This window comes from Achroia grisella, unplaced genomic scaffold, assembly GCF_030625045.1.
Source record: "Achroia grisella isolate CSIRO2021 unplaced genomic scaffold, CSIRO_AGI_Agris_v1 utg779, whole genome shotgun sequence".
Lineage (NCBI taxonomy): Eukaryota > Metazoa > Arthropoda > Insecta > Lepidoptera > Pyralidae > Achroia > Achroia grisella.
The window spans coordinates 3,904,851-4,044,765 of NW_026713019.1; the positions used below are offsets into that span (position 1 = coordinate 3,904,851).

General features: G+C 32.9%; 12 protein-coding genes across 16 annotated transcripts; 7 read left to right on the plus strand and 5 right to left on the minus strand.

Annotated features, from left to right (window-relative positions):
• Positions 1-18,284: 18,284 nt before the first annotated feature.
• LOC131850761 (malectin-A) lies at positions 18,285-20,684 on the plus strand. The gene has a single exon (XM_059201115.1). The coding sequence runs from the start codon at positions 18,433-18,435 to the stop codon at positions 19,237-19,239; it is 807 nt and encodes a 268-aa protein (XP_059057098.1). The 5' UTR covers positions 18,285-18,432; the 3' UTR covers positions 19,240-20,684.
• Positions 20,685-21,022: 338 nt separating this feature from the next.
• Positions 21,023-26,281, minus strand: LOC131850762 (uncharacterized). The gene is made up of 3 exons (XM_059201116.1): positions 26,033-26,281; positions 25,022-25,407; positions 21,023-21,505 (listed from the first exon to the last, which is right to left on the minus strand). The coding sequence occupies exons 1-3, from the start codon at positions 26,189-26,191 to the stop codon at positions 21,427-21,429; spliced, it is 624 nt and encodes a 207-aa protein (XP_059057099.1). The 5' UTR covers positions 26,192-26,281; the 3' UTR covers positions 21,023-21,426.
• A 5,768-nt stretch (positions 26,282-32,049) lies between these two features.
• Positions 32,050-34,084, plus strand: LOC131850763 (A-kinase anchor protein 10, mitochondrial). Its single transcript, XM_059201117.1, has 3 exons — positions 32,050-32,230; positions 32,331-32,441; positions 32,538-34,084. Exons 1-3 carry the CDS (start codon positions 32,206-32,208, stop codon positions 34,040-34,042), a joined length of 1,641 nt encoding a protein of 546 aa, XP_059057100.1. The 5' UTR covers positions 32,050-32,205; the 3' UTR covers positions 34,043-34,084.
• Positions 34,085-34,698: 614 nt separating this feature from the next.
• LOC131850766 (G-protein coupled receptor 143-like) lies at positions 34,699-39,133 on the minus strand. The gene is made up of 7 exons (XM_059201122.1): positions 38,778-39,133; positions 38,570-38,681; positions 37,551-37,645; positions 37,164-37,342; positions 36,581-36,740; positions 36,248-36,415; positions 34,699-34,984 (listed from the first exon to the last, which is right to left on the minus strand). Exons 1-7 carry the CDS (start codon positions 38,928-38,930, stop codon positions 34,778-34,780), a joined length of 1,074 nt encoding a protein of 357 aa, XP_059057105.1. The 5' UTR covers positions 38,931-39,133; the 3' UTR covers positions 34,699-34,777.
• A 1,360-nt stretch (positions 39,134-40,493) lies between these two features.
• Positions 40,494-42,486, minus strand: LOC131850667 (filaggrin-2-like). The gene has a single exon (XM_059200969.1). The coding sequence runs from the start codon at positions 42,342-42,344 to the stop codon at positions 40,710-40,712; it is 1,635 nt and encodes a 544-aa protein (XP_059056952.1). The 5' UTR covers positions 42,345-42,486; the 3' UTR covers positions 40,494-40,709.
• A 2,503-nt stretch (positions 42,487-44,989) lies between these two features.
• Positions 44,990-55,000, plus strand: LOC131850666 (uncharacterized). 2 transcript variants are annotated; one of them, XM_059200968.1, is made up of 4 exons: positions 44,990-45,092; positions 48,269-50,414; positions 52,357-52,575; positions 54,609-55,000. In XM_059200968.1, exons 1-4 carry the CDS (start codon positions 45,080-45,082, stop codon positions 54,805-54,807), a joined length of 2,577 nt encoding a protein of 858 aa, XP_059056951.1. In that variant the 5' UTR covers positions 44,990-45,079; the 3' UTR covers positions 54,808-55,000. The 2 variants fall into 2 exon arrangements, with proteins under 2 accessions (XP_059056951.1, XP_059056950.1); XM_059200967.1 differs by lacking the exon at positions 44,990-45,092 and having other exon boundaries at positions 48,193-50,414.
• A 2,274-nt stretch (positions 55,001-57,274) lies between these two features.
• On the plus strand, positions 57,275-71,251 carry LOC131850742 (MICAL-like protein 1). Of its 2 annotated transcripts, none has more exons than XM_059201090.1 (14): positions 57,275-57,681; positions 57,768-57,952; positions 58,070-58,131; positions 58,241-58,586; positions 58,879-59,600; positions 59,916-60,046; positions 60,910-60,990; positions 61,613-61,820; positions 62,078-62,219; positions 66,437-66,613; positions 68,381-68,495; positions 69,303-69,402; positions 69,863-70,001; positions 71,045-71,251. In XM_059201090.1, exons 1-14 carry the CDS (start codon positions 57,530-57,532, stop codon positions 71,230-71,232), a joined length of 2,748 nt encoding a protein of 915 aa, XP_059057073.1. In that variant the 5' UTR covers positions 57,275-57,529; the 3' UTR covers positions 71,233-71,251. The 2 variants fall into 2 exon arrangements, with proteins under 2 accessions (XP_059057073.1, XP_059057074.1); XM_059201091.1 differs by having other exon boundaries at positions 66,437-66,607.
• Positions 71,252-77,593: 6,342 nt separating this feature from the next.
• LOC131850694 (nuclear cap-binding protein subunit 3-like) lies at positions 77,594-86,076 on the minus strand. Of its 2 annotated transcripts, none has more exons than XM_059201011.1 (3): positions 85,727-86,076; positions 79,791-80,077; positions 77,594-79,053 (listed from the first exon to the last, which is right to left on the minus strand). In XM_059201011.1, the coding sequence occupies exons 1-3, from the start codon at positions 85,744-85,746 to the stop codon at positions 78,068-78,070; spliced, it is 1,293 nt and encodes a 430-aa protein (XP_059056994.1). In that variant the 5' UTR covers positions 85,747-86,076; the 3' UTR covers positions 77,594-78,067. The 2 variants fall into 2 exon arrangements, with proteins under 2 accessions (XP_059056994.1, XP_059056993.1); XM_059201010.1 differs by having other exon boundaries at positions 79,791-80,085.
• A 177-nt stretch (positions 86,077-86,253) lies between these two features.
• On the plus strand, positions 86,254-92,297 carry LOC131850702 (polymerase delta-interacting protein 3-like). Its single transcript, XM_059201022.1, has 8 exons — positions 86,254-86,478; positions 86,771-86,972; positions 87,885-87,978; positions 88,195-88,317; positions 88,641-88,827; positions 89,450-89,624; positions 90,239-90,423; positions 91,697-92,297. The coding sequence occupies exons 1-8, from the start codon at positions 86,420-86,422 to the stop codon at positions 91,785-91,787; spliced, it is 1,116 nt and encodes a 371-aa protein (XP_059057005.1). The 5' UTR covers positions 86,254-86,419; the 3' UTR covers positions 91,788-92,297.
• Positions 92,298-93,415: 1,118 nt separating this feature from the next.
• LOC131850700 (RNA-binding protein cabeza) lies at positions 93,416-102,434 on the plus strand. The gene is made up of 7 exons (XM_059201021.1): positions 93,416-93,572; positions 93,648-93,827; positions 94,127-94,469; positions 97,591-97,622; positions 99,966-100,108; positions 100,201-100,868; positions 101,870-102,434. Exons 1-7 carry the CDS (start codon positions 93,563-93,565, stop codon positions 101,895-101,897), a joined length of 1,404 nt encoding a protein of 467 aa, XP_059057004.1. The 5' UTR covers positions 93,416-93,562; the 3' UTR covers positions 101,898-102,434.
• Positions 102,435-109,025: 6,591 nt separating this feature from the next.
• LOC131850677 (mitochondrial Rho GTPase-like) lies at positions 109,026-115,756 on the minus strand. The gene is made up of 11 exons (XM_059200979.1): positions 115,377-115,756; positions 114,732-114,940; positions 114,375-114,527; positions 114,025-114,156; positions 113,134-113,330; positions 112,586-112,775; positions 112,181-112,316; positions 111,645-111,775; positions 111,089-111,316; positions 110,348-110,541; positions 109,026-109,321 (listed from the first exon to the last, which is right to left on the minus strand). The coding sequence occupies exons 1-11, from the start codon at positions 115,567-115,569 to the stop codon at positions 109,195-109,197; spliced, it is 1,890 nt and encodes a 629-aa protein (XP_059056962.1). The 5' UTR covers positions 115,570-115,756; the 3' UTR covers positions 109,026-109,194.
• A 19,740-nt stretch (positions 115,757-135,496) lies between these two features.
• On the plus strand, positions 135,497-138,523 carry LOC131850795 (DNA-directed RNA polymerase III subunit RPC2-like). 2 transcript variants are annotated; one of them, XR_009357851.1, is made up of 4 exons: positions 135,497-135,840; positions 137,154-137,484; positions 137,936-138,048; positions 138,265-138,523. XR_009357851.1 is itself a non-coding variant. In XM_059201157.1 (4 exons), the coding sequence occupies exons 1-3, from the start codon at positions 135,766-135,768 to the stop codon at positions 137,944-137,946; spliced, it is 378 nt and encodes a 125-aa protein (XP_059057140.1). In that variant the 5' UTR covers positions 135,497-135,765; the 3' UTR covers positions 137,947-138,048; positions 138,265-138,521. The 2 variants fall into 2 exon arrangements, 1 of the variants encoding a protein (XP_059057140.1); XM_059201157.1 differs by having other exon boundaries at positions 137,154-137,445; positions 138,265-138,521.
• The last annotated feature ends 1,392 nt before the right edge of the window (positions 138,524-139,915 follow it).

Below are 139,915 nucleotides of genomic sequence, written 5' to 3' on the forward strand. Positions count from 1 at the left end.
TTAAAATATTACTTCTATTTCAAACCTGATAATATATTTAAAAAACTGTTATTACAGTCAGTCTTATTTTAGAAACAAAACTGCGTTTCTTTTGATTAAAATGTTCAATGTTTGTTTTCTTTCAGCTGTTTTATTGACAGTCACAGCACCCTACTTATACATTTGCAAGTTCATACATGAAAATAGAAGTACGAAACAAGTAAATTAGTACAATGGCCCCGTACCTGATATCTATCTGACCTAATAGATAGTGTAATGTTACCGACGTAACCGTGACACTTTCAGTAGTAATAATATATATGTATGATATATATTTTCATTATTATATGACATATGTATGTACCCATTCAATATTATTTTATTATTTTAATTATTTCTAAGAACATTTATTATTTAAATGATATCTACTTCTATACTTATATTTTTTGTTACATAATACGAAACTTACCTATTGTTTTTGTGACTGTAATGTAACTAAGGATTACTGTTCTATAATGATAATTATTATAATTTTTAAAAAGGAATTAATATACATATTTAGTCCAATAAGTACCTACTGAAAATTTTTATAGATACTACAATACTTAGTAGGAAAGATAACTAATTCTTGGTATTCAAGGAATCTGCTATTAAGAAACTAAGCTACTAAGAATAAACATACATAAGCCCATATCCTACAAAAGCTTAATTATGTGTTAGGAATGTTGATATCTTTCGGATAAATGTGCCCAATTATTATTAGTGAGTTCCTTATATTTCTTTCAATGATATGCTGTTCGTAGGTGTTATGTGTTCTACTTTTCCCGAAACCATTTTAATAACGCTATGACAGAGTAGTCCATGAATATGGACAAAGGTTAAAGGAAGAATTAAATACGTCAGGGGAAAGGCCACTCTCCATTCTTGGAACCCAGTTCGCAGGTAATTCCGTAATAATAACTTTCATGGTTAGGCGGATTTAAATAAAATGTATTAAATTTTTTTATATAACTGGAGTAATAAGCTGACAGTCTACCGTACCGATAGTAAATTGTAACCGATACCTAGTTTAGCTATAATAGACATTTTTTACATTTTATCTGTGTTAAAGTAGGAGTATGTGGTGGATCTATCCTTTTTCTTGATCAATAATTATTCATCGACTCGAAGGTACTTAAAGTTATACGAGACTTATAATGCGACGACGACGACTTTTTCGCTTACTTTGACTTCTAAAGGTAAAGTTGTTATAAAATGAATGGCTTGCATATAAAGATGAGATTACTCATATTTTACCCAAATTCATGTGGACATCGCCAACATCGCCAACGGCATCAAGGCGCCGCGCCGCGCCGCTGTCACTACCATATATAAAATAACTTTACAATGCGTTGCACTTACTAACAATTCTTAATGTAACATGTGTGTATAATATCTTTACCAAAATTATTTGTGTTAATATAAAGAAGTAAGCGGACATAACATATAACAGACATACACAGGCAACAACTTTGTTTTATACGACTTACATTAATTTATACGTGTATTATTTCATCCGTTTTCCTAAAAAAATATACAACGTTCTCGTACACAAAGGTACCTTAATTGTGCTTTAGCTAAAAGAGAAAATAATTAATAGATGCCCATTTGCTTTTTAAATATCCTGTATAAATACCTTTTCCCTTTGATATTATTAAATGCCAAGATAAGGACCTCTTTATTGTTACCTACATATTGAAATATGTAATTAATTAATCCTTGGATATATTATCTAAAATATTACAATTCAGATTCAGTGAATACGTAGGTACCTGCTATTATTGGCATAGTTGTTGGAGTCCAGCTACCAGCTACCAGTTAAAACCCACGATTACTATGACCAGCAGGTCATAGTAATCGTGGGTTCGTGTCAAGCCGACAAAAAAGCATTATGTGATAAAATTTTAAATTGACAAAATTAATTAATTAACTTAAATTTCACTCGATTGTAGTTGAAAACGTTACTAAGGTCAGTCGTATTAATTATAAACGAAAAATTAACTTAATATCTTAAAGTTTAATTATGAATGAGTCTCTTCTCTAAAACCGTTATTTTAATAGATACTTGGCAGAAGTGATTTGTACGAGATTAATAAAAACTCTTACATACAATTGCACTAAGTGGTAAATAAAAATATTATATAGATAATATCGGTAACAACTATATATTTATACTTACTTATGTGTAAAAATCAATTTTCTTCATTATTAATAGGTCGTCACCAAAATAGGCCTTTAACACAATGATCACAAAAACATTATTTTAACAATGAAAAAAGTTCATTTTCTCGTTAAGAAGTCTCATCTGGAATACTAAATAGGTTCCGGGATAAATATCGAGTGCATGAGAGAAATAATAATTCATCGTAATTTTCTCTGAAGCTAGTAATGTGGTTAGACTTGTTTACGCGATGTTAGCAAATATTCGACGGCAGGAGCAGGCGTGCTGCACGTTAGCCGGCTTCATTGTAACTGCTAGTCGGCAACTCGACAGTTAGTTACCTAGAGTTTCGCCACAAAATATATAAATGTGCTTTTCTACTTTTCATTTCTGTTTTTGGGCGTTTATTCACGTATAATCCATAGATTCAAAGTAATCTAATACAAATTCTAATCCAAAAACAGTTTATGAAATATCTACGCATATTAAATTATTATTTACGCTCTCAATTACACTTATATTGACAAGGAATTATAAATACTTTGTATATTGTAAAATTTTATTTGTCCTTAAGATTTTTTACATGATGTAAAAAAGAATTTCATATCTATTTATTAAACCTTTCATCAAACTCTTAAAACTATTTAATAGATAGATGTCGAATATTTTGCATGTTAAAAAATTTAGAAAAAAAAAGAATTTCATAAACTTTTTCGAAAATAGAACATATTCTATTTATAGGACTTTACGAGGGCTTTCCGGAAGACAGCTATCGTAATAAATATATTAACACTGACAAACGGAAACGTATTTCTCTATAATCAAATATTAATAGATACGAGTAGTACCGTAACACCTTTGAGACCAAACTACTTATTTTAGAATTGCTATTCTCTCGTTTGAAGTCATTATTTTTTTATCATATCTATTTTAGTCACTGGATGTAAGTGTATATATATTGTTAAACATGTTAAAAAACAAGTTACTAAGTATAGTTAAAAAAAGTTAAAGTTCTCATTGATTTAAATGTAATACAATTGATCTAAAACACACTGCATATATACGGGCTAGATCCCATGATGAAATACCTAATACAAAGCCTTTAGTTTCACAATTTTAAGCATGTTTTCAGCTAATACAGTTTAGTAGTTGTGTTATCAACTCTAGTCAGTTGACTTTAGTTTGTCTTTATTGCAAAAAAGCTAATTCTACTTATTTTGAAGTCAGGTAGGTCTCACCTATATCTACTCAATTTGGATTTCGTGAATATATAAAACCTATTCTTTTACTGTAGATAAAAGATATTCAAATATAAATATAGTCAATATATAAGATAGTCAAACTCAATCTATAGGTCCTCCTACATGAAGTACAATTATATAATTATAAAACAATAACAAGCTAGTCATATTTATATTCCTGAAGAACATAAAATATTACAGTCATTATATATATATGTATGTAGTGCCGTTCTGTGCTTATTTAAACTTTTTAAACAAATATTTCCTGTACAACTCATACTCAGGGTATAATATATATATGTTTATATTCTAATCGAGACATTATATTCTAAATGTGAAGCTGATATTAGTTCCAGTAGTTATTCACCACAATTAGAATGTCATCAAAGAGTTTACAAAATCTATTGTTCAGCTACTTCGGAATTAAATTAATGTTAATTTAGAGCCGAAAACTTTAATGATTGTATATTGGTCCCTTTCAAGCTAAAAGCCAAATTTATGTCAGGATTTGCAGATGGAAACACTGAAAGCATATTATTTTGTATCTTATCCATATATTGAGCACTAAGAAGAAGGTACCTAGACAGTACGGCTGAATAAATGTAAAATTTACTTCGAGATAAAATCCTAATTAGTAATTAGTTTTTAAATTTAATACAAATCACTTTTAATGCAAAATAATCCTAATAACGTTTAGCTCGAGAGTTATATTTTACCGTTAGCTTTGTTTGTTTCATTTAATATATTTTCTGTTTACATGATAAATAAAAATTTTGTATCCTCCAAATTTTATGGAATTTTCTTTATAAGTACATATTAAATGCACATTTCAGCATTTTATACTATCCAAAGATAATTTTCGTCGTCTAGTTATTCATTCACATACATGTAGTGCACGATATAATAGAATTTAATTAATCTACGTCTTTTTCGTTATTGTGAAAAGACATTTTCATTCGTTACGACCTGAGAAATATTTTGTCACATAGTAATAACTGTATTTTTTTATATACATTATTAAGCTGAATGATCCATTTAATTGGGTCGTACTTATTTTTGTTTTTTAATTTTTCTAATACAGGGTCCAGCAGAGGGACGGACAATCGAGTAAAGCACACGATAACTCTGAGTTCTACTTTACTTTAAAAAAACATACCCTAAAATATGAATATTGTTTTTTCGTACGGATTCATCATGAATATTCAACAGTCAGTATCTCTACAATATGAATTTCGGGTTTTTAATAACAATTCATTCATTATAATACATTCAGAGTTTGATGTTTTTTGATACGAATTAAAAACAAGTATAAACCGTTTTAAAATTTGATTGAATTAATATATGCTATGACCCCAGATTCGCGCGCGGTACCTTTCCTGAAATAGAACTTTAAAATCCGGATTGGTTTTAGTTTCATTGTTTGTAGTAAATATAATTAAACATTGAAATTTTCTAGAAATAGTAACAATTTTTAGAAAAATCATTCTAATGTTTATGAATAATCATACTAAAAAGATTAGATTATTTTATTTCTTGACAGATGTCGTAAACATTTTATAGTAATTTCCCATGTAGTTCGCCGGTTAAATTTGATCCAGCGAGCTTAGATAACTTCTATATTAACATCTTAGGGTCTCTAACTAGTGAATATGCAATAGGGAACTACCACCTACGAATATTGACAAACGAGCTTAACCATAGAGTTTACTGTCTTTGTCATACAAATACAGCTTAACAGTAAGTAACATAATATTAAGGATAATTTATCTATATAATTCTAGCTGGTACCCACGACTGTTCACGTGGAATATTAAATGTTTGTAAAATAAAATAGAATTTCTAAAATAAAATTAACCTAGGTTACTCCTTATAACAGTACATATCTGCAAGTAAAATCTCGTCATTTTTTCCGAGATTAGCAAGAACGAACCAGACTGACAGACATTTTTTTTATTATTTGATGTAATTACCATAGGGTAATTAATATATACCATACTTTCTAATTATTTCATATGCAATCAATGAAAACTTGTTAATTACAATCAGCTACTTCAATCTTGTTCATTTGTATAGTTTATACATGTCAACCATCATTATAAAATAATACAATTTCACTGTCTTTTTAAGCTTGTATGTATGACTGTTGCGAAACGTGATCTGTCCAATTCTGAACAAATTTGTATATTAATTTAAAAACGTTGTAATAAATTAGGGTTACTGTTCACTACTCACACTTGTAGACAAATTTTAAAATTATATTATATAATGATATTATATTAATAAAACTTATTGTCATTGTTAAATTAACTGTTATCCACTCAGTTACACATATTACTACAGTTGAACTAACTATTGTATGTCATAGCACTACGTTAATTCTATTGTAATGTTTAATACGCACCTACAAAATAATATTATTTCGATCATTCCTTTGTTTTAGTCGTCTTAGAGTTAGGGATTCGAGTAATCTTGTCTTCTCTGAACCTCTACAAGTACCAACCATTCGATGATTACATTAGAATATTAAGATTGGCTAAGCTTGTGTAGCGTATTTCAGTTTGCTTAAGAATGTGGGTCCCAACTAGACACTTTAGTATTAATTAATTATTTATACAAACAATGACGTCAAAATCTAAACCTCTCAAAATATCTTGGGTCATTATTGATCGTGTAAAGTAATTATAATCTGCTATCATCAATTCAGTTAGTTTAATTCATATATTTCTATGTTATTCACATTCTATAGTTGATATAAATTAATACACGATGAACAAACATATAAACTCATAGGTATTAACACGTAGGTATGTAACCATAGCCTACGGTAAACACATAAGAGTACTTTATTTGGAATAGGTGTCCCAGATAACAATAGAAAAATTATTATTCTACCCATTTTTCATTGAACCGTTTCACATACATATTTGTTTTTGAACAACGGATTTATAATTCGAATACTGAATTTATACATTAATTATTTGAAAATATAATAGCTGGTTTGGCATTCCTATTAAACAACGCTTCCAGTAATTATACTCGTCTAACACGCGTTTCGATTGTTCCATTGTTTTTTATAGCTTGTTAAAAAAGGTTTATTAAAATCAGTTTAAGGGGAAATTGAGTCGCAATGGAGAATTTATTCAGTATATTCTAATCACTAGTAACAGATATTAAATTACAGGCATGTGTAAACTATTCATAATATATTGCATTATACATTTTATATTTATGTATCTATATCTATATATTGACCAGTTTTTCGAATATACATTTTTTAGAATCTGTAAGAAATTGCTTATAGAGATAAATCCGCCTTTTGTTTTTACTTTCTTACATAATGTTCTGCTCTGCTATTGTATTTTTTTCACTGTGCACAATAAAGAGTTATTATTATTCAATGTATTTACGTCACAGAGCACCAAGTAAAGTAGAAACTAGATAACTAATACTTAACACTTTATTTTTGTAAATACCTACATAATATTCATAGGATACACCCAAACCTAGAAAACCAAAATGTATTAAGTGTAATCTACATAGGTAATATTTATTCTATAGAATGTTGACTGAAATTCTAAATAATAACGAAGTTTACCAGACCCTTGAACCCTCCTTGCAAAAACCAGTTGGCGGTGTTCCTAATTGCATTTTTTATTTTAATTAACCGGGTATACATAAGCGTGGCTGTATTTACTTAAATACCACTAAAACTTTGTAGCGGGTATCATAACGAGCCACCTCAATTAGTCAATTACGGACATTCGAGGTAAGGTCGTTCAAACAAAGCCCAAAGTAGAAATTAATAATGTTGTCTTTTGGGACATTTGCGAGTTTTCTACGTTATTGTGATAAGATCAATTCAAACCACCTGTGTTATGAACCATGCCATGATACGACATAGATAAATAATGTAAATGATAATTTTGTATACAATTTGTTATTCATCTATTTTGATTTTATGTTTTCGTTACAAAATATTTACTTTCATCAATCATATTATACCTAGTGCCACACATCTAAATATTGCTGCATAAGCTTTACATATTACTCTAAGATGTATGATCCTGTGTCAATGCTATTCATCTTTTACTTGCAAACTTTCAATATGTTTGTATACGCAATATTCTTTTACATTTTAATATTGTGTTCATTGTCATATATGTGAATTGATAGGTATGACAAATCTCCATTACTGCTTTTGCTCAAAGGATCTATAAAGTGAATGTTGCAGTGCACATATCAGTAATATCTTCACGAAGATAGTTTTACAAAGCTTTGAGTTTCCTTGACTACTATATTAATATTCTCATATTCGTTTCAACTCACTTCATAATTAAAGATCTATGTATAATATTATAGTTACGGGCATTGTAACATCGGTAATAAAGTGTACTTATCAAAATCTAGACTACACGAACCAAGAAATTGAGCAATATCCTTATCTCAAGGAATTAGGTAGTAGGCAACATTAAGTGAGTAACTTGAGACGTATAAAGTAATCCATCAGATTACTAAAGCAAGATAACTATTTACAACGGTATCGTACTATTGTACGTTTGAATCTGTTTGCCTACAAAATCGAGTATTTCACATTGTCTCAAAAACTATGCCTGGATTTATCCACTCCTACTGAAAAGCACATGAAACCGAATGGATTCAGTAATATAGTCAAAAATTCTGTGGTAACAATATTCTAACATTTCAGTACTGTAGGTACAGGAATAGAAAATATACGAAATTCAGCTACTGCGGTTGCCATGCAAGATCCATTTTCCTATACGCAGTATTACGAATATACTAGCAAATAACGATGAATAGTTGTAATGAACTATTATTATTAACAACTCATTCGATTCATACGATTATCATCAGCATTTACTCTTGAATTCACTAACATGATATTATGTATCTCAGAATAGATTTGAAACTATTCTACCAACTACGAACTATATACCTACATACTTATAGGTACTTTGTTTAATTTTGAAATTCTAGATTTAGCAAAGATATTAAAATGACGTGGTTGGCTGTCTTTCATGCTTACTAAATTCTCCAGACACCTGGTGACGTGGTGGGCGATTTATATTAGGGTAAAATATGGTTGAGCAAATTTGTATTTTATAATAATCCGCTATATGAATGCGATAGTAGAATTAAATAATGACAAATCAAAAGTACTTTAAATATTTCCATCTAAAAGTATAGGTACTGACTTTTGTTGTGTATTATGTAGTCATATATCGATAAATTCACATTACTTTAGACACTAGTTAAAAGTACTTAACATTTCATACCTGTACTCGCTGAAAACAAATTAAAACTACTCGAGAAATCTATTAAGAAATTTAATTTACTTCTATTGATATCACGTTCTATCCCTTTTAAATCGCTGAAACTCAAGTATTCAAACTGTCTGGGAACAATGTTCTCAACATAGAACTGAATTCGATTTCTTGATAGCATCTTATATAAGTACTGTTGGAGAATTATAAACGTTCTGGACGAGTTTGTTTAGAAGTCTGTTTAAATTCATAAATCTTACTTTGTTTTTTATTTAGATGCTATTTTATTAACCTAATAAGCAATATAATAATAATCAAATTAATATATTAACCCTTTTGACAGAGATTTATGGTTTGGAGTATTTATTATTATTTTATGAAATATTTTATATAACTTATTTTATTTAATCATAAACCACTAGCTATAATAATGTAACTCCATCAAATCCATCGTACACCCATGCGAAGCAGAGGACTGGTAGCTAGTAAAAAATAAAAGCTAAATGTCATGTGAAATACCCATTTCGTTACACCTATCACTTTTTTTACCATTCTTCGAAATTATGTCAATTACCGAGTAAATTATTACATTCTGTCATTGACACAATGGAGGTACCTAAGCGTTGGGAGTTGGGGAGTGAAGTGTTAGTAATATGCAGTAGTAACCCCATCCCCTTGGAAACCGTTGTGGTTAATTCATAATGAATTTGCCACGGTTTACTAATTGGCCTGATTTTGTCCTCATCCTGTCGTATTCCACTAGTGCCCGCAAATATCATTAGCACAGACATTCTCTATTACATTAGCATCTACGACTATTACTATGACGTCACCAAGTAAAGTCATGACAATTTTATGTTACTCATTTTGAAGCAGAAGATCACTTATATTATATTTAAATTAATGAAATTATGAATATCTTTATATGAATGGCTTTGAAATTAATTAATAGCAATATGAAATTACTATATGTAGGACCACTAGTAGTAGGTATCAACATGAGATTCTAACAGTATGTATATTATATTCCGGGAAAGAATATTTGCGGTCACATATCATGTCCCTAATTATTGATAGTAGTAGATTAAAACAAATATCTGGGTAAAATATACACACATGTTTGCTAAGTAACTACTTATAAATTCTGTAGCTCAAATACTATACCAAAAGCAACAAACATATCAGTTCTTTACACGGTCACCGTTTCCTGAAACATGCTTAATAACCATCCATCAACGTCTCTGAAAGAAGATCCATTGAATGACATTCTATGCACTGACAGATAAACGTAATTTTGTAAAAACTCTATTTTCTATACAAAAATAATATAATACATATTACTAAAAGTGACAATATCTGTAATAAAATCTACGAGAAATTTGTAATATTTTCATGCAAACCATATATCACAAACCTTTTGATTACGAGAACAATTTTTTTTGTATGTAATATTTCATCAGCCCTATATCCAATGCTTGGTATTTCGATCACGATTTTTTTAATTGGCCACATTTCATGTTGACATTTTATGAGATTTAGAATATTTTATTTTATCGCTTGTCCCTTTTGTAGATACATTTCAGAACTGTAACCTACGTTACAGATGATTACTAAAAGTAGCCACGGGAACACGCAATTATGTTAATAAAGAGATTATGAAACAAGTAGAAGTAATGTCTTGTACTTGAATAAATATATATAATTACTACAACTAGAAGTCGCCCAGTGGTCAAAATTCGAGCATAATTCATTTAAGTTATAATTTTAAACATTTTTATGGTTCTATTCTATCACTCAGACAATTATTAATACATATATAGAACATTACGAGTACGAGGCATAATGCCTCGACGAATCTTCGAAGAGACAAAGATGTTAATAGTAAAAATAAACAAAACAGTATGTATATATGCATGTGTGTGTCAAATACATAATAATATAATTTTCCAAGGACCAAGCATCAATCCTCATCTGATGGAACACGATGGCGAGACCTAGTACACCGAAGATTCCTTGACTCAAAGAGCCCAACGTTCTGTTTATTTAGACTAAAATAAATAATTAGAAGGAAGTTAATATTTCATGAGACAATTTTATTTGTATAGGTTCTATATGAGATAAAACTCGATCGACACAAGCAAAACAAGAACTCTAAAATGTGAAATATAGTAGACCATACTGAAATGGTTGCTGCATATAAAAAACATACATATGTATATATATATAGTAATGTCTATTTATTTACGATGAAACCTACCAATTGTTGTTTTTCAAGGAACAATTTCTGATAAAAAATACTCTATCTGTAAACTTTCTAACTATACTATATTATATTCACACAAGTATTCTTTCCAATGGCAAACAGTGTAAATAGCTTTGTATTTACACTGTTGTGAAATACACTGATAATATCTAAGGGTTCCTGTCTCTCCATACTTACCCAGTCAATCCCAAGCAGAGGAACATATCTCATGTCATATGTATAACGTAAAATTATAGATTGACAAATATTACTAAGCTACGATATTAATTTTGGGTATAATATCAATCTAATATTTCTATTCACCATAGGATACATCGTGACGGTAATCCTGTAAACTAAATGATATAATCTGGCACCTCGAAAACAAACCAACGACCCGTGAAATAGGATCTTCAGCCTAAAGCTACGATTGACAGTAATGATGGCTCTAGTTAATGTACACAGATAAGCAGAGTATTTATCAGACGTCTTTTGACGAATTTTTCAACACACAGATTGTTGTGACAAATGTTTGAATGATTACCGCTCGCAAAGCAATGCCTAATCTATCCCACATATCCAAACACAAGATACTGCTTCTGGCTTCGGTAGACAGTTTCTCAATCTGTTTATCCAGGTTACTACTAGGTATATGTATATACAATTTAACGATCAATTTCACTTATTTTGTGGTATCAAATATAATTATTTATATAATAATTATTTCTATTTCTATTTTGTTGGTGAATACCTACATGTATTACGTATTATACATAATTGCTTTATAAAATAAATGCAGTAGTGGTGTATATAAATGAAATAAAATTGTTTATTGTTTAACATTTTACCAAGGGCGACGACTTATGGTAATAAATTCATATGCCACTACTAACTGTAAAATTTATTTAAGTTTAGGATGCAAAATTAGTAGACAGCATAATTAAATAATTGAGAAACCGTCTTTGATGAGAATAGTTATAGCGTAGTATTCTATTATTGCCTTAATATTGTCTTGTATATCATAATTTACACGTCATGTGGTTACACGTTATTATCTAATATACCTATTTATATGCATATAGACAAAAGAGTAGTCGACAGTCGAAATGTATAATAGAAACAATGAACCCCTAACCCAAAATTTAATTTCTCTGTTAACAATTACATTTCAACTAAATGTTAAAATATTAACCTAATTTAATAATAACTTTTTAAAACATTTTCACTGGAGTTTTCTTCTAGATAATTGCAATGTATAATCGTGTAGTTAATTAAACTCGCGAATTGGACTAACAGTAAGTTCAAAACAACAAACTGTATTTAATTTCTGTAACTAAAATCCTTCTTGGATCTCATTTTGTAAGTAATATACACGCACAATGGCTCAAAAATAAAGCTTAATGCGGAACAGGGTATGTACCTATCTAGTTATACTAGTGATACTTCCTTTTAGGCTTTGCGCGATTACAAATTATTATTTGACGCAACCTATATTATCGATCTTATGATAACTTAGCTTGGGTACTATAAATTAAATGTTTATTTTAAACACTGTTTTGAATAAATAATATTTAAGCAATTTTTAAATTATTCAAATTTTATTCAGTTTATACATTAGAAACAATAATCAATTGCTCTCTCTCTCTCTCTCTCTTTGTATATTATTTTATTTCAGAACTCATTAAAAACCAAGAAAGCCTTCGTCAAGGTGGAACAACGATCTGGTCAAGATCGTTGAAAATCGTTGGTTGCGACCAGTGCAGGACCGATCGTCATTGGGATTTTTGAGGGTGACCTTTATTCAGTAGATGTCTTCCAGGATGATATGATTATTATGGTATGGTATTTGACGACTACGTTGTTCTAGCGGTCTAGCTCACCGCTTTACGCCGGGTTCGATTCCTCGCACGGCACAAACATTTGTATTCCTGAATATGATTGTTTGTATCGGTCTGGGTATTTTCTATGTATAATATGTATGTATTTCCAAAAAAAAAATATCTATGTATTTGTATCAGTTGTAGTAAAGTAGTACCCATAACATAAGCTTTAGCTAGCTTAACTTGAGTCTAGATGGCGCTGTGTGAATTGTCCTGACATTATTATTATTATGGTATTTTTTATTATGTCAAAATATCAACAGCCCTTATCAATACATTAGTGTATACAACTTCATCCCATGACAAACCACGCCTATTCTAAATTTTTAATATCTTGTGCATTGATTTGATTTATCGATATTATAAATTATATACATAGATCACTATTTTACACATACATTTACATAGATATGTATACGTGCAGTTAGATATCAGGCTGAACCTTTTTTTAGAACGTCACTGCTGATTTGGACAAATAGTAATCCTTCCTTATAGGAATTAGATTTAATCAAGATATAGTGTGATCTACTATTGAATTGTCGACAGAGATAGGTTTAGAGTATATATATTCTATAAGTTAATACATAAAGTATAAAATTGATAAACGTAGGTACCAAAATATTCACTTAGCAAAGTGAAATAATTTGTATTCAGCAATGTATTTTTTTTTGTTATATAAACAATGTAATTTCCCAGAGAGATATAGTAATTGGTAGAAGTTTGCAAATTCGAAACTAGGGGACTTAATAGGAGTCAAGCCCCATGTAACTTTGGAGGCACGGTTTGCCGTTTTGATTATGATAACAGTTATACAATTTACAATCCACAGTAGTCTGACTATTCGTATGTATAGGTTGAAAACCCTGTTATATTGGAGTATAAAAATTCTCAGAAGAATATTTTAGAACTACGCAAATAAAGTAAGATGTTATTTATGTTTGATCAAACTTGTGCGGTACTCTGTATTATATTTTGTATATATATACCTCTGCCTACTTATACACAGATATAGTACCTACAAAAGAGGAAAAACAACAAAGCGTTAAACCTATTAAAAACCTTCATAAATACGTTGAAATTATTCAGTGCAATTTTAAAATAATTAAGAAATAATACAAAATCATGACATCTAATCTAATATAGGAGAATCCAGTGACTTCAACAAAAATGTTGTAGTTATAAAAAATCATGAAGTTGTATTATTCCATGAAACAATCCAAACGAAGAATGTTGCGAATGACGCGCGTCCCTAATCGACGTTAACGTTGTTTAGGTACTTACTGAAGCGTGTCATTTTTCCAAATTTGTAATGACTGAACATAATGTTCTATGACAAGCATTTTGAATACATTATTACTATAAACTAGTATATTCATGAGACTCTTCTATTGAACCCCTTATTTTCATTCCCATGAGAATTTCGGCAAAGCAGAGCACCCACTCACTTGGGCAAAACTTCATGTTGATCTATTAGTTTCGACAGTATGTATGTTAATCTAATAGCCAATTAGTTTCTCGTTTTGTACCTACTATGATATATATAATAAATCTCTATTTAGTTGTATTAATGTTATGCACATTTAGTGCTAGTCGTATGCGTGGGTACCTCAGTCTCATCTATTTTATCCGCTGAGCAGCTTGCTTAGTAAGCTGTGTTTCATGATAGGGCGAGGAAAAGGCATTGAAATTAGAGGATAAGAGGTAGAACATCTTAGTCCTCAAGAATGGCAACATATATCACGGATTTGAAATGATAACGTGATGTCCGTCGTGCTGTTCATGTATATAGGTAATGTTATCTGTGATATAGGCTACGGTTACCGCTTACCATCAGGTGGACCGTCAGTTTGTTGGCCATTAAATTATATAAAAAGTATGTGGGTGAAGAAATGCGTAGGCTACTATCGATTCTGGTTCTTTACCACTTTACAGTCGATACGAATGTTGTTCGTTTATACGTTTTTCAACACTGTCTGATTTGTTTGTAATTATATGTAAAAATGGTAACAGATTTACTAAATGTTTACATATTTTATAAACGAATTCCATCTTGTTTTGTATTTTTATTGCAGTTTGCAGCGGAAATAAAATTAGTGGCGTAAATATTTTTGTACTTACTCGGAATGTAGCGTATTCATCGCAAAACTAAATAGACAAAAAAAAGTTTGTCTACATTGAAACAGCAAGAAGTGAGAAGAACAGTGTAGTAATTTGTAGGAAACTAAGTAGTTAACCTGTTACCGTTATTTTACATTTAATATAGGTAAATGGACTACCAGAGGTAGTCTTTGTATCAAGTCGTCTGAATGGATATCTCTGTCTGACCCATTTTGACCGCTACAAGACACTTTATAAAACTGTGTTTAGGTTGAAGGGTGAGTTATTCTGAATGGCACCGTAAGAGTGGCCATCACAGGATAATGTGATGTGCATAATGCTCTATATACCACCACGCGGGCCGACAACTTGTTTGCAATTCCAGATGTATAAAAAATAATGCATTGTAATATAAAATTTATATGTTACATTGTTTACACAATTTGTTAATAGATTATAATGTTATACTAGATAGATTAACGGAGTTTACAATAAGGTAGGTATATTCAATGTCATTATAATAAAATTCTACATATTTTAAAGAAAACTTAGTTATACTAACCAGATCCTTTATGTATGGTATTAATACTTTAAACTTAATAACCTATGGATACAATTTAATAATAGGTACCTTTGGTTAAATATAAATGAACAAGTAATTAGTTAACTTTGTGATCAAGACTAAAGAAACTGGCCGAGTCTAAAGCTTTTGTGAAATATAAGTTAGAGAATTGAATTACAGAATTTTGTCTCGTCGCGGTCCTCTTACAAGTTAATCGATATTAGGTACCTTCATTATATACTTACATTTTCTATTATCTGTAATATTTAGTTTATTTGTTCATTATACAACGCACAACCAAAACTAACAAACTTAGAAAACTGAAAGGAACATTATAACTTTACCTAATTTATTTTTTTAAATCATGGTTGGTCTATATGTCTATATTCGCCATAAAAATTTTTATTATGCTATTATTATGTACTTATTTTATTTATTTTGTAATTAAATATCTAAATATATCTATCTCTTTGCACTATTTTCAATTACATTTGTGGAGTCTATTGTGTAATATCAAAAGTGTTTATACATTTTTGATACGTAAAAAATGTATAAACTTTTTTGATATTACACGTTTCACTGTAAAATATTCATTAAAATACTCGACTAAAATTTAATAACATACAATACTAACAATTAAATAAATAAATAACCCTGGATAGTTAACACAACGGTATCTAGTCCCGCGGCTAGCAGATCTTGTGTTATGAGTACCTACTAGACATCTGATACAATTACTTAGATAATGTGTATGTAATATGCAAGTCACCCGAAATAAAAATAGCAAGTTTTGTTTGTATATTTGAAATAAATATCCCGCAACCGTTTTTTGCATTATAAATTATTTCTGAATAAGTATACTCCTGTCTGTATTTCTATATAATATTATATATAATACTATATATATAATACCCTAAGACCTATAAAATGTACACCAAAAATTTCATAAAAGTCGGTTAAGTCGCCTCATATGGGTTTGATAAAAAATTTTAAATAATATATTGTTATATGAGTGAAGTGACATCTAGTTACCTACTATATTATTTTTATGTTTAGTTCCAGTATAAGCAAACGTCTGCACCTGTTAATCGTAGAAATTTTAACAGATCTAACTGTATAGATGGCGCTGTTCGTAAAATTATAAATATATAATTGGAACTTTTGAAATTGTTTAAACGTCCATTTTTGAAAATCTCTATTTTGGCAATACTATTAAAACTTCAGAGTATTTATAATAAAGTTGTATTTATAGTAAGGTAAGGTACAATGAGTAGAGCATCGGAGAGAGGACGGTGCGGTGCGGTGCCCGTACGCCGCGTCGCGCCGCCTCGTATTGGGTGCGGTCGGCCAGACTTTATCAAAAGCTTTGGCGATATCAAAAAATAGAACGCCAGTTCCGCCTTTGGGAGACCTAGTGGCGAAGTAAAGTGTGTTTTGGTGGATGTGCTCTGTGATGCGGTGCACTTGGTCGACACATGAGTCAAACGCTCGGAAGCCAAACTGCTCATTGATGAGGAGGCCCTTGGAGTGTATAAACTCCTTTAGGCGAGCGAGGAGGAGTCGTTCGTACAGTTTGCCTACAGCCTTGAGGAGGCTGATAATCGGCGGTAACTGGACGGATCGGATCTATTTTTGCCGGGCTTGGGGATGCCAATGACCACGACTTCTTTCCAGCTGTCTGCAATATTGCGTTGCACAACGTCGCGTTAAAAATAGCGACGAGTAGAAGTAGGAGTTGGGAGGGCAGACTTTTAACTAGTCAGTTGGATATGCCGTCTGAGCCGGGCGACTTTTTGACGGGTAGCTGTTTAACTAGTGTTTGGACCTAATCAAGCGTGACTGGTGAGAGAGATGATGGTGGTGGACGCGATGCGTTCGACTTCTCTTTGGTGTCTATCTTCTCGAGATGACCTGCCTCCACTGGGACCTTGCTGGGGGAGCATTAGGCTACTAAATTGGACGCTATACACTCAGCCTTACCCTCGTCGAAGAAGGCTATAGTGTTGTCTGGTCGGATTAGCGGCGGCACGTCGTTTGTCTATTGGTCGGTTTTGAGAGATTTCGCTATGCGCCAATACGCGGTATACTATAACATGGCGTTATCTCTTTTAGGAGCTTTCCCCACCGGCTGTCCCGGATCTGCGCGATGCGCTCCTTAACACTTCTTTTTCTCGTACAGTGCTACTAGTATAAACTGGTATCCGTCAGGCGGGAGTTGACCTTCAGCCTCTCCATAAGTCCTTCCGCGGATTTGGAGTGCCATCTGTACTCGCCCCCTATCGTCCGGTGAAGCTATAAAGGCCAGCTGCAGCCAACAGCATTAGAGTAGGCCGAAAAAAGAAAGGTAGTATAAACGAAAGTTTTCTTTTTTAAGTCTTATTTATTTTAAGTTATTCTGTTTTAAGTCTTATTTCTTTGTTACCTGGTATGGTAACAAAGAAATTAAAAATGTGAAAAAATGTCAGTTAAGGGTCAATTTTCTGAGGAAAAGGAATTGAATTGGATATATAATTCTCAGATTTATTTTGAAGGTTTTGTCCTTATAAAGTGAGTGCCTTAATCTATTAAACGTAGTGTGTAAATGTGCTTGTGTAATGTTAGTGAGTGATTTCCTGCTCGCTGCAACGCTCTTGACAGCGAATTGACATTGACATCTGTAGATTTGACAAGCATACACTGTGCCGTGACGTTGAATTGATAGAATTGAAAAGTAGGTTGGTTTGACTGTTAAATATTTCAATAATTTATTTCGATACAATTTCTAATAATAATAGCCTACCACTGTACCACATGTCTTACCGGTACTGCACTACCGGTAGTTATTATAAAATATTCAATTTCTTAAAACAATCATGTATTATTAGTCGTTACAGAATTATTTGCACAACTGTAAAACGACAATCGGCAAACTACATTATTATTTAAATATAAATTTAGGGTGCAGTAGTTATGTGTGCTGAAATGTCTCGCTTAGTATTTTATTCAGTATTCATATTTTTTATGATAAAAAGTGTTACGAGTTTAGGTGAAATAATATATGCCATAAATGCTGGAGGGCCTGCTCATACCGATATATATGGTATACATTACGAAAAAGACCCTTTACAAGGAAGAATTGGAACTGCCTCTAACTATGGAAAACAATTGGTAATGATCGGTAGAGTGAATCAAAAGGACGAAATTCTATATCAGACTGAGAGATACCATCACAGCACATTCGGTTACGACATTCCAGCGAACAATGACGGTGATTACGTGCTAGTGTTAAAATTCAGTGAAGTGTACTTTAATGCGCCTAACATGAAAGTTTTTGATGTAGTGTTGAATGGTGACCATACCATAGTGGCAGATTTAGACATTTTTGACAAAGTTGGCAGAGGTGTTGCCCATGACGAATTCATACCATATTCTATTAAAAATGGTAAATTATATTATAATGAGGAAGAGTCTGATATCAGAGGAGGTAAAATTAAAGTGGAATTCATTAAGGGTTATCGGGATAATCCAAAAATTAATGCTTTGTATGTCATGAGAGGTACAATAGATGAAGTTCCTAAATTGCCACCATTAGTATGGCCAGAGGCGGAGGTGGAGGAACAGAAAGAAGAAATAGAAGAGAAGGCCACAAATCCCCGACGAGCTAGTGGCCCCAAACAACCTGATCCATACTCTATGGATGAGAGCTCTGTACTTATCCCAGTATTCATTACCATTGGTGCATTCATTCCTCTCTTGTTCTGTCTTTGTAAACTTTAATCTAATAATTTTTTTTGCATATTTTGTGTGTTCATATATTATATAGTATGTTCCTTATTTATTATAATATTTACTTTACAAATGAATAAAAAATATTACAAGTAATTATATAAAAAATATGCCCAAATAAATAAATATTTTTTGCACACTTTAATAGTACAAACTTATAATTAAGATGACAAAGTAATTCCAACCTACCTGTCCAAAAATATTATAAATTTTTACACTTCATGCGCACAAAAATGTGTAAATAAATATTTTTAGTTATTAAATCTTCTTTATTTAAAATAAAATATTTTTATGTATGTTTAAATATCCAACACATAAATATTTTTCTTTATATATTGTGACTAGACTGACAAACATTCAGTAAACATGAGGAAAATTGACCTATTCTTATTGCAAAAATATTGTATGTGCTATATTTATATATTTAAAAAAATGTTTCTTTTAATTAGCACTCATTTAAAATAGTGCTAAACCAGCTAGTATTATATGTAAATGCTGTATGCAATTATTATTATACAACTGCTGGTAACTAATAATTATGATTACAATGCAGAATGCATGTTATTTAAGAACCAATTAGATCCGATATTAACATCAAAATTATCATCGATATTGACATAAAAAAGGCATTATGCCTGTAACTTTACTAGCTAGTATCGGTATGTTTTAGCTCGAAATAAAATATCCAGGTCGAGTAATCCTCCCATAGCACATGGGCTCTCCAACAAATTTAAATGTATGGGCTACAGTGTTTACCACAGCGTATTTTAGTGTGTTTGCAGTGTAAAATTAAAATAATCATTCCATGTATTGTAAACAAGCTGATGAATTTGCCTCCTGTAGAAATTGGTTGAATTATGAGACTCTGAACCAATCAATTGAATAATAAGCAAAAATTCAAATGAAATGATGAAATTTTATCTGAATTTCAATATTATATTAATAAAAAATCTATATTTTTAATTGAAAAATGTTAAGTTTTTCAAACTTACAAATATTTTCTTATAAAATCTAGAATAATTATTTGCTTCAATAATTGACCTGGTTTGTTCAATTTACTATTGGTAGGTAATTAAACCCAACACATACATATGTATGTTTCTACTTACACTTAATTATTAACTCTGTCATCATATTTTATACAAATCGTTAAATAAACAAAAAATGTGGAACAAAGAAGTTGCTTATTTCAATTTTATACTGGGTAAATAATGCTTAGGTATTGCTTTATGTTTACCTATCTTATTAAATTAATATAATAAAGACGTTAATATTTAATTTGTAAATAAAAAAAACGGATTTTGAAAATTATTTCACTATTCAAAATTCTAATATTTCCAATTACCGTTATTAGGCTACATACTAATACATAAAAAACTCGCAGTTATATGCACCCAAGCGAAGCCGTTGAGTGCATAGTATTATATATGGACTAGCTATAACCGCGTTATTTTCTATATAAAATATAGGCTGTGTTATTCTGATGCATAAACTATATTACAAAGTAAGTAAGTACTATATTGTAAAGTTTCATCAAAATCCGTTCAGTAGTTTTTGCGCGAAAGAGTCACCATCATCCATACTTACAAACTTTCGCGTTTATAATATTATTAAGAATTAAGATGTAGAGATGACGGGCCAACTAAGAAACATATTTTAGATACAGTAGATTTTTTAACATACATATGTCACGATATATAAAATATATCCTGAGCAATTTATGTACAAAAATACAGATGTAGAAAAAAATATAATTCGCTACGGGATCGATTAATGTTATTAAAACAAGTATCCGATAAAATAAATCTGACATTTACTTATGAAATTATACAATAGGTACAGTCTTACAGTTTCTATTTAAAGATAATAACCTAAAACTATAATTAATACTATTAAATTATAATTAATATACCTAGATTAATACAATATCTACATTACGAATACAATGGTAAGCTTTAATGGGGCTTAATTATGTAACGCTGTTACACATTAAAATCAATAGATTTACAATTTCCTATGAACCATTTAATACATATCTACAGGTGCAAGCTATTACAGCCGGCATTTGCAACTGAAAAATTGTTTGTACGTAATTACGAAATAGTAGGTTCTAATCTGATAGAATAATTTTTAGTAACAATCTTACATAATTAGACCTCTGGTGTTGATACACCAAGATCAAAATGTTTCATTCGTAGTCCTCCTGTGTTCTCTTCTAAGCTTCAACTTCTGAGATAGCTTTACAATTTTGAGCAATCTGTAAAAACGAATAAGGTCTGTTGTATATGTAGATACCGAACGGTGTGAACAGTGTTATGATACCTACCTATATGTAGTATTATAATACTGCTTACTGCTACTATAACACTGAAAAATTGTTTATACTACTTTGTACAAACAATCTTTCATTTGCAAATGCCCATACTCATCCTCAGACGAAGTCGCGAGTTACAGCTAGTTGCTTATAAGCAAATATCCTTAACCCGTGACTTAATCTGCTTCTTTTGAGATAACAGATACCTTATGTTCTCGTAGGATTGATCTTTACGTAAAATTTACGATTTTAGGTAAAGATTTAGATACATTTTCTCATTGATATTTCGGCTTGGTTTCTGTACCTTAGAAACTCCTAATGCAATGGTTTTCAAATTAGGACTATACTAATACAGATACATTGCCCACATTGTGGGAAGAGACTTTCGAATTATTTTAATTTGTTATTGGTGTTTTCATGACTGGGGAGTGAGTAAAAATTTAAATTTATTAAGTAATATACTACTCGCAGAAATACTATTTTATTTGAATCTTCAAGTCCGAGTGTATTTGTCAGTTTTTAGAGAGAAATGGCAAACAACGATAATTAGCAAAGCACAAAATAAACCTTTATAGGCGATCGAACTATTATATCTTATCCTAAATTACGTTGTAACATTTATTATCAACAGAAAATATACAAGCAATACAGAATATATACTATAAAATTTCCATTCATTGGTTTTAATGTAGGTAACTAATTACATGCTTATAGCGGTATCTGCTTCATTCCTACAAATAGAAATAGAAATAATCTTTATTCAAATAAACTTAATATAAGCACTTTCGAATAGTCACATTTTTTTATTCTACCACTAATTCGAAACGCAGACTCATCACAAGAAGAATAGGCAAGAAACTTCTGTTTCTGCTCTTTTAAATAAATGTTGTTTTAAGTAGATTTACATTAACAAGGATTAGGCATGCGACAATAAACATAGAAAGGGTTACGCACTACACGCTAATCTTTATTCAATCAGATAACATTATCAGCGCTATGAATTTTAAGTTAGATATTTTCTACAAAATCATTATTATCATTTATGAATTCTTCAATTTTATAATAGGCTTCTTTACAAGAATATATTTTATAAGACATTTGAATCTTTTTTCTGGCAAATTGAGTAGTAGTAGTAATAGTAGGTACAGACTCTGGCAGTAGTAGAAAATAGGAATCATGACATGTTAATAAAAGAACTAGTGGTCTCATAGCTATCAATATCTATACCATTGCAGATCTATCTGCACGCGGTTCTTTAAAATCATTATACTTTCTGGTGAATTCGCCACAAGGCGCCAACCGAGCAGATATCAACCTCATCTTATACTCCACTGATCCCCTGCGTATAACATTAGAGAAGACGAGTACACCATTCCATAGTCATCCATACTATCCTATGTATTGTATTAAAATATCAGGATAGAATTTTAGGGGGCGTCCATAAATTACGTGAGATGTTTAAGAGGGGGAGGGCGTCTCAGCAAATATCTCGCATTTTTTTTCTGATTGATACAATTTTTTTTTTTTTTTACAATAGCAATCCAACGCGTTTTCGTAAGAAACCCACATTTAGAAAAATCTCACGTGAGATTGAGGGATGAGGTAGGTGGTTGAATTAAATCTCACGACATCTTACCCTTTCAGAAAATTATAAAAACACCTAACGTAATTTATGGACGCCCCCTTACTCTGTTCGCGCTAACGGTATGCACAGGTTTTACTTACCAGTGTTGTTACTGTTTTTAGGCGTACATGGACTAGGTACGCCTATTCATGGCCGGCGACCTGACATGATAAGTTGTTTTGATTGAGATAAGAACTAGACCCTCTACTAATAATCTCCATATTCCTTCCAGGTTATTACATACATATCACATTGTAAGTAGGTAAGTATCTACCTACTACTGATAACTTTAATTCTCGTTAAGTTTATCCTTAGATATACGTGACTATATATCGTTCGATTCACACAGGCAGATGTTATTATTTTACATGTACTCATTTATACTTCAGAAATTTTAATTAGCGATATTTAGCTTTATTTTGTATAATATGTAGAAGGATAAATTTATTTTCCTGGTCAGTAGCAAACATTATTTAATTACGACTATAAAAACAAGGTCTCGCATTTATTGTTAGTAAAATGACAGTATAGTCTTGCACATAAAAATGCCCTCACGATGTTTAACCTTAAGAATACCTACGATTACTGCTACTTTCAGATCAAAATTTAAAAAAACCACTTCTATTTAATTTGGTAGTAATGCAGGTGTGACCAAAATTGTGACTTATATAATTGACACTATCTACGTATTATACGTTATAATTTACACTTAAATTAGGTAACTTATTATCAATTGATAATAATAATGACTGGTTCTCGGATTACATACTTTATTGATTGATAAATTTAGTTCTATTTTACAAATATTTTATGTTTTTAAATAACTGATTAAATTAATAACATATAAACCAGAACAACAATAACATTACCTCAAGGTTTGATTTTCACAGAATTCTTGCGTAGTTTGAATATAATGTCACAGGAAACGGAGTTACCGTTTCACCCGTAGCATATAATATTATCTTTAAAAATACTAATTGGCATTTTTATATGATTGTAATGACAAACAAGTTATATACTTAACAACAATACGGATATCATGTAAACGCTCGCGACAACGATTGTCGTGCCAGGGGATTAAAATGTCATGACTAAACCCTGTAATTTCACTGCCTAATCTCACCGTACAAGGGAAACAGCATAAAAGGAGACCTGCGTAGCGACTGAAATAAGTGATGCTGACCTCAGCATCAGTTATTTGTTAAGCAAGGTAGTAGCAGTACCCACGCAGACACCTTTTTACGAAGTCTATCTCAACTTATTGTATAAGTATCATAATCCCGAGAAATCGAGTTTAGTAGTAATATGCTTTTACCGACATGCTAACTAAGTATTACCTATATGAGTAATAGCGAACGTCGTCCAATTCAAACGGGGATCGAATTTAGGACGGCCTGAGCCGAGGTTCAAACCCCTAGCGTTACCCTAAGACTAAAGTCGTATCCGTCAGGCGGCCTTTAGCCGCACCATAAGTCCTTCCGCAGGATTTAAGTACCATCTACACTCGCCCCCCATCGTCCGGCGTAGCTGTAAAGGCCAGCTACGGCCAACAGCATTAGAATAATCCGAAAAAAAAAACGAGTTCAATTGTTTAAATTCCAATCTGGCAACAAAACTACTTATTTGAAAGATTGTCATGTATAGTAGGTATGGGAAGAATGACAATAGCTACTTTTATCCGGATTAATCATGGTCACTTGTATAAAGATGAGGGCTTGCTGTCCCTGTATTAATCTATTATGTTTTGTTTGTATATTACCTAAAGAAAATTATTTACTTATAGTTATCTACGCACATAGTGATAGTTATGTAATATTAGGTAAATCAATACTCACGCATTTGATGTGCCTTGCAATTTGAATTCACAACCTCCTTTATGATTCAACACGAAGCCTTTTTTGCAATTAGTGCTATTCGAAGTAGTTGATATTGGTGTCACGTTTACTTCAGAGGAATACGTCGTTTTTGTAGTCGCCTCCACTGCGCTTATAACTGTAACATTGGATTCTATAGTTACTGGAGTCTGCGTGGTTATTGCTGTTTCAATACCATCCATGGTACTGTTTAACCGTTCCGTAGTCGTTTCAGTGTATATCGTTGTTGCAATAGTCACATTATCTTTTATTATGTCGGGTTCGGTGGTTACATTCATCGGTTTTGGTGTTGTGCCGTTCTGTGGTCTAATAGTCATTTCCGAATAGTCGTACGCATATTCAATATCCTGTAATAATGTTAATTGTTTTAAATATATTCACGATACATAAGACTACTTCATTACAGAATATTTTTATTATTGTCAATAACCTTAGTATAATTTACTTCTGACTAAAACATTTTAAGTAATTTACAAAAAAAATAAACGATGTATCCGTATGTAACAGTTCTTTTAAATATTTATAGATACAGGAACAGGGAACAGGACTTTTATCCTAATAAAATAAATGTCCACGCGGGATATTGAAAATATTCTACAAATGTACAAATAAGAAGGAGCATATATTTTTCGAATCATAAATAACAATTTACGTAGTCCTTATAAGCAAATCGTTCATTAACTACTAGGTATTCTGAAAACTCAGTAGACACGTACCACTTCACATATCTAAAATATAATTTGCGTATATAGGTACCTACACTAATAGCATGTATATCAGTACAATTTATGTACCTATGTATGAAATTATGTTTTACAAACTACCTAATTTAAAGCTTTGGATAATAGATTATACCTACGGTTTAAAAAACATCTAAATGTTTCATGGACAGTATCACAGTAGGTACCTACCTCACTTTTATTTATTTATATAACATATTAATTAACCTAATACGAATTAAAGTAATCTCACCTCATACTCCTCCTTACCGCCATTTAGAAGGGCAATAATTTGCACGTCCTTCAAATCGACTTGAACGTTCAAGTCTCCAGTCTGACTCTGGTCATATGTAGTTTTACAGACTACAACCTCCAATAGTAAATAACTTAAGAAAATAATTTTATAATGCATTTTAACTAACTGGAAGTTTAGAACTGGGATAATGGTCCCGTGAGCAATACGTCTTTGAGCGCGACTGAACTTACTGACGGCGGCTGCCCTGCGCGCAGATTGCTATCAAGTTATTTACAACAACTTAACAGTTATTTCAAGTAACCGCGGGAAGGTCGATAGCCTCAGCTAGTGCACTGCGTCCTCAGATTACGTAAGGATCGCCGACAATTTGCCTGATCAACCGTTACTCCAAGTTACGCTGGAATCAATAAAATTGATCGACACAATATGCAAGCTTAGAGACTCGTATGATGTAATATGTATATTTGATGACTAACTTAAATATTTTTAGCGGTTCTTTTATTACCTACTTGATAATTTCTTAACAGAAAAGTTATTATATTGTAATTAAATAGCCAGCTAACATTATGTGCCCACTAAAAAAAATATCTATGAGATAAGTAACAGTTTTCTTTTTGCATTAATAACGTTGCATTCCATATTCATTCTTTTTGGTACAGCCGTTCTAATGGTACCCACTCGCTGCATTATATTTTAGATGCCGGAGGATTTTTCCGGCAGCAAAAATCTATATGTGGAGAATGGTAGCATATAGGATCAAACAGATAACTACAGTCATCCCATTTTAGCGAATTCACTAGTCATCATCATCATCATCATCATCAGCCCACTGCAGTCCACTGCTGGACATAAGCCTCTCCCAAGGCACGCCACTGGGCACGATCTTCAGCCCTTCTCATCCAGTTACTACCCGCAACCCTACGTAAGTCGTCGCTCCACCTAGCTGCGGGGCGTCCTACACTACGTTTGCCAATTCGCGGTCTCCACTCTAGAACACGCCTACTCCAACGAGCATCGGTTCTGCGACAGATATGACCAGCCCACTGCCACTTCAACTTACAGATGCGAAGAGCTATGTCGGTGACCTTAGTTCTCTGGCGAATCACTTCGTTTCGGATTTTATCCCTTAGAGAAACTCCAAGCATAGCTCTTTCCATAGCTCGTTGAGCGACTTTGAGTTGGTGGACCAGTCGTATCGTCAGTGTCCACGTTTCGGCACCGTAAGTCATGACGGGTAGGACGCACTGGTTATAAACCTTGGTCTTAAGGCTTTGTGGTAGCGACGACGAGAAGACTTGACGAAGTTTCCCAAATGCCGCCCAGCCTAGCTGTATTCGTCTCTTGGCCTCCCTCTCAAAGTTGTTTTTACCTAGTTGGAGCGTTTGCCCTAGATAAATATACTCCTGAACAACTTCGAGACATACTCCATTAATGGCGACCGGTTCCGGACGAATGCGATCATTGAACATGATCTTGGTTTTGTCCAAATTCATCCGAAGACCGATGCGTTGAGACGATTCAGCCAGGCCGTTCAGCATCTGTTGTAAATCCTGCAGCGACTCAGCCATGATGACAATGTCGTCAGCAAATCGTAAGTGAGAGATGTTCTCGCCGTTGACATTAATGCCGTAATTTTTCCAATCCAGCATTCTAAACATATCCTCCAACGCAGTTGTAAATAATTTAGGGGATATAACATCCCCCTGTCTTACACCACGCTTTAGGTGGATATGCTTAGTCTGCTGGGGTTGTACTTGGACGGTAATTGTTGCAGCGTTATAGAGACATCTCAACACTTCGATGTATCGCCAGTCGACTTGGCATCGCTGCAGAGACTCCAGAACAGACCAGGTCTCGATAGATCATAGTCAACAAAGGCTAGACACAGAGGTTGATTATACTCTTCTGTTTTCTGTATAACCTGCCTTACTGTGTGAATATGATCTATGGTGCCATAACCACTTCGAAACCCGGCCTGTTCCGGGGGTTGAAACTCATCAAGCCTTCGCGCAAGCCGATTCGTGATGACTCTTGAAAATAGCTTGTATATATGGCTTAACAAAGAGATGGGCCGATAGTTCTTCAGTAGGGTTTTATCTCCCTTTTTGAAGAACAGAATAACTATGGCCCTACTCCATGCCTGTGGAGTTCTCCCGGTGAAGAGAACGGAATTGAAGAGTTCCTGAAGTACCGCAAGTACAGGAGTACCTCCAGCCTTCAGGAGCTCAGTGGTTATTCCGTCTTCACCTGGGGCTTTTCCATTTTTGAGCTGTTTAAGAGCCATCACGATCTCGTCACGACTAATTTCGGGCATCTCCTCAGTGTAGTGGCGTGTCAGAGGAGCTCTGGAATCGACAACAAGAGATTCAGGCCGATATGCATGTGAGGCGTACAGTTCTCCGAAAAAGTTTTCAACTTCCGAGAGAATCTCCGGCTTAAAAGCGGTAACCGTCCCTGCAGATGTGGTTACCTTCGACAAGTGCCTCCTTTCTAGCTGTTGGACGAACACTTTTGATCCCCGATTCTGCTCAATTGCTTTTTCAATTAAAAGTGTGTTCGAGGATCGGAGATCACGTCGTACCAATTTTGAAATTTTTTTATTCAATACCCGGTGTTCTGGTGATGTTAGCGTTGAGGACTTGTCGCGTCGATGTTGAATAAGCTGCAGAGTCTCTCCCGAAAGTCTAGTCCTTTTTCCTGTACGCCTCTTCTCGCAAAATTTCGTGCCTTCATCCTTGAGGCAAGCTATTATAGTATTGAGTCTTTGGTCAATACTGTCTGTGGTTTCCAAAACAGCAAACCGGTTTTCCAGTTTTAATTGGAATGCTTTAGAACCAACGATGGTTTGGAGCATATTTGGCCGGAGCGTCGACTTCATCAGGCGTATTCTTTCCAGCTTGAGATCGATATTCAGAGAGCCACGAACTAATCTGTGATCGCTTCCGGTTTTAAACCTAGTGATCACAGAGACATCTCTGAATATACGCTTCTTATCCGTCAAGATGAAGTCGATCTCGTTTTTGGTCATAGAGTCGGGGCTCTGCCACGTCCACTTTCGTTGAGGTTGTTTCTTGAAGAAAGAATTCATCAAGAACAACCCCTCTTTCTCTAGAAAGTTGACGAGCATTTGCCCCCTATGATTCCTACTACCAAAACCATGTGGTCCCACAGCTGTCGATTCGCTGCCGGTTTGGATTCCCACTTTAGCATTAAAATCCCCCATAACAATGTTGTAGAATGCCTTTGAGGTGTTATGTATGGCCTTGGATATGTCTTCGTACATACTTTCTACTTCATCATCCGAGTGTGCCGATGTCGGTGCGTATACTTGCACAACTTTAAGGCTATACCTCTCAGTTAGCTTTAATACGAGATACGCAACCCTATTCGACACACTGGAGATTTCTACAACATTGTTTATTAGGGTCTTATGGACCAAAAACCCGACACCACCTTGGGAAGGTTGTTCTCCCTCCCTGAAATACATAAGATGGCCAGATTCCAGAGTCATGGTGTCCTCCCCTCTCTTCGGACTTCACAAAGACCAAGAATATGCCATCTTATATATTTCAGTTCTTCTTCCAGTTGCGCGAGGTGTTCATCCAGTCGCAGTGTACGTCCGTTATACGTAGCCAGGGTCAATGAGTGTTGGCGGCCTACCGTAGCCCGGGGATTCTTAGCACCCCTTGCTCTGCCGTTACCATGACCGCCGCCTTGGCCAGGAATAGCAGAGCGGCCGGGAACTAGGGGCCATGGTTGTGTAGGACCTGTCATGGGAGGAATGTGCCCATAATTGCCACGCTGGGCATGCGGGTTGGCGATCGCAGTACACAGTTTCTCGCACCGATGACGCTGCTGCCCATCATCAGTCTATGGGATTTGAAACTGTGTAGTTAGAATGGTTATACCGCCATTTGTCGGTCGTCAGAGCCTCGTCTGTTATTTAGCAGGATGTACCGCGAGCAGGTGAGGTTGACTTAGAGCACTGGGCTGGTGTTCGCGCTCCCTTACATCCCTAGTAAATTCACTAGTATTAAACTACAATGATTATCAGGCCGCATGGAGATTAATCTGAAATGATAATTACATAAACACTAGGACCCTTAGTCGCCAAACTGCTTACTGCAGTGTAGAAAAACTTAGTAAACGTATAGGTGGTTGTGTGATTTTTCGGAAAGTACATAACATATTCAAGAATTTTGCAGGCATTTAAGAACTTAAGCAGATAAATGGATGACATTACTTAGAAACTACACATGCTAAACTAACAAAACCTATTTAGAGTATCATTTAGTTGTCTGTAATTTGTCTTTAGCAGGAAATATATATAACCTTTTTTTTCGGTTATACCTATTAATTTATCTATTAATATAGAAATATGCGAACAGAAATAAGTTACTTTTTATTTGGTAGCGAGTTTGAGAAGAAATATTAAAGATTGAATGGAAATGGTCAACCGCCAGCGCTAACATTTAAGCTGGCGAATTGTGACGCACTAGTGAAAGATAATGGGATGAGCATATATTGCGGAGCAACAATTTAATTAACATCAATGGATTCCAGGGGTTCCGTGTAGGGGTCTTTCTTCAGACAGGACACCAGTGCAATATGATAGGATGAAGATACAGTCAGTTCAATGGATTCCGTAGAGGTAGATTTGATACTCTATCATATAAAGAAGTTGCTCAAATTACTAACAATTTCTAGCAAAAAATAAATGGGTAGGTAACTTTCTCAGAAGCAGCAGACTAAAAAACAGATCAATATCAATATTCAAGAACATAAATACATGTGTCAACTCCGCGACAACATCGACAAAAGACGTAGGTGAGGGTGGGTGACTCGCGGTCCAAAAAATATGTATAGAACACATATGGTACATATATTAACAGCCTATAAAAACAAAAATACTAATAGGTCAAGAGGAAATACAGATTTTTTATAGCACAAGGGGATAAACGAGCTAGCGGCTCACTTGATGACATGTGATTATCGCCGCCCATGACCACTGATAACACCACGGAAATTGCAAGAAAGTTTCAATCTCGTATCGGTTCAGCAATACCATTGTTAAAAGATAATTCCACGATGTGATTGTCCGTGGTAAAAATATTTTACAAAACCGTACTGTGCAGGACCGCAATTCATACAAATGATCAGGATGGTATTTTAGTTTCTGGCAGGTGGTGTGGTGGTGAAACTCAGCAGCTGGTCTGAACCCGAACAATTCCATGATTTTAGCTGCTCGGTTCTGAATGGGGTCAAATGGAAGTAGCTGGTATTTATTGTTAATTTGTTTTTTGATAAGGAAGAAGTTTTGGAAGTGTTTTTAAATGAAACTGTGTCCTCTTCACATGAAACGTTTATTGCAACAACTTAACGTTTTTGAATTACATAGGGGTGGAGTATCCACCCTTTTTATTGGTGCTATATATGTCGCGTGATGAGCGGTGCTTCTCACTGGTCGATTTTGTGATGCCGTCATCGACGCAACGTTTGACGTCGACCAGTGGTGGTTGAGGATGGCGCCTGTGGTATTGAGCATTATACTGCTCACAGCAGATTTGCTACTACTGTTTTAACAGTGATGCTCCCGCCCAGAGATGATTAGGATACCATATGTAGCCGGATATGTGCCTTGTATAATTTAAATGTATTTTTTTATAATTAATATAATATAAATATAATTTTTAACAATTAATATAATTTTAAAATATATAACTTGCACTTGCGCGTTGCCGACCCTTAAGAAACCTTAATATACCCTTCTTGAAAAACTTGCTCTCAGAACAAAAAATTTCTACTTATGCAACAAAGAAGAGTCCAACAGAACGTTGTAAAGGTTAACATACATATTTATTACATATGGTTAAATATATATTTATTCTTAGCTCTTAATAATTTTTTTTTTAAGATTAACTATGACTTAATTATATATTACGTCAAATTGTTTTTGTCGAAGTGTCAATGTCTCATCTGTCAATTCATAATGACAATTTACATGTCAACACGAATCTGAATACAATCACTAAAGTGTTTTCTTTCGTTTCCACTCATTATTTTTGTTTACGTTTATGATCATAAGGCATACATATGAAGAATTCACATAGTTTACTTTCGGGATTATCAACAGCTTTAGTAGATATTTTTAACGTGTTAATTGCTAAGAAATGATTAAGTTTTGGAAAAGCGCAGGTACGATAAGGAAACTTGCAAATTATGGTGTATTATTTTTCCTGTCGTCGTCACAACGCAATCGCTATTGTTATTCATAATCGCATAAATGTTATTACAGCAAAAGGCAAAACTGGTTGTCCTGTGCGACCTCCCGAACCCAGCACCAGCTCTGTGACTAATACTCATGTTAGACCATTGTTAGATACGCAATTAGAAAACGAAAACGAAGGTATCTATACTATTAATACCGTTTAACTTATTATTTCAGTTAACAACTGTAATGAACTAAATTAATAATTTTAAATACATCATTATTTATTTTCAGATTATTCACAATTATTTATTAAGAAATCAAAGCTGTCATTAAATTTACATGATATACTCATTGAAAAAAAATCCTTACAACATTTTATACTGTTTATGGAAACTATTGGTAAGCATTTATTGATAAAATGTTGGTTGGACCTTGATGATTTTAAAACACTGGTATTGAACACCAATCAAACAGAGAACCATACAAAAATCAGCAGAGCTAAAAGTTTTGATTTTCAATGTAAATGTAAAACACAAAAGGATAAAGAATTTAAGTCACGAAAATGTAGAGAAAAAAATGAAAATGATTTGTGTACCACTGAATTAAGAAGAAAAAGTGATTATTCAACAAGTTCTTGTTTGAACTTAGCTGAATATGATAACACAGTAGATAGTTGTGAAGATTGTGAAAAAACTAAAAATATATCTGATTTAACAGAAATAGCTATAGAAATATTTAAAAAATATGTGGCATTAGAAGCTCCATATCACTTAGACTTACCTGATAGCTTGAGAAAATCAGTTATTTCAAATATATGTGATCCTGAAGGCAGGATAAAAGAAGATTGCTTTAAACCTATACAGGAAGTCATATTCAGTCAAATAGACAATAATTATTTTAATGATTTTGTAAACAGCCCATATTATATAAAAGCACAAATTGACATACTGACCACTGGCTCTCTCAACCTTATAGATATTTTATATAATGAAACAATATTGTTCTATTTTACGGAATATTTGGAGCAAGAATCTTGTAGAATCTTATTAGAATTTTTAATGGCTGTTACTCACTTCAGAGACAATTTAATGAATGGTAACAGTTTAAATTCTGATCAAGCACAAATAGATGCTATAGTTTTGTACGACAAATATTTTTCACTGCAAGCCACAAGTCCAGTAGGATTTCCAACAGAGATCCGATTGAACATTGAAAGTAATATATGTAGAGTGGGAGGGCCTTTATACACATGTTTTGATTTATCTCATCAGATGGTGTTCAAAACACTGACAAAATATGTGAAATCATTTCTAGAATCTGAATTATATTATAAATACTTATCTGAGATGATTCACTCAGTAGATCAAACTTGGTCATCAAATTTCAAGTCTCAGTCAGATTGTAGTAGTGAAGTTAGTATCAGTACTCAAAACACTTTACTGGCTATGGGAGACCCAGCATTCCGAAAGAAGAAACGCAATCTCTCTGTACCTGATATGACAATAGATTCTAATCAATTGTATAATGCGGATGCTTTGTGGCAAAGAAAAAGGCATGATGGGCTAAGTCTTGGAAGAGTTAATAGTTTAGGTAGATTTGAGTCAAAGTTTGAGCCGGACCCCGACAAGAAAGACAAATCAGTGTTGAAAAAAATGGTTAGTCGATTTGTGCCAGTTACTACTTCAAAAGTGGAAGAAGAAATGGCTTGGCAAATAGCTCACATGATTGTTAAAGATGTCACAGACTTGACCATGGCCCCACCGGAAAGTGAGCAAGATGGAAATATAGATATGTGATAGCAATAGCTAAATCTAGCTATTTTAATTTGTAAATTAAGAAAAATGTATAAATTCTTATTATAAATAAATTTATCTTTCATAATGTATATCTTATTTAATCATACTAGGTCAGAGGTGAGCGCTTATCACTTTAAAAAATATGTACTTGTACATATATACCTAACCTTGGGTCAAAATCTAAGTAAATTACACTAATTAAAACAGTTGAAACTTTTTAGTTGTGAATGATATTTTGGAGCTTACAAATATGCAAAATAAATTGAAATCCGAATATTGGATATATTTAAGCAGTATTCACATTTATTGGAGGATTTCAGTAACAAAATTATACATTTTTAAGCATTTAAAGTGACATTTGTTATTTTTTATAAATTCATAAATTTTTAACTGTTTATACCTAACAGTTTAACTCGCTTTCACACCTAATGGTCGTGTGATCTTCGCGTATTTGTATAATTTACAGCAAATATAAGTCCTAAAACTTGTTTCTGACATATACAGGCTTGTGTTAGGCCTTACTTAACAGTATTGTTTTTAAATGATTTAATTATAATCCTATTTTGTGGTTCAATAGAACACACACACATGAAGTAGGTACAGAAATATGTATTCAAATAAAAATATAGACAAGTAACAAATACGCTTTTCAGTGGTGTAAACTTATGACTATGTATTAATATCACATTTTATTGTACTAAAATTATTATACACATACAATAATAACAAGTGTTATCAAATAGTTGCATAGTTATTGATGGCGGGTGGTATGGACGACAATTGAAGTCGAGTAGGTTCCGAGCCCAATAGTGGCGATTGTTCATCATACAAATTATATTCTTTAGGCATCACTTTGAAAACGGAACGTGTAAATATGGTACTGGTATTCCATTTCCGGTATACAAGAGCATTCAGTAAAGCTTGCATTGGATTCAATAAGGCCTGTAAAAAAATCAATGTGCTTTTTATTTTTTGTAACGGAAAAAGTAATTACATGCATAGGACAATGCCAAGATCTTAATAAGTCTTGAATCTTGAACCTTAATAGTTTAATGTAAATGTTTCTTTTTACGATATCTAGTACCAAGCTAAGCAGAGCTTGTGTTATGACTAGACAGCTGATGTAAATACTCGGATGTTTTTTTTGTAAATGCATCTACAACATGCATAGAAAATATACAAACTGTTACAAACATTTACAGCATGCGAGGAATCGAACCCGCGATCATTAGAAGTAAAGCAGTGGGCTAAACCAGAGAGGATGTCTTTTATGTTTATTATTATGTGATGTTATTGTTATATCAATCTATGATATAACAATAATTATAGCACATTCTTATTATATACTTAATATATACCTAATATTATATTCTAATAATTAATAATAAATTCTAAAATCTAATAACTTCATAGTCCCTTGATTATAATATTATATATCTTATCAATCTGTAAGCTATTCAATTTCATTAACACAAAGGCTGAATTTTGGGATTGTAAACTTTCCAGTAAAACAAAACTGCACAATAGTTACAACCCCCGACACATATCACAACAAAAATTCAATATACTATAGCTTTAACTTTGTTGATACCAGTGTAACGAAGAAACAAACTATATATAAAGTATAGATATTTATGACATATCCATACTTTATTTAAATTATTAACCGGGTCTTAACACGAATAATTTTATGGCAAAAAAAGGTATTTACCTCTCGACGTTTCGACTAGGTTGCACTAGCCGGTCACGAGCTGACTGGAGTAACAGCGATGTCAATGTAGATAGGTGACAGCAGTTTTTTCTTCATCTACCGTAACTAGATTGTTTAACGAAAGTTCGCGACACACAGCTAGAGAGCTGTGTTCGCGAACATTGACATCTCTGTTACTCCAGTCAGCTCGTGACCACGGCTAGTGCAGCGTAGTCGAAACGTCGAGAGAGGTAAATACCTTTATTTGCCATAAAATTATTCGTGTTAAGACCCGGTTAATAATTTAAATAATGTATATTAAACACGAAAGTTTAAAATTAAATATCCATACTTTTCGATCTTGGACAAAACAACTGAAACTATCGTTACTATAGTCATTCTGCAGCTATGATTAATATATGCTTATTAATCGTTTTATCCTCCATTGGCGTCCGGCATGGTATACCATTAATGCAGACTTGTGTATTATTTTATTATCATCCATTAGTACATACCATTATATACCATATAACAATTATGACTTTCACTGGCATGTTGAACCACATAGTCCAGACTAATATACCATTTATGAGATTTGGCAGCCAGCAAACATAAAAAACCATATTTATGAGGAAAAATTTTAATCTCAATGTATCCACTACTCTTCTCTCTGTGCTAGTAAACTGAAAAAAATAGGATATGATAAATGGTTATTATTTCGCTAAGTATTATTTCTAACTGAGCTCTCCATCACACTCACACTCCTTGTATTTAAGATTTTATGTATTTTTATTATTTTGTATTGTTTTATGAATATTAATTTATAGAATTGATATTGTTTTACATACCTGTGCTAAAGGCAATGCAACTGCCATTTCCACATCTTTACCAGCTAAGACATACATAATTGGGTTTACTATCATTACTAAGGTTATTGGTACATATGTGGCACAATAATTTGGTAGTATTTTGAAGAGTGCGCTTGAAACTGAAGTTAAATTGTGACATCTGGAAATAATATTAAACATTGATATATTATTAAAGGTTCAATTGTCTATATTTTTTCGAAACTGTTAACAATATTCTTAAATTTCTTTTTTCTGATAGTGGCCTTGCTTTTAAAATTGGAGCAAAACTACATACATAACTCTAGAAAAGTATATCTCACCTAATTTGTAATATCAAGTATTAAGGGGATTGTTAGTAATGTGGACTAATTGACCTTTACATGGTTCCCCCTAGAAAACGAAACTATTGTGATCAATTCTTGGTGTATTTACCACAATGGGCTAACTGACCTACCTCATGCTCATAATCCTCCACTAGTGCCATACCAGCGGTTTACACTACCAGAGCAACCGTCCATAAAAATAATAAATAAAATATCAAGTAAAGACTAATATACAATGTAAAATGTTAGCATATACTTACGTAGCATTTGGAAGATATAATATAGATAATCCTACACCTGTAGTAGCCGCAGGCAAACCCCATGCAAATGAATGATATACTAATATATGAGAATCTCGTCTCTTTATATTTTGCCATGTATCTATAGCATAAAATAATGTCCAGAACCATGTGGCTGTATAAAAATACTGTGTCCATGCCTGAAACAGTAAAAATACATGCTTTGTACAATGTACATACTAATATTATAAATATGAATTTGTCTATTTCTTACCAGTTTATGACTAAACTGGTTAAGGTACTTAATCAAATTTGAAACCTTAAGACAAGCTCTTTTATAAAAAAAAGCAGAAGTTTCAGCAAACAGCCATTTCTTTATATAATAAAGATTGTTTAAATTATACTTACAGATATTATGCTGCAGAATAATACGCTTACATCATCATCAGGCATTGGCATAATATTTTTGTACTGTAACCACAAAGCAGAACGTACCAGAACACCTGCAATGGTCAATAAAAGTATTCATGAAAACTAAACTAGAGCAATTATTTTATTTATTAACTATTTTTGTTATAAGAAGCAGCTTGTTATTACAGAGGAATGCTATGTATCCAATAAATGGTAGACTAAAGCATAACTGTTCAAAGCTGCCTGTATGGGTACTGCTTGCTCAATTCATTTAGGCAGAAGCTTGTAGCAAGCTTTCTTCAGCTTTGAAGGTCAGAAAGTAAAAAAGGCGACTTCATAATTTAGTCCTTAGGTATAAATATATGTGAAAGGTAACAAGTATTACAAAAAAAGGTGCTTATTAACTGATATAGGTACTGACTGTACTCAACTGAGGTCATCACTCGGATGACTTGTTAGAAAGGCTAACTCTGTACCAATGCATTTTATTAGGTCCATAATGCAGATCCATATACACAAATGCAACATTTGTCACCTTACACCTTACATAAACAGCCTCCAAAGATTGTTTGGCATTACAATTACAATATGACATGAATTGTATCTCAAATATTTTGTACTAAATTTTCGACTATATTGGATTCTGGCTACTAACACTTAAAATGAAAACATTCTTAATAAATGGTGCAAGGTATTCCAATCACTAATACCTCTTACTTTTCAAATTCAGAACACATTATTATAAGTGAAGCAGCTACTACTTAATTTATATAACATGAATATGTAGATGTGAAAGTTACTTTGTCATTTGCAGTTAAATGATTCATCACAAAATTTGGCATAGTATTTTACTAATTGAATGGAGAATAACATGGACAGTTTTGTAGATCAATAACAATAGTATTAATTGATATAGTTCCCTGTTTTTCTATATATAATCTACATGTAAAGTGGCACCCAGATGCTGTGAGAGACAATAATTAATATTTATTTTAATAGTTATTATTGAGAATTACCAAAAGAAGCTAAGAGATCTGCAACCGCCAGCCAAATTATAATACGCCGCCCTCTTGTAGATCCCAGACTTTGCCATCTACGTATACCTCCAGATAATATGCTTGGAAAAATCTATTAAATAAAACTAGTAACTATTATTATTATTACTAACTACTATGTTAACTTAGCCAAAATATTTAAAGGCATGATTTTATTTGGGTTCTATACCTGGTATAGAGATCCTAATATTCCTACTGATGAAGAAAACAAGCATACAGCATTATATGTATCAGTATTAAATTCATTCATAATTCTTACTGCTAAGTCTTCATTATTGCCGGTGTGATGACAACAAAATGTTTGAATAGTAGGGTCGGACATTTTAGTAAATACTTAATCAAGATAATGAACTATACTTCTAATCCTAGTAATTTTGTTTTTAATTCAGTGTAACATTCAAATACTTTCAGTACACAGTTTAGTTTACATTAATATCCTTAGAGAATGGATTCATAAATTGAGCAAAATAATTAAAGTTTACGAAAGTTACGAGTCGGAACTCAATATTTATGTTTACTGTGGAATCAGGGTTACCATCTTTAAAAATACATAGATGTTGGGTTCCATATTCAGAAACCCCCAAGTTATACTGTGCCTGTTAGATATTTTGTCACAGACTATATACAGAATTATGTCGTAATTGTTTAAATTACATTTTTTAAACTGACAAAATAAAAGTATTTTTTATTGCAACGTCTTCCAAATTTATTTTACGACGTATGTTTTACTCTGTTCAATCTAATTATTAACACATCAAATATCATGTATGCTTCTAAGAATATCCTTAAAAAGCCATTACGCATATTTAACCCTAAAGGAGTTAAATTTGCAAGCCTGTTTTCTTATGTAACTGGAATAGCAAATAAACTGACAACGTTATCGTGTCTGTGCGTCTATCTGTGGTATCGTATCTCCTAAACGAAGAGTTGTTTCTTAGCTACTCAATATATTTAATGTTGTAATTATGTATTATTATTAAAGAAATCGAGTTGTATGATCTAGGCATACACTTCTAGTATTTCTGTACGTTTGTTTGTCTCCTAACTTCCAAGAAGGCTGAACCGATTTGGATGAATTTTTGTGTATATATTTCAATGGTTTTCCACCCAGGACATATACCGGTTTTAAAATATACGTCTATAATACCATTTCGTCCATATATTATTTAGGTTATTTTATTATTAAATGATTATGAAAACTTATTTAATTTATAAAAGTATATTTGCTATATCAAGTAACGGTCAAAGAAAAAATAAAGTTATAACCACAGATACGTGAATGTCAGATAGTTATAACAGTAGGTGTCAGGTTGCCAAACCGTATAACTTTGCTCTTGATGACTATTATATGCTAATTAGAACCCTCACGATCTATTATGTCAAATTATTTATAATTATAATAATATCCCTGGACAATTGAACAGCGTCATCTAGCACCAAGCTAAGCAAAGCTTGTGTTGTGGGTACTAACCAGCTGATAGATATACTTAGATACATTTTTTATGGATGTATGTAACATAATATACATAGAAAACACCCAGAATATCATATGACGATGATATTCTGGTGTTTAGGAATACAAATGTTTGTACCGTGAGAGGAATCGAACCCGCAATCATCTGAAGTAAAATAGTCTGCTAAACCACTAGGCTACCGACACCGTCCAGTTCTACTAACAAACGTGATTTATAGATGTATGATTATTACTCTTTCGCAAAAACTAGTGAATTTATCTGATGTAATAGATCATATTCGAGAAATATGAGATTACTTGATTTTGTACATGCAATAACATGTATGAATGGAAGGATTCATTGTAATAGAATCATCTAGTCTATTATCCTAAGTATGAAATAATAAATTAAAACATTTCACACTTAGGTAAGTTATATATTTCTATTACAATATTACGACATACTACAAGTTTGTTGAATAGTTTTATTTAATGCTACAATAATAATTTACTAATATAGCAATGCTAAAACTGACACACTGAAATAGACCATAGTAGGTAGGTAGAGAGGCACACAGACTATACATTGCCAAAATATAGCTAAAAATATTAAAACAATCGTGAAATTTCCTAATTGTAGGTACTTCCCTACTTCGCATTTTCTGTAGGTTTTTCCGAGGTTTGTATTGGAACCACCGTTAAATCACTAGTCACAGCAAAACATGGATCAATTGGATCCCTCGTAATACCAGGCTCAGGTGTACAATTTATACCAGACTGTGTCGTTTTCAATTCGGCATTACCACTAGAAAGGCTAAGAGCTGTTGGTTGATTTATTAATGGTGTATCACCAGAACCTATTGTACTGTTAGTATTTTCCGTTCCATTGCTTTCCAGAGGCGGTTCTGTAACATTATTTTCTGCAGCGGTATTGAGCAGTGTAGCACATGGTATTGTTGTCATGTATTCTTTACCAGTTTTTGTTACAACTGTAACCATGCATTTTGTGTTGTCAATCTTGCTCTCATCAGCTCCTACTTCCTTTACGTCAGCTTCTGGAGAAAATGACGATGCTATAGCGCATGGTATAGCTAACACTTCAGTTGCATTTTCATTACTTATAGTCAGGCTGCAGTTGACTAAATCTTTCAAGAATGATTCATCTGGAGACGACGTATCGTTGGCAGGAGCTACCGCCACCGGTTGTCCTCTGTTATCATAAATAACGGTATGATGATGACGACCAGTAGAACGTGCTAAATTCCACAATGCTAATCCTGTCAACAATGTGCCAATACCGGCGCCTGCTATACCTACACCTTTGAGAGCGCTGCTTGTTCGGCTAACACCTCCAAATCCTTTACCATAATTTCCAAAATATCCAGGAGTTTGAGAGTAAAAACCATTCCCTCCATATCCCCCGTAGTTGGACCCATAGTGAGAGTATGGAGGCGGTGGTCCTTGTTGTAATCCATGTTGATAATTATTACCGTAATTTTGCGCTGGATAATTTCCTCCATTATAAGGCCGATTTGTATCTCCAGCTTTATACCCAGGATAAGGAGGTGGCGCGCCGCCAGATCCTCCATAACTAGGTCTTTGAGCTTCTAGACCGCTTCCATGAGAGTTCGCTGGCGCTGATCCAGATAAACCGCTCCCTTGTGGATATCCTACACCGGAGCTAGGAGGCTTTGCTGCTCCAGAACCTGACAAACCAGTCCCTTGGGGGTAGCTTGCTCCAGAACCTGACAAACCCGTCCCTTGGGGGTAACTTGCTCCAGAACCTGACAAACCAGTCCCTTGAGAGTAGCTTGCTCCCGAACCGCTGTTACCTGAAAGGCCGTTGGACGAAGGATATGAATGGCCAGATTGACTGTTAGTATTTATCTGAGAAACTGGTCGTGACTGTTGAGGTGCCTGGTTTCTTTGAATATTCTCTTGATGATTTGCTGGTTGCTTAGGTTGATTGCCAGATAGACTCGTTTGACTTGAAGGATAAGAATGACTTTGACTGTTTGATGTTTTTGATTGCCATGTTGAGGCACTCTTTTGAGCAGGTTTTTCTTGCCATCCAAACAATGTAGGTTTTGGTGCAGATGCAGGCTGTGAATAACTAAAGGAGGTTGGCGCAGGCTGAGGATTGCTGTTTGTTTTTTTACTCGATCCGCGGCCAGAACCTGAGGACCGACTTTTTGACGTTTTTCTACACTCCACACATATCAAAGTACACAATAAAAATAATATCAATAATACAGTTTTCTTATTCGTATTTAATATCGTCATTTTCACTTAAAATATTCGTTTTAATTCTTTAGTTCACTAATATCGTTCACTCAATTTCCAGCAAAATTAAGAATTGTTCTGTGAACAATTGCCCAGTACAGTCTGTATCACTTTCTGGAACGTTATGTGGTTACAATAGAGTTGATTGGAGCCCGCCCACCCCACTGCGCTATACGATACTTATGTACCTACTTAGATGTTGTTATAGGTAGGCAACTACTTTGACCTGCCTTCATATAAATGTAAGCCAGGGTTACCCACGCAATACTTGTTGACTTTCGTAAAATCAATAAAATTCGACGCTGTAAACGCTGTGAAACATAATGACTGTAATGACAAATGCCGACATTGACCAAGAATGGATTTTTAAAGAAGAATCATAAATTTCGGTAATAAAAGCAGATACAAAGATTTTTATAATTTTCTATTAAAAATGTATTACATTTTTAAGTCTACAAGGTACCAACTTATTTGGTGAATTGAAGAGATATTCACTCATAAACATAGATTTATCTGCTAAACCTTGGACACTCTTAGTATAGGTGTGCTATCTTTCCTACATGTAATTGCAATATGCGAGAAACAATTTTTCAATTGTCAATACTACGTTACGATGTTGGTGCTTTATGATCAGTTAAACTGAAGTTATTTTAGGATAACAAGATGACATCTGGTTTGTCCAGTATATAGCGAATGTGAACTTCTCGGCATTGTAGCTAGAATTGAAATTCACGTGGTAACTACGGAGCTAATAGGGCGTATACAAAATGTATTAGTTGATTCACAATATGACGTTCAAACCCTTGAGATAATCAACATTTCCGGTTATTACCCGTACATATAAGTACAATTCCATAAAGTAGGTACTTTCGACACTTTATTATTTGATGGTATAGAACTGTGATCTGCGTATCTGTCATATGTGATTTGATTTTTAATAATAAAAGGTATTTTAATTTAAACAGTTCCTGATTATTCCTGTACGTCATGTTTGTGAATATCTCAAAGTTAATATTTATTTTTGTTATGAATGTGTTTGCGGAATATAATTCTTAGATTAATTGTTCAGTAATAACTTCAATTTCTTTTTCTAGTGTCTTCGCAAAATATATGTAAAATTTTGTTGATTTCGATCATTCTTTATTCAACTTTGTGAAGTAGTAGCCCTCATTATACATGTATCAGTTAGATATAGGCGTCAATTTAAAACAAAGCTATTATCACAACGGCCTTTTCATTTAAATTTTATAGAAATCTGCGTATATTAGGCACCTATGAATAAAAACATTTAGAAAAATAAAATTAGTATAAACGAATGAGGATTGAAATAATAAGAATGTTTCTTTAGTGCTTTTTCTCACTAAGTCATTCCATTCATTTCCAAGTTGCTCATAGGGTATGAGCAACTTGGAAATGATTAGTTAGTTACCTAATAAATAATAAAATTCTTAAGTGCTGGACTGTTCATTTACTTATATTTATATAGTTATTTAAACAATAATACCATGAAATTATTCTTTATGGTGATAAGTTACTGCTACAGTTGTTTTTGTTATATATATATACATATCTAATATTGTATTTCTTTTTAATTTTCAATTCGTTTTTAATGTGATTTTTATATTTATATATATTTTATTCACCAGGCTCTCATTTTTGTACTGGTTACTCTTTCGCTAGGTACTTTGTTTGCTCGTAGTTAACTTATTGTTAGTGATATTAATTGTATTGTCTATGCAAATGTTAGTAATTTTGATCTGCAGAAATCTATGTTTATCGTGCTACACATTTTTATTACTATACGAAGTTAGTTATAATTACTTTGTCAATATGATACGTAACGATATAAGCCCTCATGCCCCACCCTTAATACATCTATGCATACCTAGTGAAGTATTATTTGATATTCGTCATGCGTTCTGTTTAAACTATACTCTATACCTAAGTACAGTTATTGTCAAAAAATTAGGAAGCACTAGGTAAAAATAACGCATATCGCTGGTGCAAATACCTAATATAGATATCTAAGTACTATCTTTTATTCATAACTTAAAAGGTGCGCTTTTAACGAGTGTGTTTTAATAACGTCGATTAAAATTTCTAGAAGTACTATAACTTAGATTAAGTCAAGTAATAATAATAATAATAACAATAATAATTTTAGCCCGTAAGTGTGGTATACAACACAAAGCGTAAAAATCCAGCAAAAGCTATGAAAATAAAACATATACCAATAATAATAATAATAAAATAACCGATATATATTGTAAAACTGTGGAAATAATAATAATCTTAGGACAATTCACACAGCGCCATCTAGGCCCAAGTTGAGCTAGCTAAAGCTTGTGTTATGGGTAGGTACTAGGTAACTGATATAATTTTTTTTTTTGTAAGTAGGTGGATGTACTCCATATTATACATAGAAAATACTCTCAGGGTATCTTAACCGACGCCCTAAAAATAACGAGACGGTGAATGGCAACGCATGGTTAGGAACCGATTGCACTCTGATTTTATATATAGTAGCTTCTTGTCTTCTTAGAGACATTATACACTTGTTATATTATTTTTAAATTGACTGTACGCACACAAGTATAATTTGTTGAAACAAGAATAAGGTATTATTTAACTATGTAGTTGTTATAAAATACGACTAATAGTGATTGTGAGTCAATGAAGTCACTGACTTCTTGCGTGTGTCGTAGAGAACGTGACTCGTCTATCAACTTGTTGAAATGCTCACCACACGTAGGTACCTTTCATACTACATCGATGATTTCAATAGTTCTATTATATTTGATGCCTGCGATATGTTTGTGGCCTTCCACGTTGGATTCAAATATACTAAGCGAAATATTGGCAAGTTTTGCATTCAACGTTGACAGTTGAAAATGTCTCTGACTACCCTGTCAGATAACAGTAGGTACTTATTGTTAATCAATATTATTTTTATCCATATTTTATATTTTAGATACATATATATGTGTATGTGTATATATGTATTATTTTATTTACGTAACTAATCTATAATTTTAAGAGCCTAACTTAGCTAGTGTTGAATACAGATTGACTAATTTACATATCTATTTTGGTCGGAAAGTCAATATCACACCGAAACAACAAATTAGTCAAGAAGGAACAAACTTTGTAACCGGAGCCAATGTTTTATGAATGTGTGAATTTAAGAAAGTGTGTATTTTTATTAATATCTATTAATTTATTGAACAACACTAAGACGCAATAAAATACGAGTACCTATATAATTAAAATATCTATTTCATGTTAATCATAATCGTCAACTAGTTTTTAATGATGAAACGTGTCGAAATAATGTACCTAATGAGAATGTGCAATTCATTAAATTTAGACATTTTTTCTGCTACATATAATTATCATAGACTTACGAGTTTAAAGCTTCATTTTTATGATTATGAGTAAAATACGAACAGAAAGCTATAATAAAGCTAACAGAGAACACTAATCTCTGTTAGCTTTATTATCGCTTTCTGTTCGTATTTTACATGTAACACAAATCGAAACCGTAATACCTACTACTATTACTAATCAATATATAGGTATTATTTTATCCATCCTAACAAAAGGAATTCGTTTTAAGAAATGGTTAGGTAAGAGTTTAATTTATTATTTTATAGTCTAATATGCTTCGCTGATATATGTATATTATAAACTTAAACCTATTTTAACTTTTATAATAAATTTTGTGATATTCTTCGTAGTAAGTAATTACTTGACCAGGCTATTGTTGTCTATTGATAACTTTCCGACAGACAGTCGCTCTTCTGCTACTAATGGCGTTACTTTTTTGTTTTCTTCTAGTGTTAAAACGTGGTGAATTTCACACTAGACGGTGTGCTATATAACAACACCAGAAAATATGTGATACATGTGGTAACTTTTCGAATAAACAGTTTAAAACGCTGACTAAAATATTACTAAAGACTAAATATCCTACAGTCACTGAGTAGCCACCACTCGTAAACCATTATTCATTAAAAAATTAATATCTTGTTAAAGGAAATCGTTGCACTCAGAAATGTGAGTATGGCAGATTAAAAAGACATTTGTTTAGAAAGTTGTTAAAGTATAAAATGTTCGCCCCCCTAGGACTCCCCTCGTCTTACCCAACAATTTTTTTTATACCACGTAGGTGGCAAACAAGCATATGGTTTATCTGATGGTAAACGGTTACCGTAGCCTATGGACGCAGACACCAGATGTGTCACATGCGACCGACCCTTAAGAAACGCGTTGCCGACCCATAAGAAAAACCCCATACTGTAGTCTCTCGATAAAGCAAAGCAGCTGATATAAATACAATGTTTATTTTACAAAATAGGGCCATTCGCTCCATTTATAGTATGGGTTCCAGGGAGTCTTTACGAGAGTGCTTTAAGGAATCAAATATCCTCAACGTTGCTTCTCAATACATTTATGAAAATATCATGTATACCAGGAATAATATAGACAGTTTCAAAAGAGTTAGTGATTGTACTAATAAAAGCTTACGTAACAATAACAAACTGATTTTACCTAAATGTCGTTTGGCTAAAGTTAGTGATTCGTTTTATGGCAATTGCGTAAGGTTTTACAACCAAACAATCTAAGTTTACGCAGGAGGATGCTCTTCTGAAACTGCACTGTCCGAGACAACTTAGGTTCCATCGTGTGAGGATAAATTCCCTGTCGATATCGAGCTGTACAATGATAAAAGGTAGACGTAGGCATCATGTCAAACAATTCTTCAGAACACAGTCCATTGTATATTCGATCAAGCTCGTCTCAAGCTAAGTGGCTGGATACCGTTTGAGAGATTGGGATTATCGACAATTTTCATAGCATGTCTCAGAACCGAGTCAAAAGGACAGAGCTGGTATCCAAATGCTCCTACCCAAAAATGAGAGAAATTCTCCATATGTGACCGAACCTGCGACTTATACAATAAAAGTCTCTGGTCTACAGTGAAGAACGGCCTCGCTCTATTTAGCACACCGAGCTTTTCTGACGCCAGCTTGACCTTTTCTTCGAGGTGACTACGAAACTCAACTGTGCTAGAGATGTCGACACCGAGAATCCCAATACTCTTAGAGATGGTAATGGACGCGTTTTGGAATTGCTAAATAAGAAAATTCCTTTTGCTGTGGCTCAGCACAGCACAGCAAAAGGGGTTTTCTTAGCGGTGAACGCGCAGGCTTGTGTTTTGGTAGGGTTGAATTAATTTTTTACAATTTCCATATTAATATATAATTTGTCTAATTAGTATTGCTATTACTAATTATGGAACTTTCAAATACATAGAACACAAACAGTGGTCAAGTAGTCAAAGATGCGTTAAGGTGAGTTATGTGTGTATGCTAATAGACATTAGGGGGCGGCAAAAATAGTTAGAAGTTCCCTCCCGGGGTATGGGCGAGCGTGTTGCCTCCCTCTGGATCCGGGGCCGTTAGGAATGACAGGCAGTTGGCCTTTTACGCCGTTATTGCTAATACAATGGTATTAGGAAAATCAATCAAATACTGAACTTCATATTAGATCACAGCCCATTTCAACCCAAATTGTATACCGGGAGTATACTACTTATATTATGAACACAGAAGTCGGTTTCCTTTTCGGAAATAAATCTTAAAATACCTTTTCATCATAAAGGATCATAAGGATAGGACTTTTGAAAATATTTATTACACAAATATTCTAAAACAATGTTAAATTATCGCTTTCATTTTAATCAAAGACGTCATAAGTAGCTTTATCAACTTCGCATTGATAAACTCAATTATAAAGTATAGATTATTTTCTTCTTACTTGTAGTAAACCTACCGACACTATACACTGTAAACAAATCACTAGTGAGTATATTATATATAAAAATAATAAATGTAAACTATAAATAATGATTAAAATTTTAGGAACATTTGGGGCATTACTCTTTATTTCTTGTGTTCAGTCTGGGGCTATCGATCAACACAATATTGAAACAATATCAACAAACTGCCCAGAAGGACACGTGCAAATTAATGGACAATGTAGTGATATAAGCCAGTATTATGATTTATCAAAGTATACCGTCACTATTTCACCTGATCTGCTTCAAGAGAATATAAAGAAAATCGACGAAGATCCTAAAAATGTAATTACCGTTCCGTGTCAAAATAATGACTATAAAAGTGTTTCCTCCAATCTATCATACAAAGATAAAGAGGACAATAAGAACACTCCCAAGAACATAGTTACTGTTCCACCGAATTGTCCGCCGGGTCAAGAACTTGTAAACGGAGAGTGTCGTGAAATATGGAAAGATCACGATGCGAAAAATGTAATTACAGTACCACCAAACTGTCCGCCAGGCCAGGAATATATAAATGGAGAGTGTCGAGAAATATGGAAAAAGGACGATGACCCTAAAAATGTAATTACAGTGCCACCTAGTTGTCCCCCAGGCTATGAATATATAAATGGTCAGTGTCGTGAAATATGGAAAAATGAAGCTGCTCCGATGAATATGATAACTGTACCACCTAGTTGTCCGCCGGGCCAGGAATATATAAATGGACAGTGTCGTGAGATATGGAAAAAGGAGACTGATTCCAAAAATATGATAACTGTACCACCCAGTTGTCCGCCGGGCTATGAATATATAAACGGACAGTGTCGTGAAATATGGAAAAATGGAGTTCATCCGATGAATATGATAACTGTACCACCTAGTTGTCCGCCGGGCTATGAATATATAAACGGACAGTGTCGTGAAATATGGAAAAATGGAGTTCATCCGATGAATATGATAACTGTACCACCTAGTTGTCCGCCGGGCTATGAATATATAAACGGACAGTGTCGTGAAATATGGAAAAATGGAGTTCATCCGATGAATATGATAACTGTACCACCTAGTTGTCCGCCGGGCTATGAATATATAAACGGACAGTGTCGTGAAATATGGAAAAATGGAGTTCATCCGATGAATATGATAACTGTACCACCTAGTTGTCCGCCGGGCTATGAATATATAAACGGACAGTGTCGTGAAATATGGAAAAATGGAGTTCATCCGATGAATATGATAACTGTACCACCTAGTTGTCCGCCGGGCTATGAATATATAAACGGACAGTGTCGTGAAATATGGAAAAATGGAGTTCATCCGATGAATATGATAACTGTACCACCAAGTTGTCCGCCGGGCAATGAATATATAAACGGACAGTGTCGTGAAATATGGAAAAATGGAGTTCATCCGATGAATATGATAACTGTACCACCTAGTTGCCCGCCGGGTTATGAATATATAAATGGTCAGTGTCGTGAAATATGGAAAAATGAAGCTGATCCGATGAATATGATAACCGTACCACCCAGTTGTCCGCCGAGCTATGAATATATAAATGGTCAGTGTCGTGAAATATGGAAAAATAAAGCTAACCCCATGAAAATCATAACTGTACCACCTAGTTGTCCGCCGAGTTATCAATATATAAATGGACAGTGTCGTGAAATATGGAAAAATGAAGCTGATCCTATGAATATGATAACTGTACCACCTAGTTGTCCGCCGGGCTATGAATATATAAACGGACAGTGCCGTGAAATATGGAATAATGATAATGATCCCAAAAATGGATTTACGATACCACCATCAAATTGTTCGCCGGAACTTGTATCTATAAATGGACCGTGCGAAGATAATGTTATTACTGTTTCACCAAATCGCCCTCCTGGTCAAGAAAATCCCGATGTGATTACGATATCACCTACTTGTTTAGCGGGCCAGGAATATGTAAACGGACAATGTCGAGATGTGTGCAATGGTAATGAAGTTTATAAAAGTATTACTGCCAATAGTTTATGTGCTTTATGGAAAAATTTAAATATACTGAAAAATATGATTACCCTATCGAGACCGGTTTGTATGAATGCCCAATGCAGTGATTCCAGGAATGGTGTAATGAATCCTGATAATGTGATTGCCCGTACTACAAACTGTTTATTAGAACAAATTCTTGTGAATGAACAATGCCGTGATATTCAGTTGTGGATGCTATTCAAACTTCAATTGTAAGTATATATAGTTAATTCATACGCGGAATTCTGTAGATACTAATTGTGAATAAGTAATTGTTTTTCAAATATTATTGTCATTATAATTGTTTCTACCTACATATAACTTAAATTAATAAAAAATATAGATATATAACCTTCTATACATATGTATTATAAAACAAATTCGCAATAATCTCTACTGTACGGATTTTTATGCGGTAAAACCGCATGAAAATCTATGTATAAACGTAGTAATTCCTGACAAAGGTTTATAGGTATTTATAATATATTATTCCATTGCGAAACTGAGTTGAGTAAATAATAAATAATAATTTAACTTTCTTCATATAATTGGAATATCAAACGGGTCCGTTTACAACAAAGTAACGGGTTATCTGGCTTAATATGCCACCAGCACAGATTTCAAGTCGTCATGTGACCCACGTGTAGACTCCTTGTTATTACTGTTTTCCAGAGATGTGAAAAATACGAAATACATTTTCCATATTCAAATACATTTTATAAAAGCATTTTGTGATACTTTTTAGGACAGGTTGTACTAGTAAAATGCTAAACGCCCTTTTAGTTTTATTAAAAACTTGTGATAATTTAAAATTAAGTAATTATATAAGAAAGAAAGAGTCCAATCTTACGGAATTATACCTCCGTCACGAAAAGTAAGGCGAGAGGTACCACCAAAGGTATCACAAATTATTTTTTTCATATTTCTATAAAACGGTTATTTTCCAGGGAAGGGCAGAATAGGAAGGTCTATTACCAGCTTAAACGGCTCATTTTCAATATGTCTTACTATTTACGCCCGAAATTAATAACGTATCCACAAACCAAGATTGCTACCAATGTTATATTGATACCTATCTCAAGATCGGACTCCAATCTGCGTTTCAATTATGGATTAGGATTGAATATAAATTTGTCATATCTTCTTCACTCCTATAGATAGGTACCTACTAAGTTTTGACTGATTGGAAAGTGAGGGTACTGAATTCAATATTTTTTGATAATACTGATTTACATTATTATCTATTGTGCAACAAATAAAATGTTACTACTACTCTTGTGAGCACTATGGGTAATTTTGTAACGGTTGGCGTTGTAAACAAACAAAATCTTAGTATATTAAAAATAATGACTTGCTTTAATAAAAAAGCTTACTAATGAAATAAAGAAAGTAACTATAAAAGTATTTGGAAAATGCCATTTTTAAATACAAAATTAAAATTATTTTGCATTTGATATGCATAGTAACATTTTCTATGTAATTACGATTCCATATAAATACAATTTTGTAAACTGTTTTTGCACATCTCTGGTAATTACTATGTCCTATCGCAATAGAACCACGACTAATAAAAAAACGCTTCAGAACTAAAATAGGTGAGATAGAGATGTCCACTAAACTTTACATAAAGACGACTGCGTACGTAGGTTTCTTAAGTGTATGTTAGCTTCCGACTACCGATGCATTCACTGCGGTAAGATGCAAACCAAATTCCACGTTCTTTCGTAACACTCAGTGGTACCTACGACAATTTTTTGTGGAAAGAAAAGAAAAGAATGTGTCCGTCATCTAAATACAATCTACCTTCACGTCGAATTTTATTAGGATTCTTTCGGTGATTATATAAAAAAAAGGTAGCAAACATATAGGCAGACATACGGACACGCTTTATTTATTTACAATAATAGTATAGACTAAGTATGCCACAGATAAATTCATTAACATACTAAAATTATAATTGAATTGTAGTAGGAAAAGATAAAACCATGTATGTACCTAATGTGTAACCAATGTCGATAAGACATAACCAGATATAAGTATAAATAACACATAATAACTGAATCAGTATACTCTGTGTTCAGATATATAGAAACACAATATTGTCATGTATTTTATTGAACTTGTAACTTGTACAATAACAATAACTTATTTCAGTGGTGTGAAGACCTATGAAACAGATATTCAGAACACACATACACAAAAATGTAGACCCAATCAGCAGTGGTGGAATGGTTTATGCTTCGATATGTACCAAAATGAAGACAAAAGTCCTGCTGGCTATAACATTCAAACTATGTGTTTGTTTGGTGAAGAATACGTGAGAGGAGAATGCCGTGAAATAAACTCATTGAGAAATGAGCAACATGTTCTGTGGTAATACGATCTTCTATTATTTGATTTCATTTTTTGTTTCACATGGATGTTACTAGTTGAACAACCTAACGTACATAAACAGAATATAAATCTATAAGTGTTTCCTAGTGTAATAACTATATTATTATTAGTAGTTATAGTAGTCAGATCAGATATAGATAACATGGGATTGATTAATTATATAGATATTTTGGGTACATACATAACCTAAAGTATAAGTAGCAAAAATTTACTGCGGTACACTTTGTTATAAATCGTCTGCAAGGGTAGATTGTTTGTCTTACCCATTTCAGCTATCATGCTGCTTACTTTGTAAGATGTGTTTCGGTTGAAAGACAAGATAGGGCAGTAAAATTACAGGATACGGAAGCATACCACCTTAGTCCTCCTAAATTGCAATGTACGAGGGACACCATGGGCGTCAATAGCATTGTTCACATGACGGTAACTCGTCTCTATATGTAGGTATAATATATATTCTTCTTATAATATATTTGTAGGTCGCATACTTACCTTAAGGAGGGTATTTATACAGAAAAAAATCATAGTCATAATTATGTAGGTAACGAAGTCGGAAAGAACGTTTTTTGATAATTATGTGCCTCGAGTTTTGTTAATGGGTATATAAGGATAGTGCCTGTTAGTTATCTCTCTCATTACTTCGCCGTACTAGAAAATATATGGAGTAAATAATCTGTGTCCTTACGTACATCTACATTATCCAGTGAAACTATAAAGACCAACTACAACCAATAGAATTAGAATAGTTCTCAAGAAAACTTACTCTGCACATATTAATTACTAGCTACACCCGCGACTTCGTCCGCGTGGAATTTAGCTTCAATTTTCTAAAATAAAAGTAGCCTAAGTTACTCCTTATTACATCATCTACCTTCCAATAAAAATCCCGTCAAAATCGGTCCAGCCATTTCAGTTATTAGCCGGAACACACAGAGAGACAAATGTGAAAAATTATATTTTGGTGTATGTACCGTATTTATATGCATGTAGTGCGTAGAAACGGTTATTTTATTCTTACAAACAGACTCTCCAATTTTATTTAGATATAGCTATTGATTGTAACAATACTGAAAAATTTTTGCTGATATTTATACAAACTTGTGGTGCCCGCGACTTCATCCGCGTCTACATTAGATGCTATTTATTGACGATATATAAAACGACAACAATAAATACCTACAATTAAATTATTTTATTAGTAAAATATCAAGAATTTATTTGAAACTAGCTGTGCTCGCGGTTTCAGCCGTGAGTGTCAGTGAAATTTTTAGCCTAGGTTATTCTGGTGTATAGGCTATGTTGCTATAAAGCTTCATCAAAATCCATTTAGTAGTTTTTGCTTAAAAGAGTAACAAACATCCATCCATCCTAAATTTCGCGTTTATAATGTTAATAAGATTTATCCCTTTTTATATTCTCAACTTTCTTCAGTCTGTATTTTAATCCACATTTAATAACATATTCTATGAACATTTTAAACCTCTCTCTCCATATATTTATACATGAAAGAGTAACACAACAATAACATATAGATAAGTAGATTTTCTCCTCGTCATGATTTTATTAGGCTTTTACCCGCGGCTATCGCGCAGATGGCGCTAAAATAGCAAAAGATTGATATTTTTTTAGTTTTTTATAAAAAATATTTGTTTTATTTTTCAAATACCTCCAACAACATGTGTACAAAATTTCATGATGATCGGTTCAGTATTTTTTGCGTAAAAGCGTAATCGATACTTTCACATTTATAATATTAGTAAGGATATGCAAAAATAAGGATAATGCTAACTAAAATAACAAAACAGAACTTATACAATGAAATTGTTTACTACCTGCCTAGGTAGGTAAACATTTGATAGAATTACATTTTTTAGAATTACATGTTTGTATCCTGCGGGAAAGAAAACCCGCCGCGTAACATAACATCAGTAAGCTCAATGACTAGAACGTCATGCTGTTAATATTTATTACTAAAGTATCCGCTTATATTATATCTGTCTCGTTTTTTCCAGGTCATCCAAACTATGGACTTCAATTGCAACTCAATTTCATTCCTTTTTCACACGAAAGAAAAGGCAATCCGAAAGCGATGAAGAACATCCTGAAATTGCCCAGTTTGATTTAGATAGAAAAGTTATCCATGTTCCCTACCAATGTCCCAGTGGATACAGGGCTGATGTTCTCGGTTACTGTCGTCCAACGTTCCGTTAGTCGAATTTTTTGTCTCTAATTAGGTTACTTCCTTGCTCAAGCAAGAATGCAAATTTCATAAGTAAATATTTGTTTATTAACTATTCATTGTGCTCCAACGCCTTATTGTTGCCTGTCATAATATGTATAGTAGTATCAACTTTTACATAAACAATATAAAAATAATATACGTATATAATTAGCTTATTTTATTTTACCTACTTTTTACCTACTTACCGACACGTATCTCGTACTACGTCAAGCCATTTTAGATAATGGAAGGGCCTGATCCAATGTTCTTGCCACGGGCTTCAAATGGTGTTGGTAGGCCACTGTCTATTACTTAACATTTTATTCTAAATATGTTTTCCGTCTACTTTTTGAAATAAACTATATAGTTATTACCTAAATTGTTTCTCATTTTATAGTTACCTGTGTAAGAGTCATTCCATATATCTTTTTTCTAGACGCGTAAATATAGCAATTGTTAAATGTAAAATTAGTAATTGTTACCCGTTGTTTATTTGGTACACTGAAAATAATTTTTAAAATTTAATTTACATTTAATGACTAACGGCCCCGTTACTAGCAATGAAGCCAATCAAATTGACCTCCATACCATCCCTACTAAAACTCTCCTAGAAATATGTTTACTTACTGGACATGAAGCTCATTCTATAATCTGGTGCAGGCACACCAGTTAGACAACATACTTAGTATTAAAATACTATATAATGTCTTCGTACGCAGTAAACTAGAAAGTAACGCAATTATCTGGAACCCACATGAGTCAAAATATATACTCATGGTGGAGAAACTCCAAAAAAAGTTTATACGATATGTATATCAAAGGCAGTACGGTTATAGAGTCACATACCCTAATATATATCCTACTATGTTTTTGTTGGGGATGGTGGGATATGACACACTTGAAGTAAGACGGAAGATTGCATTAATGGAATATGTAGTCAAAGTCATGAGAGGTGAAAAATGTAACCAAGCGGTATTAACATCGGTGTCCATAAGAGCGCCCAATAATTACGTACAAGCAAGAAGACGAAACTTGTTTCATGTTCCATGGAGAAGAACAGAGCTGGCCAAACAGGCTCCTATTTCTCTGGCATTGAGTCTACTCAACGGTGTAGTTAGTCGCTTTCCAGATCTAGACATATTTACTTGTAATTTGCTGGAGTTTCTTAGGATGGCAGTGGATTATTTAGGTAGTATGTTAAATGGAGATTAGGTATTATTATTATTATTGTTTTTTTTCTCTTTTGTTTTTCTTGTGTAATTACTGTTTATAATTGTGTGTATTTGTATATTATCTTCCTAAGTGGGCATATTGGGAGACTGTTAAGCTCACTTAGTACGATGTAAATAAATAAATAAATAATCTATGCCAGCAAATATCGTTGGCATAGCTCATTTCTCTAGTGGTAACCGTCATCTATAGCCGTAAACAACACATGGACAACACGTTTATTATGTGACGCCTACGATTCCACTTATGCGTTGTCATTTCCAAGGACTAAGTTGTCAAGACTTAACCTGTAATTTTACTGCCTTATTACTTACGCTTCAAACAAAATACATCTTACAATACAAGCCGCATGCCAGCTAAAATAGGTAAGATTGAGGTATCCATTTGAGAACTTTTTGCATAAAGTGGCTCAAGACTGTTCCTCATGAATAGCGTCTATACGCCAGGCAATTATGTTCAGTTGTGCCTAATTAAAATGATTATTATGCTGTTATAATATAAAATGTTGTTAAATAAAAACTAAAAAAAATAGTGTAATTGGTCTTAGATAAAATTCATTTTGTTTCATATTATTTCATTTTCCACATATACTAGGTATGTAATATTAAAAATAATATCTTCGTGTATTATATAAGCGACCAAGTTTTTAGTAGTTCCTATTTTTGATAAGTATAACTATCTTTCTGAAACCTTGAAACATTGTGCCACATGAGAACTTTACATTCAATTCCTTGGCTATATACTTTACTAAGTTGGTACCCATACCTAACTATAACGTAAGAAAATGCGTGGAAATAATATTATTTACGAGAATTAACTTTCAGACATTTTTAAAAGTATAAGCTATAATAATTTTATAGAAAAATACTGTTAAAATCACTCAACTTTTCGGAAAAAAGTTAGACTTTAGAATACTTATTATATATGTATATTCCGATTCCCATTTAGTCAAGCAAGATTATGACTGAATAATTTTACCTCGTTTTTCGATATGTTTATAGCAAAATATATTATTAATATTTATATATTAGAACAAAAAATCCAAAATAAGCATGTTTTTATATGATATTATAATGAAACGGTTTACCTGATGGTGTCATTAACATACCTTTAAAAATTTCCAGTTTTCTAGAGCTTTTTGATGTTCTGCATAATGTACTCGTCCAAAATTTGTTGGCAACATTGTAGTTGTCAGTCTGCTTTGCTGTCATACTGTCATTTGAAATCATTATAATCAAGTGACATGACAAAGTTTCCAAATGCCAACAAAGTGAAAAACTTTTTATTTTCTTCAATCAATAACTTTATTATATTTATATTAAGCAACAAATTTAATTATTACCTTTAAATATAATACCTACATCAAGAAATACAGAATGATTACATATAGTAAACAATTTTAACTTTTGTATGACTCATTAACTACTTACTAAATTAATATGTATACAAATTTTTCTTGATTCGTTAAATACAAGCCCTAAAATGTCTGAAAGAAAGGGCACTAAAGCTCTCGAATTGTGGTGCAAACGCCTAGTAAAGGATTGCCCCAACGTTCAAATTGATAACATGACAACGTCATGGAGGAACGGCATTGCCTTTTGTGCCTTAGTTCATCATTTCAGACCAGATTTAATGTGAGTTATAATTACACTACTAAAATATCTATTTGCAATAATGTAGAATGGTCATTCATACCTATTTGTTATTATTATTATTTCAGTGATGTATCAACATTAAAACCTGAAAACATATATGAAAATAATCAACTGGCCTATAGCATTGCCGAACAACATTTGGGAATACCATCATTGTTGGACCCTGAGGATATGGTAGATAATGAAGTGCCTGATAGACTATCAGTATTAACATACTTATCTCAGTTTTATCAACGTTTAGGTCATACAGGTACCCTAAATATTTTTTATTTTAACATAAAATACTTTAATTGATTGTATGAATTTATATATTGTTTCATATATGACTACAACATACCCATTAATGATGTCATGTCATATTTTACAGTAAACAACAAATCAACTGAGAATGATTCAAAGGTGTCATTAGCATCAACAACTCAATCTGCTGTTAGTAAATATTCTACTCTATCTTTTTTCTTTTGTGTTTTGTTTGCATTATACTTGGCACTTATTTCTGTACTATATTTGTGATCTTATTTTTCCCTATCATTTATAGGCACCAATAAAATTTGGAAAATCAGGGCATGACAAATGTGCAGCATGTGGTCTACCTGTCTACTTAGCTCAACGTTTACTTGTATCTCACAAACTTTACCATAGAAGATGTTTCCGTTGTTCTAAGTGTTCTGGGCACCTTAATCCAAAAAATTTTGAATTAATTGAAGGATCTGAATTTTCATGTGATAGTTGTAAAAATGAAAAAACATTATCAAAATTCTTCAATAATAATGATCACAACCAAATGGGTATGTTGGCATTTAGTGAGGTTTTACCAGAAAAACCCACAGAAACAGAAGAAACTATACTAACACAAAATCGACCTAGACCTCAATCAGTTTTAGGTAAGATTCTCTACACATTTTCTTGCTATTTAAAAATCCTCTCGCTTTATGTGAAAATGTTACTCTCTTCTCTATTTTAGGATACTATATAGTATCTCTTAAAACTGGCATGCTGATTGAAAACAAAACAAAACCAGTTAATTATATTAATCGGTTAGAGCTTAATGTGTAAATATTTAATTACATTTTTATTTATTAGTATTGTATTAGGCAAATACAGCTGTTCCTCTTCCAAATTAAATAACTTTTTTCTAATATATACATTATTTTTGTTCCTAATGAAATATTTTAGAAAAAATAAGCATGTTTGAGAAGAATGTTGAAAATGAAACAAACATTGAAGATAAATTATCAAATCTTTCTATAAAAGGCAATTTAAATAGTAATCTTAAAGAATCTAATACTTCCAGTATTAGTAATAGCAGTATCATAGACAATGTAAAATCTACCGATGCAGACACTAATTTTGAGTCAACATTAGCAAATAAAACTATAAGTTTAAAAACTCCAGAATCACTGGACACAATAAATAAATCTGAAAAAGTATACAGAAGTAATATTCACAAATTCAATTTCCTGCAAACACAATTGTCAGGTGACATATTAGATAGTGATAACAGCAATACCTTAGATAATGTAGAACCAGAAGAAACAAGGCATAACAGGGAAGACTGTTCTAACAATATAACAGAGATAATTGAGAATATTGAACAACAAACAAATGATGAATCTAATGACATAATTCGGGAAGAAAGTAATATAACTGATGATATTAGAATAGCGAAAAGCCATAGCATTTCATCAACATGTAATACAGAACATATATCCATAATAACATCAGAAGAAACACAAAATGATGCAGAAATTACTATTAGTGTTCCTCCCAGAAGAAAAAAGTTACAGCAAAGTCCTGAAGAGACAAAAACACTTTCTGAAAGTGTTGTGATAAGCAAGTCAACCCAAGATAAAATATATCCAAAACATTTAAACCCATTTTCAGATGATGAAGATGAGGTAAATTGTACCATAATTTTACATATGTATACTCTGAATAAGAAAATATTATTATAAACAGTCTCGACAATGAGTGTTATGTATGTAGTATTTTATATTGCAAACATATTATTTACATTTTACTTATTGTCAATTGCTAAAGTTAATATATTGTATGATAATTCATCATTAATATAGAACAAAATTATTATTATTTATTTTTGTTTTTCCTTTTTATTTAATATGTAAACATGTCATAATAAATTGGTACATTTATTATATAATGTTTACATTTTTCAATTGGTAAAATTTATACATACAATAATTACTTTTTAGAATGAAATACCATCTGAGGAGTCACAAAAAAAGATAAGCACAAACCCCTTTGGTAGCACTGATGAAGAAGATGATAATGTACCGCCAATACAACCAACTTCAAAAGATCAGAATAACCAGGCTACGCCCAAGTATGTTCAATAATATATTTGTTATATCTAATATTTTTACTTATCTATATCATTAAATTATTGATAAATGGTATTGATGACTACTAACATTAATTAATATGTTTATTAATATAATTGTCATTGAACCTTCAAAACTGATTCACAGAATGATATACACAATATTAAGAATGTTAATTACAACCTAATACAATTATAATTACTTTCTTCCTATAGCATTTCTTCAATTCAATGGTTTTTTCTCTTCTCTTACTTTTAATTATAGATAGAATAGATATGAACTTGTAACTACAAACTATAAAAAGTGTCTTTGATAATTATGGTCTTATTATTTAAGCAAGATAATATAATTATGGTTACTGTAATGTGATGGAGTGAATCTAAAATAACTGTAACTGATATTTTCTCACAAACCGTACCGTTTTGACATATTTAAATGAAAACCAGAATTTTTATGGCATTGATGATGATGATGAACCGTAAGGGGTTCACTTAATCTTTACGCGGGCAGAAATATCTGTCAGCCAAAAATTTTCATAAATCATTCTGGTTAAATTTGTAAAGATTGCTTTATAATAATTAGAAAGAAAAAAATCTTATCTACATAATTCTGTTAAAAAATAAATTATTATTGTCAGAAAAAAAAATATTACATAGCCGTGACGAAAACGAGCCAATTCAAAATTCTCGTACTGTGTTTACGAAACAAAATACTATTTACCATCGAAGTTCCCCATTACTTTCAGACTACTTTTGAAATCTACAATTGTTCATTATTACGAAGTGTGATTCGACATTTAGTATGTAGTAAGCAGTAATTTTCTTACTGCAGTATTATTAAGACATAATATCGAATGTTTTTACAGGAGACGTCTTATAGCCGTAAATCCTTTTTGGTCTGACGGAGAAGAGCCTTCATCAGATGAAGAAGAAACACGTGATAGTAGGTGAGTATAATTAGCAAGTCTAGACATAATTATTACTATGATGCATTATCATAAATTCCTTTTATCTTTCTAAATACTAGTGTGACTAAAGTAACCATAACCGCTACAGGATATAGAATATCGATTAATAGACAACAAATAGATTCAAATAAAAATTATACGATTGATTAATAACAGTCGGCTAGTACAACTTTGTCGAAATGTCGATAGAGGTTGTCGATAGTTGGTTAGTCGATAAACGTAGTCGATGCGTTTATTACCATTAAACTATTGGTGTTAAGACCCAAAAAATGTATAATAATTTTGAGTATTAAACTAGAGACTTAAAAAATACCAAAAAAGCATTGAATTTCATCAAGTATCCTGATGGCCATAAAAATGCAATTTGTCAGTATACCAGAGATAGCCGCCAAGTAGCTTGCTTTGTAAGCAGTGTTTTGTTTGTACGATGAAGATTAGAGGTGAAATTCCTGAATAAGCGAAATGACATCTTAATCCTCTGGTATTGCGGGTGACACTATAACGTGATATATTCTATTACATAGGCGACTATCACAGTTTATCATCTGGTCGTCAACATGATTGCCATTTCAATTACATAAAATAATCTAAAATGGTTTAGGTCAAAAATATACAATTCTTCGATGGCAACGAGCACGCCGAATTTACCAATAAGCATTCCGCGCCGCAAGAAAGCAAAAGCTCCACCCCCGCCAGTTATAACGATAGAGGAACCTGCAACTCCATTGGAACATCCTTCTACATCTATGGACGACGTGGCGAGCATCTCATCACTCAGCTCGTACAACTCCACTGTGCATTCTGATCAAGTAATTTTTTATTTTTTTAAACTAATAGGGACGGTAATTTTGTATTTAAAAGTAAACACAATTTTTGTAAAATCCATTGCTTGTCTTTACGTAGTATATTTGTAAAATCCTAGTTTTCTTTAAAGAAAATTAATAGTCAAATTACATCTCCTACAAAAAGATTCTCTGATTTCAATGTAAAATAGTAAGTTTTATTTACGAATTATTAATATTTAATCTTTATTTAACCATCTTTTGGTCTATATTTTCAATTATAGAAATCCGTCGGCAATTCAACACCAATGTTAAAGAAAAAACGCCTCGCGCCCACTCCACCAGATAGTATCTCTACGGCGTCAGGATTCGGAGGCTCAATGGAGATAGGTGTCGACACTTCTGGCATACGCAATACATCTGATGGTATGTCTCTTATAGTAATAAGTGAGTCTATTTTTATAATACGACAAGATAACTCTTGCAAAATTGCCAGAGTGACAGATATACATGTGTACGGTTTGAGTACTACGACTAACATGTGACAAATTATAAAGTGAGAAGAAATCACTGATGTTATTTGACATATTCGTGCTATCAGTTGTCGTATAATACACCACGCAATAGACAACTGACTATTATTTATCTATACTAATATTATAAAAGGTATAGCTTGTATGTTTGTGTGTGTTTGTATTATTTGTTTAATGTAGCAAAAAATATTGATTTTGTGTGCTTCCGCTGCGTGTATATGGTTAAAAAGACCCTAAATGTATATATGACCGTAATATAAACAAAAAAAGTTAATTGTGATTTGATAATAATTTGAACCTAGAGAAAAACAAAAAAAATTATCACCATGACCTGTTCCTGGCTCACGGGCCATTGAGAATAACCGAATATGATAGCTATATTCATATATATGGATATTTAACGGTGTAATAAACCCTTAAAGAAAATTTGATTGATGTGTGTTTCGTGATTATGATAAATCAGAAATGACAGCCGATAAACATATCCGGCGTTTTCAAACCGAAGTCCTAAACTATAAACAAGAGATAACAATATTTTTCTCAAAGCGGGAAACATATGGAATGCGATTACTTTGTGGTATTTATCGGTGTTACATACTATGAGTTTTATCGTAATCCGCTTGGACAATCTGATTGCCCTTTATTACTAACATTTTTTGTTGTCACATAAAATGTAGATCAAACTCGTACTTGATGATGAACTCATAATTATATTAATTTAATGATGAGACTGATAATGTCAGTGCAATCTATTTAATTAATTTATATTGTAGACTTATTTTTAGTATTTTATTAGAACATGTTAAGTCCCGAATTACGTTGCACAATATTGATTAAATTAATTGTGCAATTAACTAGTCAATAGTACCCATTTCTAGTGTATTATCTATTTAAGTACATACATTTGAACTCATTTCAACTTCATATAAAGGCGACATATGTATGTTCTAATTTATGTACCAATAATTATAATGTATGTATTACATTATAATTGTTGGTACCTTGATTGAGATTTATATAACCAACTCCGAAAAGAAATTCCTTTTTATTCAAAAGTCTCAACTATTGATTATGTTGCGCAATACTTTCGTCAATTCTATATCGATTGTGATAATTTGCTTTTGGAACTGATTATGCTTAATTCCATGTTGGCATCTATTATTTTTAGCATGATTGAATTATTTTTTATAGAACAATATCTTGAAGTATTTGCGCATTTTTAATCTATTTCAAATTCTAATTCTATTACGTGACCTCAAATAAATAATATTTTCTAACTTTTTCAAACAAGAACATTGCCACAAATAATGTAATATATTAATATTCTATTATTTCGAACAAATAATATATTATAAAAAACACGAGCTGATTGGGGATCTAGCAAACCTCTCATCTTGAGATGCTGTGTTTCAATCCATTAAATTAATTCGTCATGTAAACATATATTGACATTACACGTTCATTTTCTGATTTCAAATTTTTAATTATTGCCTAGACATGTTATTTGATTGTTATAAATTGATAATCTACAATAAGCTAAAATCCTCTACGTGTAGTGCAAAAATTTATTGATTTCATACAACGTTTTCCTCTACTAATCTACATGCACTCATAATATTATCATGTTTTTTAATTATTTTGATGATGAAAGATAACACATTTTAAAATTATATGGATACTAGCTGTCCCGGCAAACGTTGTTTTGCCTATAAATTAATAACGCTATAAAAAAATAGGGGTTAATGATAGAAGGGTGAAAATTTAGGATTGTATGTATGTTGATCATACAAAAATTGAAACTAAAAATTTTGTCTAAAAAATTAAAATTTAGGGCTACCCCTAACATTTAGGGGGATGAAAAATAGATGTTGGCCGATTCTCAGACCTACTCAATACGCTCACAAAATTTCATGAGAATCGGTCAAGCCGTTTCGGAAGAGTATGGGAACGAAAACTGTGACACGAGAATTTTATATATATAGATTCTGATATTAATGACTCACGTATATAACTTTTGTACAAAAATAAAATGTTGACCTGAATGCATAGTAGTTAGACTATGCATTCAGGTTTTAACATTTTATTTTTGATGTGTAAGTGTGAAATTTTAACTTAAGGGGGTCTTCCTATGTGACGGCCTGTTTTTTAGGGATATTTTAGTATTTTTTTTGTACGACCAGTAAATATTTAGAGCTTATTTATGCTAGCATATTTGGACAGTATAAATATAAAATTTCAGCTAAAAATATTCAGTCAAACTAGAGTTACAGCGCTCTGAACACCCCCGCCTCGAAAAAAAGAGCTCCCACTTCCTCCACGATTCCGGCTGGTCGGCTTATCTGAAAAAAAAAAAAAAACGGCGTTTTAATTTGTAGGCTTAAAAGCACGGAATGACCTATAATCAAATGAATATAAAAAAAATTGGATTTTTGATAGACATTTGAAATAAAAGTTGCAAATTAGGCGTTTTTTTTTTTGTTTTTTGCTATAAAAAAATCGAAGTTTTGAAAATTTTCGATTGATAATAGTTCATTCCATGCGTTTACATATATTGAGTGTGCCCTGTAAATTTCAAGTAATTCGGTCCAGCCGTTTCTGAGGTACAATGGAGGAAAGTTTGAAAAACACAGTTTTGAGAAAAACGCGTTTAAAGTTTCAAGTCCGTTAAAAACTATTAAAATATCAACTTACTCTCAATCAGCGATGCCTGGTCCATAGAGTATTCCTTCCTCTTCCTCGTGAAACTCTTTTAAAGCAGATTGTTCAGCTCTTGAGTCAATCCTGGCTTGTTTAACGACATCACTTACGCGCCGCTCAGAGCGTAAGATTCGCTTTTCATCCCGTTTCTCAACATACGCTTGGGCTTCACGACCAACAGGGCATCCCATAATCGACATAACTTTTAAAATACCTTGAAAACCTTCATTAAAGATAATAACTGCTAAGTAGCTAGCAATTTCAACAACTTTGGGACCAGAATGAAGATAATTTTAAAGCCTAGGCCTCGGAAACTTGATCGCGAAATAGACACGTCACTTTTACAAGTTTTACATATAACTATTTCAGAGATTGCAGTAAATACAGAAACAAACTCCAAAATGCAATATGCGAAATTCGAAGCGATGGGAACATTCATGTTCATGTTATTTTTAAGTTTTTTGGCCGAAGCTGATGTAAATACCGTATCATTTTGGTGGGTAAAACGGTTTCCACTAAACTTTCTTTTTTTACTACGACCAGGATGAACATTTCCACTCGTACTTCCTTTCCGTCCACTCATTATGAAAAAAAATAATTTGTAGCTGTTGCTCTCTTCGAAGTTCAACCAAGACTAAAATAACTTCGGTAAAATATTATAACAATAGAAATTTCTGTTTAAGTCTGTAGAAACGTGTCTAAACTTGTATAAACAAATATATTAATAAAAGGGAGGCCAGGTATAAAGCCGACGCTACACAATAGGCCCGGTCTCTAACTGCCAACTCACCGCTCCGAACCGCTCTTTCTTTTACCTGCTGTATCTTTAAAACGACTTCGAATTTTCTAAAATCGCTTTACTACCGTATTCTAGACATGTTAAGGGAGCAATTTATGAAAAAAAAAAATCGATTTTTTCAACCCATCACATAGGAAGACCCCCTTAAACATCATCATAAAACATCTTTATAAAATAGTACGTTTTGTTTCGCATTTTCTAGCGATTCATACAAAATATAACTTATTTTTCTGCGACGTAAGCGATATGCAGTAAAAGAATAGAATCAGCCGTCATTTGTTTTATTTGCCTAAAATAGTAGGATCTAGATCAAATTAAATGTATATGTAATCTAATGCAATGTAATTTTAGAACATAACAATAACAGTCTAGGTTTTTTATTGAGTATTTTTACGGTCCTCATAACAGTCTAGTATAGTTTTTCTTTATCTGTGGTCTACAGCTTATCTATGAATATTTAACAATAATAAATAAATGCCACAAAATCTCGTTAACAGCATTTTGTTACTAAGCGAATTGAGAATTGTGTTCCTTGTTATATTTTACAAGGGATTCGGGGCAGAATATTATTTTGTAATACTGGTCTAGTAATAAAATATTTGTTCCGTATATAGGTGGACGTAAGCTAAAGGGCCCCGCACCAGGTCTGCCACTACCTGAACGACGTGAAGTGAAACTCCAGGTATCGCCAGAGGAACTGCAAGTTCAACTCGACTTGTTGGAAACACAGCAACTAGGGCTAGAACGACAAGGCGTACTTATCGAGCAAATGATTCGGGATAAGTGTGAGGGTAAACACATTTCCTGCACATTATTTAGTTTAAGATTTTTCACTCACCCACTTCTCTTCTATTACTAAACTTTTTTTTTATATAAATAGCAAACAAGTCCACTTGTATACGGTAACCGTCCCTCATATACATAAGCACCACAGACGCCATGGTACCCCATGGTGGTTGTACGATGCTATTCTGAAGGACTAAAATCATGCCCATGCCTTGTCTCACCCTCAAACGGAACGAATCCTGAAAAGGAAACTCCTTGGCGGATGAAGTAGATGAGACAAACCCCAAAGTCTACGTCGGTGGTTGGTTAAAACAGTATATTATTGATGTATGTATATATATTAAGTAGGTACGTATGCCGGTGGTTAGCAATGTACCGGTGTAGGCAATGCAAGTAAATTCATTGAATATCATTGAATACAAATCATTCATTGTATAAAGTCAATCAGACGGAACTTATTCAACGTTGTTATGTTAATGTATCTTCATTAATGCGATCGGCATAAAATGTCTATATTCTAACTCAATTTAAATAAAATTATCCACATAGAAGTTTTATCAGATAGTTCATCATTATCATCATCATTTCTACCTCTGTCTGTCCATTTTTGGGATATAGGCCTTTCCCAATGACTTCCACCATGTGCGATATTTTGCCTTCCGCATTCATCCACTCCCCGCCACCTTCGTGATGTCATCGGTCCATCTTGCAGTATCCGTGTATGGGTTGACGAATACGCGGTCTGGAAACCAAATCTTTTCTTCCCCTTCAGACTCGGCTGATATGCCCGGCCCAGCATTATTTACTGATACGATATTAAATAGTTTTTAATATAAAAACTGTATATGGATTTTGCAGCATAAGTTTGAGGAAATTATAGTTCGTCTACACTTTTCAAAACTACGATTTATTTATGCATAGTTATTCATCCCTTGTAATTAGCATAAATAATATATTTATAAGATTACGCATTTATCCTGTTACTCAATTCAACTCATCAGCGGCATTATAAATATACGAATGTATCATTAACTTTGATAACAGTTAATAACTTTGAATTTGAATATAGGGTACACAACCCAAAAAATAGATTTGTTTTCACTTTATTTGGTTTTAGTAAAACAACAAGTCGGTATTATTGTTAGGGTAAATAGTTTTATCATTGGTTACATTCCATTCCGTCTACAGCAGATACCGCACTCGATAATAGTCCAAATTTTTAAGGCACTTATTCATTTTATTTATTGTTGTTAGGTACCATCTGTTTATATCCATTGTTTTATCAAATTTATTATGTATTATTATAAATACATGCTATTTTAAATGTAGAATTCGTATGTTTATATCTTTTTCAATAAACTTATTACGTTATTTATTTTACTATTTTACTCTTAGGATTGTTACTTCGTACTATTACTCATGTATGTATATATATAATGACCTATGCATCTGTTATAGACGATTTATGGCGTAGTGGTCCGTGAACAATGATGTAATAATAAAACAGGCTATAATTTATAAAGTAACTTATGGTGTACAAATAATTACGATTATGACCAGCTATTTGTATTTCAAATGAGAGTTTTTTTGTAAACATATATCCAATCGTCACGATTTGAATAAATATTTGTTACTAATTTACTTTGCAAGTTTAGTCTCTAGAAAAAAACGTATGTTTACAATACCGAACAAAGGTCAACCGCCTAGGTACTATTATTTAATGGTGTAAGTGGACTCTGATTGACACTTACAAATAAATTTGTTTACAACAGGCGACGACTCATCTTCGGTGCCGCAAGAGGAAGTGGAAGATTTAGTAATACAACTGTGTGAACTAGTCAATGAGAAAAATGACTTGTTCAGGAAGCAAACTGAATTAATGTACATGTAAGTTTCAATCATTATACTGGTAAACAAGTGTTAAACATGTTTTGTATTCAGATAAGGTTGTTTAAAAAGTTATTTAGACTCATGGGGATAAATTATTATTATATGTCAATCACATCGATATATTGATCATGAGTTGAAAGGGTCGATGAACAAATGTCAAATAATTCATTATTATTAAATCTTAACTACAATACCTTTTTTTCGGAACTAAAGTCTTTACAACATTCTATAGAAAAATTGTTACTTACATCTGATACCATTATAAGTGTTCTTTTTATTTATAATTTGAACAAAAATACCACCTCTCTTTACATTGTATTATTATTATATATTTATTATCATCCTACTTTAAATCTAATTATTTACATCCTCATTTATTTATCCGAAAGATTAAATTGTAATTTTTTTTCTGTCGTAAAATGCCAGATAAATAAAGAACGAGAGTGTCAGAGCATAATCTTTAACCGCAATACTGTGTAGAAAGTATAGATGACAATTATATTGAAGGAGATACTTCAGTTAGCTTATTTACAACTACAAGTTGTGTGACGTATGAACGTAAACCAAATAATAGGCGCTTAGCTCTAAACATTCCTATAGATGTAATCTAAAATTTAGAAAGATTTTCTACTCAGTGAAGACTGATTATTACAGAGATTTTGTTTATTTCACTGTGCTCACATAATGAAGAATGCAATTTTTTTTTATTCTGATCAATATAGGTATTTATATATTATATCATATTAAAGCGACGGAAGTCGCAGGCACAGACAATATATAGTAAGATATTAACAATATTTCCAGTCGGCGACAACAACGATTAGAACAAGAACAAGCTGATATTGAACATGAGATAAGAGTGATACAGTCGCGACCAGCGGTTAATCGCATTGATGCTGATAAGGTAATTATCTGATGATCGAATATAATTTTTAATCAATCAGGTACTCATTATGTACTCCAAATTTTATGACATTTTGTGAACTTAACACTGTTTTGGATAAAAAGCTGCAATCCCAGCGTATTTAATTACTTTATCAATTTGTTGTATGGTGTATATTTTTAATCAATTTAAATGATGCAAAATATTTGTAAATATATACTATAGAGACTCTGTGAGAACTTTCATTTTAGATAAGTAACTCTTATTGAAGTTAATCAAATATATTATCTACCTATTATTAAGATACCTAGTCAATTCAAAATTATGGCTTAAATGTATTGCCTACGGTCCTATGTTACCAAAACCTTTATCATACAATTTTGGATGAATATTTTATTTGGCTCAAACAGCACAAGCATGTAGAATTACATAGAAGAAAACAGTTATTTTTGCTATAACATAATACACTACAAACCTGTAGGCACGCGAGGAACAATTGGTGTCCCGTCTTGTAGAAATTGTGCGCATGCGCGACGAATTGGTCCAGCAAATTGATGCAGAACGACGTCGAGAGCGACAGGAAGATCTCGCCATCGCTGCTTCGATAGCCAATAAAAGAGGTATGCTATTTAAATCTATCTTCCAATAGAATTATTTTGTACGCTTCAGCCATCCAGTCTTAAAGTGTTTCTTAGCAATGGCATAATATTAATTAATATATTTTGACCAAAAATCTTCTTTTAATTATATTAAACGGGACATATGTGTCATATAAGTGTGCCATATTCTTATGACGCAGTAGTATCAAAGAAATAAAAACAATCACAACTACCATACAATTTAGTAGGCCTGTTTGAAGGTCTAATAATTCGAAAGTAGTTTCTCTCGTGATGAAGGGCTGTACCTCCAGACCAGAGACAATGAAGGCCCTCAGTCTCATTGTATTCTTCTTTACGGTGAATGTAATTGTACAAGAGTGGTCTAAAAAGATGACGCCAACACAAATATGACGGCAGTCGTCAATAAAAGTTTGTGAACATAGTTGTGCATTTTTTTATCAGTTACTGACCAAAGTTTCGGCTATTTCCGTCGTGCAGGTTTCGTAAGATGTACTGGACTCTGTATATGGGGAATATGCACCATCAAAATTATGCATATGCATAGTGCAACAGTGAAATTATGAAATTTTATTCCTTTTTTTCTCTCCCAAAGGCACAAAGCCTTTGTCTATTTATCTGTGTTTGTGATAGCGTTTGACGTAAACTTGGCCAAGGTGATTTTGATAAACACTTCCTTATTAGGTAAACATAATATAAAGTTGAATACTTGAAAGGGCTAAATTATTTTTTACGCCGTCCAGTATCAATTAGGAGTAAACTCTAGAGCAGAATACATGGGCTTCAAAATAACATTTGGGAAACTAGACTAAGCTAGGAAATTAATTAACTAGGCACAGCCAGTAAAGTTTAGATACTTCAGTATAAGCTAATCACAAATGAAAATAATGTAAAATCATTCTCAAAATGTCAAGATGAAGGAAAACCAAAAAAAATTTTTTAGTTTTTTTTTTTCAATTTTTTTGCATTCACAGAAAGAATATTTGATATGTATTTTTACGGTTCATACGTATGAATCTAAAATATTGATGCTTTCTATATTTCAGCGCAACGGAATAGTGAATCAAATAGTTCATCTATTAAATCAGCAGAAGTTGTCGCAACACCCAAGAAAAGCAAAGTAAAGGACAAAGTTAAAAAGCAACTTAAGAAAGCCAAACATACATTAATTTCCAAGAAAAAAGAAGATGGCGGTAAGACAGAGAAACCAGAAAAAGATAAAAAATCAAAATAAAATTATTGATTTCTTGTTTAATATATAATATACTCTTTATGTGTAATAACTTGATGAATATAGCTAATAATTTATTAGTAGATTTTACACTTTAGCTACACCTTGCTTTATTGAAAGTACTTAATTAAGACTGAAACATTCCACTTGCTGTGTTACTGACGATATCGTAGATTACTTATAAACGTCGGTGTTTTAAATTTTTAAAATTTATTATAAGTATGTTAATTAAAATTAAATACAATTATTATAGCTCTATCGAACTAACTAATGAACATAAAGGTCTGTTTATAAGTATGTGCCAGAATCAAAATTAAGTTAGAACTCTATCTAAATTGTTGTGCCACATGAATCTCAGTCTTTGCATTATTTTAGTATGTCAATTGTTGTATTAATAATAAGCATGTTTGCCATAAGGGCGTTGTACTCGATATTCACATCAGCCCATAATTCGTATCATGAAAGTGTATCACAGGAAATATTGGAAAAATTAAAAAATAAAACGTTAACTGCGCGAGCTTTATCGTCTGTGTTCGTCGTTTTTGTTCAAGCGTTTTGTTTACTGTTATTCGTTATTCTGTTTACTGCGAAATGTGTCTAAACTGTGATATGAATAATATAATACTGTTACACCATCATCTAACTATATTATCTATCTGTATAAACTTTAATACATCAGAATTTTTCTTTTACGAGATTTTTGCGTTACTTTTAAATAATTTTTAATCATTATTTTTTCAATATAAGAACACAATTTCTTTATGGTTTTATACTAAATTCGCCTAATGAAAATTTTTTTTTTTTATTACTATCATATTTTCAAATCACTCATATTTATATTCATTAATCAAGTTGACATTAAAAAGTTTTTCTGTTTGTCCTGCTACTGGTGAGTGATCAATTTCATTACAATATAATATACAACAATAACTACCAAAATAGCTCATTAGACCCACGTATAAGTAGGGTCTTCAGACAAAACAAAAAAATGTTGATTACAGGAATGCTTAGACTGCATATGATATATCAGTCAGCTCGTGTGACCACGGCTAGTGCAACCTAGTCGAAACGTCGACAGAGGTAAATACCTTTATTTACCATTAAATTATTCGTGTTAAAACCCGGTTAAAAATATAAATAGTATAATATTACATTTACTTATTTTTCTTTTATATATAAGAAGAATTTATAAATCATGTTTTATGACAAATACATGTTTACAGTGTTTTATTCTACTATAATTATTGATAGTCCTTTTAATTATTTTAAAATTTACGTATTATAGAATTATAGAAAGATCGAGTCCCTATATTAGAAATGATACATTTTGTTGTATTTATACAATTGTATAATTTAGTCATTATTTAGTTATATACTATATGTATTATATTATTGTTGACTTGATAACTAAACGGGAGAGTTAAGAATAACCGTACTCGATGTGGAACCGTGAAAACTTATAATATATGATAGTATATACTTAGAAAGTGGTCTGTCTGAAGAAGATCTTTTAAATTTGTATTGTATCAATCTAATTCAATTAGAGAGAAACGTAATGTTAGAATCTTTATCAATTCATAGTCTAGGAAAACAAAAAGGAACATTGCAGTCATGCAAAATCAGCGGCACCGCAAAGTAGCGGGCGCCTAAGTATGTCTGGCCTGCGAGCTAGCAACATGTCAATGTGACTAAATTTACTTCCGTTAAAAACTTCTATAATGGATAAGGTAGTTGTGATCTGTAGCCTAGTGAACGTCAGTTGTTTCGAAGGTGGGTTAAGGAACAGGAACCTATTCAAACTCTTTTTGATAAAAACATTACCTGTACACTATAACTTTAAAGTTAATTTCATGTATTATTAGGAAATTTATTTTGACAGGATCTCTACTACTCACTAGATGGCATAGTATAAAATATATATTATTTATGAAGTTGTTTTTGCTTTGAATGTTATACGTTTTTTTTTTATAAATATATACCTTATTTTTAGGATATTATATTAACCGACGTACAGTGCTCACTAGATGTGTATTTTTCTGTGTGTTACATAAAGTTCAAAATATATAAAATTGGATAATTTTTGGAAGAGGTATATTTCTTTACAGAAATGGTAAATGATAAAAATACAAATTATTTTTTTGGCATTACTAAATATATATGAGTAAAAATCAATGGCACTAAAACAATTTACCGTTACAGTGCCATAGGGTTATATGTATGAAAAAAATCATCACCCACCGTCGCAATCGCAACAGATTTTCACTAGTCTTCGTAAAATTACTATGTTGACCACTTTAAGTCTAGAGGAAATTATTGCTGAAATTAGGCTTCGGGAACTAGTCGTTTCTATTACGGCTACTCCTTTAGATCTGTTGCATTTAAATCCGAAATATCCTGTATTTTGGGGGCACTGATATTACAGCAATTCCTATAAAGAATACATTTAAGCACGCGTTTACACGAACTAATTTAAACTTAAGAACTTAGTTTATCTAGACAAATAATTTGAAATCATTCTATTATTTCAGTATGATTTTAAGAAAACTGTTATTCAATTAATGAACAATTTCCAAAACTATATCTGTCCTTATCAAGTAATATAGATACCTACATATATATTTTTCGTTATTATAAATATCGTTAAATGCTTATAGCATTTATATTTATGTATACATATCAATTAATTAACCAGTTAATTGAATAAAATATTTTATGTTCTGAAAGCTAGCAGTAGCTACCAGAAATATATAGACATTTTTAGAATATGTTTTTTTATAGAAGTGAAATTATTTTTGTTAATGTATAACACTGAGCGTAATGTGTCTGTGTTTATAAGCAAAATCTATATATCTATATCTACAATATATCGTTGGTTAAATAGAAAAATGGCAGTATTCAAAATGTACCTACATTTTGTCTTTTCTTGTAGACAAGCATTTACAGTTTTTTAATTTATTTAAATTATTTTTCCCTTCAAAGTTTTAAATTTACACAGAAGTATTATATATCATTAAAAGTAATTAGATAATGATTAAGACGGCGTGGTCATTCATTGACTTATATAAAAGGAGGCAATTCTAGCTTCTAAATTTGAAAAATGACATTTTTCTATTTAATCGACGATATGTGTATCAGCAAAAAATAATATCTTCATTACTTTGCATACATGAACATCAAATCCAAATTTAAACAAACAGTCGTTGTATAATGCTTTAATATGCTTCTTTAAATAATTTAACAAAATATGCCAGGAAATTAGTATAATTAAAATATATATTATTTGAATTGTTAAAATACTCAAGTCTTCCGATTCTATGTATGATTTTTTTAATATAATAAGAATACGCAAATCTCTGCGTATATGGCGCCATAATTTTATAACGAAAACAAAGTACGTAGTAGTAGGTCAGTATGCAGTCTATCATAATTCTGTTAAGTATTTTTTTACGAACTATAATATAATTCGGTATTGCAAAAAAAAATAAATGACTATTCATAATATGTAATGCTTCTCAACAAGAAAGAAGACTCTCTCACAAAGAAGTAACCAGAGCAGAAAGCAACAGGCTTTATGTAGCCGTAACACCCTCAGTATAGTCTTATAGGAAAATATAAGCATAAATCATTCTGATTATAAAGATTTTACGGCCCACGGCTGTTTCCTACAGTTTTTAATATTCGTATTGCACTAAATTAAATAGATTTTTCTATATTTTGGTATCTATTTATAGATAATTATAATAATTTATTTTAGAAATGAAATTTATTTACGTTGTATATTATGTTATCTGTGGTTGTATATACAATTGTACGATAGATGCATAACGTTTTCAAGCATTTTTAAGAGAAGTGTCTACTCAATAAATTGCTATGTATTTAGGTATTCTTCAGTATTCGTTCTATCTTTATTCAGAGATCTCGTCATTCCAAAAGTATTTTGTTAATTTTGTCGTAACTTTTTATATTTTCGTTCTACTCTGCTTATTCTATTATTACTCAACTTACTTCATTATTATTTTTTCGTTATATTGAAAATTCATTATCCATTGCCTTTCATTTTTTTAATTTTTTTATACTACCTAAGATTGTTCTTACAAGTAAGCTCAAAGTAAGTATTAAAAAATAGGGCCTATTTTTTGATAATGGATTTTTTTCAGTTAATTGTACATCTAAAACAAATTTGTTTAAAAAAATCTTACTAGTGAGAAACTTTTATATTTAAGTTGCCTTACTTATCCTATGGACAATAAAAAATTCATCGAGTTTAGTTGTTGTAGAAATAATAATCCTTGATGGTTAAGACTGCATGTCAATTATTATCGTTGAATTGCATATTATTCTCCATGCATGACGTGCTACTATGAAAGTTTTCTACAATAGCTAACCATGAGTTAGTTATTGAGTGATGAAAATTCGTTATAATGATTAATATGAAAATCGTTGCTAAATAATTTAGTGCAATTACGAATATAATGAAATAAATGTAATTGTCAAACGAATATTTTTTTATATTGCTAATATTGTTATAACATAATTGTATAAATGTTAACCAGACAGGGTTTTCAATAATATTGTTTATAATAATAATAGTTTTCGACTGACTGTCACCTTTGATTGTAATGTACGTGTACTTAACACACACAATTTGCACAAATATAAATTACTTAAAAAATAAATCTGCTTTTCTATTTTCCATAATAATAATTTATTCCATATTTCTTATATATACCAATTACATTGTTGTAATTAGTACCATAATAGCAATTGTTAACCTAAATAGCGGATTCAGTAGATTGGTAGAGTATACATCTATGAAGAGTCGTACACACTTTCTCCTTCTCTAATATAAGCGAGAGCGTCGTCCCCTAGTAGTCCTTACACCTTTAAAGCCAAGAGGTCGTAAGTCAAATACTGCTGATATCAAAAATCTTTGTCATTGTATATTATGCAGTTTCTGTTTAAATCTGTTGACCTCATGCTCATCTTATCTTCAACCACTGGTAACCCGCCAGAGTTAGTAGATATCGTTAGCGCAAGGATGCATCACCGATTTAAAAAACGTCAACAGTTGATAACGCCTGCCGACTTCCCCATCTGAGATAAGTCGTGGCGGTATGTTGTTTGTTGAAGTCTGATATAATTAGGGATTGACTGCGAGCAGTATGTCTAGAAATTTCAACAATTATACATAAAAATATACTTTTCATTTAGTTATAATAGCGTCTCTAATATTACACTTTTTTTTATTATGCTCGCTTGATTTATGGGGTCTGCATATAAAGGACGTTTGCAGTTTAGGAGAAGGAATGGTACTTTCCTAAAATATTATGATTGTGATACCATATACAACATAGTTACTAATCAATTATTAAATGATGCGACCATCTATTTAAACTTTACCTAACTGGATTAAAATATAAGAACATCTTTCTGTTTTAGTCTTTATTTATAAAAATTGATTTTATGTATAACTAAAAAATATACAGAAATATTTCATTAGGACTTTCTACAAATATGATTTTCTAATTTTAAAATTATGGTGACACCATAAATATTTAAATAATTATTATGGTGGGTCAAATATCCAATTGCAAGTGTGGGCATATATATATAGGCCTCTAGCCTCGTAAGGACAGGACATGCGACCTTTCATCCGGCTCCATCAACGGACTATCAAATCACACGCGGACGAGAAACTATCGAATAGAATAAATATTAAACATTTGGTAAGATGTACTTGTTTAGTGTGACTTTAAATTGTCATCATTTTTAATGGAAAATAGGTTTTATTTTCTTTGGCTGCTCTGAAATAGCTCAAAATACAAGTGATATAGTATTATCAATATATTGGATGGAATCTGTTTATAATTATTACGCTAATATTGAGCAACCCGTTAACAAGAACTATAGTCCATTATTTTATTCATCTCAGAGACAAATATTGAAATTTACAAATTTGAAATTTATTAAATGTACGGAACCACAACAATATATTTGTGTTGTTTCATAAAAATAGCAATGGAAACACTCGTCTATGTAATTCATTTTTGACAATATATTGTGGACTACCTAGAAAGCTGTAAAACTAATCATCTAATATTAAAAATTACGATTCAACTAATAAGTATCGCAGAAATATCTAGATCCCGCTACAGTTGGTAGCATTGTTTCAAAAATTGACATTCTCAACTGTCAACTTAGTCTCGAGATATTAAAAATCAGACTATAATTACATCTACAATTTTCAAAATTCGGATATAATGACTTCCTTTAGAACATTTCGTTTATTATGACCAATTTTTAAGTAGTTATGGCTCATTATACATGTAAAAAAAAAAGAAAAACAGAAAATATTATTTTAATATTTATACATAAAAGAAATTAAATAATATGTAATGTGTATTCATTACATACATTACATTGTATTTAATGTTGCTTTTTATGTTCTCAATAATACTGTGTTGAAATTATTGAATACCCAAAAAAGAAAGTTCTTTGATTTATATCCGATAGGCTAAAATATACATGATTTTAAGTAAGTAACCTTTTACATGAACTGTCAACACAATACTGAACACAACTACGAAAACTGCAAAAAATATAAATTAGTCTATTTTACTGCTAGATACATTTTCTAAGATTATGTTCAGAATTCTGTGTTTAGTACCTCCATTTGATGTCATTATGTATATAATTATAAACAAAGCCACTGTATATACTTGATTCAACTCAGTGATGAAAATATCATATTTCCCTCTTCCTTTAAATTTGCATATTATTATTTTTATGCAAGTATTTTCTACTTATAAAATAAGAAGATTGAGTATCTGAGAAATTATTATTTAGAATAAGTATTGTCTATCTCAATACGTAGATTAGACTGCTTCATTTTACCAATTCTGTCTCTAAGATCGTCATGTTTCCGTGATTTTAAAATTTGCCTCAAGTCATTTTTAGAGCTTTTACTTTGCTTAGTTTCTAATCTAGACCACACACTACCTTCATTCTTACTTTTACTAGATACTTTTTGAACTCTACTCATGATGTTATAATCAGCACTATCTGAAGAAGTCTCATCACTATAATCAAGGTGATCTTGAGAATTTACTTTTACGCCTAATCTAGATTGAATGCTATCTTTTTGTAAATTCACATTATTCTTATTGCTCCTAAATTTATCAGATAATTTTGTTGGTTCCCTTGGTATGTAACTACTATGAGAATTAATCACTTCTATAGACAAAGGAGCATAAGATTCTTTTTCTTCTGATTCCTGCCTTGACAACTGAACAGGTTGCTTGCTCTTTTGCTTTGTTTCTTCATCATCAGCATGCATTCTCATTCTGGGTGTTTTGGATTTCTTCTTCCACTCTGAATCTGAGTTACTGTCCTCACTTTCATATGTTCTTTTACCAAGGCGCATAGCTAGTTTTTTATTTTTTATTTGCACTACTTTATTATTCTCATCTATTTCATCTTCGTAATCATTCTTTGGCAGTTTTCTTTGAAAAACTTCTTGGTGGTCATAAACACCCCATGATTTGCATAGATCTCCCCAAGGATTTTTGCTACTACAATCCACGTTATGAGGATCATGATTTCTATTTTTATATTTATTTTCTAATTGCTTTTTGGTAATTTTTTTATCTCCATTAGTTGCAAACCGCATTAATATTAAATCATTTTTTGGATGAGGCATACCTTCCCTCCAATGATGATTGGATTTTTCAGAAAGCATAGTTTTTATTTCTTCACTTTTGATTTCACGGGAATGTACCAATATTGCCAATGCTGCTGTGATATGGTCTTGAAAAACAATATTACCTAAAATAAAAAACTAATCATAATAAACATTATATGTAAATCCATGTAAAGGGCAAGGTGATGATGCGGTAGTAATATTCTTGTAATAGTTGATATAATATATTATGTTAAAAAAATAAGGCTTCTGTAATGTAAATAAAATATTGTTCAGTATATTTTCAACCAACTGGGAGAAGATACTTAATATTATAATTAACTTTGATATTCACTACAAGGAATCTTTGCAAAAACTGAACATATTTTAATTCTCTTCTTATTTTAAACTAGCTCTACTGTAGATGAAAAATAAAGTTAAATTCCATGAGAATGAAGACGGAATTTAACTTAATTTTGGATTATTACATCCGCTACCTGTCAAAAAGTCCCTTCAAAATCGGTCCAGTAATTTCAGATATTAGCCGGAACAAACAGACAGACAAAAATTGTAAAAAATGTTATTTTAGTGTATATACATTTATATTTATATGCATGTAGTAAAGAATGGTTATTTTAATATTACAAACAGACACTCCAATTTTATTTATATGTAAGTATAGATTTTTGCCAGAAGAATTTAATTCAAAGGTGACAGGATTATTAGTCAATTTTTGTTGTGGAACCAGAAGTGGATTAAAGTATTTGTATCAGTTGTTGAGTACCCATATCACAAGCGTTGCTTGAAACTATAAGTGAATGGAACTAGATGGCCCTGTGTGAGTGAGAGTTATTATTATTATTATTATTATATAATTACTTACAAGAGAGATCATCTAACCACTCCAGAGACACTGGTTTATAATCCTCTAAATATTCAAATATTTCTCTAGTACTCAATCCATTAACTCCATGTAAATGGATAGCATCAAAACGAAAATGTCTTTCATTTCCACCTTCAATGCCACAATTTATATAAAGTTCATCAATTTGTCTTTGAGTTACTACTCTATTTCCAGTTAAATTTAAGCCAAATCTATTTGCTCTTTCTTCTATCTTTGAAGCATCAATTTTTTCCAGTTTTTGTATAAAGATACCCTGCTTTCCTGCTCTGTACAACTGAAAATAATTAGAATATAATATATTTAATTTTTTTCTTTCTTACTCAATACATAATAATAATTTATACATTTAATAAAAATGTAATTGGTTTCATAAAAGATAGAGGATAAAAACTATTATCAGTATAATAGAACCCAAAACAATGATTCTTAGATTTTATATATTTCTTTTTATTTTTGTAGGATATTCTGTCTTTTTACTTATCATTATATATTACCAGATTTTATACTTTGAAGTATCTACATCAATATATAATGTGTGTCGTTTATGTTTTGGTGATAAGGGTATACCTTACCACACTCACTACAATAAATAAATAGAAAATATCTTAATACACATGTATAATTCTTCGTTGAAATAATTAAAATAATTATTTAAGTCAGAAATATTAGTTTATACCATCTAGAATAGATACGTGAAGTTATGGTACCTTACTGGCCATTTAAATTTGTTAATATAAAAAAGGAATGTACCTATGATTTTTAATGTCTTTATTTACGGACTATATTTATCTTAAAATGGTAGCAGAGTATCGTGTATAATTGCAAAATCGCATGTAACGGTCGATTGCAAAAATTTTTTTTTAAGAGTTATTAACACCAGATTATTTTCGTATACGTGGATAAAAGATTAAACTATAGTTATGACCATGGAAGGAAATACAAAGTTTCAAGTCTTACCACTAAACGAACACAACTGGGTTACATGGAAATTTCAAATAAAACTAGCTCTAAAAGGTCATGGTCTCCTACACGTTGTTGAGAAAGACTTCGTAGAAAAGGATAGAGCTACGACTGCTGAGCTTGAAAAATATGGCAAAGAAGATAGTACAGCATTTCTTATTATAACGACTAATTTGACACAAGAGAATATCATGAAGGTAATGCGTTTTGAAACAGCAAGAGAGGCTTGGCTAGAGTTGCACCGCATTTACGAAGGAGATATAGAAGATCGAGCATTTGATTTAATTATGACATTCTTTAAATTTGTAAAGGAACCTGCTGATAATATTGGCACGTATTTATCCAAACTAAGGAATGTATGGCGAGATCTCTCCCTTGAAATGGAGAAAGAAGGAGTCAAAGAACTACCAGAAATCTTTCTAATGGGTAAAGTTTTAGAAAGCTGTCCGGATGAATATTTCCAGTTTATCTCAAGTTGGAAGCTGTTAGCAAAAAAGGATCGTAGTATAGAGAAATTAACTGTTGATCTATGTTCTTACGAACGAGCATTACAATCTCAAGGATCTCGAGCTGAAATGGAAGAAGCACTCGCGCTTACCGGAGGTAAATGCAAGTCTAAATTTCATAAAAAGGTAACTGTCAAAGATAAGTCAAAGAAATGTAGTTATTGTGGTCTGAACAATCATTTTGTTAAAGATTGTCGCAAATGGATTGCTGATGGATGTCCATTAACATTAGAAAAACCATCAACGTCAAAACAAGGTAATACTTCCAACAATAATAAATGCAAAGCTAACATGATGCTAATGAGTGTTGAAGTAAACTACACGGGAAACATTGATAAACATCAATGGTATATCGACAATAGCGCAACTAGCCATATCACAAACAGGTCAGATGTATTTGAAAATTTTGAACGATTTCAAAACAAGTCACATATAGTAACAACTGCCAATGGACATGCTATTGCTGCTACTGGTAAAGGATCCATAATAGTGGAAGCAGATATTTATGGTCGAAAGCAACTGATAACTTTAAATGATGTTTGGCTAGTTCCAGAAATTGCAAAAAATCTTTATTCTGTCTTAGCTGCTCAAGATTGGTTGAACGATAGCACATTCATATCAAAAACAAACAACTGCCAATTGATTTTAGATGGAGAACCTGTCCTACTGGGGGGAAGGGTATTGTTAGTAATGTAATATTATGTTATCTGTGGTAATGTGGACTGATAACCCCATTGCTAGCAATGTACCATGTCAGGTCGACCTCCACGCGGTTCCCCCTGGAAGCCATCGTGATAAATTCCTGGTGAATTTGACGATGGGCTAACTGACCTGACCTCATGCTCATCTTATCATCCTCCACTGGTGCCCCGCCAGCGTAAAGCGTTAGCGCAGGCGGGTGCACCATTCCATTATCAACCCTCAAAAAAAAAAACCCTGTCCTACTCGGAGAAAGAGAAAAATATGGAGGTCTCTATAAACTAAGATTGCGAAACAAACCATTGAATCCAATCGAAGTAAATATTAATGCAGTTGATACAACAGATATGCTACAGCTCTACCATGAAAGGTTTGTACATCAGAGCAAAGATGATGTAAGAAAAATTGTTGAACGAGAACTGGGCATAAAAATTGTACGTCCTACTCACAGAACCCTATGTGAAGGATGCATCTATGGAAAAGCTCATCGTTTGAAATTTGGAACGCGAGAAGGAGCACCAAAGCCAGGCGAACGCATTTATGGTGATGTCTGTGGACCATTTATACTGTCCTATGCCAAATATCGTTACTTCCTATTACTAAAGGATGACTTCTCAAAGTATCGCTATCTATTTTTAATTAGAAAGAAAAGTGAAGTCCAAGAAAAGCTGATACAATTTATAGCTCAAGTAAAAGCTACAGGACACATTATTAAAGAATTCTTAACTGACAATGGAGGTGAATTCGTAAATGATGATGTGAAACAGATTCTACAAAAGGAAGGCATTATGCATAGATGTACTATGCCTCACACACCACAACAGAATGCAACTGAACGTGATAATAGAATCGTTGTTGAGGCTGTCAGACCTATAATGCATACTCCTACAAGGGAACTACATGAAAACTTATGGGCTGAAATAACAAGTACTGTTGTATATGTACTTAACCGTACTGGTCCTACTCATTTGGAGAAAACTCCCTACGAGTTATGCCATGGCAAAAAGCCAAGGATTAAACATTTACGAATTATTGGAAGTCATTGTTATGCACATGTACCAAAGGCATCACGAAAAAAGCTGGACAAGAAAGCGAAAAAAGGTATTGTTATAGGTTACAATGAGGACGAAGGGTATCGCATTTGGATAGAAAACACTCTGACAGTAATGAACTCCAGAGATGTAATCTTTGAAGAGACATTAAATCCTATAGATGAAAATATAATCCCTTTCGGTAGGGATTATAATTTCATCTATATGTATGTAAGACTGCTAAATCAGTGATCATCCCACTTCGAGTCTGTAATGATCCAGCTGACTTAAGTCAACAGCATGACGAGTCTAATGTATCAATTGATTTAACTAACGACTATACACATTCAGATACTACCGAATGCGAACATGGTATTGTATCCAATGCATACATTTTGCCACACATTGATACGAATGAACAAGATACATACGAAGATGATTTATTAAGAGAAGATACCTTATCTCAGGAAGAAATTCGTAATGAAAATCCTCGAGAGGAAGAGAGAATAATTTTAAGAGATCGATCTAAAATGAAAGCTCCTGCGAGATTTGACGAATTTGTTTTACATTGTGTAGAAAAAGTCTATAATCATGAAAAAGAACCAAAGACATTTAAAGATGCGATGAAATATGCTGATAAAGACAAATGGCGAAAGGCTATGGATGATGAAATTAAATCCCTGAAAGAGAATCAAACATGGGACTTAGTGCCATTACCAAATGGATGTAAAGCTATATCCAGTAAATGGGTTTATAAAATCAAGCGAAACTCTGATGGGTCAACTGACAAATATAAAGCTAGACTTGTTGCTGTTGGCTACTCTCAAAAGAAAGGGGTCGATTATGAAAAAACATTTAGTCCCGTCGCAAAACTGAGCACTATCAGAACACTATTAAGCATTGCTGCTCGTGATAATATGATACTCACCCAATTTGACGTCTCTACAGCATTTCTTTATGGAAGCCTAAAAGAAGAAATTTATGTCAAGCAACCTGAAGGGTATGATAATGGAACTAACAATGTAGGCAAGTTGAAACGTAGCCTATACGGACTGAAACAAGCTCTATTGTGTTGGAACAACTATACAGTTATAGAAGTCTTTAATACTAAAGACTTCCTTATAGAACAAGGGTATGTACCTGGAGAAGATCCTTGTTTCTTCTCTATGAAGAGCGGAGAAGGTAGGCTACTATTAGCCCCTTATGTTGACGATGGCTTGATAGCTAGTACATCACAAGAGCTGACTAATCAGTTCCTAGAGGCGTAAAGAAACAGTTTAAGATAAAAATCCAAACTAACAAAAAATCTTATTATTTTCTAGGGCTTGAAATAGAAAAGGAGTTTAACTGTATTAAAGTACATCAAGGTGCATATACCAAGAAGGTATTAGAAAGATTTTGTATGCAGAACAGTAAAACTGTTGCTACACCAATAGTGAAAGAGTCTGAATTAAGAGAAGAAGATAGGGATAACACATTTCCTTACAGAGAAGCTGTTGGAGCCCTTGCATATCTTATGGTAGGAACAAAACCTGACATTTCTTATGCGATAGGTGTTGTATCCGGACACTTAGAAGCTCCTACAAAAGCAGACATTACAAGACTGAAACGAATATTTCGTTATTTAAATGGTAAAAGGGATTACTATTTCACATACAGCCAAGATACGCAGAAAGAATTAATCTGCTATAGCGATGCTGATCATGATGGAGATCCTAATTCTGGAAGATCGACTACAGGCCTGGTATGTATTTACAGAGGTCCAATATCATGGAGAAGTCAACTACAGTCGTTGGTGTCAATCTCTAGCACTGAAGCTGAAATAATAGCCGCAAGTGAAGCTGCAAGAGAAATAATATGGCTTAAACGATTTATTGAAAATATAGAGCAATCATCAAAGATTCCTGTTCTATACTTAGACAATGAATCAGCCATAAAACTTGCATTAAATCCACCCTATGAGTTCCATAACAGAATCAAGCATATTAAGCCAAGACATTTCTTCATACGAGAAGCCATAACTGAAGGAGTTATGAAAATTGTTAAAGTTGGTACTGAATTCCAAATTGCAGATATGTTCACCAAGGCTTTATACAAACCAAGATTGGCAATGCTATGCCGGCTGATTGGTGTACATGCATAGATTTCTAGATTTCTCTTCACAGGAAAGGAACCATCACTTCAATAGAAGATATTAGTTTATACCATCTAGAATAGATATGTGAAGTTATGGTACCTTACTGGCCATTTAAATTTGTTAATATAAAAAAGGAATGTACCTATGATTTTTAAAATAATAAAATACGATTATATCTGTTTGCATATTTAAATGATCTTTCCTAAACTCTTTATTTACGGACTATATTTATCTTAAAAAGAAAATCTGGTTTTAAAATGGGAGGCATTACACCGTTAGTAATGACCAGTGTACCAAACCAAAGGCCAGGTAGAATACACATGAAACTGAGAATCACTTCAACCACGAAATTAAGTGGAAATCAGAAAATAATTTTTCAGAGTTTCATACCAACTAATCAAGTGACTGTGCAGTTTGAAAGAAGGTACAAAAAACGACTTCATTGCTTGAGGAAATTTGTTCATTTACATGAATAACAAATTTATCTAGGCTTTCGATTTATATACTAATAGTGTAAAATTGTTCACTTAAAGTAACAATGACTTACTATACAATAAATTTACTTGTACGTATGCTACTAACCGTAGTACAATTAACATCATTATCAGGTACGAGTTCTTTTACATCATCGACGAGCATTTCATCATCACTCATTTCACCATCTTCTCTATCCATTTTATTCATGAGTTTAGTATTTCTTTTATAATTATTTATTCCAACTTCAGCTCAAGGACAAATTCAATGAATAAATATTAAATTTGAGTTATATTCAATTGCATTCTCTGATTTTTTATGATCCCAGGATATTGGTTCTATTTGAAATAAATATATATATATATAATTATATATATACATGGAATAATTAATTATTATCACGCTCAACAAATGATCATTACGTTTTAATCCCAGTCACAGATCAGAAAGACATCATAACAGTATTCACAGTTCACAGTTAAACGTAATGGCACAGATTACAAACTATACAGTCTGTAATGCCTAGTGTCCGTTACAAAATTCTGAAAGTCACAGATAAGAAAAATTTTTTTTGATCTCTACAAAATCTCTATTATCTATGATCTAATGACTTGTTCTGTGCTGTCACTTAATTTGCATGGTCTGTGGTTTTGTTCTGTGCAGCATTTTCTTTTGCTCGGTAGTTACATTATTTTTATAGGTGTAAAAAATACATTCAACAATTTCAATCTTACTTTAATTTTTAATCCTTCTAAAAGTGTATTATCAGACATTAGTTGTTTATTTTGAAATAATAACAATATGTCATCGTACATAGATATGAGTTTAGAAGATATCATTCAAAAAAAGAAAAGAGATAGGTATTTGTTATTTGATAACAACATATAATAAATATTATTTCTTTTAATCTATTTCATAACTTCAGAAGTGAAAATAAATAAATTTCGTAATATGTATTATAAATAAAACATAAATTAAGCATTATGAACAATCTGTGACAAGTTTTTTTTAGAGTGCCGTAGTGCTGAGTACATTGCTGTAATACTTTAGAAAATAATTTATATATATAGTTAATAATTTATATATTGACTTATTTTATGATGAACAAAATATATGCACAGACCACTCAAATTTGTCTCTATTGTATTTCAGACCAACAAAGATACATAAAGGATCCATGAAGATAAACAGGGCAAAACAACAAGACCAAAGTAAAAAACTACCACTAAATGATGCCAGAAACAAAATAATATCGAAAAAAAGAACTCAGATATCAGATGCGAGAGAGAAATTAGCAGAACTTGCTAAACAAAAAGATGCTCGACTAAAACTTGATCTGCTTAGAAGGAATAGAGTAAGTTAACAGTCACAGTTACAGTAATATATAAATAACTAAAATGTTGAATACAAAGTAGCCTAATGTTTTGTTATCATGGTTAGCTTGAGAATATTTTCTTTTGTTAAATTATATAATTTTTAATTGTAATGTGCATAATTTTCATTTCACTATGAATTTACACTTATTTCATTAATACCATGCAATCACAACATAATTTCAGTACTATTAGTATACTCAAAAAGCTCTTTACAAGGATCTTGAATAATTTTCAAATACCTAGAGATAAAACAAAGTATTATACTATGCTACTAAAAGTGATTGTTAGGTTAAATAAATTTATAGTTTTATTTGTGATACATAACTTACTTATGAATATTAATTATTTTATAAAGTGATTGCTAACATTCTTTCAATCCTTACTAGTTATTGTTTACAACTTCATCTGCTTTTTTAAGATAGCCTATGTCCATAAGCTTGATGCAGTATATCTTCACACAAAAGTTCATTGACATTGATTTAGTTATGAGAGAGACAGTGTACTTATGCTGTGTGTATACATGTGCTTACATACATATATTAATAGTGTTCATATATTAATTATATTAATAGTGAATGTGTTCATGTCAAATCACTTATTACCTAAGGATAAAAGTTATATGTACAAATTTTGGAGTCTTAAATTTAATTTGCTATTAATTTAATCATAGACCAAACTTTGTAATAGTGTTTTGTAGCAATATGAGTTTATTTTCACTGCCTTATCTCAGACACCAAAACATGGTTTACAAAATAAGCTGCATTTCAGCTGAAATAGGTGAGACTGAGCACATTTTACAAAACATATCTAAAATATTAATTACATTGCAATAGTTATGCATACTGAATGGATAAGAATATAAACTAATTCTCTACTCTCATTTCACATAGGCGCTACTTCAAGGAAGATATGATATTCGACCTCAGGGTAAATTTATTCGACCTCAGGGTAAATTTATTCGGACTATTTCAAATAAAGAAAGAGGTGGGTGTATATATCTTTAATTCTCTAATATTATAAAAAGAGACTTATACATATTAAGTTTATGAGCAGATTGGTTATAGCAATTTCATTATGTATGTTCCAATTTTGTATTAAAAGTAATAATTGTATAATGACTTTGGCCTTTTCAGAATTTAATAAATGAATATCCATATAGTTTTTCTTACTGATAATTGTAGTGATTACATGTATTTTCAGTTTTCATGGACTCCTCTAGACAGGTGGTATCACAACCTCTTAACCACTCACGGGCGGCAACTAGGCATCAAACTAATAGCAAGAGATTTATGGAGAGCCGTTCATTTGAATCGAAGTTCAGAAGTACGTGAAAATTTGCAATACCTTAAAAAACTTTTCATTTTGTATAGTCTTATCATCCTCTAAACAATTTCCCTGTTGTGAGGATGAGCTAATTGTCAATCATGTACTAGTAAAAGGATTAAAGAAATGTACTTAGTTGAAAAATTTCATATTCTTGTATACAGCAGCATATGGCTGAACTGGTTTAAAACGAAAACAATAAGCCAAATTTCAGAGTGTTTGGTTGTGCCAAAATGTGTTAGTGCCATATTCACTTCTACACTTATAACAGGTGACAAAATGTTTAGAGTATAATAAAAACTAAATATTGCTTTTTATAACAGGTGAAATTCCAAGACCAAAACCAATAGTCAGAACTGTTGAAAATGATATAGAATTCATTGATGACCCTATGGGCGAAGAAGAGTTCATAATTCCAAAAGTTGACTCTAACAGAAAAGCGAGTTTGCAGCTGAGAATAATTGCTCACAATAATGATACTCGAGATAACAAAAGTACAATTATGCATCGGTATGTTTTGGTTTGAGATATTAATTATTTCAAACGATTTTTCAGTTTTAGGCGCATGGGGCGGGGTTTAATTTCTACAGGAATTTACCTGAAACCACTATATATCGATCATCACTAATAATTATGTTACTTTATGTATGTCCGCTTTTCTAAACTTATTACCTCGTAAGGCCTACCAATGTCTAAGTCCGCGACTTCCTTTTTTCGCATTAAAAAGCCTATGTCCTTTCTCAGGGTCTAGACTATCTGTGTACCATTTGGTACACAGATAGTCTCTTATTAAAATAGTACTTCATTTAAATCCGTTCAGTAGTTTTGGCGTGAAAGCGAAACAGACAGACAGACAGTTACTTTCGCATTTATAATATTAGTAAGGATTAGTAATAATAATTTAGTGATAAAATAAAATTACATTCATTATATTTATAGCTGTTGCTTAAGTTGGTTGATTTCTTTATTAGGTCCTTTAGTATAAACGGGCATTGTTGATAATATTAATACATATGTATTTATTATTTTTTTAAATACATGACACCCCATGGGTTTAGATTGTATTTCAAAAACCCAAATTAGGTGTAAAATATGGTATTAATATGATATATGCTATATATGTATATTGCAGAACTATGTTATCAGAAAAAGAAAGAAGTCCACCTAGACCTCCGTCGATTCTTAAAAAGAGACCAATGGCAGCTCTCAGAAATGAAAAGATTACAGAGAAAAATGAAAAACCTGTTTTAGAATATAGAATAATAGTTAGCAACCTCCGAAACACTGTTACTGGAGGAGATATTGAAGTATGTATTATTAAAATGTTTTATCAAAATAATATAGACACACAAGTTTATGATTTTACAGGTAGGTGTGGTACATAGCCCATAGATTATTCTAAATATAGTCAGTTGTTCTTAGATCGAAAGCACTTCTAATGGATGGTAGATTTGACTCATCATAAGAGTTTGTAATAGACCTACATGAATAGAGATACTATGATTTGTTTATAAATACACTTCAGTCTAGTTTAGACACTACATCCCCAATTTACGCAGTAAATTTCATTTCATTACAGTTATGTCAAACAAGTTGCTGATTTTTTTATATTGTTTATCTATATGACTGTGGTCTATGGATGACCTCTTAAAGCGATTACTGTTACCATAAATGAACTGGCAGACCCATAATTCTAATTTTACACATTTTAAAAATAATTTTCCTGGTTGTAATATTAAAAAAAAATTGTGTTAAGTTAATAATATGTAAATACGACATTATATTACTATACGGTCTTAACAACTACACAAAAAGTTTAGAACTTCTATTGTATTTCTTGAATGTTATAGAAATATTTTTTAGTAGACAATTTTAGCATACAAATTCAAAATTTTATATTGATTTGTTATTAATCTCTTAGGAATTATTTGGTGATGTTGGAGGGATGGTAGAATCACGTTTGGTACGTCCTGGTACAGCAGAAGTAATTTATAAAACTCTGGATGACGCGCAGAGAGCTGTAGACCTATATCATAACCGACAATTGGATGGTCAGCCAATGAATTGTCTTCTTGTAACACCTCGCCCACACGCAATACCATCAAGGTCAGTATAGGCACTGTTTCACAATTTTTGGCCTAGTATAACATTAGAGACGCCTATTCTATAATCAGCAATAGTGACCATTAGATATAGATACGTGCGACAAGATACTGATACTTCATAACCACACTCACAAATAACGTGATATAGTTTCAAGTCCTGAATTCAAGTGTATGATTTTCAATCTGAAACTTGAAGTTTAAGTATAAATTTCTCAGTTTTAAGAGAATATGTTATTCATATAATGGTATCCTAAGATCCAGCTAGATAGGTCCAATTTCGAGAAAGAGGTCAATCGTCGAATACAACTCGGATGGGCATCGTTTGGGAAGCTCCGATATATCTTTTCGTCCAAAGTTCCGCAGTGTCTTAAGAAGAAGGTTTACGACTAATGTGTGTTGTCAGTGGTGACTTACGGCACAGAGACATGGTCGCTAACAATGGTCGTCATGAACAAGCTCAAAGTCACCCAGAGGGCTATGCTCGGAGTTACTCTGCGTGATCGAATCAGAAATGAGGAGGTCCGCAGAATAACCAGAGTGACTGACATAGCCCAAACAATTGCGACACTGAAGTGGCAATGCATTAGCATGCAGGCATGGCAGGGCACTTAGTTCGTAGGAAAGATGGCCGTTGGGGCAAAAAAGTCCTCGAGTGGCGACCACGAAGCGGAAGACGCAGCATGAGAAGGCCTCCAGCAAGGTGGACCGATGATCTAGTCAAGATCACTGGAAGGCATTGCGAGCAGCGCAGGACCGATCGTCGTGGAGATTTTTGGCGGAAGCCTATGTCCAGCAGTGGATGTCTTCCGGGCTGCGATGATGATGATGATGGTATCCTAAGATAAAATGAAAGTCACAACAAATATGTTGCGTCTTTCTACAGCCATTGCTCTTTCACTGCGTTATATTATAGAACTACTGTGTTATAAAAGTGCTGGCATCAATTTAAAACTTGCTTGTTTAATTTTAGATGCTGTTGGACTAACCATAATGCAAACTAAATATATACTATGAAATAAAGTTTTATTTACTCAAAGTTTCGAAATAGTCCTACAAGCTTAACTTGGATATCATATGGATATTTTTTGAAAACTATGTTGTGATAGTAATGCTACCAATGGCAGAAGATATTTGTTAGAAATATTTATCTCATCGTGTTTAATAGAGCTCATAATATAACTGGTTCATTGTAGTGTATGGGGCACAAATTATCCCAATCCTCATATGCAACTTCTAGTCTGATATATATATATATATTAATCATATGTTTTCAGAAGCGGCACGAAACCTGCTCTGTATAGTACCAATTCTAATGTAGAACCGGATATATCTACCTTCCACAAGGTACTCTTCAGTAATTTGTAAAAACATCGCAATATATACTCGTAATAATAAATATCTTAAAATGATATTTGTGTGAACTGATTACTGCTATTATACTGTAATGTTATAAAACTGTAAGTACTTAGCTAAAACGTAATAAGTTGTGTTAAGTTAAAGTATATGTTAGTGTAGGTATTTTTTGGATATGCTCATAAGGCGCCAATACTTTATATGATTTATATTATTGTAAAGTTAATAGTAACTTTTCAACCAAATTTAAAAAGAAGTTGTATTCTAAGTTATAGTCTTATATTTTTCGGTGTGTTTGTTAGAAAATTTGTACACAATATTTGTCCATAACATTATCGTCCAAAAAAAACCTGACTTTTATATCAAATTAATTGCAATTTACATGGAAACCTAAATAATATAATAATAAATACTTATAACATTGAGATAATGTTTATTTAACAGCATAGTTTGTAAGCAACAAAGAACATCTTCTGTTCCCTATATTAAAATGTATCCAAATAGGTTACATTTTAGTCATAAGAGCAACACTTCAGGTCATATTTGTTTTTTTAGCTAGCAGATATTAATATCTGATGTGCTATCTCTGTAAGTAGATATTTTGTGTTATATTCCCATGGATGTGAAATAAATTTGTGAAAGAATAAATTATGTTATAATTTAAAACAATATTATAGTACACATTTATGATAATGGAATGGTCCTCCCACCTGCAACACTTGATGCTGGCACCAATGAATAATAATAAGATAAGCATGAGATCAGGTCAGTTAACCAATCATAGCATAATCACCAGGGGAATTTATTAAAATGCTTTCCAGGGGGTACCGCGCGGAGGTCAACCTGACATGGCACATTGCTAAAAATGGTATCATTAGTAATAATCAAACAATTATGAAATATAAATGACGTATTTTATATATTATATCATTATAACTATATAATAATATATGTAGATACTAATATGGCAGAGCCAAAACTTGCGTAGATAATTAAGTCCTTAAAATTTTATTTTTAATTATATAAGCTGAAGGTGTATGTTTTGGAGAGATATAAATGAAATAATTTGGTTGTTTTCTGTACAAAAATGAAACCTTTAATACCAGTCAACAAACTAAACTACATTGGGCAAGTAATCACTATGTTATACACATTTCGTCATAAATTCTTTCACATTTGTATCCCTATGCTCTATAGTTTCAACGTAGACTAGGCTGTACGGTCTAAGGATCTTTGCCTGTTCCATCACTGAAAAGGAGATGGACGAATATGAAAAAAAAAAAGCTCTATGGTTTCGTTTGACTAGTGACGTCTGTCATTTATTATGACAAACAGACATGGATGTATGGACACTATTCACTTAGCCTTTCTTTAAAGGATAAATAGAATAGACTAAAAAACATATTAAAACTGTGACTATCAAAAACTCCCGAATTTACGGGAACTTTTCTGAAGCCAAATATTCATGTTTCATAATAATGTCGCAATATTATTAAAAGCAAAGCATTGTTCATAATTTTAGGTATCTCACATCATTTATTTTTTTTTCAAATACCGCTATCGTTGCCTCTAGTTGATCCTGTTATATTCCCAGCTTCGTGTAATTGAAACATTAGAACTGGCGACATTATGTGCGTGGTCGCCATCTTGTGCGTCCTTTAGTGAAATTTCCTGTTCCGTTTTCATTTCCTAGTGTGCGTGTACCGCTTTTGTCAACGTTACCGTTTATTTTCGTTTTATATTATAGTTTTGTAGTTTATATCATCAAGTTCTAAATCTCGACGAAAATGGGCGATCGTAAGTACTATAATCTATTTCAAATAAATACTTTTATTGGCTGTTCTGTTGAATATAACGTTTTAATAATTACAGCGTACGCCTCAGGCGACTATGGCGGTAGCGGCTATTCTCAAGCGCAATATTCAATGCCACCTCCTCAGGTAGCTTCAGGGGATAATGGTAATAATTATGGTTCTGGATCAGGAACATACGGCCAAAGTAACTATGCTGGCCAAAATACTGGCCAGGAATGGAGTAGCCAGCAAAGTTCAGGTGAGGTTATAATTGTCTACCGGTTCATTTTTTATAATTCCGTTCTATCGGCCTAGGAAACATCGTTCATTGAATGAACTAACAGTAGCATATATATAATATAAATAATAAATGTATAAAGTTAACTAATGCAATTAATACTCTCCAACAGTATTAATGGGTCATTAATTTTTTCTGTAGGTTATTCTAAAATTTGAAATAATTATGAATAAAAAATTATTGTTATTTTACTATATAAAAATTACACGGAATTTCATTTCGTACACTAAGTAACTTGCTTATTTGCAATATGTTTTTAGGTGGAAACTCTTACGGAAGTAGCCAACCTAGCAGTAATTATGGTCAAAGTTATAATTCCAATTATGGTAGTGGTGGATATGACCGTAATAATGGTAACAACTACAATGCTAGTGGTGGCTCTGGTGACCGCAGTAGCAGCAACTACAGTGGTGGGGAACGTGGTGGCTCCAACTATGGCAGTGACCGTGGTGGATCTGGCTATGGTAGTGATCGTGGAGGCTCCAGTTATGGGGGTGACCGTGGAGGTTCCAGTTATGGGGGAGGAGACCGTGGGGGGTCCAGCTATGGGGGCGACAGAGGAAGCTATAATAGAGATGGGGGAAATAGAGACGGTGGCTATGGGTGAGTGTCATGTTTTATATCTTGTTTGATAACATATATTACAGATTCTATAGTAGAACCTTGATTAAAGAGATATATATACAAAAATTTAAGACATAAATTTAGTAATAATGAATACCACACTTTTTACTTATTTTTAACATGTATTATTCTTTAATTGGTACCTAAATATATCTTAAAGGGATATAAAAATGAATATACTATATATATAGCCAATGTTTTCATATATTTAATGTTTCTATGTTTAAAAGGAGGTTTTTAAACATAAAAATATATTCTGAATATATATTATGATTTGAAATGTATAAATTACTTACATAATAATCTTTGAAAGCAATGAAGTGTCTTGTTTCCTTACAAACAAAAAGTTTTACTGTTAACCTTATTAATTTTGAAACTTATAACTAGTGTTCTAATAACTCTTTACAGACAGTACTATAACAGTTACATATATATTAATAAATTGTAAAATTAAATGCTATAAATTAGTTTATAATTATTGAGCTAGGTGCATATACTTAGTGTTTTTATCTGTTATTTTAAATAGGTATAAAGGTAATTTCATTTGTTCTGATGTTGGTAGACTCTGTTATAGCACCAGTAAGTGTTTAACTGGTCCAAATACAAAAGTAATGGAAATTAACTATAATGGTTAGGAATTGAACTACCACTATTAAAAATTTCCTTTCCCTATTAGATTTATTTCCCTTAGGTATTTATGGTATCATGTCATTAAACGGTTTACATGCAGAATTATACATCTCAAAGGTTGTGATGCAAAATTGAATCAGAATGACACTAAAACTTATAGTCAATTTGTCTAGCCTATGATCCTGTCACTTTGAATTCAAAGTTATATAATATTGTGTGCTACAAATTCAGGACTTGACAATGTCTCTGACTTCCCCTATTGGGATCTCTCTTGTAAGCATATTTATTGGGTCTTTTAAGTATTATGTTATTTATTAGTCCAGATGCTTAATATAAAGCAAATATCAATATCCCAGTATTTAAACTAATTTGGTAATACTTCTACTAAAGTATATTTATAAGACTTAGTAAGCAGTGTAACATAATGTTAAAGTATATGTTTTAGTATGGTTACATTATTTGTCTGTGATCAGAGAAGTGTAAGACTGTGTGACATTATATTTCGGAAACTCTTCATTACTAAGCTAAAAGATGCTTTTATTTTTCTGGATTGGAAATCAGTAGAAACAAGAAAGGTATATATATAACTTACCATCTGTTTGTCAACAACTGAACAACAATAAAATAAGACCACCAGTAGTCTCAGCTGTTTTGAAATTTTATTTTGCCCTATTAAGTACTAAAGAATATTGAAAAAAAAAACATCATATTGGAAAATAACTCTACATATTATTATTTTTTATGGTTTTCTTCTATTACATTGTTGTTCTTCAGAACTCCTGACACTGATTGAATGACATCACATCAGTAATAATAATAATACCAAGTGTAAACTGTAGTTCACAATTCGTTAAATCATTATGGTGTGTAGAGGTAACTAATAAACATAAGCTTGATTTGCTATAAAGGTATATACATTTTACATAATGTTAATATAAATTTTTTAACAGTAAGGGTGCATGCTAAGGAATATTTATATATGGAATATGCTAAGAGATCAGAATCTGTTATAAGAAATTGAAATAAAAATAGATATTAAGAAATCAAAATTTAATTGAAGACGTTACAAGAAATTATATATTAAGCAAAACTACTTACTTACTTTTCAGAAGTAGCAATGGTTACTGTGGAATTACTATCCATTCTAGGTGTATAAAAATCATTATTTGTTTAATCTTCATTTTCCTTGGGCTGTTACATAAATTTAATCAAGGTTAAACTAAGAATAAAAATAAATAAGTGAAAACATTTCCTATTTTCCATAAAGGTGGTAAAGGAATATCCTCACTCACCAATATTTATTCATAAATTAAATACTACCTACATAAATATAAAATGAGATTAATAATATATGATAACTTCTCTTTACATTAAATTGTGCAGTTAATTTTATCAAAAGTAATTAATTTTGGAGATGATATTGAATATTATCATGAGATGATATCAGTATGATTCTCATCGTCATTTCACTGATTACGATTTTTGTTGTCTTCCTTTTTTTTTTTTTATAATCGGTTTGGTGTTTACTATTATAATAAGTGTATATTTAGATAAGTATAAGTGTGGGGATATTCCTTTCTTGTTTCGTGTCATAGAAAATGTTACTAGGTCTTAAATGAATTCTTTCTAGGAATAAATATTATAACTATGGGTGATCTGAAATAATCTTGATATGTGGTAACTACAGAAAATATCATTAATTTTATGTCAATGGTACAATGATGGTAATTTTTGTAATATAAGTAAAGACTTTGTGTTAAGAGTTACATATTAATTAATTGTCTGTACTTTGAAGACGTTTCTATATTTATACTGAAAATGCTTTTATAACCCTGCTTCAATACTTTACAAAACTTGTAATCAAAATTTGGAGAGTAACAATATAAATTTCATATTTATTATGAAAAACTGTGACATTACACAATACTAATTGTTGTCATTTTTCATAAAGGGACACCACAGTATAACATATTATTTCTATTTCAATATTAAGAACACTTATATGTATGTATATGAATACAAACATTGATGTAGTCATATTGTTACAGTCTATTTTATTGTATTTGTTTGTTCAAGTTCATATTAAAATTATTTAGTTTTTATTTTAGTACATAACATTTACCAACCCAGTTACTTTATTATCACTACACATTTACACTACACTATTCATAAATTTTAATGAACACTTTTTCAATAATTATCTGCTGCAATATTTAAATATGTTATTTGAACAAAATGCTACACTATTATTGTTAGCATGCATGTTACAATATGTGGATTAATCACTGCAACACAAAATGTTCTAAGATTTTCAAGGTATCAAGGTATTTGCGTAATGGTAATGAAAAGGATTCAACACTAAGGACTAAGGTCACTTGTAAAGTGTACCTAGTTGTGAAACAATCACCGTGCTGCGTACAGTGTGTCCCCAGCCCGCCCAGTGTACTAAACGCTGTTCTTATTGTTTTAGTGGCGGCGGCAGGGGGGGTGGTTTTAATAAAGGTAAAGCTCCTCGCGATGAGCGAACGGTGCTGTTGTCATATTTTTAATTTCATCTTACTTAAGGGCTGCCAAAATGCATCGGGTGAATTATGTTAGGGGTACTATAAACGATATCACTACTAGGCTGTTGACAAAATGATATGTAGGAATTTTAAAGGTTTCGCTTCCATTTTATGATATTCTAGGTGTTTATTTATATTTTAGTTTTGATAGACGTCAGAAATGTATTAGAGAAATAATAATTATGGAAGGGGTTCTATATGTGCTGTTCTTAAAGTGTATGTAATATATGATGTATTTAATTAATTTTTGTCACTGTTAAGTTCTGACCATAGGGGCTATACTTACCTGTTATTCAAACTTAGAAACTGGTATTATTATACTGTTAAACTTTATACATTACTTTATGATTGGTAAAGGGAAACAAGAGGATTCGCCGTAAGAACATAACTCACTTACTGTTACTACCGCCAATGTCAGAGACATACTTTCCAGATAAGAAGACTCCTGGTAAAATTGGTTACATAAAAGGATCAAATACTTTCATCTCTTCAAGGACAAAATGACCTGTGGCAACTCCTTTACACTGGTTATAAAAAATACTTTTGCGAAGTAGACAAAAATATTTTATTAATTGTCAGCAGTCTCGTTAAGTGTTAGTAGGCTACAATTGTCAGAACACATGACAATTTGTCAAATATACAGAGTACCTGGTACTGAGTCTCGGTGTCAGGTGGATTGTACTCATGATGACTAATCTAGTTTGGTGACTTTTTATATATCTATATAATAAATAATGTATATTATTATGATGTACAAAATTTAAAGGTTTTTGCAAATACACATGGACAGGAAGTTATTAATAATATATATTGCTATTTAACATACTTCATGAATATAAACTTCTTGAATTATGGCTCAAACAGTACCAGAAACACTGTATATGACTTTATTTGGCAGCCCTGTGGTTTGGTTATAAGTATTAATAAAACGTTTATTATTCTTCGTGGATGTAATTGTGGGTAGAATGATTTTCATACATTTAACTGTACAGTACTAGTAGTGTCAATACTGGTTCGCACTATACATATATGGTAAGAGGTTTGTAGACGCTCAAAAGGCATGAATAAAGTAGGCAAATGTAGAGGCGCGCTGGCGCTGTAATCACGTAAAGTTCCTTCATCAAAATATGTGATTGATTTTGTATCCAGAATTTTTAATATGTTCTGTATTCTATCTGGTTTATAATATTGTATCCTTTCTGTTATTATCACTACTATTAGTAATGAGGTAATACATCTTACACGTCAAGCAACAAATATGTCAAGTATCAAGAACGCCTCAAGCAAACATTGTACATCCATTTCTCGTGACCCAGACAAAATGAAGTCGACATTTAGCATTTGATTCAAACTGTTTGACCATCTACGAACCTCAATATATTTGAATGAAATATATCTACGTCCGTAAAGACGTATTTTAAATAATGATAAAGGTGAAAAAATAAAACTACATATATTCTAAAAAAGAAATGGTTTTACAGAAATATGTACTTGTGTAGTAATAATTTATATATATCTATTAATATATATATATACAGAGTTACGAGGAAATCACTGCATCCTCTGATGTAACGATAGACACAGACAGACTGAATATAATAAAACCAACACATCATAACTGTATGTGCCTATATAGAAATAATATTCGTGTGTTAATAACAATATATATATATATATTTATTTACTTATTACTTTATTAATTTTACACATGTCATGATTGATTACTTGATGTCAAAGATTTTTTTATAGTGAGTGACGAGTACTGCTTTCATAATGACACATAAAATAATAACTCAATATTATAATTCATATACAGGCAGACTAACCGACCGACCACATCAGAGGATTGAAGTGAAATTTCTCAAAAAAGCTGTATATTTGTATAATGATATATTTATTTATATAAACGCAAAGGATTAGTTTATTCGACTGTAAAATGTTACATACATTTGTTTCTATACCAGTCTATATACGGAAGAAGTCGACTACTATTTTCATGAGGTTTATAATGTTGGGTAACGGCTGTCATAGATTTTATTAATGGTTTACATTGGGTAAACATTGCGTGAAATCTTATACAAACATTATATTTATATTGATAAATAGTTTGTACTGTTGTTGTAGGCTTATACTATTCATAGTTTTATGTTTGAAAGGCCTTTGAGAAATTACATGTTATAACGGCTTATAATAATTGAAGAAAATTACTACATAATACATAGTCGAATACTAGTTTTCATTATTTGTATTTTTTATTTAGTAACATAATGTTTATATTTAGGTGGTGGCGGGGGAGGTTTTGGAGGAGATCGAGGTGGGGGTGATATGATTACACAAGAAGATACAGTTTTCATTCAAGGCATGGATCCTTCTACGACGGAAGACGAATTATGCCAACATTTTGGCTCTATCGGTATTATTAAGGTAATACATCTAATTGAGATACAAGTGTAATAATTATACATATAAAATTTTAGTTAAAACCAATAATATAGGTGTTGTATATTTATTTTTAGACTGATAAAAAAACACAAAGGCCAAAAGTCTGGATGTATAAAGACAAAGCTACAGGACAACCCAAAGGGGAAGCCACTGTCACATATGAAGATTCAAATGCAGCCAGTTCCGCCATCCAATGGTTTGATGGAAAAGATTTTAATGGAGCAGTTATAAAAGTATCTCTCGCTCAAAGACAAAATACATGGGGAGGTGGAAAAGGAGGCGGCGGCGGTGGTTTCCGAGGTGGCCGCGGGGGAGGCGGAGGCGGCAGAGGTCGCGGGGGTGGCGGCGGCGGCGGAGGCGGTGGCGGCGGCGGCGGTGGTGGTGGTGGTGGCGGCCCGCCGTCGGGCAACCGAGAGGGTGATTGGAGATGTCCAAATCCTAGCTGCGGAAATACCAATTTCTCATGGAGAAAAGCGTGTAATAGATGCAATGAAGAGAAGCCAGGCGGTGGCGGCGGCGGAGGCGGCGGTGGCGGTGGCGGTGCTCCTGGCGGCGGTGGTCGTGGAGGAGGCGGAGGTGGCCGTGGGGGAGGTCGCGGTCGAGGCGGTGGCGGCGGCGGGTGGGGTGGCCGCGGTGGCGGTGGTGATCGCGGCGGTGACAGAGGAGGCGACCGACGCAGTTATGGTGGCGGCGGCGGCGATCGTGGTAGCAGTGGTGGTGGTGCCATGAGGAATGACGGCGGGTAAATATTACTGTTACCGCTATATTACTATCTGTGCCCGCGGTTTCCCCCGCATGAAGTTTATAGCCTATGTGTTATTCAGATGTATAAAGCTGTTAATAGTACTGAAAAGTTTCATAAAAATTGGTTCTGTAGCTTCTGCATGAAAGAGTAACAAACATCCATCTATTCCATCCATTCTCACAAACTTTCGCGTTTATAATATTAAAATAAGATTTTAAATTTAGTTAAAGCATTGCAAATTTTTGTCTCTTAGTCATAAACAGTCTGTAACTTTATTTAAGTAAAGTTCATTGGACGTCATTAACATTACATGTATAACTTAGGATATAGACTATTGTTATATTAATTACAAGATTTATAAATCTTATTGATTATTAATTCATCATTATCATCTCAGCCCGGAAGACGTCCTTTGCTGAAAAAGGCAAAAAATTAATTAACTAAAAAAACACATCAAGCCCCTTTATTTTTTATATATAAGAAATGTTCATTATTATTAATATAGCTTTTAGTAAAACCCGATTAAATTATATTATAATTTGCAGGTTGCATTATATATATCATTTCTGGTTCGGTGTCTAGAGGTTTAGTAGACCACTTTAGTTTCGATTCTTCATACAGTGTAACAAACATTGTATTTTTTAGTATGATTGTTTGTATATCATTTGCATTGGTATCTGGGTGTTATGTATGTAAAAATGTATCTATGTATGTCTAATCGGTTGTCTAGTACCCATAACACATGCTTTGCTAAGCGTGGGACTAGATGGCGCTATCTGGATTGATTATAGTATAACTTATACCTACTAGAGCCAGAACTCCACTATAACCTATATAGAATATGTTAAATAAGCAAGTGACGTTAAAATTAAGTTTTCCATTTATACCTAATACTCATTTCATTTATAATACAGACCTTGTTTATAAAACTAGCTAATTATCGTGTGACTCTGTAATCTGTTAATTTTATTTGAACCCTTTTATTTTCTTTGTTTCAGTGGAAGGGACCGCCAAAGACCATATTAATATAATGTAACTTTGATGTTACCAATTAAATGTGTATTATTGACTTTCAACTCCCATTGATTCAGTTGTTGTTTAGTAATAAATAGTTTCTTTTTTTTATAAATTCGACAATATATCACATGATATTTATGGTCTACATTTTTAAGATATAGCAGTGTACTGTAAGTGTAAAATCATAAGTCATGTTGTTTATTAATAGATTTATAATCTCAAAGTATAACATAGACTAATGTTAGAAGTTCTCATCTTTTGCGGAGTTCCTGTTTCGAGCATTAATTAGTAAATGTCTGGTGTGTATAACTATAAAAAAATATAAGTAACTGCGTAGAAATTTACTATCCGTATATTAGTATACACGTAAAACATTTATTTTATTTCTTCCGCATTAGATTATTGTGTGAGTGTTACGATTATGTGGTATGGTTGTTCTGACAATATGAGAGTCCCTACCAGGGAGGTTTAATTTTCGACTTTAAGGCCAATAATGTAATTTATTACAATAAGTGAAATGCATTTTAAATAAATGTAAAGAAATAATATTTGGTTTCAATATTCAAAACACTGACCCTTTATTTTTTCTTATAGCTTTGAAAAATCTTAAAGAACGTCCTCTCGACCGACCACTAAAAGACCACACGGTGTGCCTACTAACGCGACGAGGTCACGTTAGCATAACTACTGTCGGTCAGGCCCCATCTCTTTATTGTGACCATTTTTTCAATTGTGGACGCGTCTACCCACACGTACTCGCCTTTCGGGCCATTTGTTTGCTGTGCTGTGTGCGGTGCTGCTTGAAATATTAATCCTAAATAACATTATGTATGTACGTGACCCCCGACTCTCGATATCAGGTATATCGGTATATTATACCTCTGGTATTTCTCGCAAACGACTTTCCACTATAAAACAGTGGCAAACGTTTACAGCACACCGCAACTCCACCCGATTTCCAGCTTGAAGGTGAATTTCAAGAGAGCGGTTTGTATTATTGTTGTCTACATTTTGAACCTTGTGTTTATACAAATAGTTTTAAGGCGACGCCGTGATAAACTATTACTTCAAAATCAGGCCCCGCGCTCTGCGCACCTCATGCACCCCGATAGTTTTACGTGTCGCCGATCAACCGCCAGTGCTCGCCCGCTCTCCCCATACCACGATATCACGAACACGCGTCCGTGTCGCAATGTAACGCGTGAAACAGGTGGACGAAGCTTCGGTCCCCAATTGAACAAAACTATTACGAAGTCTTCCTGTTTGTTTATATAATTTATATTTATGAAGGCACATTGATATTTTAGAATTTACAATACAGTGGAACTAGGGTTCATTCCCGGGAAATTCATGGGTTTTGTTCCCGGGAAATCAAGCTCGAGAAAAGTCGAGAACTCGAGAAATCATGTACCTATATAGAAATTAAATTGCCCTTTGTTTTGTTGCGTGGCGGCACACTAATTTAAGATATTAACGTTTTTGTTTTCTTTCATGTTATTTTTTTATTTTGTAGAAACTATTTTTGTTTACGTTGTTTTTTTTTTTTAAATAAGCAGCCAAAAATGGTGCTGTCATTATAAATAAGTCTGAATAATTAGGAGTTTAATTTTTTCCCTTGCAAGAAGTTATCCAAATTTTGAAAAAAATGGTAATCTGTTGGAGCAAGGTCCGGGAAGTACGGTGGTTGTCTTAGACATTCCAATTGAAGCTCTTCTAATTTGGTAACAGTCTGTTGTGCAGTCATGTGGTCAAGCGTTCTTGGCGATTGACCAGCCTCGGTTGTTTAGCAGCTAGCTTTTCCATCATGGTTTCTCAATTGCTGACAATACACATTTGCCATAATCGTCTGGCCAGATTTAAGAAAGCTGAAGTGAACAACGCCGGAAATAGTCCACCAAACGTTCACAAGTAACATTTTTTGAGCCAATTTTCGCTTGGGGCAGGATTTGGTTGGTTCGCCAGGGTTTAGCCATTGCAATGAGTGTTTCCAATTATCGTACAAGATCCACTTTCCATCACAGGAAATTATTTGATTTAAAATCCCTTCATTATTATGCCTGTTGATTAATGTAACGCAGCAAGCTACGCGCGTTTGTCGATTTACTCTATTGAATTCATGAGGGACCTACTTTTCAAGCTTTTTTACCTTCCCAATTTGCTAAAGGATTAAAACAGTTTTGTCAATAACACCGCAGCCTGCAGCTAACTCGGACGGGTTTGCGATGGATCCGCTTCCACAATAGCCTTCAATTCTTCATTATCAACCTAGGATTCGGGCCGCCCACGGAGATTGCTTTGCAGGTCGATATTTCCAGAACGAAAACGTTGGAACCAAAAATGCACGTGTTTTCTTTTGCGAGACCACTTCCATACACATCATTAATACTTCGAGCCGTGTAGCACTGGTGCCACAGCGGAACTCGTACTCGTAAATAACGCGATATTTTAAGTTTTTCATTTTGTATGCTGTGAGTGACCCAAAGTGAATAGCTGTATAAATTTGGAAATGGAATTCCTAACCAAATAGGAGATATTTGAGATCAAAGTGGACATTACGACAAAACGCCAATTTCATATGTAAGGTCCTAATATTAATGTTTTTAAATATACTCAATAAAAGTTTAATTTGATACTTTTATTTGAGAGAGAAACCACTGAATTTTTTGACGTTATTAGAACCAAATAATATAAGAAAACGTACGTAAATGTAAATTTCTCGCCAACCCGAGAAATTGACCTCGAGAATTCTCGAGACCCGAGAAATTGAAAAGCTCGAGAAATCATGAACCCTAAGTGGAACTAACTACGATACGAATTAATTAAAAAGATTCTTAAAGTAAAGAATTAAATAGAAATATTGAGGTAGAGTTACATATTCTCGTGATTATAATTAACCTAAAATAGTGCTTTTATTACTATCTTTGAAAGAAACACCAAAGAACAATCTTTGTGTTTTCCGTATATATTGTAATTGGTAATTACGATGTTTATTTATTTGCCGACATTTTTTTGAAACAGCTAGATATTTTAATGTATACTACATTAACTTACTTACGTTAAATGAAATGTGAAAATATACGAAGGTTAGTTACTTTATAAAAGAGACAGTACCTAAGTCTGTGTTTCTGTGAATGATATGTATATCAATTAAAAAATCTATATATATTATATATTTGATACAATAAACCTAAATTTAGCAATAACTAGTAACTTTAATTTTATTTATTTGATACGCGTAGTGAACATTATTTCTTTGTTTTAGAAAGTATGTGTAAGTAAAGTACGTAAAGATATACACTTTATGACAATATAGTAAAACTTTTACAGTAATTTAAAAATTGTTATAATAATAAGTTTTAATTACATGTAAAAAGGACGTGAACAATTACAACCTAATCATAAAAGATCTATTAACTTCATACAAATGAAATTTTTAAGTATAATATGTTCAATCATGTTCAAACTTATAATTATTTAGAATAATTATAAGTTTGAACATGATTATTTATATTTTTATGCATAATTTAAATAAAAAAAATATGACTATTCGGCAAACCTTCTCTGTATAAACTATAAGTACGCGAAATTTCATACTCATCACTCCGTCTCACTGCGTGGCACATCTGTCTCGCTCACTCACGACAACATGTCCACTACACATTTCTCTTGCCGTAAAATTAAGAACCTACTACTATAAGCTTGTGTGAATAAGAAACATTTGAACGGAGTAAAATGGGTTAGCAAAAATCGGGTTACTTGAGATTTTTTTCTCGTTTTTTTAGTATGAAACTAACAAGTATTATACATTTACAATCCTGATTAAATGTCCGAACTTTTAATGGTACTTGCCAAGGCACTTTAGTACATTTTTTTAAGAGGGCCTTTCAAACTCGACAAATTATGAAATTTAAATTCATAGTTTAACAAATAGTCTTAATTCTAGAAAATTTGAGGCAATTGTGTCATTATTATTTACTGTGATTCTAGAAATGTTATTTGGGTTTATGGTTCCAAAGTTTAAATGAACAAAACTAATAAAAATTAACCACAATGACCGAATAATGGTTATAGTTTGACCAAATTTCTAAGTTTTTCTTTAATGCCCCTAATTTTCAAACTGCATGGGATAGAATTTTTTCTGATTTTTCTCATGATGGTTCAATCAATCCTGTCACTGCTTGATATTGAGTTCTGGGACAGCCTGTATAATCGAAGCCAAATATTTCACCATTACTTTGTTTTGCTTTCCATAGCCACAAAGACAAGTGCTCACCTAGACTTATTACAGATAAAAAGTACTTATTGGGAAAAATAAAGTTGAAAATATGTCACAAACTTTTATTTGATACTCCAACATATAGTCGGACAGACAACAATGATTAATTAAATAATATTTTTGTGAAATTATTGACAATCAATAAGTTTTTTGATTACACTAAATGTGTAGTAACATTGAGAAAAGAATACTTTATTTTGGAATCAATATTATATATTATTAGTATTACTACGTATAACATTTATTCATATATAGTTTAAAAAAAATGTAAAAAGTGTAACTAAATGATTACATTACTTGACAGCAATATTTAATTTTTGTATAAATTCATAGACGACTCCACGATTTTACTTTGTTATAATGAGTCAGTCGATTCTTTCTTTGGGTGTAGGGTTGTCACATCGCCAATCCTAATAGCCGGACTAACCATCCAGTTTGGCGGGACATATTGATAAAAAGGCCGGATACCCTACATTATTGAGGGTTTTGTGTCTCAATATTATTAGGTACGAGAAGAAAATTGCATGTAAATATTTATTAAGAATAAGAATAAGAAAGTAAGTAAGTACAAATAAAGTTTTGTAAATTATTATTTATTAATAACTTTAGGTGCGACCCGTCAAAATATTTAAAATTTAAATTGGTCCATTGATGAAAAAGGTTGCTCACCCCTGTTCTAGATAAACAGTTATCAACATTTTAAAATTCTTCTTAACGTCTAATGAAAGGTAATTGCATAAATTAGTTTTATTTACCTGTACCTGTTACTTCAGCAAGTAACGTAAAAGGTTGACTGGTAGAGAATGCCATCAGGCATTAAGTCCACCATGTATACATTTTTGTGTGCAAAAGAATAAATAAATAAATAAATAAACGAAATAAAACAACATCGAAGCAAAACAAAAGTTCTTGAGTTAACAAATAAAAAATAAAATTAGTTTTACAATAAAAGTAATGTAAAAGCCTACCAAACGACGTACAAGACTATTTATTTTAGCCAGATACCGATTTTAGATATATGTATGACCGGCTTTATCCGGACGCCTGGTCACCCTATTTATAATGTTGATTTTTCACGCATACATATTTGACGTAACTGTACAGTAATGTAAGTCATACGAGTATACCAGAATAACACAATTACTGCAATTTAGAAATATCTGTATTGTGTAAAATAAAATAAAATAAATTTGATAAAATATTTTTAAACATTAGGGAATAAAATAATATAATTTGGTAGTTTATTTACAATCCACATTTCGTACTAGGTACATATATAAGAGAAGACAATTGTACGTAAAAAATAATTGGATTTTAATAAGTAACTAGCTGCACCCGCGACTTTGCCCTCGTGAAGTATAACTTTATTTTTTTTTAATAAAAGTAGCCTAAGTTACTCCTTATTACATCAGCTAGCTGCCAAAAAAAGTCCCGGCAAAATCGGTGTAACTATTTCAGAGATTAGCCGGAACAAACAAACAGAGGGACAGACAAAATTGGTAAAAAATGTTATTTTGGTGTATGTAACGTATTTATATTTATGCGCATGTAGTAAAAAACTGTTATTTTAATGTTACCAACAAACTCTCTAATTTTATTTATATATATAGATAATAGGAGTGCCCCATTTTTATTTATAAATAACTACGACATAAAAATAATGTAAAATTTGTTTATATTTTCTTACCATTTCTTTACATAAGATAATAATACTCAAATAAGCTTTCTTTTTAAAAATAACAAAAGTTTTTTTTCATTTTTAACAATTAATTTTCACTACCATGTGCGTTGTAGTATGGTACGGATGAATTTCATAAATGTTTCGTTTCACTCTTTCAAAGTTGACACGATTTACAAATTATGACTTAGTATTACATTCGTAATATGTATAATAAATCATTACTAACTGTATTAACTAGAATACAGTAATTGTTTAATGTAAAATCAGTAGCTGTCACCCGCACCATACTATAGCGTACGCAGTATAGTATGACGAAATAATTTACGATTTGATAGCGCGCGTTCTCAGGCGGGCTATCCGCGCTAAGCACAGGTCCGACGTTGGCAGGGGCCGGGGACTGATTGACTTGGTCTAACTCTCATACAAAACAACTTGTGAGCAAGAGATTTTGTGCGGATAAACAGTTTATCTTGTTAATTAAAAACTATTGATTATTATATACATCGGTATTATACACTATTTATGTGTGTATTTAGTATAATGTATATTGGAAAATTCGGGTCTTAAATCAGTCCCGTTTTCTTATACAAATCAAAAATATATTTTATAAGACCAATCTTTGAGATTTTTTTCTCTGCTACAAAAGTTAATCAATCATGTAACGAGAACTGTCAATATGATGTCAAACATCTGAAAAATGAAATACCTAAATATCAGCCTCAAAGGGTTTGTAATTGCTGAGAAAAATTAAGGTATCTGAGGTCAATATTTGCGATGCGTCGCCTTAAATATTGCTGCAATAGTTAACATTTCGTAAATTGACTTACGATCCCTTTCACTCCATGTGACACGTCTCATGTATGTCAACCCTCTTCTCCCCCTTACCGTGACATAATCGTAGATTTTGAAATGTGACTACGAAATTTAGGATCCCTTTCACTCCATGTCACACGTCTTATGTATGTCAACCCCCTTCTCCCCCTTACCGTGACATAATTTATCGATGGATGCCTGTAATGCGTGCTCGCCAACCATACATATATTGCAATTTTGGCCGGGTTATTACCAGACGAAATCCGAAACTCATGACTTTAAAATGAGTCGCGGGATAAAAAGCGGTGATGTAAAATGTAATGCAGTTTAACTGATGACTATTAATTGAAACAAAATTATTACATTGATGCATTTTATTTAAAACTGAAACAAATCATATATCTATCCATTTTATCATATCTCTTTGGTCTATATTACTAATTCCCTTGAAACTATTCCCTTGCAATAATTGAGAATTAATACTATTTTTAATACAACCAGTTTATGTACAGTAGCAAAATAGGCGTAGATATTATTTATCGTCTCTGGAAGCTAAAAATTTTGATGATAAGGAATCCCATGACCGTGGCTGCTGCGACTCCGATGCCAGCTTTCCACCATGAGGAGTTCTCGCCGGTCAAACTCGTGAAGTGCTTCAAATGTCTGCAAAATATTTAGAGTTATTGGAATATAAATGTTATTCGTCATCTAGTAGTTCGCTAGTCGCAAGAACAAGATATCGATACTTGTCAAGAGACCAATACATAAAATTATTTGATGAATTTATTCATATCTGTTCAGCTATTTTATGATGGTAAACAACAACACATTAATTTATCCGAGACATAAGTAGACTCACTTCTGTCATATAAAAAAAGGAAAACTGTATTACAAAGTCAATGGCGTGGGTAACTTGGTGGCCAAGCAGCTGTTTCAGTTTGCAGCCATTTCATTGTGGTAATGACATTATATATGTAATGATATATGAATATTGAGTAAAGCACTACATTTTATGCTTTAAAATACTATCATCAAGAACTGTTGAGAGTTGTCAGACTAGTATTTGATTTTTATCATTGATATGATGGCCGATGGTTATAAGAGATAAGCACCAGTGTACCTTATGTATAATGAAGTTGAACACAGATCTGCACTGTACTGAAACTCGGATCAGACCACATTACTGTCTTAGGTATGGTTAGTAAATTCTCAAAATGTTAATCAAGTGTCCAGTGTTTCATAAACTTAAATATAGGTACATAATGACGTTACTCACCTGTGCTTGCTGAATAAAATCCAAGCAGCTTGAAATTGACTGACAAAGACAATTAAAATAACAGTATTTAAATACTGTTACTTTAGCAATTTTAATTATCAAGCAATAAATTTAAAATACATTTTAAATACTATTATGTAGTTATTGCAAACGCATCACTGAGTGAGTGGTACCTATATGGTTTCTAAACACTATATACACTTTGTTCATTTATAGTAAAAACACTATATTGTAAATTTAATTTTCGTATGACATTAAGAAATAAAAATAGACTAATAATATTTTTATAATCCATATTTGCATATTGTATTTTAATAAATAAACTAAGAATATAATAATTTTTGTGAAAGAATGTCTAAAATAAAGTAGTATATATATAGTATAATTATGATGGACGAAAATATTATACTTACGGAAATGCTGCCATGGTGGCTAGTTTCATAAACACGTCGTGTTTGTTTTCTTTGATGTTGAACAATTGGGGTGCAAGTAATTGATACTTGTTGCAGAAAACCTCAGGCTGCAACATATACTCCTGCCGAGCAATTAATGCGTCTCCTTTTGTGCCCACTATCAGTACAGGAATGTGACTCTCTGCGAAATATTTCTGAAAGAAAAGAAACAGGGGACTATTCTTTTTTTTTTATTAAATCGTAGAAGGACAATACTCAATTAGAACGTTAGACAGTGCATGTAGAACTGTATGGCACTTGCTCAAAGCAACTAATGGAAAAGATATGATAAAAGCATAAGTTTCAGTACCACTTCTAGTCTCAGATTATGAATTTATTGTATATCATCATTTTTGAGATAGATTCCATATTATAATCGTTTACAGCTCACATCTGTTACTTTATCCATGCTATAATTTTACACTAATAGATTTAGAAAAACAAATTAAATATTAGAGTAATTATAAGAAAAAAATTAATCATTATTAACTATGCTTGATTATCATTACCACCTACAGACATCAAACTTATTGTATCATAATTTTTATCATATTTATAAAACATAATTACATGTCACGATGTTTCTTACAAACTGTACCTAAATTTTATTAATCTTCTATCTATGGCTGAAGTAACTAAAGAATTTAACAAATAGACGAGAAATAATATACTCTATACTTTTTTAGGGCTATGATTACATACTATGTATATTCTTGCAATATATTCGAAGGAACGGGAGGCAGCGACATCATACACGAGACAAGCGACGTCACAGTTCACCTCATGGGGCTGCAATGGATCCGAAACGCGAGTGATGGGAATCTCCTTCAGTACCAGATACTTCTCCTGCCCGTACACCAGCACTGTGTTTATACAGCAATTCTCTATGAGGTTACTGTCGCCACGCTCGTTGGCATGGGGCTTTATTTTCTGTTACAAAAATGATTATAGATTATGTATGTAGGTATATAAGCTTTGTTCTAAGATATAGGATTTTAGTATAACATTACAGCATTAGCTAATGCATGGTTTCTGTTAATTTGTTTCCTTTCTGAAATTAAAGACACCCTATGCCCATCCTTGTGATTGTCTATTTTTATGCCAAATTTGATTAAAATCGGTTCAGCAGTACACTCGCGACTTAGGATTACATGATTATGTTACAGTAATTTTGTATGTTCCTAAACGTTAAAATAAAATAAGTTTATTGTCTTATATTGTTTGTTGTCTTATTCAGTCAAAATATTATTATTCAGACCTTATGAGCAATACCGAGGAAACTTCTACAAATAGACGTCTTCCCACACGACCTTGGGCCGATAACGTGACACTGGTAAACGTTGCGACTAGATTGTTTTTTGGCAATGTCCACTTTTTTCTCGCGTGTTACTGCAAAATAAAAACAAAATTTTTTTTTAACTATTTCTTCATCTGTTTTATGTACTATCTAAAAATTTTGTTGGCATTGTAACAGATATTAGTAGTAAACTGGGTAAGTGGTTTTATGTATACTTGAATAAACATTCGTCTATAATATAATTACTATTCCTGTATTAGACCCAATTAACATGAGTAACTGAGTTACAACATTATGAAAATACATTGAAAGCTTCAATAAATTTTTTTCTCTTCCTCTTGTGTTTAAATTCAGTATCATAGCAATCTGTGCTTTCTGCAATAAACTACTTTTATATCTGATAGATGCATCTATCTATCTGAGTCCACTGATGCTTCCAATATTTATTGAGTGATTTTGTACAATTGCAACCTAAAAAAATAATGTTTAATATTTACTATGTATTGCTGCTTTTTGTGATTCATTTTCAAGAAAATTAAACCCCAAATAGGCTAAATAGGCACTAGTGTTTTGCAAGTCCATTAAAGTCATTAAGGTCCATCGACACATCCAACCTTGCAGCGTTAAATAACCCTGTAATAGAAACAGTAATAAAATTATATACTTTGAATGTCAATCTTCTCATGTCAATACCAATAAATAAAATATGGAGATAGTTATTCAAGGAATGGTGACTCATGGTTGCACTTATATATATTCTTTCATGTCAAGCTTTCCTATGAAAACCATTGAAATTCTAATAATGCATTTCTACATTCATCCATAAAAGATACAAGCAGATACTTAATACTTGGTTTAATAACCAATCTATGATATTAGTGATAGTTATAAATTTTATTTACCTTTTCATTAGTTGGAACTGTGTACCGTAAATTGTGCCAAGGAATCCGTGGGCAATATGAGAACACATTTTTTAATTCTGTTGGATTTAACATTCCATCTTTATCTTTATCGTATTTTTCAAAGAGCTGTGTCAGAAATTGCTGCCCCTTATATGATAGTTCAGATGTAGATCCTACAGGTACTTTTATACTGTAAACAAAAAAAATATTATGTTATTTGTGATGATTATTGTTCATATCAAATAACAAACGTCTAAAATATCTATTTTTGTCTTTGAAATGAGGCCTTTTGGTCAAGGTTGATTATACTGATTTTATTAAAACATCTATGATTACATTATGAAGAGGTAAAGTTTGTGATGTTGTATCTCTGGATCTACTAAACTAAAGTTGAAAAGTTTTCTGTGTTGGTTAGCCCATTTATTAAGAAAGGTTATAGGCTATATAGCATCATGCTACAAACAACAGGAATGGAGCTGCATTGAAAAAAGTTGCAAATTGTGTCAGCTAGTCATTCATAATAATAGATAGCAATGATATTAGCTTACTTGGCATATAAATAAGTATGAGTCAACTCTAAACTCTCATCATATCCAAATTTACGAAGCACTGTCCATGTAGTCTCATTTCTTCCTCTTTGTATAAACAAGCAATGTAAAAAAATAAAACCCTTTACTGTTATACAATCATTTTCAATTCCACCACCTATGTTCTGGGCAATTACTGATTTCACTTCATCTAAAACCTAGAGCAAAATAATAAGCGCAATTATAATATCTCACTTAATTACAAGTTAGAATCAGATTTAATTTAAGAAATTTTCTTCTTTCCATATATTTAATTTTTCTGAAAAATATGAAATAATGGCTGATGAAGAGTTTTTACAAATACCACGCTTTTGAGAAATCATAGAAAACACTTCAAATTCAAAGTTAGTTTTTTTTATTAATATATATTTACATAGCATAGGAAATAAACGAGCTTACGACAATCAGATGGGTAAGTGATTGCCACCACCCATGAACATCCCCGCAATCCGTGTGTTGCCAGCCTCTTAAGAAGGTATAAGCTTTTTTCTTGAAGGTTTCAATTTGCTAATTATGCTATCTTTTAGCTATACTAGCCATTACCTGTCAGTTACCACATTCCTTTGCTATTTAAACAAAAGAATGCCATGTTGCTCTAGTCAAACAAACACCACACACTGTCTACATCAAATTTCAATAAGATCACTTCAGTGTTTAATCATGACTAGACATCAAACAGACAGATTGAAACGGATGGATTTGGTTTGAGGCTAATTAAATAAAAAAAATTGGATAATATTGTTTTTGAAACATTTGGTTCAGTAATCAGTCCGAGTATGAAAGTTTGTCCATAACATTTTTGTTGAGGCCATTACTATTATGTGTATACAAAAGTATAAATAAATAGATTACCTGTAATTGCAAAGGTGTATCAAAACATTTTCTTTGAAATATTGTTACTTCGTAATCATCCAGCAGGCCATCTCCATCCAAATCACAGATTTTGAATATTCTTGTGAGGGCTTTCTTACATTTCTCTGTCAACTGCAATTTTTTTTCTATTATCAAATTTAAATAATAAAATATTTAGACTACTTATATGTTTCTTATAAGTCCTATCATACATTTTTTTTATTATAAAGTGCTTCCTCCTGCCCTAATTCTTTTCAGCATTGCAGTAATGCAGGATAATAAGGTGACATTTAACTATTCACATGTGTAGTAAATTTCAAATTACTTATCTCCAATTTTAAACAGCTTACCTCTTGTTCTTCAATACAATATATTGGGCATATAGGATGTAGTACAGCTTTTTGTGCATTATAAAACATTTCCGATACATTAGCAAGTGTTTTCGCCGAGCATTCTATACACCTATCCACTTCTGGATACTCCTCTGCTATATCCCAGATATTCTGTAACAATAATAATAGACAGCACCTGTCAGAACAGAGTCCAAATATTTAGTTACTTATAGAAGGCTATGCCAACTCTAAGCAATAAGATGTATTTCCAATGATAATTAAGTAAGGAAAAAATGAGTGTGGGTTGAATGCATAAATAAATATTACTCGAAAACATATCAACAGAATTTTATATTACAAAAATAAATAACTTACATCAATTACAGAATAATCAATCAAGTCTATCTTGTTTCCAACAAGAATAACAGGTTTTCTGTAATCATTTGGGCAGTTGTCTCTCACAAATGGCAACCAATATGATGCTATTTTGCTCAGGGTCTCTTTACGATCTACTGAAAAAATTATGCATATCACATGTGCCTTTTCTATTTCTTCTCCAACTTGTACTAAGGACTGTTCAGCAACTGCAAATAATAACAAAATTATTTTACAAAAACATAATAATGTAATGTATAATACTTTATTTGTGCAATAAATTTACCTGAAGCTCTATAATCATTGCCATTTTCATAATACTCCTGATTGCATACAAACTTTTATCTAACTTTCTCTGTGAGTGTAAGATTTTAGAAAACAGTAGCTGTAATATTATCATCAGTAAAACAAGATTTTGGCTTTACATTCTTCAAAAAACATATGACTGAGAAAACTCAAACTAATGTTGAAATTATGGTAACAATGTATCAGGTAACATTCAATTTGCTGTTTCTAGATTTTGTAACTCTTTAGATTTAGATATGTATTATATGATAACAAGAGTAATAATACATGACAGGACTCTTTAGGATGTTCTAAGTGACTGAGGTTTCATGATCAAAATAAAATAAGATTGATACATACCACAAACATCTACAATGTTAGTAGGTACTTGCTCAGGTGTAACATCGGCGGGTATCGTAATCTCTTCAGCTTTCGGTGGAACATGGTCAGTGAATTCTTCTGTCACTAAAGAAAGAATTAAGGAAGTTTTTCCTACTCCAGGTTCACCAAGCAAAAGGATACGAACCGTGCGTGGTAGAGATTCGTATACCATTTTTAAACACTACGTAACACTTGTTACAAAAACATTCTCGGTGAACCAAACAACATAATACTATTTTATATGTAATTGTGACAATGTAGGTTTTGCAAATTATTTTGACTTTTTCTTTGATGAATTAATAAATAAACTACATTTTAATTTTTATGTCAATAAATTACATATACACCGTAACTATTTGGTTTAGTACACAGAGCAATTAATGAACTACAGAGAAGAGAACGAAGTAACTAATACAGCACCTGTAGTACCTTATTGTTATACGTTCTTAGTTATTGTAGTTTTTTAATTATTTGTGATAATTGAGTGGCATACCCACCTGTGTTAACGATATACGCTGGCGTCTGTGATGATAAGAATGAAAGTCAGTTAGTCCCTAGAGTACCATTCGGGCGACCTTTGTCGTATCGCTCATGCTCGTAAAAACATTCACCAGGAACAGCTCTCTGAAAGGAGGGGGATTGTGAGTAATATGGACTAACGATCCCATTGCTAGCAATGTATCCTGTCAAGTTCATCTCGACGGGTCTCTCCCTGACAATCGCAGTGATAAATTACCAGTGAATTAGTAACAATGAACTAAGTGTCCTGACGCCGTCGAGTTTGGCGGTGGTGTGGGTTTTCTTTTCTGTGTGACCCATACCGGTCATCGAGCATCATGTGGAGGACCGCTACTGCCGTGACTCCGTTATAGAAACACGTGCGGAAAGGGTGGTGCTCTGTGCTGGGAGTCTTAGGGGTTTTAGTCTGCCCTCCACACAAAAGGAGTCGTCATACGCATTTCGTATTCGGGTGAATCTCAACTAAGGTGTCCACGATAGCAATGGTTAAAAAGTCAGCGGCCCCGTGACTCCTGCATTATGTGCTGGAGAGGAATGCCGTGGGGTTTTGAGACCGTCAATAATGAACTGTTCTCCTGGGTGTCGATAATGAACTTTCCACTAATGGCCTTATATAATCAGTATATAAGGCCATTAGTGCCCGTCACTGCAATCTTCTCCCCAGCGTAAACCATTAACCATTAGATTTTATTAAGGGATGATAATCAAATGGTGCTTGTACGAGTACATTTCATTATCACTCTTTAATAAAATCCAAAAATTATTGTAGTTACATAGTTACTTTTTTGTGCATTTTAGATATTGCCATGGACACTATTTTTATATGCTCGCATTTGATAAAAAGTGTCTTGTATAGTGGTGGAATATAATAACAGTGTTACGAGTAGTAAGAGTAAAAAGTAGTCAGATTTGATACCTAACGTCGACATTCACAATGTTTCTGGTGTTCCAAACATTCCATAGTTTGGTTATTTCTTTATAAATGTGAAGTTTATGTTTACGATAATTGCAACAAAAGAGACCAAAAACATGAACTCTCTGTCTAAGCTCACGTTTCATTAAGAAGCTATATGATAATAATAGCTTCTAAATGAAAAGCCATAGACATATCTACTAACTAGGTCCTAGATTATACGCTGTCAATTATATAAAAGAAAAAGAAAGAAAAACATTTATTATCAACCACTGTCAGTACTGGCACGGTACACTCGATGGAAAGTTATGTGTCAACGATATTGCTTTGTTTCCTGTCTTCTATTATTCCTATCAGATTGCTTTTGTAGACATATATCAAATAAAAATTATATTCAACTTAGATGCTGTTTTACCCAAAAACCCTCAAAAATTGGTAGCAGAGCGTGGTTAATAATAAAATGCCATCTGCCTCGAGTTTCCGCAATATAGAACCTTTAAACAAAGAAAATTACGATACTTGGAGCCTACAAGCGCAGGCCGTATTGATCAAAAATGATTACTGGGATATCGTGAGTGGCGCAAAAACATTGTCACCCAGTGCTGATGCAGCGGCAACGACGGAATTTAATAGAGAGGACTTAAAGGCAAGAGCTGAAATTCTACTTTTATTATCACCGACGGAATTAAAACAAATCAAAGCCTGCATGACATCCAAAGCTGTTTGGGACAAATTAAAATCAATATATCAGAGCGCCGGACCAGCAAGAAAAGCGACCTTGCTAAAACAACTGGTTCGATCGCGAATATCTTCTCCAACATTCATACGCTTTAGCCTATGAATGTTGGAGAAGATATTCGCGATCACATAAATAACTTCATGGACATCGTGGATAAACTCGCTGACATGGAGATCAAAATACCTCCAGAGTTACTCAGCATTATGTTACTGTATAGTCTACCAGCAACATTTGATAACTTCAGAATAGCCATAGAGTCACGGGATTCATTACCAAACCCCGAAGACCTGAAGGTAAAAATATTGGAAGAATAACAGGCCAGGAGCGGTAATGAACAAGGCCAAAGCTCTGAAGCATATCATCTTAAAAATAAGAAACAAAAATACTGCAAGAATTGCAAGAAAAAGGGCCACACCACCGAAGCATGTTGGGGAAAGAAGAAAGGTGGCAAAGAGAGAGACAACGGCAAACAACACAAAAATTTCAATGTTTGCCTTAGCAACGTAGAACAAGACACTAGTGAAAATACATGGTGCCTGGACAGCGGCTGTTCATCTCATATTTGCAACAATAAATCATTTTTTTCTAAATTGACCCCAGACAGCGGCACTTTAAGATTAGCGTCAAGTAAGCACAGCAGTGGAATTCAAGGTAAAGGAATAGTAACCGTAAATTCAAATAATCAAGGTTACAATTTGAATAATACAGTGTATGTTCCGGATGTATCAATAAATCTATTGTCAGTAAGTAAGATAACTGACAGAGGAAATAAAGTCGTTTTTGAAAAAGACAAAGCCTACGTCATTGAGAAAATCGGCGAGGTGGCAATTAAAGCGCAAAGAAGAAATGAGCTGTATTACATCGAATTTGACAAGAACGTGAAACGAATGAAAGTATACTATTCTCTGAATTTTCTTGTTTGACTGATGGAAGTGAAACTCATGAATACTGGCATGATGCGATAAAAGCTGAAATTAGAGCACATGTTAAGAATGAAACCTGGAAAATAGAGGAAAAGAAAGAGAATATGAATGAAGTAGATTACAAAATGGTTTTAAGAAATAAAATTGGGCCAGATAATAAAATTAGTAGAAAAGCCAGACTTGTAGCATGGGGCTTCACTCAACGACCAGGCGTTGATTACAATGAAACGTATGCACCCGTCGCAAAATTAAGTTCAATCAGATCGGTTATCGGAATAGCTATGGAACAAGGTCTAAAGTTAAACCAAATGGACGTAACCACAGCCTACCTAAATGGTGAACTAGAAGAATATATTATAATGAAATATCCTGACTATTTAGAAGAGTACTTAACAGAAATACTGGTTGATGAGAGTGAAAAAGATGATCTGACTTTATACAATAAAACAATGAATATGTTAATGGACATAAAAAACATACCAAAAGGGAAAGTTTGTCGTCTTATGAAAGCTCTATATGGACTTAAGCAAGCGGGGAGGCAATGGCATAAAAAACTCGACATGGAATTGAAAAATGTAGGGTTTAAGTCATTAAATGCCGATCCCTGTCTATACATACAGGAGAAAATGGGAGAAAAAATAATCATTGCTATTTATGTTGATGATTTATTAATCGCTTTTTTTTTTTTTTATTGGGTTGTTTGGGCTATTGTCAGATGTGTAGCACCTGTAGCACTGCGACCTACATAGATCTATTGTGCTCGCCCTTTTCAGAGTTCGCTACCTAGACCCGTCAGGGACAAGAATTGAAGGATATTCTTAGGAGCGATCGTTTTTATCTCCTCGGGAAAGAGTGTAAACTTTCCAAAGGAGATATTTCGTTTATGCATGAGTGGGCTACAACCACATAGGATGTGAAGCGGCGTTTCCTCTTCAGTTTGGCAGAATCTGCAGATACTTGTCGTGCATAGGCCTAGCTTAGCCATATGCTTGTTCAATTTGCAGTGTCCTGTGAGGGCCCTAGTCATCATGCATATGTTGTTTTTACTCAATTGCAGTAATCTATTGGAGTATTTGGTCGAGAAGCCCGATATAAGGTCTTTTGAATGTATTAATCCTGGCATTTCTTGCCAGTGATTCAGTGCTTCTCGTTTGGTTATTAATTTGAGATGTCCCAGTTTTAGGCAACGAGGCACACCACAGAAGGGTTCGGGGCCCAGTTGGACGGTTTTTGCCCCTAACTTTGCCAGATGGTCGGCATTCTCATTGCCTTCAATATTTGAATGCCCGGGGACCCATCTCAGTATAATATTATTTCTGCTTCCTACTTCATTTAGTAGCAGGATACAGTTTCTAATAAGTTTAGAACGGATTTCGTACGAGTTAAGTGCTAGTAGAGCAGCTTGACTGTCCGAATAAATGTATATGTTCTGATTGATGTAGTTGAGGCTTAGGATTACTTCCAGACATCTAATTAAGGCGTAAGTCTCTGCCTGAAAGATTGAGGCGTATTTTCCTAAGCCTATATAGTTGCAGATTTTGGGTTTTACACCACATATTCCACATCCTACATCATCTCCTATTTTGGACCCGTCTGTAAACCAGACTAGGTCATGCTCTGAGTGAGACGGTGTATGGTTATTTTGCCATTCGTCTCTTCCAGATATTTCGATTTTGTAATATTGTACAAAGTTACACTCTGGTGCCATATTGTCTTCAGGCATTCCCAGAATAGGATCACTCATAATCGAGTCTTGTATAGTTTTTATGGCCAGGGAATGCCAAGATATCCTCCTTTGGGAACTTATTCTGAGCATATTGGCTTTCGCCTTTTCCTGTATGAATAGAGGAAGGGGCGTCAAGTCCAATAATGCGTCTAGAGCTGCTCCCGGCGTGGTGCTCATGGCTCCTGTAATAATCAGACAAGCAATTCTCTGTAGGCTGTTTAGCTTGGTGGCAGCTGTGGATTGGAGGGTTTTCCTCCACCAGATTGCGCAGGCATAGGTGGTAAGTGGTCTCACCACTGCTGTATAAAGCCATAGGGCAATTTTGGGGTTGATTCCCCATCTGGGCCCCGCTACCCGTCGGCTTATACCTAGGGATGTTTTCGCCTTTTGAGTTATGTTGTCTATGTGTGTGTTCCATGTCAGTTTTTGGTCGAAGGTTACGCCCAGGTACTTGACTTCTTTGGAGCACTCTAATATTCTTCCATTTACTTTAGGCATGACAAGTTTGTCAAGTTTCTTCCTTTTTGTAAACGGAACAATTACTGTTTTATCAGGATTTACTGATAATTCATTTTCCTTACACCATTTAACTATGATGTTTAGTGCTCTTTGGATGCGGTCTGATATTGTTGTTGCACAGAACCCTCTGACCATGACTACTAAATCGTCTGCGTAGCCTTGTACCTCAAATTGGTTTTTGGTCATAACATCTAAGAGCTGGTCTACCGTTAGTAGCCACAGCAGTGGCGATAAAACGCCTCCTTGAGGGCATCCTTTGGTAGGTCGGATTTCTAACGTACTGTTGTGAAGAGTAGTTTTAATGGTTCGATTTGAGAGCATTGCTTTGATCCATTGAGTGGTGGTTTCATCCACTTTCTTGCGGATGAGTCCCTGTGAGATGGTCTCTATGGGCGTGTTATCAAAAGCACCCTCAATATCGAGAAATGCACATAGAGCTATTTGTTTGTCCTCAAAGGCCTTCTCGACCTTGTCGGTGAGTTCGAGCAAGGCGGTCTCTGTGGAATGTCCCTTGCGGTAGGCATGTTGATTCCTGTGCAGGGGAGCATTTTCGAGGATTATAGCTCTAATGTGTTGGTCCAGAACCTTTTCCATGGTTTTTATTATGAAAGAGGTTAGGCTTATAGGTCTGTGAGACTTTGGCTGCGAGTAGTCTCTTCGACCGGTTTTCGGTACGTAGGTAACTTTGACCTTCGTTAATGGTTCTGGTATAAAACCCCAGGCAAAGCTGGCTCTAAATATTCTTACCAGATAGGGAGATAGGATGTCAAGCCCTTGTTGTAACAGGGCCGGGAAAATTCCATCTTCTCCCGATGATTTATATGGCTTGAAAGATTTTATAGCCCATATAATTTGTTTTGGTCGAAAAAATCCTCGCAGCTCTGTTCCACGCCTCATGGTTGGGCTTTTGTAGATGTGAGCTTGGAGGGTTCTCCTTATCTCTTGAGATATGAACGAGCCAGGGAAGTGGGTTGTAGATAGCAGCTGTAGAGTTTCTTCCTCTGATGTCGTATAGGTTCCATTGGGCCTTTTCATAAGTCCAATTTGGTTATTTGGCGCCTTGGCAAGCATTTTGTGTAATCTGGATCCTTGGGGAGTCTGAGTTATCTCCTCGCAGAAAGCACGCCATGATGCTCTTTTGGCTTTCCTAATTTCGCAGTAGTATTCCGTTTGGGCTTTACTATATTGGGCCCATTCGAAAGGTCCCTTTTTAGCCCTGTTGGATAATTTGCGAGTTTTCTTCCTCAGCTTTTCTAGACTCTTATTCCACCAGGGTGTTTTACATTTGGCGGTTTTGGTTCTGATGGGACAGTTGTTCTGGTAGGCACTTATTATGCCACTTAGAAGTATGTCCACAGCGAGTTCTAGTTCTAGAGGAGATTTGATACTCTTCGGAAGGTCCGCAATTAGGCTTGTAAGACTGTCTCTGTATTTAGGCCAATCTGTAGCCTTTGGGTTTCTGTAGAGTATGGGGTTTGAGTCTGTTGCAGCCTCAATTGTGAATCTGATGTGCTTGTGATCAGACATGGAGTTCTCATTGCTGACATGCCAATGAGTGATATATTCGGCCAGTTTGTCGGTCGCGAGTGTTATATCTAGTACCTCTTGTCTTGTGGCAGTGACGAACGTCGGTGTGCACCCTGTATTTAGGATTTGAAGACAGTTGGTTAGTATAAAATCATCAAGTGACTTACCTCTGGTGTTGATGTCAGAGCTTCCCCAGTTTGTGTGATGGGCGTTTGCATCGCAGCCCACGAGGAGTTCGGCCTTGTGCTTACGGGCGTATTCCACCACAGGCTGTAGGCCGGTTGTCGGGTCTTTGATGATTTTGTTGTTTTCATCATGTCCAGGTAGGTATGCAGAGCAGACCAGTACTTTTGACCCTGTGCATCCAGGGAAATTGACGAAGGCTGTCACTAGGTCATCTGTACATAGTTCTGGAACAGTCAGAAAATCTAGTTTCTTATTAAAAAGAATGCATGCTCTAGGTTTAGTGCCAGTGGTATTAAAAAGAATATTACCTGAGGCATTGAGGCCTAAAGGCGTGGCTTTGTTGAGCCATGGCTCTTGTATCAGAGCAAGGTCCAGGTCGTTTTTGCGGAAGAGGTTTTCTATGACCGCTGTTGCTGCCATAGCATGATGTAAGTTGACCTGGACAATGTTGGCTCTGATACATTGCTTGCGTGTGGGCGTGTTAGCAGCTTCCTTTCGCCTTCCCTGTGGGACGTGGGCGTCCCTTTGGGTTGCGATTGGAAGCTGTGGCGCTCCTGCCGCGATCTTTCCGTCCCGTCTTAAAACTGGGGATCCTCGTCTGCGAGGTCCCCTTTGGCTGGGGAAAGCTGCCTCTGGCGGGTTTGGCGTTGGTGTCTACGCCCTTCGCCGCTTCGGATGGTGTGGGTATTCCTGTGGCAGATCTTCCATTACCGTCCGAAGTAGGCTGCTGTGTAGGCGTGGAGATCCCCTTGACCCGGAACAGGACCTTTTTAAAGCCAAGGTTGACTTTATAGTCCTGTGTTCTGAGGAAGTCAACCGAAGGCTCGTCCAGAGATACGGTCAGGACTGTACCGTTCTCTTCAGCCTTACGGTTGAGTATTTTCCACAGTTCGGAATTTAGGCAGTCATTTTGGGACTTCAGCATTCTGAGTGCCTCATCGACCGACCTTGTCTCCGAACTGGGGATGAAGGCCGTTCCAATGGCTGGTTTGGGCATCGCTCTCTCGTCCAACACAGAGAGTTCTGCGTCGGCCCAGGGTTTTAGGGAGGGCGTTATGCTCTCCAGCCATATTTTGGTCGGCTCATTCTGGCAAGTGATTAGCAGCCAACCAGGTTTGAAACTGCAACCTACAAATCGAGGGCCCTTCCCAGCTTCCGTGATCTTGCCAACTTCCCGGAGAACTGAGGAGCGCACCATGCTCATCATTTCGTCCGTCATTGGGGCCGTGTGTCGGATCCCCACTCGGAACGATTTGAGAGCATCCTTATAGGTTGCAGTTTCCTCCTTTGCGTTTACGTTCGTCCCTGTAGTCGTTACGCGCTGCTTGGGTGCAGGCGTTCGCAACTGGTGGGCCGTATTCGTAGAGCGCTTAGTTGAGCTACTAGTGACACTTGTTGGTGCAAACACCATTGGGCTTGAAGAGCCACCTGGTGTCGCAAGTGCCTGGTATGTGACTCTAGGTGTCTGAGGTACAGTAGGCGCTGGTGACTTTGCAGTCTCCGCTGCCTGGGTACCTTTCCCGGTGGGCGTCGGCTGCGCCACGCGAGGCGCTTTGTGCGTATGCTCCTTTGGGGACACCTCCTCTGACCGTGGGCGCTTGATGGATCTTACCTCTGAGGGCTGGTCTCGCATTGGCTTCCGGCAGAGTTCTAAAGCTTCATCAGCCTTGATGTTGGCGGCTATTAACAGTTTTAGGCGTTTCCGCGCTGCTCCTGTTAACCTCCTTCGTTTTGGTTTTGGCTTTGAGTCCTTTTTGGGCGTTAGACCTAGGTCATCCGTCCCTGTAGGCTCAACAACCATCTCCAAACAGTTTCCGTCATCGGATGAAAGTTCTTGGCGTTCATTTTCGTCCAAGGTGCTTCCTTCAAGCAGTTTCTCAATGTCATCGATGATGTCCATATTGTGAGAATATTTAAAAGTCGTCCACTCGATGTCCCACCCTCCTCGGAGCCCGCAAATGGGGATGCCGCAATGGCACCAGGATCTTCTCGAGTGGATCTAGGAGCAGAAAGGTGGCGTCTTTGCGCGACATCGGGAGTTCGGACAACTGCGGCTAGAGAACTTCCACAGTGCCTTACCCCGTCAGCATGGCCGACTACCTTCTCCGAAGAGACCTTCCCACTCCTCGCCGTGCTCCTGTGACGGTAAAGCACTGGACCATTTCCCGAGCAGTGGCTGGCTGCTCAGGCGACCGTTTCGCCAGAAATATGGGCCAAAGGAGGCGTGTTGTCGCCCGGAGGTAACTGCTCCGACCTCCGATTGACTCAACCTCCCAGGATCCCGTCTTCCCCGCTTACGGCGCTCAACTGCGCAGGCCTTAGCGCAGGTAGGTGCAGGAAGCTATTTAAATTTAATAGTATATAGGTAAGTATATATAAGAAGGCTATAATTAGTTCTGGTGCTTGCCCAGGCACATTTTATTTATAAATACACTATTGATACAATATATATACATATGTGCTGCAGACTCACCTACTAGGTGCAGCTGATTGAAATAAATATGATAGTTTGAAAGAGAAGAAGGATATATTAATATAAATATGACACTACTTGTAAGTTATTTTATAATATACATACATATACTGTATACAAAGACCCTCGCTATTTATCCGGGCTTGGGACCGGCAACTTTGGAGGAGCGGATTTTGTGGTCCTCTCCAGCCGAAAGCAGGCTAGGTTCTCGCTAGGTAATCGCTTACTCAAGTCCCGTTATTCTAAAAGATTAACTTCTTTTAGAATAACGGGACTTGAGTAAGCGTAAGACCTTTTAAATTTAAAATTCGAACTCAAAGATTTAGGTCAGCCGAAACGACTGATTGGTATAGATATAACTTATGAAAATAATACAATAAAATTAAACCAAGAAAGATTTATTGAAGATGTTCTCAGAACATACAAAATGGAAGATTGTAAGCCTGTATCGACACCCATGGAGCCAGGCTTTATACTACAAAAGGCAGAAGAATATGAAAAGAAAAATATCCCATATAAAAATTTAATAGGTTCCCTTATGTACTTGGCAGTAGCTACTCGTCCCGATATCATGTTTGCCATTAGCTACTTATCCCAGTTTAATGATTGTTATGGAGAGGAGCATTTCAAGAGCGCTAAAAGAGTAATGCGTTATCAAATAACGCATTACTCTTTTAGCGCTAAAAGACAAAAAACGTCGGCCTAACTTTTAGAAAAACTGGAGAAGATTTATATGGTATGGCGGACGCAAATTGGGGCGCATGTAAGATTGATAGAAAATCTTTTTCAGGTTACTGTTTCAAGTATGCTGGGACAGCCATAAGCTGGATGTCTAAGAAGCAGAGGAGTGTCGCTTTGTCTACAGCAGAGGCGGAATATACAGCCCTGACCGAAGCTGCGAAGGAAGCTATTCATCTAAAGAGTACATATAAAGATCTCGGTACAAACTATAATAACATAACAATTTTTAACGACAATCAAGCCGCCCTTAAACTTAGCCAAAATGCTATGGTGACTTCAAAATCAAAGCACATTGATTTAAAGCTACATTTTATCAGAGACTGTATAGAAGACGGTATAATTGTAGTCAAATATCTACCTACTGATGAAATGGAAGCAGACATGTTAACAAAGGCTTTAGCTGGACCGCGACTGGAGACATTGAGAAGAAGCTTGGGGTTAACTTAACCACGACATACACCGTGAAGAGGAGTGTCAGTACTGGCACGGTACACTCGATGGAAAGTTATGTGTCAACGATATTGCTTTGTTTCCTGTCTTCTATTGTTTCTATCAGATTGCTTTTGTAGACATATATCAAATAAAAATTATATTCAACTTAGATGCTGTTTTACCCAAAAACCCTCACAACCACTATTACATGTAACGAAATTTTGGATAAAAATGACTACCATTGATCATTTTGATTCAAAAATATCAATTACACCAATAACTAGCACATACGTATCGTAGTTTACTAACTAGTATGTGTACTATATTTGTTGTTACTTGTAGCACTGACTAATCAAAAATTACTCTGTGCTGTGACGTCACAGGGCTTGAAGAACTTTACTTCCAAGTCAACAAAACTAGTGTACTAAAGGTTGGCAACTTTGTTCAGATCCAATATTTCGGGTCGGGAAGTCAAATTGAGCGGGTGTTTTAAATTTTCTCCTTTTTGATTTTTTTATTTTAATTGTAATTTTATTGTAAATATTGTGTATCTTATTGTAAATATCTAAATAGTAACTCAAGTAGAGAAAATGAGTGATAGTAGCGACGGGGGAAACCCGAAACCCGTCGACCGTGGAAAAAGTCAACGCGGCAAAAAACGGAAGATGTCGCCGAATCATTTAACTATATCCGAGGACTATAAAATGTATACAAAACAAAATTACAATTACAAAAGACAGTTTCCTGAAAATCATAGTGTAGATTGTGTTGTCTATGTAGAGTCTACAAAAAATGAAAAAGTTACCGAAAATGTGAAAGGCATTGCAGGTGTACACAGAGTAAACGCCTATAAAATAGGTGTGACCTTTCGAAGGCCCGCACCAGCCAATATTTTTTTAAAATGAACAATTTTTTAAACTAATATAAATTCAAGGCTTTTGTACCAGCATACATCACAGAAAAAACTGGTATCATAAGATACGTACCGACAGACATGTCCAACGAGGAAATTTGTAAAAGTATTAGTTGTGATACCGAAGTGATATCCATCAAACGGTTTATGAAAAAAGTAGAGGGAAAACTATCTCCATTGGGCACTGTAGCCATCACATTTGCAGCTACCACTTTACCACAATATGCCTACATAGAATTATTTAGATATCCTGTACACACGTATATTCCACCATTAGCCCAATGTTACAAATGTCTGAAGTTTAACCATTCAGCTAAAGTATGCCGTAGCTCACAGATGTGCTCATCATGTGCTGGTCAACACCCATACAAAGAATGTGATGTAGAAGAAATTGTTTGTATAAATAGTAGTGCTAGCCACTTAGCAATTGAGAGAGATTGTCCCATTAAAAAGAAGAAAGAAGTAAATATGTCAATCACTCCTATGCCGCTGTTGTGATTATGCCCTCAAGTAGTACAACCCCAAAAGTATATCCCACTTTAGAGAAATCTTTAAATGTATATAATTCTCAATTTAAACAAAATGTAAATAATAATAATACTACATTCAATGCAGATCAAATTGTAAATAATGAAATTATAATTAATGCATTAGTTAAATCTCTTGTTGCTCTCAGTAACAACAAAGAGAAACTGTCAATAACTAATAAGACAATAAAAGAAATATTGTTGTCAAATTTAATTTAATGAATACATACTTAAATATAGCCCAGTTTAATATACAAAGCTTACAGAGTAAAAAAGCTCTGTTGCAAAAATATATAAATGAACAAAATATTGATATCTGTCTCATTAATGAGACATGGCTTAAAAGTAACAATAAAATTCCTAAATTTACATCCTATAACTTCATATTAAAAAACTCAGTAAATACACACAATGGAGTTGGTATTTTAATAAAAGAAAATTTGAAATATGACATTATAACTACTACTTTTTATGAATCAATTCAGAATATATGTATTGCAATAGAAACATCCATAGGCAAATTAAACATACTATGTGTGTATTGTCCTCCTAATGGAAGATTTGATACCAACAAACTGAAAAAAGTTCTACTTAGTGCTCCTAAGCCATTTCTCATTATGGGTGATTTTAATGCACATCATATTTTGTTTGGTTGTCATACAAACAATAGTATAGGTAATATCATATACAGTCTCATAGATGAACTTGACTTATGTGTGTTAAATAATGGTAGTCCAACCACCATTCAATCGCCAAACAGGCAGGCATCAGCAATAGATATATCATTAGTTAGTCCCCGAATAGCTCCTCTCTGTGAGTGGGAAGTCCATGATGACCCGATGGGCAACTATCACTATCCAACTCAGGTAAGTGTAAATGTGAAGCAATCAGTGTATGAGGTCCGAGCTGTTTAAGAAAAAATTTTATATAATAAAGCAGTCTGGCCGAAATATTTTTCTTTATCAGAAAGTATTTTTTCCCACTTAAATGTACATAATAATGTAAATAATGACACACCATTACAATTTTATAATAAGTTTGTTAATATTTTATATGACATCAGAGACAAGACAGTACCAAAATCAAAGTTTAAACAAACTATACACACTTTAAGAAAACCAGTGCCTTGGTGGAACAAAATATGTGATGATGCTGTTCAACAGTCTAAGAGAGCCCTTATACAATATAGAGTTACCCCAATAATTGTTAACTTCATAAATTATAAAAATGTTAATGCTAAAAAAAAAAGAATTCTAAAGGAACAACGCATAGATTCCTGGCAAGTAGAGTTGTGTAGTAGCTTCAATAGAATGACACCTATTTCAAAAATATGGAGTTCCATTAAAAAGTTTAAAAGGATAGGTACATTTTCCAACAAAAATTTTAATGATGACTGGGTACAAAGTTTCTTAGATATATTGACAGCTCCATCACAATGCAATGATGCAAATTTAGTTGATATATTGAATCAATCTGATAAAAATGACAGTGACTCCTTTCTCAACAGACCCTTTACACTGGCTGAGCTTCATATGTACAATAATAATAATAAGTTTGGACAATATTACATATAAATTAATAAAATAGCTACATCCAAATGCAATTAAAATACTATTAGATATATACAATAAACTTTGGGAGAATTTAATAATACCCGAATCCTGGAAACCCAGGGTGTTATTCCAATTTTGAAACCAAATAAGGATATTAACTGTGCATCATCTTATAGGCCTATTTCCTTGTCATTGTGTCTAGGTGTCTATTTGAAAACATGTTAAAATTATGTTTGGATTACTTTACTGAAACACAGAATAAGTTGCCAGATATTCAGTTTGGATACAGAAAAGGCAAAAGTTGTTCTGAAAGCTTTGTAACTCTTATATCCCTATTAAAAAAAGCAAAATTAAGTCATTCCAATGTTGTGTGTGTATTTTTAGATGTTAAAGGTGCTTTCGATAATGTAAATATAGAATCCTTAATTCATGTGCTATATAATTTAAATTTCCCCTATAAAATATTAACCTGGATTTTTAATTTTTTAAAAAACAGTACTGTTTATGTTAAATATAATATATAAATTTCAGCTTTATTAAAATGACGTAAGTTTATTTATAAAATAGTATAGTTTAGGAGGGTCCGGCGGGGGGTTGTAACCACACTAAGGGTCTGGCAACGAGCAGAGCAAGTTATAATACTGTTAAGAGCAATATGTGAAAAAATGGAGCATCTTAATAACGAATTTAATATGAAATTGTGTACACCGTTGTTACCCAATATACGGTTTCAATGAGTCTGGTAGGATAAGGAACCAAGAAAACTGTCTGGCAATTTAGAAAACTCAGTTTGAGAGAACTCTCAATAATATATATAAATTTCAGCTTTATTGAAATGACGTAAGTTTATTTATAAAGTAGTATAGTTTAGGGGGCCCGGCGGGGGGTTGGAACCACACTAAGGGTCTGGCAACGAGCAGAGCAAGTTATAATACTGTTACGAGCAATATGTGAAAAAATGGAGCATCTTAAAATAACGAATTTGATATGAAATTGTATACACTATTATTACCCAATATACGGTTTCAATGAGTCTGGTAGGATAAGGAACCAAGAAAACGATCTGGCAATTTAGGAAACTCAGTTTGAGAGAACTCTCAATAATATATATAAATTTCAGCTTTATTGAAATGACGTAAGTTTATTTATAAAGTAGTATAGTTTAGGGGGGTCCGGCGGGGGGTTGGAACCACACTAAGTGTCTGGAAATGAGCAGCGCAAGTTATAATGCTACGAACAATATATGAAACTATGGAGTTTCTTAAAATAACGAATTTGATATGATTTTCTTTACACCTTTGTTACCTGGTACCTGCCAAAGGAACCACGATCCAGGTTTCATGTTTGGGGATCGTTCTTACCTGTGTTTGGGACACACAAGAACTTTCACGTTTATTAAAATGACGTATGTCTGGCAGTCGTGGGCTCTTGGGCTATTGCATTGAGCGGTAAACACTAGTTGCAGTTAATTCAGGTTCTGTCTAAAATATACTCGTACTTATGACAGAGTATAGTCGAATATTTATTTATTTATTATGTTATTAACTGAGATTTGGTATTAATTATTGTTTCAATATTTAGCGCACATCGATACTCTTTTTTAAATGTTTTAAAAGTAAGAAGAAAATATAGAAAATAACACAAAAAAAGACAATTATACCCCGTAAACATACGAAAATACAGTAGTTTTACAAAAATAATTTGGTATTAATTTAGTTATAAATAAGTACCTCGTATAATTTATGTACAAAAAGTAATGATATCCCATCAAAAACATAAATGTGAAATGATAGCCGAGTTTAATATTATGATATATGCCTTGATTGTTGACTTCTACGACAAAAGAGGTGAGATCTAAATGGGTGCCAAGTTCAATGGTCTGTCCTGAAATGTATTTATAACAATATAAAATATCATTTCTTCTTGTAACTTAGGATAATATACTGTAGCCTAAGTTCTAACTTGGCTAGTTTTCATATACGAAATATACTGTAACCTACGCAAGTTCTAAACTTGTCGGTTCCTATTTTATTATTAGTAGTAACTAGCAATCGAAAGTAATAATTGGTATATGAGAACTGGCCAAGTCAGACCTACAGTATATTATCCTTAGTTATAAGAAGAAATGATATTTTATATTGTTATAAATACATTTCAGGACAGACCATTGAACTTGGCACCCATTTAGATCTCACCTCTTTTGTCGTAGAAGTCAACAATAAAGGCGTATATCATAATATAATATTATGTTATCTGTATAATATTAAACTCGGCTATCATTTCACATTTATGTTATTGATGGGATATATATCTACATTGTACATACTCTGGAAAAAATTTAATACTAATGAATTATTACTAAAATTGTAAAACTGTACTAAGCTCATATAATAGTTTATTCCTTGAAGGTCATGAATAAAGCACTGCTAAAATAATACTAATACCAGTGGCACTCAATGAGGAAGTAGCCATTATTATTGCTAAAAGTTGCATATAGATGGCGTGATTGGTATCGATGGAATTCTTCATAGTTTTGCAAACGTTTTAAAAAACAAAACTGTGTTCTCAAAAATGTTTAATCAATTTTTAAAAAGTTATATATACATGTTAAAATGAAATAATGCGTTTAGAAAAGTAATTTTCATATATTTACTCATTTTGTTATTTTCCAGTACTTAATTACACTTTAATCAGTGCTAATATGGGGCTCAATGTTTTCAAAATGCTTTCATAGATGGCATTGTCGTCATTTGTATCGGCCTAATTAAATGTCTTTTTTATATTTTCCAATAATAAGCACTTAATATATTATTATTGTAAATTAAACATATAATTTTTTTTTAAGTAAATGCCAAAAAATAGCCGAACAAGTCAGTAATACTATTTCCAATAATACTTATGTATGAAGTGTTGTCATATTAAAAATAAATACATGTATTATCGATTTTTTTGAATAATCGATAACAGGATTTTATTACAGCGCATTATTCGATGATGCTTTTAATGAGTCGTTGTGAACAGTAAATTTTCATTATTTTGTATTATAGCAGTGTTCCGTTTCAAAGAACGGAATATAGTAGTACATTATTAGTGTCGTTGGTTATTTACATTTGTACTAAAAAATCGATTACATAATAATTTAAAATATCGAGTACGAATCGTAGCTGTCTTCGAATACTGGCAACTGGTAAGATTAAAATAGTATTTAAATAAAAGAGAGAAATCGACCCTAACTCGAATACCATAAAGTTGATTTTCCTTTCTCATTAATATCATAGCAGTTTGTTTTTAACTTGCGTATGACTCTGTGGTATGATGTTTAACGTGTATTGTTTAGGGAATGCAATCCCGAACCCGCGGGATCCCGATCTCGCGAGATCTCGTGTAATTTTTCGAGATCAATCCCGACGCATCATATGACGAGATCCCGTTCGAGATTGACGGGATTGGGCGGCAGTGAAAAAGAAATAAAAAATATAATCACACGATTATATCGTAAAGAACCAAACCAAGCAGATATTAATACGGCAGTACTAATCGAAGATGACTTGCCTCTTTCAATGATTGCAGAAGATTTGAATTTACGTGCTGCACAAACTAATAAATCGCTTCAAGAGGAATTAGAAGAAACTCTGCGAGCTTCTAAAAGTCCTTTTGCACGTATATCCACGTCCACGAGCTTAGACAAATTAGAATCTACCATTAAAAAAGAAATGGATTTGTTTGAGTGTGGAGGAACAAGGGGGCGATTTTTGCAGTTTGCATATAATTGCTTCGCCACGCTGTTGCCAACCAGCGTTGAGTCGGAGAGGGCATTCTCAGCAGCGGGGTACATTGCAACGGACATTAGATGCCGTTTAGCAGATGAAACTATTAATACCCTTTGTTTTTTAAGGAGTCATTTTCAAAATCACTCTTTTTCCTAATTCCCTTGAAATAAGCTTATTGTTTTGATTACTTAATTTACCTACGTTAATTTCCTTACAACCTGATTATTATTTAGTTGGTAAGATTAAAGAATAAAGGTTTTTATTTTCTTTCGAGTAATATGTTATTTTAGTTAACCTCACTATCACAAACAAGCAGTTATTAGCTTTTTCAGTCATCTGAATTCAACATTTTTTTTAAATTTAGACGGGATCCCGAAAATTCCGGGATCCCGCGGGATCCCGAATTTGCAATCTCGAGTCGGGATTGCATTCCCTAGTATTGTTATTGTACGGTGCATACATTTCAAAAATTATATTTTAATGTAGGTACATACATTTCTTTCATACATCTCATACATTTCAAAAAATATATTTTAATGTAGGTACATACATACATTTCTTTCATACATTTCATACATATCAAAAATGAACTTTTTATGTAGGTACATACATCTCATACATTTCAAAAATTATCTTTTAATGTAGGTACATACATTACTTTCATACATTTCAAAAATTATATTTTAATGTAGGTACATACATTTCTTTCATACATTTCAAAAATGAACTTTTTATGTAGGTACATACATTTCATACATGTCAAAAATTATCTTTTAATGTAGGTATATACATTACTTTCATACATTTCAAAAATTATATTTTAATGTAGGTACATACATTTATTTCATACATTTCATACATGTCAAAAATTATCTCTTAATGTGGGTACATACATTTCATACATTCCAAAAATTTCATACATTTCAAAAATTATCTTTTAATGTAGGTACATAACACCACATGTCAGACCCCTTGTATTTGGAAGAAACTTAAAAATAATGCCAAAAATATTAGATGAATATATTTTTAATACGAATATTGTTTTATTTTTGTTCATCAACTTTATCCCTCACTAACAATACTAGTAGTAGTACATAACCTGGTTTATACCGCTAAAGATATTAAAAGATATACGAGTAATTCAGAATGTTATCAAGTTCAAAATAAGCACACATTACTTGCTTAGATAACAGAGTAATATTACTCGTAATAAAAACATTTGTAACACCTATATGTATACTACGTATGTATAGTAAGTACTTACGCTGCGGCGCCGTGAGACTCGTCTACCTCATCTACTCATCTACGCGCGGTAACCGCGCCGACCGACCAATAGGAGCGCGCCTCTCGTGTTTCCAGAAAGTTCGCGACTAACGGACGATACAGTAGTAAGGCAATGAGTGTCCCAGTGACATCATTATAATATTTTCTAGTTAAATTTTATTGTAATATACAAATTTCGCACTAAATAACGTGTTACCCCGTTACACATTTCTAATAATGAAAAACTTAGACCGACCCTGTTCACTTAATATTACAAGATCTGACTTTAAAAATTACGATATCCTCATATAGCCTTTCATTTCCCCTTTCAATACTTTTTCGCATTAAAAAGTAGCCTTTCTCAGGGTCTACATTATCTGTCTACCAAATTTCAATTAAATCAGTTCAGTAGTTTTGGCGTGAAAGCGAGACAAACAGACAGACTGAGTTACTTTAGCATTTATAATATTTGTAATAATATCGCTATTAAAAATAGGGGTTGGTGAAAGACGGGTGAAAATTTAGGCGTGTGTGTATTTTCAATGTAACATTATAAATAAATAAAAAATTGTCCATAATATAAAAAAATATTTTTTCAGGGTAGGCCACCCCTATGACTTAGGGGTATAAAAAATAGATAACAACCCTACCTCAGACCTGGCAAGTATACATATCATATTTCATCAAAATGTGGGAGAAATATGGCAACTAACACTGTGATACAAAATTTATATATAAGATATAGCGGAATTCCATCGTAGAATACATGAGGTATATACCAGTAAATTAATTGTAGCTAAAATCAGTCTCATACATATAACGATTGAAATAAAAAATCGTATAGCCCGATTTTGATACGTACGAGTATAAACGTATCAAAATCAGGCTATACGTATAGCGCAGACGCGTTACAACATATCAAAAAAATAGGCATGGAATGTAAAATAAACCATAACACAATAGGTATATACATTGGCACATAAGCCATATCTGCAGAGTGTCGGCTAACGATATTATACCTACACATTTACATTGAATCTTGAATCGTCCCTAATGAGGTACACGATACAGTTACCTACATATCTATTATATACATATCTTTGCAAAACAGATGTCATGTAGACTGAATTGACTGCCATCTATTTTCATGCTTTGTTACTAAGCAGCCACTAGTAATCCGAACTGCTTCAGATCTAGCGTCATCTAGCGGCTACGGTGGCGAAATAAAATAGCCCGAGTTCGGAAGGAACCATTTTCTTGTATGGGATGGGGTATCTGTATGTAATATTATGTTATCTGTGCTAATACTAATATTTCGGACTGATCGTTTTTTTTTTGGTTCGGTTTTCCCCTTTTTAGGGAAAGGTAAAAGGACTCAGCCCATACAGCCATTGTTTTCAGTAATATTTTCTTATATTATTTTTTTTCTAATAATTGTCTTCAGAAGTTACAAATCTTGATCTGTGGTTTTTTTTATTTTTGAAACATGTCACAAAGTACATTGATTTGTTGACTTACGTTTGTCAATGTCAGTCAGTAATTCTATTTATTTTTTCAAAACCTAACCTATTAACACCGAATAAAATGAAGTAACAATTTTTAATTTTCTGATCCTTTGTAACTAGTTCTTTCTATTTTAGAACCATGGGCGAGTTAATAAAAAAAAATACGGATTGGGATTCTAATAAGGGCTTACGAGAGCCTATAAAGAATATAGAGGTTAGTAAACAAATAATGTTGTGGTTAGGGCCCTAAGTATTTTTTATGAAATAACCAGATAATCGCACGCCTATGCCTGGACATAAATTAAAAGAAACTTGTATTATGGGTTTTGTACCCATAACTACCCACTCTAATTATTAATATAAACTCTACATTTTGTAATACATAAAATACACCCATACTAGTCCAACCAATCATGCTTAAACAAATAAGTGTATCTTCGGAAGTAAGGTAGGGTGCTAAACCGCTAGACTACTGAAGTCGTCAACACAGTTTCTAAACTAATGGCATAGTTAGTGTGCTAGATATGTAATCTTGACATTTTTATAAATTAAAAATTCAATATTTTTTATTAACATTTATTCATTATCTAGTTCAGTTTACATGTTGCAATAAGAACAAATGGCAAAAAACATTGACTGATTTTTTAAAAATTATAAATGAAAAACAATGCATGATCAATTGTTGCCTTATTATATTAATTATTAATATTTTTTAGGTAGTAAATAATAGTCTAATAGATGTTTTAAATTTATTTATAATTAATAAAGGTAATTCCAGAATATCCATATCTATCTCACTGTAAAATTTTATATCTATTCTCATAAAACACATTGACTGTTTCTAAATGATACTTAGTCTTAAAATTTAGTATTAATGTTTTTCATAACATTAATACGAAATTTATATACTTCACACCAGTATCACCTTGGACTGTTGTGAGTTATATGAAAACAAATTAATTTAAGAATAATTATTTAGGATTAACTGAATATTCATATAGTGGAAAGTGGGCATTCACATAACATCAGTAATTATTTATTTTATTAATCAACTAATAATTGTTAATACTTTCTTTTTGTCACCATATTGTAAAGTACATTAAAAAAAATACTACTGTATGTATTTATGAGATAACCACTGTTTATTTATAATTTGTAATAACTGTTTGGTTTTACACATTTTTAGCCTAATCATACTGAATACTAAAAATATTTGTACTTCATGCTCTTCTTATCATCCTCCACTCCAGCTCAGGAGGTTACAATAATGATTCCATGATTATCCATAAGAAAAAACTTAAAAGATACTCATTTGTATTTGAACATATCCTTTCAAATTTTTATTACCCATAGAAAATATAATACTAATATATATCCTAGCTTATTGCTGAAACAGACTTTAATTTAAGAGGTATTTCACCTAAAAAATTAATGTAATTATTGTTATGTTCATGTCTAAAGAGTATGTAAAGAAAATTTCGTTAAGAGAGGCATAAAAAGTTCTCTTTGTATTTATTTCTTTTTCAGGACAAATGGAAACTTGTTCCATCATTTTTGCAAGTAAAAGGATTAGTGAAACAACATATTGACTCATTCAATTATTTCATAAATGTGGAAATAAAAAAAATTGTGCAGGCCAATGAAAAAGTGTTTTGTGATGCAGACCCATTATTTTACATTAAATATCTGAATGCATATGTTGGTAAGCCAGATCTTGAAGAAGGTTTTAATGTAACAAAACCAACTACGCCCCATGAATGTCGGCTAAGAGATATGACTTATTCAGCTCCTATTACTGTTGATATAGAGTATATCAGAGGTAATCAACGTGTAATAAAAATAAACAATTGATTGGACGGTATGTGGCTCTTCAATTACTTTAGTGTAAAATATGAAATACAGAAGAATATGAAATAAAGAATAAAAATAACATATGAATTAAAGAAATATAATATCATGATTTAAAAATAGAGATGTATTGGATGTCACATCTAGATGTGATGTCAGTAATGTTGTTCATGTATATGGGCTTTTTCACATTCCAGTTGCTTAAAAATACAAATGTTATTTATTCTCAAGCCAAGTGGAACTTTTCTTTTACTATGGGTACCATAAATTGATTACCACATAATTGATAGATACATTTAAATTTATAACATACATCATAAATAATATAAGCACCTAACTGAATCTGATATATTTTTATTAATAAATAATGCTTGTATAGGAATTGAGCCCAGAGAAACCATTGGAACTGTAACCATTCTTTTGAGAATGTTTAATACTTATATAAATATATTTTGTCTCAGGATGCCTCTGATGTTAAGATCATCAAATTGTGTACTAACGAATAAAGGTGATTTTGAATTGGCACAGTTAAATGAGTGTCCCCATGACCCTGGTGGTTACTTCATTATTAGAGGTATTTTTTTTTATTTATATGTTACAATACTATCTCTGTCATTTCTTTGATTTATAAATATGTATTTGAAATATTAAATTTTAGAATTAATTATATTGCTGTGAAAAATCTACTACTAATCGTACTATGAACAAAATATTGGGTATAACACAGTTATTATTATATTAAGTGCTCTCTTTTAATTTATATAATATTTTATTCACAATGTTTTCACAGGACAAGAAAAAGTAATTTTAATTCAGGAACAATTATCCAGAAATCGTATGATTGTTGATGAATTTAAGGGCTCCATCCAGTGTCAAGTCACTAGTTCTACCCACGAGAAGAAAACTAGAACAAATGTTATAGTCAAAAATGGAAAATATGTTCTACGTCATAATGCTCTCTCTGATGTAAGTTTTTAAGGTTTCAGTTAATTTGCTTTTAATTTTATGAATTAATAAACAGTATTTTATAGGTATATGAAATGAAATATCCATTCATTTAAAATGAAATGAAATGTTTAGTTGGGTTGTTACATTGGCCTCTGTGACGTTCTTTAAATTTAATACTACACTTAAAGAAATTATGATTGAATGGTAATCACAAAATCTTTGTCTGTTAAAACAGTAGTAGCAAATCTGCTGTGAGTAGTATAATGCTCAAAGTCACAGGCGCCATCCTCAACCACCACTGGTCGACGTCAAATCTAGCGTCGATGACGGCATCAGTCAATCGACCAGTGAGAAGCACCGCTCATCACGCGACACATATGAGCACCAATAAAAAGGGTGGATACTCCACCCCTATGTAATTTCAAAAACGTTAAGTTGTTGCAATAAACGCTTCATGAGGAGAGGTCACAGTTTCATTTTAAAACACTCTTCCTTTACAAAAAACAAATTAACATAATTGCTTGGACCTTCGTACCCGGATCTTCATCAACCAGCAACCAGAGGAGGACAATTGTTGGATAAAAGGCAGCAACAGCACATCAGTATATCGAACATCATCAATAAAGCGCAGTTCGGTAAGACGTACCAGCCAAGATATCCCTCAACCTTCCTCTTCACCTGTGTTAATACTGTTTTTTCAACGTTTCTAGTGTCGTGTGTTAATACTTCACGCAAATTACGATCGGTGCTAGTGACTACAGTCAACGGTCAACGCTTCAAATTTCGCAAACGTGAGTACTCCATATTCATACCACACAACCCCAATGATGGATCAGGCTAATTTATCAGTTCCCGTAAAATCCCCTACTAGATCTCCTAATAAAACTAGTGAATTAAGTCTATATATACGCAAAAGAGGCGTCATTAAAGGTAGGCTAACAAAATTGGATAAATACATAGAATCAGTCCTTTTACAACCGTCTTCATTCAAAAAAGCCGAATTCAAATTACGCATACAAGGCGCATCTTCTCTATTAACCGATTTTAATGAAGTTCAGTCTAAAATTGAAGAGTATTCTGATGATATCGATGAACAATTAGAGCATAGGGAAGAATTTGAAACAAATTATTACGGTGTGATTGCTAGGGCTGATGAGTTGCTATCTGGTGACAAATCTACCGAAGATTCTCATAAAGGATCTCTTAATTTAATGAAATTGCCGACCTTATCTTTACCTTCCTATGACGGTTCCTTTGAAAATTGGCTGGAGTATAGGGATTGTTACCTATCACTAATACATAACTCCAAAGAAATAAGCGCAATACAAAAATTTCATTATTTAAAATCATCATTGAAGGGTAGCGCTGAATTAGTTATAGACTCACTAGAGTTTTCTGCAGCTAACTATTCCGTTGCATGGGAGTTACTCGTAAATAGGTATGATAATAATAGATTACTTATTCATAACCACGTTAAAGCATTATTTTCAATC

What these genes read in the sequence shown, in the direction of transcription:
- LOC131850761 (XM_059201115.1), top strand. Translation starts at nt 18,433, where the DNA reads ATGTGTGCTGAAATGTCTCGCTTAGTATTTTATTCAGTATTCATATTT.
- LOC131850762 (XM_059201116.1), bottom strand. Translation starts at nt 26,191, where the DNA reads ATGCATTATAAAATTATTTTCTTAAGTTATTTACTATTGGAGGTTGTA. An exon ending in GCGGTAAGGAGGAGTATGAG is followed by an intron (nt 25,408 to 26,032) that starts GTGAGATTACTT and finishes ACATTATTACAG; the next exon opens with GATATTGAATATGCGTACGA. An exon ending in TTGCAAGGCACATCAAATGC is followed by an intron (nt 21,506 to 25,021) that starts GTGAGTATTGAT and finishes TCGTTTTTACAG; the next exon opens with ATTGCTCAAAATTGTAAAGC.
- LOC131850763 (XM_059201117.1), top strand. Translation starts at nt 32,206, where the DNA reads ATGATTAAGTTTTGGAAAAGCGCAG. An exon ending in TAAGTTTTGGAAAAGCGCAG is followed by an intron (nt 32,231 to 32,330) that starts GTACGATAAGGA and finishes ATGTTATTACAG; the next exon opens with CAAAAGGCAAAACTGGTTGT. An exon ending in ATTAGAAAACGAAAACGAAG is followed by an intron (nt 32,442 to 32,537) that starts GTATCTATACTA and finishes ATTTATTTTCAG; the next exon opens with ATTATTCACAATTATTTATT.
- LOC131850766 (XM_059201122.1), bottom strand. Translation starts at nt 38,930, where the DNA reads ATGTCCGACCCTACTATTCAAACATTTTGTTGTCATCACACCGGCAAT. An exon ending in AGATCTCTTAGCTTCTTTTG is followed by an intron (nt 37,646 to 38,569) that starts GTAATTCTCAAT and finishes TGACCATTGCAG; the next exon opens with GTGTTCTGGTACGTTCTGCT. An exon ending in TTGTTATATGGTATATAATG is followed by an intron (nt 34,985 to 36,247) that starts GTATGTACTAAT and finishes ATTTTTTTACAG; the next exon opens with GCCTTATTGAATCCAATGCA.
- LOC131850667 (XM_059200969.1), bottom strand. Translation starts at nt 42,344, where the DNA reads ATGACGATATTAAATACGAATAAGAAAACTGTATTATTGATATTATTT.
- LOC131850666 (XM_059200967.1), top strand. Translation starts at nt 48,253, where the DNA reads ATGATTAAAATTTTAGGAACATTTGGGGCATTACTCTTTATTTCTTGT. An exon ending in ATGCTATTCAAACTTCAATT is followed by an intron (nt 50,415 to 52,356) that starts GTAAGTATATAT and finishes AACTTATTTCAG; the next exon opens with TGGTGTGAAGACCTATGAAA. An exon ending in AATGAGCAACATGTTCTGTG is followed by an intron (nt 52,576 to 54,608) that starts GTAATACGATCT and finishes CGTTTTTTCCAG; the next exon opens with GTCATCCAAACTATGGACTT.
- LOC131850742 (XM_059201090.1), top strand. Translation starts at nt 57,530, where the DNA reads ATGTCTGAAAGAAAGGGCACTAAAGCTCTCGAATTGTGGTGCAAACGC. An exon ending in TCAACGTTTAGGTCATACAG is followed by an intron (nt 57,953 to 58,069) that starts GTACCCTAAATA and finishes CATATTTTACAG; the next exon opens with TAAACAACAAATCAACTGAG. An exon ending in CATACGCAATACATCTGATG is followed by an intron (nt 62,220 to 66,436) that starts GTATGTCTCTTA and finishes TTCCGTATATAG; the next exon opens with GTGGACGTAAGCTAAAGGGC.
- LOC131850694 (XM_059201010.1), bottom strand. Translation starts at nt 85,828, where the DNA reads ATGAATAAAATGGATAGAGAAGATGGTGAAATGAGTGATGATGAAATG. An exon ending in ATGATGTTAATTGTACTACG is followed by an intron (nt 80,086 to 85,726) that starts GTTAGTAGCATA and finishes AATTATTTTCAG; the next exon opens with TTGTACAGAGCAGGAAAGCA. An exon ending in GTGGTTAGATGATCTCTCTT is followed by an intron (nt 79,054 to 79,790) that starts GTAAGTAATTAT and finishes TTTTTATTTTAG; the next exon opens with GTAATATTGTTTTTCAAGAC.
- LOC131850702 (XM_059201022.1), top strand. Translation starts at nt 86,420, where the DNA reads ATGTCATCGTACATAGATATGAGTTTAGAAGATATCATTCAAAAAAAG. An exon ending in ATCTGCTTAGAAGGAATAGA is followed by an intron (nt 86,973 to 87,884) that starts GTAAGTTAACAG and finishes CATTTCACATAG; the next exon opens with GCGCTACTTCAAGGAAGATA. An exon ending in AAAAGTACAATTATGCATCG is followed by an intron (nt 88,828 to 89,449) that starts GTATGTTTTGGT and finishes TGTATATTGCAG; the next exon opens with AACTATGTTATCAGAAAAAG.
- LOC131850700 (XM_059201021.1), top strand. An exon ending in GAGTAGCCAGCAAAGTTCAG is followed by an intron (nt 93,828 to 94,126) that starts GTGAGGTTATAA and finishes ATATGTTTTTAG; the next exon opens with GTGGAAACTCTTACGGAAGT. An exon ending in GCCATGAGGAATGACGGCGG is followed by an intron (nt 100,869 to 101,869) that starts GTAAATATTACT and finishes TCTTTGTTTCAG; the next exon opens with TGGAAGGGACCGCCAAAGAC.
- LOC131850677 (XM_059200979.1), bottom strand. Translation starts at nt 115,569, where the DNA reads ATGGTATACGAATCTCTACCACGCACGGTTCGTATCCTTTTGCTTGGT. An exon ending in CAGTTCCAACTAATGAAAAG is followed by an intron (nt 112,317 to 112,585) that starts GTAAATAAAATT and finishes TTTCTATTACAG; the next exon opens with GGTTATTTAACGCTGCAAGG. An exon ending in GCCACCATGGCAGCATTTCC is followed by an intron (nt 109,322 to 110,347) that starts GTAAGTATAATA and finishes AATATTTTGCAG; the next exon opens with ACATTTGAAGCACTTCACGA.
- LOC131850795 (XM_059201157.1), top strand. Translation starts at nt 135,766, where the DNA reads ATGGGCGAGTTAATAAAAAAAAATACGGATTGGGATTCTAATAAGGGC. An exon ending in AGCCTATAAAGAATATAGAG is followed by an intron (nt 135,841 to 137,153) that starts GTTAGTAAACAA and finishes TTTCTTTTTCAG; the next exon opens with GACAAATGGAAACTTGTTCC.